The 144,179-nt window shown below is 41.3% G+C and overlaps 1 protein-coding gene and 1 non-coding gene across 5 annotated transcripts; both read right to left on the bottom strand.

Moving 5' to 3' along the window:
* Positions 1-27,972: 27,972 nt before the first annotated feature.
* Positions 27,973-142,315, bottom strand: GOLIM4 (golgi integral membrane protein 4). Of its 4 annotated transcripts, none has more exons than XM_066241180.1 (16): positions 142,126-142,315; positions 78,781-78,855; positions 77,403-77,452; positions 70,922-70,975; positions 69,587-69,737; positions 65,993-66,075; positions 65,417-65,500; positions 60,459-60,617; positions 56,412-56,759; positions 54,691-54,944; positions 53,414-53,496; positions 51,730-51,836; positions 47,899-48,066; positions 47,499-47,567; positions 30,150-30,230; positions 27,973-29,623 (listed from the first exon to the last, which is right to left on the bottom strand). In XM_066241180.1, exons 1-16 carry the CDS (start codon positions 142,310-142,312, stop codon positions 29,468-29,470), a joined length of 2,109 nt encoding a protein of 702 aa, XP_066097277.1. In that variant the 5' UTR covers positions 142,313-142,315; the 3' UTR covers positions 27,973-29,467. The 4 variants fall into 4 exon arrangements, with proteins under 4 accessions (XP_066097277.1, XP_066097278.1, XP_066097279.1 ...); XM_066241181.1 differs by having other exon boundaries at positions 53,417-53,496; XM_066241182.1 differs by lacking the exon at positions 65,417-65,500.
* Positions 68,270-68,404, bottom strand: LOC136312380 (small nucleolar RNA SNORA31). Its single transcript, XR_010726972.1, has one exon. It is a non-coding gene; the product is annotated as a small nucleolar RNA SNORA31 (small nucleolar RNA).
* Positions 142,316-144,179: the final 1,864 nt, after the last annotated feature.

Below are 144,179 nucleotides of genomic sequence, written 5' to 3'. Positions count from 1 at the left end.
ACACCCCGGCCCCACCTCCACCACCACTGCAGTCCTGAGGTCTTCAACGCCTTCTCTTTCCCAGTCTCCTTTGAGGGCGCAGATCTATAATATTCTTCAGGTTCCATTCTAAGAATGCTTTTTTTTTTAAAAAAAATTTTTTTATTACGGAGACAGAGAGTCAGAGAGAGGAATAGATAGGGACAGACAGACAGGAACAGAGAGAGATGAGAAGCATCAATCATTAGTTTTTCGTTGTGACACCTTAGTTCATTGATTGCTTTCTCATCTGTGCCTTGACCACAGGTCTTCAGCAGACTGAGTAACCCCTTGCTCGAACCAGTGACCTTGGGTTGAAGCTGATGAGCTATGCTCAAACCAGATGAGCCCGCACTCAAGCTGGCGACCTCGAGGTCTCGAACCTGGGTCCTCGGCATCCCAGTCCAACCCTCTATCCACTGCGCCACCGCCTGCTCAGGCTTCAGGTTCCATTCTAATTGCCTCCTCCTCTATGAATTCTCTCTTGTTCTCTCTTCTACTCACATTGAAAGGTAATCTCTCTTTTATCTGATTTATTTATTTTTCTTCTTTTTCCAACCCCCTCTGGGGCTGATACTCTGCTCATCTCAGGCCATGCAGCAACCAAGCTATTTTTAGATCCTGAGGTGGAGGCTGCACAGAGCTATCTTCAGTGTCTGGGGCCAACCTGCTGAAATCAATTGAGCCATAGCTGTGGGAGAAGAGAGATAGAGAAGGGGGAAGGGTGGAGAAGCAGATGGTCACTTCTCCTGTGTGTCCTGACCTGGAAACAAACCCAGGACATCCACATGCCTGGCAGATGCTCTACCACTGAGCCAACCAGCCAGAGCCTATCTGGTTTAATTATTTCCTTAATGCCAGTGGCTGTCAAAAGCACAGAGCTTACTGACATTTTAAAATTTTTGTGCTATTATTCTAATTATTTTTCTGGTCATGGAATTTCATCATCTCAAATCAATTTTACCTGCTGTACTGGAAGTTCATTTTAATTTTTACATGTGGAGCCTATAAGGCAGTTATTTCTTTTCTTTTCTTTTTTTCCAGTGAGAGGAGGGGAGGCAGAGATACAGACTCTTGCATGTGCCCTGACCAGGATACACCAGCAAGCCCATTCTGCAGACAATGCTCTGTCCATCTGGGGCATTATTACTCTGTTGCTCAGCAATTGAACTCTTCTTAGAGCCTGAGGCAGAGGTCATGGAGCCATCCTCAGCACCTGGGGCCAACTTGCTCCAATCAAGCCATGCCTGCAGGAGGGGAAGAGAGAAAAGTGAGAGAAGAAAGGGTGGAGAAGCAGATGGGAGCTTCTTCTGTGTGCCTTGACCAGGAATCAAACTTGGGATATCTGCACACCGGGCCATGCTCTACCACTGAGCCAAGGCCTAAGGTGGTTATTTCTTTAACAAGCAAAAGAAACTTTGACCTTTTCTAACAGGAAAATTTTCCCTTATTAATAATATTTTGGTTGCTTTTTTTTCTCTGCCTCTCTCCAACTCTTCTTCTCTATGCCTCTCCTCCCCCACTCTTTTCCTCCCTCTTCTTTCTTTCTTTCTGCTTCCTTTATTTCTTTTTAAATGTGCAAATTCAATTTAATTTAGCAAGTATTTACTGAAGTCCAGGACTGTATCATTGGTATTATAGAGGTTAAAAAATTCAGTAGTCTCTCCTCTCAAGAAATTTTCAATATACTCAGAATAAAATGTACAAAAACTAGTTATAGTACAACACAGTTTCAGAAATGCTTGGGAAACTGGAGATTCACCTTCATTTCACACAAATAATGCATATGCACAAAAGCTACCTTAAACATACACTAAAGAAACTTATAAAACACTTTAAAATTTATTCATTTTACTGAAAGACAACTCCAAAATACAAATTAATTATAATTTGAAAGTTCTTCCAACTTCAATAAAACAAAAATAATGTCTGCCCATTGTTATTGTTAGTTTAAAAACTAATCAGATAAATTTATACTTAAAACATAAAATGACACTCATATAATTATTTAAGCAAAAATTAGCCTAACTTTTATTTATGGTATACAATTTATTTTATTTTTGGCTCTTTATTTATTTTAGGTTGAATAGGTATTAAGCAGAATTTCAATGGACCCCAAGTGCTTAATGACAATACTTATAAGATAATGTTTGCTTTATATGGAAGAACTTCAAAAAGGGAGCACTACAGTAAAACAGTGAGAAGCTATGTAGAACTCCTGGCAATCCAGTAGACATATTTGACTCTAACAGGCCAAAAACTGCCTGCTCAGTCATATTTTTTCCGTATTTTTCCTGGCTTACATTCCCTCCATCTGTAACAGGTCCTTACAATTTCTGGAATCAAAGCTCTGGCGAAGACATTAGTGACCCCTTTTGGCTAGAGCTACACTTCTCATTAATCAATTGAACCAGCACTGCGGCCTCAGCCTCTTTCCCTAGAGGTACTGAAAGGCAATTTTATTCATTTCTCTGCTAGTCTTAAGTGAGCTGTCTCGTATTTTATGTTATAATCACCACCAGCACCAAAAAAAGTCTTCATACACCTGTTAATAGGTTAATTAACATACAAGCATAATTAATGTATGCTTTTGTATTGAAGAACTAGAAATAGCCCAGATGACATTGTGTAGGTAACTTTCTAGCAACTGGTATTGTAATACTGTTTATTGTTCTCAAACCAGAATATGTCTCCAAACTCACTGAAATATATCAAAATGTATAAACATAGTTCCAACACACTTATGCAAACATAATAATTACGCACATGGGTAAGTGGAGGGTTAAGAATCAGAGAAACAGGTGTCATTTCATCTTCTCCTCCTTACTTCATGAACAAAATCCTACTATCACATGGCTTTCCTTCTTTTTCTTAGCATAACTATAAAGTTACATTGTAAAATACTTTGCACATGGTACAGTAACAATACAAAACTTAGTGAGCAACTGCTTTACTTGAAATCATTTTGGACAGATCTGAGGTGGCACAGTGGATGAGGCGTCAACCTGGAGCATTGAGGTCACCAGCTCGATTCCCTGGGTTTGCCTGGTCAGGGCACATACAGGAAGAAACTACGAGGAGTAGATTCTTCCCAATTCTCCAACCTCTTTCTCTCTCTACCTCTCTTTCTCTCTTTCTCCTCTCTCTCCAAAAACCAATAAATAAAATCTAAAAAAAAAAAAATCAAAACCATTTTGGATAATGATTGTCACTATACTGGCATTATTCATCCATAGTGTCTGTCATATACATATTTACAATAGTCCCCTTCATCAGCTTAGAAAACCCAGAGAGCACGTAGTGAAAAGCACTTTCATTACTTCCAGCAACCAGGAGCATAAATATACCCTCCTCTTTCCTCCACGGTATCCTTACAAGATTTGCAATGCATTTTATTATTATATTTACATAAACCATGCAAAAGGAAATTTAAAGTAGAATATAGAGGTTAGATTTATTTCCATTGCTTTTAAACATTTCTTCTGAGGTGACTTTGAAGTAGTGACACTATATTTTAGTCAAGAAAACCGATATTCTATTCTTTAAAACTTAATTATAAAAATTAAAATATTCTAATGACACAATAAACAACACATTAGCTGAGATTTCATATATTCAAAAAGTTGTGTCAACAGCATAAATACTTTTTAGGACTATGACACAAGAATAATTTTATTTGGCTTATGAATGTATTTTTGTTTTTATGTGTACTATTTTGAGGGAATATTGATATAATAGTTTGCTTCAGCCAGAAATACTTTAAAAAAAAATGAAATGTGACCCTGGCCAGTTGGCTCAGCAGTAGAGCATTGGCCTGGCGTGTGGAAGTCCTGGGTTTGATTTCTGGCCAGGGCACACAGGAGAAGCACCTGTCTGCTTCTCCACCTGTCTCTCTCTCCTTTCTCTCTGTCTCTCTCTTTCCCTCCTGCAGCCAAGGCTCCATTGGAGCAAAGTTGGCCTGGGCGCTGAGGATGGCTCCATGGCCTCTGCCCTTAGGCACTAGAATGCCTCTAGTTTCAACAGAGCAACGCCCCAGATGGGTAGGGCATCGCCCCCTGGTGGGCATGCTGGGTGAATCCTGGTCGGGTGCATGCAGGAGGGGGAGTCTGTCTGTCTGTCTGCCTCCACTCCACCCACCCCCATTCTCACTTTGCAAAAATACAAAAAAAAATGAAATTTAGGGGTCTTTTTCTTTACATATGCAAAAATATTAGCTGTTGGAAATCAATTTGTTTAATAACTACAGAAAGGGGGGTGGGACATTACCCTTGATCCCACTAACTCTTAGTAATAGTTTTTGTATAATTTCTTTGGGGTTTTTTAATGCATAATTTTTGGTTTGTTGTTATATTTCTCCCATTAGAATAATATAATTTGGTATCTTTTTTTTCACCAGCTTTTAGTACAAGGAAAGGAATGTTAGAAAGATACACAAATTTCCATCCCAGCTCTGCTTCTGACTTGTTTTTTGTCACCTTGACAAATTACTTATTTCTTTCAGCCTTAGATTTCTAACTTATAAATGGAGATAATACTGATATTTGTCTATTGTGAGCTGACCTTAAGTGAATGTGTGTCTTCATGATTGCCAGGTCCTTTTTGGTAAATACAGGTGGTCTGCGATCATTGGGAGGCCCCTCTGTCTCCCTCGCCCTCAGGGGGTCCGTAGCAATGAGAACGAGGTCAGACTGATTTCTGTCAGACATACACACTCTGGTACACTCAGGACTACAGTTCTCTATCTCTGTAAGGAACCTCACAGCAGCCTTCTTAGAAGTTTCACTTCTAGGCAAAGATGTTAGCACTATTCCAAGGTGAGTTTGGAAGAAGTTGATTTCAACTTTCACGGATGACTTTGAGAGGTTGAGGACTTCAGTGGAGGAAGTTAACTGAAGATATGGTGGAAACAGGAGAGAACCAGAATTCGAAGTGGAGCCTGAAGATGTGGCCAAGTTGCTCCAATCTCATGATGAAACTGTAACGGATGAGGAGCTGCTTTATATGAATGAGCAAAGAACCTGGTTTTTTGAGATGAAGTCTATATTGTTGTATTTTAAGAAATTGTCAGTCACCTAATCAATCAATACTATGATCAGTCAGCAGCCATCAACATGAAGGCAAGACCCTCCACCAGCAAATGATTATCACCTGCTGAAGGCTCAGAAGGTGATCAGTTTTCTTTTCTTTTTAGTAATAGTACTTTTCATTAAGGTATGTATATAGTTTTTACACAAATTATTTCATACTTAATAGACTATAATAAAGTATAAACACAATTTTTATATGCACTGAGAAATCAAAACTTTTGTGTGACTTGCTTTATTGCAACATTCACTTTGTGAATATCATGAATATTCATATTTACAATATAGTGGTCTGGAACCAATCCTCAAGAACTCTCAGGTATGCCTGTAGTAGCCGGAGTACTGGCATCTTTTGTGCTGCGTCACTAAACTCCGAGCTTAGACAATCTGAAACTTTTTAATGGCCAATAAGATGCATGTCCTTTGTTCCAGGGGGAGACATTACCTTTAATATACAGACAGTAAGCATGCCTGCCCTTTGCTCTGGAGGGGAACACTATCTCTGTCTTCTAAGGCTATTTGCTAGATAAATAACCTTGCAAAGATAGTTGAAACAAAGGACATTTAGTACCTCTCTTCTCAAGATGTGGAGAAACATGAAACTCATGGAAAATTGTGTCCCAAATCTGATAATTTCATTTAAGTTTCACAATATTTGTCCAGTAAAATATACAGGATTTACAGTATCACCCACGGAAGCAAACCCCGATGAAGGGATTGTAGTGTCAATCTAAGTCATTTATTAATGATTGTTTTGTTATTTGAGATTTTTAACTTTTAAGTTATGTAATTTGATGTTTTATTGATTATGGAGAAATTGTCTTACTTGACTTTATCTAAAATCATATTATATTACTATATTCCATTGAATATAAGATCTCAAAGATTATAAGATGTATCATTACTCTATTTACCACTTAGAAAAAATTATCTAGTAACTAGATGTTGCAATGCTGAATTTATAAAGGAAAAAATTGTAAGCTCTAGCTTTTTCTCTCTCCATCCCCAATTTTGGTCTGCAATAGTTCTCAACTCTAGCTACATATAGAATCACCTAGGGAGCTTTAAAAACATATCAATACCTGGGCCTTATCCAGACTAATTCAATCAGATTTCTTGGAGCAAGATGCTGACACAGGTGTGTTGTAAAAGCTGTCCAGGTGAATCTGCTGCACGCAGAGGCATTCAGAATCACTGGTCCACACTACTCCACTATGATAAATACATGCAGCAGCCAGCATCTCTGCACTGCAGCCCCTCATCCCTACGTAGAGGTCTGATCACTTGCTGGATGAGACAAAGCTCCCTCAAAGAGTAATAATCCAATATGCCTTACCAACCATCTCATTTGATTCTCAAACAGGGGAGGAAGGCAAAGCAAATATTATTTCTGGTTGGAAAGAAACTGAATCTTAGTGACTCACTCAAGGGAAAAGAAAAGCTGTGCACATTTTTTCTTCTCTGTTTTCTGATCTAAAAAATCATTAAAACTGTTCTAAATTATTATTTTATCTCTATATTTAAAAGCACTTTTATTTTGTGTGTGTGACAGAGACAGAGAGAGACAGATGGACAGACAAGGACAGACAGACTGGAAGGGAGAGAGATGAGAAGCATTAACTCTTCATTGCGGCACCTTAGTTGCTCATTGATTGCTTTCTCATATGTGCTTTGACAGGGGGCTCCAGCTGAGCCAGTGACCCTTGTTCAAGCAGGTGACCTTGGGCTCAAGCCAGGGACCATGGGGTCATGTTTATGACCCCACACTCAAGCCAGCGCCCCTGCGCTCGAGCTGGCGACCTCGGGTTTTGAACCTGGACCCTCCGCATCCCAGCGCCACTGCCTGGTCAGGCGAAATAGTATTTTCTTTTTTTTTACAATGTTTTAAATGTACTATTTTGCATGTCTTTATTTTTATGCATAATATATAGGGAATGGATATTCTTTTTTTATTAATTTTAATGGGGTGACATTGATCAATCAGGGTACATAGGTTCAGAAAAAACATCTCCAGGTTATTTTAACATTAGATTATGTTGCATACCCATCACCCAAAGTCAAACTGTCTTCTGTCACCTTCTATCTGGTTTTTTTTGTGCCCCTCCCCACCCCCCATAAATAGCATTTTCTAATCAATGTGATAGCATTAGCAAAACACTGAGAGAAGATCTGATTACTGTGAGCCATTCATTCATTCAACAAATATTGAATTTTGACCAGTTTGCTGAGCGCCTACCCTGTTCCAGCTGTTGCTCTAAGGCAGGCAAGCTTTCACTGTGACTGTGACTCTGCCCAGCACTCTCCCCACCGCCCGCCCCTGCCTCTTACCATCCTCTTGAGCTTTTTTGCCTGCCCTGGTCCATGCTGGCTCTCTAGGCATAACAAGTAATACAACTTTAATCATACTGTTCTATTATTTGAATAACTATATATTTTATTTGAATTATGATGTCCTAATTTCTTCATGCTTCAAGTCATGACTCTCTATTCTTTCCTTCTTCTTCCTAATTTTTTTTTTTTTTTTTGTATTTTTCTGAAGTTGGAAACAGGGAGGCAGTCAGACAGACTCCCGCATGCGCCCGACCGGGATCCACCCGGCACACCCACCAGGGGGCGATGCTCTGCCCATCTGGGGCATCGCTCTGTTGTGACCAGAGCCATTTTAGTGCCTGAGGCAGAGGCCATAGAGCCATCCTCAGTGCCTGGGCCAACTTTGCTCCAATGGAGCCTCGGCTGCAGGAGGGGAAGATAGAGACAGGAAGGAGAGGGGGATGGGTGGAGAAGCAGATGTGCGCTTCTCCTGTGTGTCCTGGCCAGGAATCGAACCCAGGACTCCTGCACGCCAGGCCAACGCTCTACCACTGAAACAACCGGCCAGGGCCTCTTCTTGCTAATTTTTAATCAGTGAATTTGAGTATTCTTGAAAACAGGTCGAAACATATTACGAGTAATATCCCATTAACCATTGAAGGAATAAAACTTGAGAACTGAGGTCAGCTGTTTTTTGTCTTCCTGGAGAAAGCAAAGCCCCTATATCCCTAATATTCTAAAATCCATTTTTCCCTGAGTCTGAAGAAAGCCATTAAATTCTTATTATCATTTTATAAAGTTGGACACATTTGCTAGAACTATAAGAGGGATAGTTCCATCAATAGGGCATCTACACTTAAGTGTCTTATGTTCTTAAATGACAGGACTTACAATAAAGCATTTTCCTAAAACAACTATAAAAACTCTTAGAATCAAAAGTTACCATGATAAAAATGTAGGGAAAATAGGCACATTGTGCTGATGATCTTTAAGGACAGTACAAATTTTCTCCTGGAGTGTTGTAATATTATTAAAATGTTAATGAGATATCAGCCATGCTTAGAAACCTTTAATCCCCAGGATCTATTTCATAGAATGAAGGTCCTCATTAAAGGGTTTAATATCATCCATATGCACTTAAATTTATACAGAAATAATTTCCTCCTTGGTTTTTACTTAGTTTTTTTAAATTTGAAATTAAAGATGGGGATACAGAATCCTTTATTTCTAAGTACACATTTAAAACCAATGTTTCATAAACACTGTTTCACCCAGATCTTCTATGTTTTCCAATTTTTAAAAAATATCATATAGTACTTACTTCCTAAGGAAAAGGTTATCATCACCCAAAAGGTTCTCATATAACATGCAATAAGATGGGTGTATCCATGTTTTTGCCTGGGACAATCCTGGCTTATACCTTTGTTCTGGTATAATTACCAATAGCACCTCTTTTTTCTCTCAAAAGGATCCTCATTTGGGTAATAAACTATATGGTCATCCCAATAATTTTAGTTTACATCAGTTTAACCTACTGTTTCCCATCCTTACTTTACCAGGGAAACCATTTTTCCCTGTAACATTTATCAATTTCCCTGGGAAATGATTGTACATATTTTCTAATTAATATTTGGAAATGATCATATCTGAAATTAGTTTAATTTTATGAGAATTTTCCTTGTCCTTTTTTCATAGCTAAATAACATTCACTTGCAAGAAGCAGGCATGGCAGGGGAAAAGGAAGACACATTCAGACACACTGTGCAGCTAATTTCCTGGATGAGGACAATGGTAACTAGCTGCTTGGTTGAGCATCCTCCAGTGAATGATGGAACCAGGCCTATCACACGTTTTCCAACTAAGCTGCACCTTGATAAGTAATCAGCTGCAATTTATAGCAGCAGATTTTACGTGTCTCCACCTTAACCACATAAATTTTCTTCCTCCCATCACCTGCCAACTATTATTTTCTTTAAATATTGCTGGTCAATACAAAAAATAAAATACACTGTCCAACAGGGTAATCAGTAGTGGGGTTACACTCATGCAAGCTTTATTGTCATCCAGGCTCCATTCATTCTCCTAGTGGCTTTGGCTGGGCTGGAGAAGGAAAACACACTCAGGATAATTCAAAGGCCCCGGGGCAGTGTGTTTTTGTCTGTGGCAGTAGATGTCCCAGGAAGTGCAGTTGGTCTGAGAAGTAGTGCAACAGAGGATTCTCACTCAAGGCAGAAACCCACAGCCGCCATGCTCAAGGGGACTGTTTCATTTACTCTGGCCCGTCTCTTTTCTTTATGATGTGAAAGAGAGGAAGTCCAGACTTCTATTCTGACAGGCGTCACAGGACCTCACAGGAGGATGCGATTTAACTGATATAATACAAAACAAACCAATAGCAGAGAGGGTGCCACAGCTAAAAGCCTGCCGCCTGCAAGCTCTGATCCTGAGCCCCACTAGACGCAGTGGCCACACCCCTCATCTCCCCGCCACCCACCCTGGCATGAAGCAAACCAGAGCCAGAATGGAAACCGACCCCAGAGAAATGGGCCAGCAGGGTGAAGCAGCACCAACCTCGAGCTGGGCAGACAAAGCACCAGTGCAAGTTTACTGGAAATTCCTGCACCTCAAGGCACACCTGAGACTCACACAGGTAAATGTTTTAAGAAGAAACATACGAGGAAGAAACAAACATGGAAGGAAATGATTGTTAAATGGATTTTTAAAAACCCTCCTGTGGAGAATCACAAGAAAAGAAAAGTAAAGAAAAGAAAAGTAAGGGGCAACCACTCCCGATGCTACGACCATCCACTGTGGAAGAAATAAAGCAGCTCTATCCTGGCAACTGAAACCAGCCTACTTAAGAACACCATATAGAGAGCGGAGGCTGCAAGACGGCATTTGGCTTCTGCTGTTGGAAAAATCATGGATTCTTTTTTTTTTTGATTAATTTTAATGGGGTGACATTGATAAATCAGGGTACATAATGTTCAGAGAAAACAGCTCTAGGTTATTTTGCCATTTGCTTATGCTGCATTCCCATCACCCAAAGTCCAGTTGTCTTTTGTCACCTTCTAACTGGTTTTCTTTGAGCCCCTCTGCTCCCCCATCCCCCTTCCTCTCCTTCCCCCCACCCCGTAACCCCCACACTCTTGTCCATGTCTCTGAGTCTCATTTTTATGTCCCACCTATGTATGGAATCATGTAGTTCTTAGTGTTTTCTGATTTACTTAAAAGGTGTGGTTATCAGACAAACTCTGAGAACCACAACCACTTCAAGAAGAGAATTAAGCCAATGTGCCTTCTCCTCCCACAACTGCCACTCAACTGAAGGCAATGCTCCTGGCAGCACCAGCAACTGGAGCACAGTATATGGTTACCTGGTTACCAGGGACCAATCATATCCAGAGTTTCCTCCATGCATTCCCCCTACAGAGAAGGCAGGAGACTCAGAATGCCCTGCCCCTCCCCTGCCCTCCAGCCACTCCACCCAGCCCTGCCTGAGCCTCACTGGTGGGGGGTCAGCTCAGCAGGTGTTTCTTAATACAAGTACTCCTTGGTCAGTGGTCTCTATGGAAAGCCCTTGTGAGTCTGAGAGCTGACTATATTTTACCGTAGTTATATAGCCTAGTAGTTGACCATTTTTAGAATTAAATGTTCCTCCTCTTGGTCTTCCAAAAAATTGAAGATTTTGATTAAAACTTCACCATAGCAACACCTGGGGCCCTGGGGTTGTAGAAAAGAGCTGTGTGTCTTGAATGAGACCTGAGGACACTCAGCCCTCCACTTTATCATCGGTAAAGTGGAGACCAACCTGAACTCATCCCTCCTAGCTTGGAACTCCTAACTTGGCTTCACCAATTTGCTTTTTTTTCTTTGTTTTTTGCTTCTGTTTCTCCCTTTGATGGCAGGAGTTTACAGATTTTTCCTTTTTCCACCAAAAATAATGTTTATAGCACAATTTCCTTATACAAAATTGAGAACCACAAAATTAAGAACCACAAAATGGGGTACTATAATCCTGATTTGATGAAGATGGCGATAAAGAACAATTAACATTTGGGAAGCATTTACTATGTGTCCAATTCTGTTTCAAGTGGAGTATTCATTTAACCATCCAAAACAATCCCCATTACACAGATTTTTTACACAAAACATTAAGATGTAATGCTCCTGGCCTGGCCGTTTGGCTCAGCAGTAGAGTGTCGGTCTGGCGTATGGATGCCTCTGGTTCAATTCCCCATCAGGGCACACAGGAAAAGCACCCATCTGCTTCTCCACCCTTCCTTCTCTCTTTCCCTCCCACGGTCAAGGCTCCATTGGAGCAAAGTTGGCCCCGGCGCTGAGGATGGCTCCATGGCCTCCACCTCAGGCACTAGAATGGCTCCAATCAAAAGGAAGCAATGCCCCCAGATGGGCAGAGCATCGCCCCCTGGTGGGCATGCCGGGTAGATCCCAGTTGGGCACATGCAGGAGTCTGTCTCTCTGCCTCCCAGCTTCTCATTTCAGAAAAATACAAAAAAACAAACAAAAAAGATGTAATGCTCTCAAGGTCATATGACTTTTCTGGGGTGGGGCCAGGATTTGATCACAGATAGTGCAGAGCCTCAAAGGGATGTTATCATGATTATCAAAAAAATAAATGTAGAAGCAAAATGTGAGAGTTAATGACTTATCAAAAAATTTTAAAGGTAGAACAATTTTTTGATGTAGATTTTCAGTATATTTTCCCTTCATTCAGCATTAAGTCTCTCCTATGAGCCAGGCACTGTGTGCATGAAATGCTCCTGCCTTTGGTGAGCTCAGGCAGACGAGAAAACACAGACTTAGAGAGTCCAGTTTGTCTGAGGTCACATTGTTGGACAGTGCTTAGTCCTGGGACTCAAACCTAGATCACCCTGCCCCAGGGTTGATGCTGGGGTAAAAGAGTTTGAATTTATTCTTGGAAAAATAGACTAGTTGAATGAAGTGAAGCTGAGGAGTCACTATGAGATGGCTTATATTGAGGTTACTCTACCACAAGGAAGATTGAAAAGAAGCAACAAGTCCAACTAAGTCATTTTTTAATATTCTCCTAGGAGGGAAATGAGGGCTCAGATGAATGGCAGTGGAGTGACTTCAACCGAGAGAGTGACTTGAACCTGAGAGCATTTGAAAAGTAGAGTAGAAATGCTTGGTGACCAGATATGAAGAGAAGTGAACGGGGAGGCAGGAACGGCCGCTGGGCCCGGCTCGGGAGACCAGGTGCCGCTGGGCCCGGCTCGGGAGACCGGGTGCCACAGACACGGCCGCTGGGCCCGGCTCGGGAGACCGGGTGCCGCAGACACGGCCGCTGGGCCCGGCTCGGGAGACCGGGTGCCGCAGACACGGCCGCTGGGCCCGGCTCGGGAGACCGGGTGCCGCAGACACGGCCGCTGGGCCCGGCTCGGGAGACCGGGTGCCGCAGACACGGCCGCTGGGCCCGGCTCGGGAGACCGGGTGCCGCAGACACGGGCCGCTGGGCCCGGCTCGGGAGAATGGGTGCCTAGTGGTGACTGTTTCCTAGATAAAGAATGCAGACAAATAAGTTTGTGAAGAAATGTAATTTTTGGTTCTGTTATATGAAACACACAAATGGAGATGTATGGTGAAAAGTTGGCTGTAAACCTCAAAAAAAATACCCAATGCAACTCAAATTATTTAAATATTTTGTTTTTTAATATGTTATTTTTAAGAGCAAACACAACTACAGAATAAATTATTACATTATCTAAGCAAAAACCACATATTACTTTGAAATAGATAATTTTTGCAATTACAAAAATCAATTACCATCTCAAAAAAATTGTTTATAATTACCAAGTTGCCCAGAATTCTCTGGAAACCATTTTCTGGAAAGTATTTGGGCCCCCAGAAGACTTTACAGTATTGTCCCACATCATTCTTAAATATTTATATGCACCAGTTTTTCTTGTAACAATGCTTAACACTTATACAAATCATCCTATGTTCAGGGATGGCTCTAAACACTTCATGAATCTATTATTCACTTAGTCCTCAAAATCTTCTGGGATAGATACAAATATTACTGACTTCATTTTACAGATGAGTTCTACTAACTGTCCCATAATTACCTAATAATCTAGCAGTCCACCATGCTCTCACTTATCAAACTGCCCCTCCCTTTAAAAACATAGCATATTTTTATTTGAAACCTTTTTGTTTGTGACAGAGACAGAGAGAGAGTCAGAGAGAGGGACAGATAGGAACAGACAGATAGGAAGAGAGAGAGATGAGAAGTATCAACTCTTTGTTGCGGCACCTTAGTTGTTCATTGATTGCTTTCTCATATGTGCCTTGACCAGAGGGGCTACTGCAGACCAAGTGACCCCTTGCTCAAGGCAGCGATCTTGGGCTCAAGCCAGCTACCATGGGGTCATGTCTATGATCCTACGATCAAGCCAGCAACCCAGCACTCAAGCCAGTGACCTCAGGGTTTCAAACCTGGGTCCTCCGCATCCGTGTCCTATGCTCTATTCACTGCATCACTGCCTGGTCAGGCTACTTGAAAGCTTTTGAGGAAAACTATTATGTATTTTTTTTTTTTTGTATTTTTCTGAAGTTGGAAATGGGGAGGCAGTCAGACAGAGTCCCGCATGCGCCTGACCGGGATCCACCCGGTATGCGCACCAGGGGGCGATGCTCTGCCCATCTGGGACATCGCTCTGTTGCAACCAGAGCCACTTTAGCGCCTGAGGCAGAGGCCATGGAGCCATCCTCAGCGCCCGGGCCAACTCTGCTCCAGTGGAGCCTTGGCTGTGGGAGAGGAAGAGAGAGACAGAGAGAAAGGAGAGGGGGAGGGGTGTAGAAGCAAATGGGCACTTCTCCTGTGTGCCCTGGCCGGGAATCGAACCCGGGACTCCTGCACGCCAGGCCGACGCTCTACCACTGAGCCAACCAGCCAGGACCTTTATGTATTATTTTGGTTTTGGTTTCCTATTTCCAATATCCTCTGTACTTCTTATTTATTGCAAGCAAACAAGAATGGATATAATAAATGTTTTGATCAATAGTAATCATGTTTCAGATAAATGAATATACCAATAGTCCCCAAAGATGTGCCTTGGGCATAGTAAAAGTTCAATAAATATTTGTTGACTATTTTTAATTAAGTGTATGAAGACCATGCCAACATTTTCTAAAAATAGTATTAACTTATTCCCTAATTCTTTAGTCTGATAAAATTCAATAAAAATAAAACAACCTGCTTTCCAAATAAAATTGTTTACCTGTCAGTTCAAGCAGCATATGAATGCCAAAACTATATTCTGAGCCACTTTTTATAAACTGTTAACATTTTCTTTACAATATTAATACACTATAGTGGGCTGAATACTCTACTCTCAAATTTATGTCTGTCCAGACTGTGAATGTATTTTGAAACAAGGTTGCTGGAGATTTAATTAGTTAAGATGAAATTATATTCGGTTAATTGGGTCTTAACTCTAATAGCTGGCATCCTTATAAGAATGTAATGGACTGACACAGGAGACAGGCATACAGGGAGAACACCACGTGCTGACAGAGGTAGAGACTGCAGCGGTGCATCTATAGTCAATGATGGCCAAGAATTGCCAGCTGCCACCAGGAGAAAGGAATGGGACAGATTCTCCCTCAAAACCTCCAGAAGAAGCCAACCTTGCAGGCGCCTTGACTTTGTACTTCTAGCGTCCACAACTGGAAGAGAATAAATTTCTATTGTTTTAAGTCATCAAGTTTGTGCTAATTTGTTACAGCAGCCCTAGGACAGTAATAGAGACACTAAAGTCAAATTTTAGTGTCTGCTTATTGTTATGTAGAAATTTGCTGAGGCCTCAACTGTTTCAGTATTTTATAAATATAGTTATTTTGATTCCTAATATAAAAATACATGTTCTTAATTTCTTTAGAGTGATCACTTTTTTTTTTTTAATAAATTTTTATTAATGGTAATGGGATGACATTAATAAATCAGGGTACATATATTCAAAGAAAACATGTCTAGGTTATTTTGTCATCAAATTATGTTGCAAACCCCTCGCCCAAAGTCAGATTGTCCTCCGTCACCCTCTATCTAGTTCTCTGTGCCCCTCCCCCTCCCCCTAACTCTCTCCCTCCCTCCCTCCCATGTCCTCCCTCCCCCCCACCCTTGGTAACCACCACACTCTTGTCCATGTCTCTTAGTCTCATTTTTATGTTCCACCAATGTATGGAATCATGTAGTTCTTGTTTTTTTCTGATTTGCTTATTTCTAGAGTGATCACTTTTCAAAGCAGTATTAAATACATTATTTAAGCTTTTGAAAAGCTCATTCTCTGCCAGTTATTTGTTGCTATACAGCAATATGAAACTATTATTATATTTTCTCCACTAACATTAGCAATAATAAATCATTTCTATCTGACAGATAGTGCTTTATGAGTGTTTCTCATATTGTACAAATAATTGAAAGACCTTTTAGTGAAAGGCAAGCCAGATCAACTCCCATTATCTTTTCAAAAAGATGGCCTTTCTTTCTTCATTGTTCAAAAAGATAAGATGGAAGATGGTAGCTTTAGAAATAATTTCGAAAGCTACATATAATCCATTCATTAATGAAATGTTAAGTTAGTAAGTAATAAATCTGGCAATTATTTTAGTAGATTGACAAAAGAAAAAACTGATTAATTCAGTTTCGACTATACAACTCCATTTTGTAATTATACAAAACACGTTAAATGTTGTTTTATTTGCTCACACAATTTCCTCCATTATTTTACTCCAGAAGTATTTTCTGTTTTAAATAAGAAAGAGAAAGGAAAATTACTTGTATTGGAATTTTGCTTCTGATATAATTTGGCAACTTCATTAAATTCTGAAAATATAACTCAAACTTAAAAATAATGACAATGTTAGATGGAACTTAAAGTGACTGAGTTTTTTCTTATTTTAACAACTTCCTGGCTTTCTAATAAATATCCTTTAAAGGGCTAAGTGCATTACTATGCAACAAAAAGAAATACATGGTTTTTAATTGGTACAAAAGTAATATTTAGAGTTGAAATTATTTTTTTCTGATTTGACATTTGGGACTTAAGTGTGTCTGAATCACTGGAAAATTTTATTTCCTATTGTCATTGCCTATAGATTTAAAACTATACTGGAACTATAACCTTGGGGAAATAAAGAAAGATGTAAGAATGTGAGATAAAGGTGCTGACTAGCTCTTTTTCTAGTCATCAAAATATAAATGACAGTTAATTCATGTTTCATATGGAAGGTAAATGCATGATTATAGTTTCTAGGCAGGAAAAAAGTATTAGAGAAACAGTATAATAATTGAATAATTTCCCTTCAACTTATGGGCTGGGAGCCTGCCCAGGTGGTGGCACAGTGGATAGTGTCGGACTGGGATGCGGAGGACCCAGGTTCAAAACCCCAAGGTCACCAGCTTAAGTGTGGGCTCATCTGGTTTGAACAAGGCTCACCAGCTTGAGCCCAAGGTTGTTGGCTTGAGCAAGGGGTCACTCGATCTGCTGTAGCCCCCTGGTCAAGGCACATATAAAAAAGCAGTCAATGAACAACCAAGGTGCAACAAAGACTTGATGCTTCTCATCTCTCTCCCTTCTGGTCTTTCTATCCCTATCTGTCCCTCTCTTTGTCTCTGTCACACACACACACACACACACACACACAAAAAAAAATTGTGGGCTGAGATATATATACAAGTAAATGTTATACTACCTCTTAATTCATCAATCCTACATATGGATGAGGCTGCTAAGTTACCTTCTCATTAAAACAGGTAATATGTTTATATCAGTCTCTAAGATACACATAAAATTAATGCTATACTATGCAGTTTTTATGAAATATATTTACTAATGTCTGTGGCCATGTTAAATGGCTACTGAGAGTTCCATATGAAGTGGAAAAACTCTCTAAAATGTAGACATTACATAAAAATTAGTACTGATATCCAGCCACGAATGTTTGCTTTTCTAAGCTATTTAAAAACAAAAAGTATGATATTAGGATTCCTTTCAGAAGCCAGTTCCTAGCTTAGTGTGAACTTTGTCTTCTTTCTTGATTTTATATGAATTTTGTTTTTGAAAGGCCACGCCACCATGGGATGCTGGCCAGTGGCCAGCAGCTCCTTTACACTGAGGCTTGCCTCCCAGCGTATCGACTCGACAAGGCTGTCGGTATAAGAAGAATGTTAAGAAGAATGCATGGTGGGGTGGACAGAAAGGGGCCACAGCCACATTCCCCTATAAACAGGGAGCACACATTATTTCAAGAACTGAGAACAGATCACAGGGAAGTGCCAAAAGGATAAAGTCCACATATGCCCCTGCTGTACTTTGTGCATAGGTATTCATTAATTCAGCTGTTCTGCTGTCAAAAACCAAGAATATTTATAGATATGAAACTGAAGGAGGGGAATGCAGAGGAAAGGAGTTAGAATCCTGGTCTCCAGCTCATGAGCTTTGCTGTGCCCATGTGCCTCCCTACAGCTCTGAGGCTGTGGAAGCCAGGACACATGGAGAGGGCACACAGAAGAGGCTCCCCAAGCTGCTAAAGCCCATCCCAAACCAGGGGTGCAGAATAACGTTAATGACCCATTTAAGAAGTCAGGATTATCAATCTATGAGGATAAAAGGAACTACTCCCTGGGTTTCCAAGGAGTCATAGTCTTTGAACTTTAAATGCAAAAACTGTGTTTATTACTTTACTCACAGCTACAGGCAAATATGTGCAGGCTTTCAGTAAATCAGCCCAAGGCCCTCCTTCTTTATTTCCCATCTTCCAGGGAGCCATCATCCTCCGGCTCTTTACTCAGCGGTGTCCCAACCCCAAGTCACCTGGACTCAGTGATCCACATTTTATCTACCTGAGCTTCTGTGTGGGTGGGTAACTTACCTCATCCAGACAGACCCCTCTGTCAGATTGTTCATTCCTGATTGAGAACTCCAAGTCTTCAAGTCTGAGTGTTCAGGTAAAGATATTTCTGCCTAGCAAAAAAAGAAAGAGGGAGGGCCAGGAGAAATGAGAAGGAAGAACAGGGGAGGAGTCCATGCTGTGGTGCACTGAGGTTACAGCAACCCTGTGGCCTACTGCATCCTGGGAGTCTCAGAGAGACCAGGAACATGTTCCAGGGAGTTCAGGGGTAGAAGTTCCTGAACTGGGCTGTCCTGTGGTGGCACCAGCTGCTAGTGTGCAAAGTCAGAACTGTCAGGTGTGTACACATTAATGCAGATGCATTCCAAAGTGAGAAGCTAAGATTTCTTTTTGCAGTCCCCTCCTGCATGGCCCCAACAGATTAAACTTACCTTTTTAAGGTTCAACACTGCCTATATAACTGTGTGTTATAGCTGATTTTCTTTCCAATATAATTTCATTCTGTGTATGTGTGTGTGTGTGTGTGTGTATTTTTCTGAAGTGAGAAGTGGGGAGGCAGAGAGACAGACTCCCGCATCCACCTGACCAGGATCCACTCAGAATGCCCACTAGGGGAGTGATGCTCTGCCCATCTGGGGCATTGCTCCATTGCACCTGCAGCCATCCTAATACCTGAGATAGAGTCCATGGAGCCATCCTCAGTGCTCGGGCCAACTTTGCTCTAATAGAGCCTTGGGTGCAGGAGGGGAAGAGAGTGATAGAGAGGAAGGAGAGGGGGAAGGGTGGAGAAGCAGATGGTCACCTCTCCTGTGTGCCCTAGCCGGGAATCGAACCCTGGACTTCCACATGCTGGGCCAATGCTCTATCACTGAGCCAATCGGCCAGGGCCAATTTTATTCTTATTAGACATGTATTGTGCTCTTTAACCATATTAGCCACATTAGTCTTTTTGTCACACCACAAATAATATTTCTCAAGTCATTGAAAGAGGTCATGGAAAGGATATGACTACCAGTTGACCCACAAGCCAGACTTGAGCAATCAGAGGCTTTTCACCTACTCCCCTGTCCTTGGAAGGTATGTTCTTTCTGCAATTCTCATAGCTGGAGACTTAAAGATGAGCCTTGAGAGAGCAATGTGTTATTGAGACCATCTGGATGGTATACTTTGTTAAGGGTTCTTTATAAACTTTTAAGGTTCTGATGGGCCAGTAAAGACATCTACAGGTCTTTTTTTTTTTTTTCTTTCATTTTTTTTTTCTTTTCATTTTTCTGAAGCTGGAAACAGGGAGAGACAGTCAGACAGATTCCCGCATGCGCCCAACCGGGATCCACCTGGCACGCCCACCAGGGGCGACGCTCTGCCCACCAGGGGGCGATGCTCTGCCCATCCTGGGCGTCGCCACGTTGCGACCAGAGCCACTCTAGCACCTGGGGCAGAGGCCAAGGAGCCATCCCCAGCGCCCGGGCCATCTTTGCTCCAATGGAGCCTTGGCTGCGGGAGGGGAAGAGAGAGACAGAGAGGAAAGCGCAGCGGAGGAGTGGAGAAGCAAATGGGCGCTTCTCCTGTGTGCCCTGGCCGGGAATCGAACCCGGGTCCTCCGCACGCTAGGCCGACGCTCTACCGCTGAGCCAACCGGCCAGGGCCTCATCTACAGGTCTTATAGCCACCTAAGATAAGCCTCATTTATGTAAGTAAGTTCCCTTGCATTTTAAACCTGCCACCTCTGTCTCTTTCTTCTGTTTCTCCCTGCCCTTGGTATACAGGGGCCAGGTTCATATTTCATACAAGAAATCCCGAGGTTGTAAACCAATACCCGATATTCTTCCAGGATGAGCCTTTTTGATAGCTTTTGTAACCTAAAAGACAACTTGCTGATCTAAATATATTGAACCACCCCAACTTAACCACCAACTTGGCAGGGACACTATCCTCCACGTCTTAGAAATGTTTCTGGCCTTAGTTTGAATAGATACTAGGTAAACAGCACACGCTCATGAATTTGAACTGCTGTCCATGTTGTGACTAAGTAACAGGACTGGTTGTAACAATACCCCTGTAACCCCACATCACTGCCCAAAATAACAGAAACCAGAAGCTGCTTTGCCTTTGTGATTTTATTTCTTGGTATTCACTTGTGTTTTGTGTGATTTGTATTTCTGTACATATAGCATACTTTTTCCATGTCTCTGAAGTTTTAGAAAGTGTCCTAGTAAGTATCTGAATGAACTCTGCCTAGTTTGCTGGGACTTCAGGTGCCCTGGGATGCCTTGAAGGTGAGTGAATGGGGAGGGTTCAACCAGTGGCAAGGACAACAACATATACCCATTTGGTGGTCATCCCTTTTCATTGGGACTATTTGTACATCTTTTTTCTCAGCTGGGATAATCATCTTATTTCCCCCTTATATACTACTGTTGGCTTTCCATAAGATAAACCTGTAAATGAAACTTTCTTGGTTATCTTAAAGATGTGTATGAGGCAGATTAGTGACCAGTTTGGATCTCAATCCTCTTTGGTCAGAATAATCGCTTAATTTATTTTTCTGCCTCCAGCCACAGTGTCCCAAATCATTGCAGATTAAAGTGTTTATACTGTTTTTAAGCTCTTTGGCTTTTTCATGTATTAAAAGTTCTGATAAAACCTAGGTTCCATGCAACATCATTCAAAGGAAAAAGACAGTAGATTCAGGTCTAGTTCTGGCTTCCAAGCTAAGAAATAGTTTAGGACTTCCATGTTCAGTCTCTTTTTCAGCAACTCTTAATTTAAATGTAGAGGCAGGGAAGAGACACTTCGGTGTTGGTGTGTCAGTGATCCCAACCCCAACCTGAAGGCTGTTGCCATTGTTCTCATTTTACAAGGGAGCAGATGGAGGCTCACAAAGATCAACAAACTCGTCTAACCTCAGAGAGCAAAACACCTGTGCAGCCAGGCATCAAACTCCCATCTGTCTCCTTGCCTCCTGGCAAAATGAAGCGTAGACACCTGGTTATATTATTCCAGAGTATTTAAACGGTAGTTTTCTCAAGATTAGCGCATCATGATGTCAAGATCCTGAATCATGACCAACACTGCCTTGAAAGAGATTACAATAGGAAAGGCATGAGTTGTTTCTCGAAACTTTTATTTCATTTATATAATACACACATACTCAAGCACATTGTTTTGTTTAATAAAATGTATTTTTTTTCCTTGTAATCCTACTAAGAAATAAAACTAATTAAACTGCCACACTATTCTTCTTTTGGGATTCTTTGTTATTTTATAAAAACCACAATTTATAAGTTTGAGAAACATTGTTTTGAGGCAAAGCAATTGCATTATTAGTTTTTTCTCCAAGAGCAGAGATTAATAGAACTATTGACTTATGCAATTCCCCACAGTAATATTCTTAATTCTCCAGTATGAATCTGGTAAAACAGCTACATCTCACTACTATGGCATTTATACTTTACTATAAAATACTTTAACATAGATAATGTGGAGTGCTTGCATATGGGTTGTGTGCTTACATACGTGGATGTGTGCTTATGTGTTGTTAGGTGAGGTTTATTAACTTAGGAGGTAAACCGGCCATGCCCTAATGATGAATGCACGTCCCACAGATGGTCAATCAGCCCTGGTAACAGTCTAATCTGGTGACTCCCAGCCCTGGCTGTACATTAGAATCATCTGAAGCTTTTAAAAAGAATTGAATAGTTATGGTATTTTTTTAAATTATCATATAACAAGAATTACCTTTTTTCCTTTGTGTTCCAGAGCTATGGTCATGTGTAGATTTGTGTAACACTCTCACAATCAGAACAAAGCGGAGTCTCACCACTTGAATCTCCTTCTGTGCACTCTCCCTTCAGTGTCTCCCTCCCCACTCCCTAACTCTAGGCAGTCAGGGTTTGTTGAGAAGCTGGTAGAAAAAACCAAGGCCCAGGCTCTGCCCTCAGAGTTTCTGATCTAATTAGATTAGGGTTGAGTCTGGGTTAATCTCTCTCTCACACACACACACACACACACACACACCCCGCATGGACACAGACAACAGTGTGGCAGCTGCTGGGAAACGGAGGAGGAGGAGGAGAGTATGGAGGCGTAAATGGTGATGGACAAAGACTTCACTTGGGCGGTAAACACACAATACAGTGTACAGAGATGTGTTGTAGAATTGGGCACTTGAGGCCTGTATTATGTTAACTGGTGTCACCCTTATAAACTCAATTTTAAAAATATCCAAAAAAAAAGTTTCCTCAGGAGTGTTCTAATACGCATCCAAGGCTGCGAAGTGTGTGCTTTCTTCAGGGCCCACATTTCGAACGCTACAATCCCAAGATCTACTTTCTTCAACCTAAATCAGCACTATATGTTTTGTTAGCACAGTGGATATTAAAGACACTTTCTTTTCTCTAGAAATTCTTTTTTTTCTAGAAATGAATGGTGTTCAAACTATGTGGATGAGCTGAAAGAAGCCCCTCGTACAGGCACCGCCCCCTCCCACAAAGGGGTCTGAGCACGTGGTGCGCCCCTCCCCCACTGCAGAAGGACCTGGGCCCCTGAGGGAACAGGGCACAGGGTCTGGCCGGAAGCTCAGCTGGATTCTGCTCCTGGAATATTATGAGCTGTGTTCTGAGCAAATCCTTCATGTTTTGCGCCTGTCTGGAATGCCTAAAAGTGGAGGGGTCTGTGACTCATGGAGCCTTCAGAAAAGTTTAATATCAGGTTTCTGCTTGCCTGTAAATACTTGCTTTGCAAAATTTGGTCTGAGACTTGCTTTCATTGTAATTTACCATATAGGCTGGGAGATGTTGGGAAGGGAACATTACTCTTTCCAACTTACAACTTACAAAAACAGTAGTCCTCAATCTTAGCTGCACACGGGAACCTGGGGAAGTTGTAAAATCCTGATGCCCAAACGACACCCTAGTCAAGTGCAATGAATTCAGGTCTGTGGGCGTGGGGCCCAGGTATTGCTACCTCAGAAACTCTCCAGGTGTGTGAACTACTGTATTAGAGGCTACTATCTGCCATAAAGAATCTAATAATTTTGAACAAATAAATTGGCTTAAGTTTATTCAACTCATGAAGTTGAAGTCCATCTTCCCTGCTTCCAGCAGAGCAGCTGCACCTCATCTTCACCCCGGCCTCTCCCCTTGGAGCCATGAGCACTCCTCAGAAGATGTAGTAATATCTACTGCTGTGGAACCAATTACTCCAAAACCTAAAAGCGTAAACATTTGCTATCTAAAGTTTGTGTGAGGCCAGGAAGCTGAGTATGACTTTTCTGGGTGCTTCTGGCTCAGGGTTTCTAATGAAGTTACAATCAAATTGTAGTCTGATGGCTTGACTGGGGCCGGCAGATCCGCTCCAAACTCACGCGTGCAGCTGTTGGCAGGAGTCCCCAGTTCCTCACAGGCGGTTGGCCAGAAGCCCTGATTTCTTGCCACATGTGTGTAGGTTTAAACATAAGGGTGTTTGGATATCCTCATGACATGGTAGCTGGCCTCCAAGAGAGAGCGTGGAGGAAGCTGTATTGTCTTTTATGACCTGATCTCGAGTCCCATGCCCTCCTTCCCTTTCACTTCATTTGTTAGAAGCCAGTAACCAAGTCCAGCTCATGATCAAAGGAAGGGGAACTATACTTCACCTTTTGAAAGGAAGATTCTCAAATATTTTGTGGACAAATCTCAGAACTACCACAGGAAATAATTGGCAGGGTTAAGAAAATGTAAAAGGTGCTTTAATTGCCTTTATGGAAAAAATAATCTAATTCCACTAGGATGCATAAACTTATCAGGAATCAGATACCCAAAGAACTCAAAATACTCTTGAGTTGAGAAAATAAATTTGATTATTGTTAACCTATTAATGAACAGGCATGATTATGTGTTCCCATACCTTAAGTCTTAAAAGGAGAAAGAACATAGCAGACCAAAACAAGTCATCTCATCTTACTCAAATCCATGTTTTCCAATGAATCAGTTCTTTAAAAGACGGATACTTTATGGGAAATGCTGTGTATGTGTTAACAGAGAAACAGAAATGACATTTAATTTCAAGCTCCATTAGTATAATACAAGAAATGGTGAGGACAAGGTCAGCCAAGATGGTAAAGGACAAAAGTACTTCATTTCCAATCATTAAAATAGTGTACGAATGTAGCAACTGAGATAATGTTGAGCATTTGCCAACTTAAAATAGAAAGGTTTATGGAAGAGAACTAGAAAGCCTCGATACCTGAAAATCTCAAAATGCTCTATTTTCTATTGAAATCGTTGCTTTTATAGCAAGCATTTCGATCATATAGGACAGGTGGCTAGTCTACAGCCAAATCCGGCACGCTTTCTGTTTACGTAAATCAAGTTTTATTGGAACACAGCAATGCTCGTTCTTTTATGCAGTGTCTCTGGCTACACTCAAGTACAATGGCAGAGTGAGCAGTTTCAAAGAGCCTCTGTGGCTCTCAAGGACTAAAAGACTTACTATCTAGATCTTAAAACAAAAATGTTTGCCAATCTTTGGTGTAGAATAAAGAATGGGGATATACAAGTACTTTTAACTTTATTGTAGCAAGCCCTAAACTTTTATTATAATTATCAGAGCCTAGAGCCAGATCCAAGGCGAGACTGACGAGACTGGCTACATTTAGAATTAACACTGGAGTCAGATTCACTTAGGAAAAAACAGTGTTGCTCTGCCACTTACTCAAAATTGTGTTCTCTTCAAATAATCAATCTTTGTATTTTACAACTGAATTCTATAAGATATTCATTTAGTAAATATGTATTGAAAGTATCAGTGTTTGGGGTGCAACAAAAAACAAGAGAAAAAAATCTCTATCCTCGTAGGATATGTCAAGAGTTGGACAGTTTTATAGTTAATTCCATACACTGTGGTAAGTAGTCGGATATGACACACAGGATGCTACAGGGGCGCAGAGAAGACATGCAGACTAGACTTGGGGTGGGAGGCAGAGAGAGCTACGGCCCTTCCCCGAGGAGACGGTATCTAAGGTGAGACCTAGAACAGCGAGCCAAGCAAAGGAGAGAAGAGCAAACGGGGATCGAACAGTATTTCTGGGGAGAGTTAGTGGCAAATTTAACATGATTATCAGAGGGCATGATCATTTCAAGGAACTCAATGTTAGTCAAGTATTGATCAGAAGCCTTCAGGTGGCAAGCCAACTAGCTCAAATGAAAAGGTAGAATTTATTGGCTCATTAGTCAACTAGGGGTGGACTTGGCTGGCATCAGGGACTGACAAAAATGCATCTCTACCACTGCCTTTGCTTGTCTTTGTGGGTTAGGTTGTCTACTCTACACTTCTATAGACTGCTGTCTCTACACAATTGAGAAAAAAGATACCAGCCGTCGAATTTACAATACAGTAGCTAGGCTGTTGGAGAGAAAAGCAAGGTGCTTGCAATTTTCCATTAACTCTAGTCTGCAAAAATGTCCGTAACTGTGCAGGGTCTGAGATTTTCCCACTTTATAAACTAACAAGTCAGCCCGCCAGTTTCATGGATGCTGGTAGAAGACTCTTGACCCCTGGATCAGAGACAGCTATGTCTCATGGCACAGCACATGAGACATAGTTGTCCCTGAGCCAGCTTCATGTCCACATCAGTTCCCCCTTAGTCCCCAAGTACCATGGGCACAGTGTGGAGCGCCCCAGGTCGATGTTGCACACACAGTGAGCTTGTGTCCCACTGATGATCACTGACCCTAGGAAACTCTCAATCTTACAAAGGAACTGCTAGCAAACCTGTCCCAACTTTGCCCCTAAGGAAGACATTATCGCTATTATCCTAGTTAGGGCACAAATATGCCCTCTGACCCCAAAGGAGATACTAGCTTTACCTTCTGTTTGCTAGGTGCGTATCCTTGAAAAGGTAGTCCAGGAGGAAAGCTGTCACAAGATATGTAGAAACTCCATGGAGAATTGTTCTCCAACAAAAGATCCCAGGAGGGAGATGTTATGTGTCCATCTTGAATCAAGTACTTTGTCCAAGAAGATGGGTTAGTATTACTGGTTCTGTTGAAGTTGACTTCCCACTCAAGGACAGAGGTCAAGGTCACTTACTAAGACATTAGAAAAGAAATGTGCTTGACAAAGATGAGTCACATTTACTATATGATTCAGTTTAGAGGGTAAATTATAAGGTTGAAAGTCTGGGGCCAGACATGAAGAATTATGTAGGCCATATTAAAGAGTTTGGAATTTTTCCTATGTGCAACAGCAATTCTATTAAATCATTTTATAATGGGGTAGTGTATTAACTGCAGGATGGTCACATTAGCACAGACTGTGCTAGGATGAGAGGAGAGTGAATGGAGTGAAGTGAGCGGCCTGTTGCAACAGTTCACGTAGAAGATGACAGAGGACTGAACCAGGAGAGCCGGTGGAGAGAAACAGGCAAACTTAAGGATATTTTGGTAGCGTCTATAGGGAGAGAAGACAGAATCAAGGACAAACTTTGTTTTTGGTTTTGGAAGACTTAGTGATATGTTGCTTTTAGGTCGGAAATGCAAATTCTGCTTTGAAAATTACAAATTTTTGGCAGGACAGGCCATAGAAAGCTAGGCTGAGGAGATGGGTTAGGAGACATGGGTGCAAAGCGGGTTAAACAGAGAGAGGACCTACAGGGAAAACCTGAAGAACACATATTTAAGGGGAAGGCACAAGAAGAGAAACTCACAAAAAAGATTGAGAAAGGGTAGCCAGGATGGTAAGAAGAAAACTAAGAACAAATAATATGATGGAAGCCAAAAGATGATTCAAGATAGAAACTGCTCTCATTTTTTTTAAGTGGCTGTACCACAAGGTAATGTAAGAACTAAAAACAAAACAAAGAACTCAAAGCAGTTAAATGATGTCAAATACTCTAGGAGAACAAACTTCAGATGGGTGGCGAGGGGAGGAACTTCGACCTAAAAGGAGCACTTTGGGATAAAATGGGTCCTATTAACACACTCCTCATGCTATGACATTTAGTAAATATCAGTACTTTTCCTTTATAAAGTGAGTCACTTACATGAGGCTTAGATCATACCCTTATTCCTGGATATTTTTTTAATCACTCTTACAACTATCCAGCCACTACATTTGTACTAATGTAGTTTTGTGTCCCACAAATAAATGTGCCTTTCCCCCCCTTTCTGATTGTCACTGGTACCAAATTCTTTGACTTAGTGGTTGCACCAGAATCATAGATTAATAGGCAAGATAAATGTGACAATTTATTTCTGCTCATCTCATTAATACAGATCACCTCTGGCTGATTAGTTCTCAAAGCATTAGGTAAAATGGTCCTAAAACCTGTGCTCCCGAGAGTAGCGTGTTTCTGATTGTTGCTTTCCTAGTGGGAATTGAACAGGGTTTCTGTTGACGTTGATTTTGTGTGTGTGCACATGACACTTGTACATTTATGTACCTCTTTTTTCTTCTGCCCAGAACTAATTAAATAAAATAAAAATGCTTAGCTCTTTCTTTCGGATGGTGGCCAGGAAGGGGATCACATACAAATTCAAGTATTGAAAGAGAAGGAGAGCAGGAGGTTGGAAAAAACATTTTATAATTAATTCATACATATTGGTACCTCTTAAAATTTTTATGAAAATGAATGCTATAAAATCACAAACTATTCAACATTAAAAAATCATATACTTCAAAAGAATTGTCACTTTTCTTTTCATAGCTTTATTGAGTATTACCAAGTTTCAATGTTCCAAATAATTAAATACTGCAACTGGGACATTAAAAATACAAACTAATTTACCAAAATAACTGTATTCTGATTATTATGTACAATATTATACATTTTACATTAAAGAGTTTTTATACATAAAGGTAAAATTTGATTTATGATTACTGAAAATCCAAAATAAATTTGAACAAACATTCCTATGCACACATACACAATCACTCAACTGGGACAGTCAAAACCATATGTGAGTCGTTATTAAAATAAAATTACATTCATATAACAGTAAAAATTGAAATTTGATTTTATTAATTTGAGATTACAAAACCACACACATGAATTATATAACCTAATTCTATAGATCTAAAAATCTTTATGCTTGAGACTGAACTGTCTCTATCCCAAGGAAAATTTTTGATTTTTAACTTCTTTAAGGAAGCTTTATAATTCATCATTAAAATGTCTATCTGTGGGCATAATGCAGACCCAACCTCAGCAATCAGAAAAATCATCAGGGTCTATCACACCACCATATGTACTTCGTATAGTTTTAAAAAAAATAACCCTATTCAATTTTACAATTCGATATGCCTTCATATTCATACTTGTCATCAAAGTGATTACATATCAAGGCACAGAGTTTACAGGGGAACTACATATTATTGTAGGGAACTAGACCGTGAACAAGGCTATCACTAGGTGGCTTTGAAAACTAACAGAATGGGTGCTCATGTAGAAAACACCCAGACGCAGTAAGTTAGTTATTAAACAGTATATCAGTCGTTCAAAAATCTTACTACCGTAAGGAGCCATACCTTATCTGAATACTGAAATACCTAAGTCCAGAATACTGTCACATGAATTTTAGTACTATTGCCCTTTAAAATTTAATTCCTTTCAGAAGCATAGCTGTGAGTTTAAGTAAGGCCAAATAGTTTTCTAACTGATTCGTTAAGACTGAAAAACAATGTCACTTCTGTACATGGATACACAGACTGGTGAAAATTCTATCAGAATTACTCACAAGAACGTCAAAAGGGAACAATTAGTAAACTGGCCATTTTCCTTAATGTCTGTACAGATTTTTGCAGTGTTCCTTACTTTATCAAAGGCAAACAACAGAGCACCTGGAAACAAGAAGACAGAAAAGTAACAAGTTGAAATATATACAAAATTAATGTCCTTTCCAACATCACACATCTTTGAAAAATGAGACTGAGTCTAAGGTTTGCTTTATTGTTTTTCATCCTGTTCGGGTTTAGCTTGAATATAAAAGAAGTTCTAACCTAGGTTATCAAAATATATCCATATAAATGTATAAGCATTTCTAGTACAAAAGCTTTTTTTAAAAAAAGTTTAAATTCTTAATTTTTGTAATTAAATATCCTAGAGTTCAGTAGGCAGGTTTATTTTCGAGCAGCTTGTAAGGAATTGGTGGGCTGAACGCGGTCTGTAAAATGGGGCGTGGCTACATTTCTGCTCTGCGCTGTGATTTCTCAGCGACAGCCGCTCCGTCCTCTTCCTCCTCCTCCTCCTCCTCCTCCTCATAGTGCTCTTCTCTGCCTTTGGGGCGGTTGTCCTCTCTAACTTCTTGTTCCTCTCCATCATTGTTTTTGTCCTCCACCTTCAAGTTAAAAGAAAAAAAAAATAAGAGAAAGGGCATAGAGTTAGATAAAAAACAAACAAACCCAAAACCCTGTTTTTAAAAAAAGGGTGAAAAGTTACTCATTTTTGGAAGGGTAAAACAAGTGAGGAAAAATGTTCTAATAGACAAAAGTGTATCAAAAGTCCTTGATACAAGGTGACACTTTAATCATTTAAGCACTTGAAACAACATATTTTCCTAAGTCTACGTTGGCCTGGTATTTTATAAGACTTTATTTATTCATTTTAGAGAGAAGAGAGAGAAAGAGAAAGAGAAGAGGGAGGAGCAGGAAGCATCAACACCCATATGTGCCTTGACCAGGCAAGCCCAGGATTTTGAACCCATGACCTCAGTGTCCTAGGTCGACACTTTACACACTGCACCATCACAGGCCAGGCTAGACTGGTGGCACCTTGAGGTACAGCCTGGTATCTATCCCAACTACACATAATATCTCATACACGTGCACAAACATACACGATAGAAATATGCATCCTACACGTACATTGTCATCATTTTCACCATAGGTCTCTTCCACATTGTGCTCCAATTCCCTTTTCTTCTCTTCAGTCAAATCTTCCTGAACCTAAAACAAACCAGAGATACAAGGTGACACTATAATCATTTAAGCACTTGAAACAACATATTCTGATTTCTAAAGAGTTCATCCAAAGTAGTAACAACAAATTAAACTAAAACTAAATGTGGAAAAAGATAAAAGTCAAATATTTGACTTGTCTATTAGCTATGAAGAAATGTATAACACTGCCTGACTAGGCAGTGGCGCAGGGATAGAGCGTCGGACTGGGACACAGAGGACCCAGGTTCAAAACCCCGAGGTCGCCGGCTTGAGCACAGGCTCACCAGCTTGAGCGCAGGGTCACTGGCTTGAGCTTGGGATCATAGACATAACCCCATGGTTGCTGGCTTGAGCCCAAAGGTCACTGACTTCAGCAAGGGGGCACTTGCTCTGCTGTAGCCCTCTGGGCAAGGCACATATGAGAAAGCAATCAATGAACAACTAAGGAGCTGCAATGAAGAATTGATGCTTCTCATCTCTCTCCTTTCCTGTCTGTTCCTATCTGTCCTTCTCTGATTATCTCTGTCACAAAAAAAAGAAATGTATAACACCTACTATAAGAAATCTTACTCAGCTGTCTTCTGTACCAAAACGCATACCTGGCACAGTGCAATTGCTTAATGAATACTGTTGAATGAATGAATAAATAAATCAATACAAAAAATATCTGCTCTGTAAAGGCAGAGAAAACAGACCTCATGACCTACATATAAGATAGTAGAAAAAAATGTGTATGTATATTTCTCTAATTAGGAATAAACTTATCTGGCTAAAATATCCAGAACAGAAAACACAATCATTCAATTTCTTCATAAAATAGTTATTAAACTGCCTCAATTCCGTATATCTCTTCAATGTTCTAACATGATATTTAAACTTTAGTTTTTTGTAATGTACACCATTACTATTATGTCATTGATCCCAAATGTCTTTTCAAAATGCAAGTCAAAGAAATCATCCAAATATTTTTGCTAAATAATCTCTATTTAATGATCACATTCCACAAAATATTTTCTAACATATTTTCTAACTTAACCATTTTGAAAACCAGATATAGGCTAAAAGGTTTAAGTTATCTGAATATATTTCAAAAAATTGATGACCTTCAACTAAGCATACTGTACTGATCTAGTACCAAACCCCCCCCCCCAAAACTCAAAGAACAAAAACAAATAAAACCTGATCTCTCCAAGGACAGAGGTAAAGAGTAAGTTTCCTAGAATAACACATAAAATTACCTGTTTTGTGGGGGGGTTTTTGTGGGGTTTTTTTGGTGCTGACATGGGAGGTTTAAAAATCCCAGAAATGGGCAAGGGAAGGAAGTATGTAGGTGTTCTAATTAAGGAGCAAGAAATGAAGGGCTATCTCAAGGTGTCTGGCCCAGGTGCAACAGGAATGAACCCAAACCTAGCAGGCATGCTTTGGAGTGATCCTGGCCTGTTAGGAGCCTACAAGAATGACCCCTCAAAGATGCCCGAGCAGAACCCCATCTTCATGAACTTCTCTAGCCAGCCCAATGCCAACTGGATTCACAGCCCCTAAACTACACTGTCACAAAATGAATTCATTCTGGGGACAGAAGCATAGAACATCTTTTGTATCCACATGTCCGAGTGGGGCGAACTAGAGAAAAGACCACGTCACACAGCGGACTCTACCTGTGGTCTGTGACATTGATCTGCCCTTAGTCACAGGACCTCATAGCAATATTCCCCAGGATATTGGGATGAAAATGATGAAGCACTTATTTCAGACTATATTAAAGTCTCACTAATTGAAACATTACTAAATTGCTAAAGTGTCCCAGTTGGCTTCAGTGAATAGATATGTCTTCTATAGCCATAATACTAGAAATATACTAGTGAACACTAAATATGGCTTAGCTGGGCCTGCGAGGAAACTGCCCTGAAGTATGCAAGAAAGAGTATATAAATCAGGGTCAGCACACTTTCTATAAAGGGCCAGATAGTAATAGTCAGGCTTTCTCAGTCATCGGGTGTAGCAACGACCCCGCTCTACCACCATAGTGCATAAGCAGCCTCGGACAGTATGTGACTAAACATACATGGCTGTGTGCAGTAAGACCTCACTTACAAAACAGGCCAAGGCCAGTCGTCTGCCACCCCTAACATGGTCTACACAGTCGGACACACCTGGACTAAAACCCTGCTTCTGCAACTCTCCAGGCTGTATAAACACTGAGGTCATTTGTTTGTATTATAAAAATTTTTAAGCACACACAAATAAAAATAATTTTATGAACTTTTTAAGTCATCATCACAAAGGTTCAAAAGTCATCACAATGTTGTCACACTTGAATCACCTATTGCCTCTATTTTGTGATTATTCTCCACAATTCTAGATATCATATAATTTCACCCCTACCCATCTCAGTATACATCTCTAAAAACAATGAACTTTTCTAATAAAACCATAATGCTAATAAATATTTACATGGTAATTAACATCTGATAAATAATTGCATGGTATCATCTAGTGCAGGGGTAGTCAACCTTTTTATACCTACCGCCCACGTTTGTATCTCTGTTAGTAGTAAAATTTCCTAACTGCCCACCGGTTCCACAGTAATGGTGATTTATAAAGTAGGGAAGTAACTTTACTTTATCAAATTTATAAAGCAGAGTTACAGCAAGTTAAAGCATATAATAATAATTACATACCAAGTACTTTATGTTGGATTTTCGTTAACTTTGGCAGAATTAATCTTTATAAAACAACCTACTATAGTTAAATCTTTCTTTCTTTTTTTTTTTTTTTTTTACAGAGACAGAGAGAGAGTCAGAGAGAGGGACAGACAGGGACAGACAAGAATGGAGAGAGATGAGAAGCATCAATCATCAGTTTTTCATTGCAACACCTTAGTTGTTCATTGATTGCTTTCTCATATGTGCCTTGACCGTGGGCCTTCAGCAGATCTAGTAACCCCTTACTCGAGCCAGCAACCTTGGGTCCAAGCTGGTGAACTTTTGCTCAAACCAGTTGACTCCACGCTCAAGCTGGCAACCTCGGGGTCTCAAACCTGGTCCTCCGCATCCCAGTCCAATGCTCTATCCACTGCGCCACCGCCTGGTCAGGTAAATCTATCTTTTTATTTATACTTTGGTTGCTCCACTACCACCCACCATGAAAGTTGAAATGCCCACTAGTGGGCGGTAGGGACCAGGTTGACTACCACTGATCTAGTGTCTAGTCCATACATTTTCCTGATTGTCTCACAAATGTCTATTTATATAGTTGGTTTGTTCTTGTCATCATTTAAACAAAGGCCACACCTAACTTAGATTCTGTTTCCCTCTTTTTTCCTCAATGTTGTTGATTCATTGTCCTACACAAAACCCACATTCTGGATTTATTTGCTTCTTTAAAGCATACCTTAACTTATTCCTTTACCTTCAACATTTCTTATAAAATCAAGTTAGCTTAAAGCTTGGAAGAAAATGGCCCTGGCCGGTTGGCTCAGCGGTAGAGCGTCGGCCTAGCGTGCGGAGGACCCGGGTTCGATTCCCGGCCAGGGCACATAGGAGAAGCGCCCATTTGCTTCTCCACCCCTCCGCCGCGCCTTCCTCTCTGTCTCTCTCTTCCCCTCCCGCAGCCAAGGCTCCACTGGAGCAAAAGATGGCCCGGGCGCTGGGGATGGCTCTGTGGCCTCTGCCCCAGGCGCTAGAGTGGCTCTGGTCGCAATATGGCGACACCCAGGAGGGTCGCAACATGGCGACGCCCAGGATGGGCAGAGCATCGCCCCCTGGTGGGCAGAGCGTCGCCCCCTGGTGGGTGTGCCGGGTGGATCCCGGTCGGGCGCATGCGGGAGTCTGTCTGACTGTCTCTCCCTGTTTCCAGCTTCAGAAAGATGAAAAAAAAAAAAAAAAAAAAAAAAAGCTTGGAAGAATTCAAATTCATTTTGCAAAGCAAAGGTTTTTCAAAGGTGATGCTGTAGAATTCATATTTTTATTACATCAGGAAGCACATAATGTTTGTCCCACTTTTAGTGAAGCTAAGACTGTTCAGTGAGTCTCATGGTGACAGACTGGTCCCTTCATGGTAAAATCCCTCATTTCCATTCCTCTAGAGTTATCCATTGATGACTGCTCTCAAACCATTTGTTTTAATTAGGGGTTACAGAAATTGTGACTTTCTAATTCTATCATTGCTTCTACATTCACTCACTTCTATAAAGAACTTGCTCATATCAACTATTTAGTTATATGCATAATTGCATGCTAGGTAATAATTATGGTAGCCTTTAAAATCAGACCTCAGTGGGCTCTAATCATGGTCCTAACAATTAACAAGCTGTGTTATTCAAAATTTTAAGCTACCCTCTCTGAAGCTCAAATTCCTTACTTGTGAAATAAAGGAGTTAAGTAAAAATCAGTGATTTTTAACTGTGTGGGATAGAGAAAGTCATGGATCCTTTTAAGACTTTGGTAAGAAAGTCATTAGCAAATGGGTATATGTACACATCATTTTGTACAGAGGTTTCAAGAAATTCAGACTTCCCAAAGTCCACCTGTAACCATGTGTCCACGGACAGTGCCTCTAGGTAGTATGTATGCTGTGAAACATTAGCATCAGGCAGGGGGTAAGGAAGGGAGGCCCACACTGAGTTCTAGGGCCCACCACAGATAAGATCAAAACTTCCAATGGGAAGATCTGACCCAGTATTTCTATTTTTCACACACTTTCCAAGGTAATTCTTAGCCACAGCAAAGACTGAGAACCACTTGCCTGAGTGATATGGATACTGGCTAGAATGTCTCTTGCTAAAATGATAAACATCCTTTTTTGTGTGTATTTTCCTGAAGTGAGAAGCAGGAGGCATGTGCCCAACCGGAATCTACCTGGCATGCCCAACAGGGGGTGATGGTCTGCCCATCTGGGGCATTGTTCCATTGCAACCAGAGCCATTCTAGTGCCTGAGGCGGAGGCCATGGAGCCATCCTCAGCGCCCGGGCCAACTTTGCTCCAATGGAGCCTCAGCTGCGGGAGGGGAAGAGAGAGACAGAGAGGAAGGAGAGGGGGAGGGGTGGAGAAGCAGATGGGTGCTTCTTCTGTGTGCCCTGGAGGGAATTGAACCAGGGACATCCACACACTGGGCTGACGCTCTATCATGAGCCAACCACCCAGGGCTAATATAAACATCCTTTTTTTTTTGTATTTTTCTGAAGCTGAAAACGGGGAGAGACAGTCAGACAGGCTCCCGCATGTGCCCGACCGGGATCCACCTGGCACGCCCACCAGGGGGCGACGCTCTGCCCACCAGGGGGCGATGCTCTGCCCCTCTGGGGTGTCACTCCGTTGCGACCAGAGCCACCCTAGTGCCTGGGGCAGAGGCCAAGGACCATCCCCAGCGCCCAGGCCATCTTTGCTCCAATGGAGCCTTGCTGCGGGAGGGGAAGAGAGAGACAGAGAGGAAGGAGAGGGGGAGGGGTGGAGAAGCAGATGGGCACTTCTCCTATGTGCCCTAGCCGGGAATCGAACCCGGGACCCCTTGCACGCCAGGCCGACGCTCTACCACTGAGCCAACCGGCCAGGGCCTATAAACATCCTTTTTATGAGTTCTTTCTTTTCTTTCCTTAGGCTCTGTTGTAGAAAAATTAGGTTATTTACCATACATCAATACAATCTGAGGTGGGAAGTACCAATTTAAATTATTCTTTAATTTAGGGAACTCGCAAATAAAAATTTTATAATTTTTCAGGTTTATAGATACACATTATTCTAGTAATATATTCTTCACATTTGGGGCAAAAGTAATTCAAATTCATCTTAGAGACATTACCAAAAAGGGAAAAAGTGATATGTAGTTTCTAATTTTAAAATATGCTTAGACTAACAACCAGAAGCCAAATATTAGTACTTCTTTATAATACAGACACACCAATTATGTCTCCCACATTCAACCCTCTTTAGCATGCTGTTAAAGCAGATGCAAACATTTTGGTAAAGATTTCCAAATACTGTTGCTTATTACTCATTTTATTCATCAAACTCTGATGTTTTAAGCATTTGAGAAATGGTTCCTGAGTGACGTCACGGAAATGGCGCCGTGAGCAGCGCGTCCGACAGATCTCCCCAAAATCTCAACAAATTTATCAACTAGAAACAGAAAAATTTATCCTTGGAGCATTCCAGAGTTCCACACAAACTGAAAGTGAAAGGACTGTTATCACTTGAATCTGAGAGACCAGGGTGTGGAGGAAGCTAACTACCACATGGACGTTCATTCAAGCCGCGGAGGGAGTGCGCCTGTGGTGAGTCGGTCCACACTCGGGGAGCGGCGGCCTGGGCGCTGCGAGCAGCCGCCGGCGCGCGCCCGGTGCTGCAGTCCGGTCGAAGAGCGAGCACCGCCAGCGTCCCCAGCGGCCTGCGCACTGCGAGTGAGAGTCCCCAGCCACCGGTGCCCGGAGCACCCCATTCGCGCACATGCCCTGGGCGTCCCACACGCCCAGAGCGCCCCACTGGCCCGCACACCCAGGGTGCCCCATTATTCCGCAGGCCCGGTGCGCCCCAGCTGCCAGCGGAGGGGTGAGCGGGAGAGGCGCCAGGGCTGTCTTTCCTACTTGGGAGATTCTCTCCGTGGGTGGGGCACCTCACCCAGCCATTCAAGCTAACAATCAAGCATTGGGGGAGGGGTGCGCGGGCAGCCTGAAATACTTTCTGGAGCACAGCTGCGGATCCAATCACTGAAATTAGCTTAACCCACGAAATCTGCGCACCCACGGGGCTCTAATTGATAAGATCTCTCTCAGTTCAGCGATCCAAGACAAGAGGCGTGATATTTTTTAGTGCCTCTCACTAAAGGGGCGGGGACAACTTCTGATTGACAGAGCCTCCATATTCAGGGATATACGCTAACAAGAGAGACTTGGCAGATAATAAGATCTATACTACAGTAGTCGCAAGCAGAGACTAGTGCCTCTTCTTCCCAGCCAAAACAGGCTACTAAGTGTGGAAAGCCTGGGTTGAGTGGTCCAACTGAATGCTAGGCGCTAAACAGTCACCTTGACAACAATTGACTCCCAGCCCTGCCTGATTATGCTGGAGGCTCTGACTGCCAGAGCCTTTCCCAAAGCCTTGCGCTGAGTGGGGATAGAGTGGGGATTTCCTAGCTCTTTGAGCCTCTTACTCCCCAGGCAGAAGCAGTAGCAGCCTTATAACTGGATCACCAGGCTGCTAATTCAGGAAGGGGAGACTAGGAGAGAGACTCCAGGAAAGCAAACTCTCTCATTGTTGGACCCTGCAAACGCCAACAAGCCTTGACTACCAGCGAGACTAAAGCCAATTATGTGACATTGCCATAGAATCCCATCAACTGCAAATCCCTACCTAAGTATGACACAGGGGCAGAGCCTGGGGTACAGAGTCACCGACCAGGAAGCGGGAGAGAAAAGAAAAAGGAAGAAGTTAACCTCTCAAAATCAAGAAAAATCCACAGACTTTATAACTTGTTCCACTAATTTTTCGTTGTTGTTGTTTGTTTCTTCTATCTTATTGCCTTTATTATTATTATTTCTATTTCCTCCACCTCGGTCCTTTTATTCTCTGCCCATCTTATGCTTCCCTTTTCTTGAACTACACTACCCATGAGTGTTACATTTTATTTCGTTTCTTCATCCTCACCCTCCTTTAGGGTTACACTCCAAAACACTTAACTCTCACTCTCTCCCCATTTGTTTTTTTGTGTTGTTTTGTTTTTTTCTCTTCCTTTTTTTCTTCCTTCGTTTTTCTCTTTTTCTTATTTTTTCCTTTCTGATCGTTTCTTCTTTTCTCCTTTTACTTTTCCTCCCATTTAATCCTCAATCACGAACAAGTTATTTAATTTGGGACTCAAGTTTTTTTTTGTTTTATTTATTTATTTTATTTATTTTTTTTTTTTGCTTTTGTTTTTGGTTTTTGTTTGTTTATTTTTGTGGCATTTTGGGTACTTTTTACGTTGCTTTTTAACTCACTAACATTCCTCGCAACCCAAGGTCTCCATTGTGTTTAGTTTTCGCTCCACTTAATACAACAGATATTTACTAATTATTTTTATTTTTATTTTTTCTTCTTTATTATTTTTTTTCTCCTTTTTTCTGGTTCCCTCTTATCCCTCTTATTATATCTCTTGGTCAACCATCACTTACAAGCAAATCATCTTATGCTTGTCTAAGATTTTATCCTTTTTTTTTTTTTGCATTTAGTAGGTCCCTACTCCTTTTTTGCCCCTTGAACTCTTCACCCCAAATCAGGCCCTCCATTATAGGCAGTTTTTGTTCCATTTGGCATAATATAATTCATACGTCATCACGATATTTCCCTGAGGAGGGGAGAGGAGGGGAAGAGAAGAAAGAAAAAAGGGGGAAATAATAAAATATTACTGTTTTTTTTTTGTGGGGTGTTTTACCTTTTTTTTTTTTTTTTTTTACTTTTTACTCTTTATTAATTCTAATTAGTGCTATCAACAAGACCACCCTCAGATGCCAATAAGAAAGAGGAAATCGAATATTATGGATACAAAAGATAGAGAGGTAACACAGATAAATGTGGAAAAATCTATGGAGAAAAGATTTCACATATTGGAAGCCTTGGAGCTAAATGACAGAGAATTTAAAATAGAAACTTAAAAATACTCAGAGATATACAAGAAAACACAGAAAGGCAATTTAGGGAGCTCAGAAAACAACTCAATGAACACAAAGAATATATGTCCAAGGAAATTGAAACTATAAAAACAAATCAAACAAATGAAAAACTCAATTCACGAGCTGAAAAATGAGGTAACAAGCTTAGCTAACAGAACAGCCCAGATAGAAGATAGGATTAGTGAAATAGAAGACAAGCAACTTGAGGCACAACAGAGAGAAGAAGAAACAGACTCAAAAATAATAAAAAATGAGAAAGCCCTACAGGAATTGTTTGACTCCATCAGAAAGAATAACATAAGAATAATAGGTATATCAGAGGGAGAAGAGAAAGAAAATGGAATGGAGAATATACTCAAACAAATAATAGACCAGAACTTCCCAAGCCTGTGGAAAGAACTAAAGCCTCAAATTCAAGAAGCAAACAGAACACCGAGTTTTCTTAACCCCAACAAACCCACTCCAAGGCACATCATAATGAAGATGACACAAACCAATGACAAAGAAAAAATTCTCAAGGCAGCCAGGGAAAAGAAGAGTACAACATATAAAGGAAGGCCTATTAGATTATCATCAGATTTCTCAGCAGAAACTCTACAAGCTAGAAGAGAGTGGACCCCAATATTTAAAGCCCTGAAAGAGATGAACTTTCAGCCAAGAATACTATACCCATCAAAGCTATCCTTCAAGTACGAAGGAGATATAAAAACATTCACAAATACAGAAAAGATGAGAGAATTTATCAGCAGAAAGCCCCCACTCCAGGAAATACTAAAGGGGGTTTTCCAACAAGATTCAAAGAACAAAAGAAAACAAAACCACAAGTAACAGCTCCACCAAGAACACAATAAAACCAAACTTAAACTGTGACAACAAAAGAAAAAAAAGGGGGGAGAGGATGGAGATTAACAGTAGCAAAGGACGATGAAGTGCAGAAATACTCATAAGATAGGGTACTACAGTGAATATGGTAGGTACCCTTTTCATTACTTAATGGTAACCAACCTTGAAAAAACCACCACAAAAACACTTGACTTAAAAAAGGTAGCAACAGAGGAAAGAAGTATGGAATACAAACGAACAAAAACAAATGATAGAAAAACAAAAGAGAAGAATCAAACAAGATACAAAACTAACAGAAAGCAATTAATAAAATGGCAATAGGGAACCCACAAGTGTCAATAATTACACTAAATGTAAATGGATTAAACTTACCAATAAAAAGATACAGAGTAGCAGAATGGATTAAAAAAGAAAATCCAACTATATGCTGCCTACAAGAAACACATCTAAGCAACAAGGATAAAAACAAATTCAAAGTGAAAGGCTGGAAAACAATACTCCAAGCAAACAACACCCAAAAAAAAGCAGGTGTAGTAATACTCATATCTAATAAGGCTGACTACAAGACAGAAAAAGTACTCAGAGACAAAAATGATCATTTCATAATGATTAAGGGGAAGTTGAGTCAAGAAGACATAACAATCCTTAATATATATGCACCAAAATATATAAGACAGCTACTTATTGACCTTAAAACAAAAACTAACAAAAATACAATCATACTTGGAGACCTCAATACACTGCTGACGGCTCTAGATTGGTCATCCAAACAGAGAATCAATAAAGATATAGTGGCCTTAAATGAAATACTAGAACACCTGGATATGATAGACATCTACAGGACACTTCATCCCAAAGCGACAGAGTATACATTTTTCTCTAGTGTACATGGAACATTCTCAAGAATTGACCATATGTTGGGCCACAAAGACAATATCAGCAAATTTAGAAAAATTGAAATTGTACCAAGCATATTCTCTGATCATAAAGCCTTGAAACTAAAATTCAACTGCAAAAAAGAGGGCAAAAAACCCACAAAAATGTGGAAACTAAACAACATACCTCTAAAAAATGAATGGGTCAAAGAAGAAATAAGCGCAGAGATCAAAAGATATATACAGACAAATGAAAATAAAAATACGACATATCAGAATCTCTGGGATGCAGCAAAAGCAGTAATAAGAGGGAAGTTCCTATCACTTCAGGCCTATATGAACAAACAAGAGAGAGCCGAAGTAAACCACTTAACTTCACACCTTAAGGAACTAGAAAAAGAAGAACAAAGACAACCCAAAACCAGCCGAAGAAAGGAGATAATAAAAATCAGAGCAGAAATAAATGAAATAGAGAACAGAAAAACTATAGAAAAAATCAATAAAACAAGGAGCTGGTTCTTTGCAAAGATCAACAAAATTGACAAACCCTTGGCAAGACTCACCAAGGAAAAAAGGCACAGGACTCAAATAAATAAAATCCAAAATGAAAGAGGAGAGATCACCACAGACATCATAGATATACAAAGAATTATTGTAGAATACTATGAAAAATTATATGCCACCAAATACAACAATTTAGAAGAAATGGATAAATTCCTAGAACAATACAACCTTCCTAGACTGAGTCATGAAGTAGCAGAAAGTCTAAACAGACCAATTAGCAGGGAGGAAATAGAAAAAACTATTAAAAACCTCCCCAAAAATAAAAGTCCAGGCCCAGACGCTTATACTAGTGAATTCTATCAAACATTCAAAGAAGACTTGGTTCCTATTCTACTCAAAGTCTTCCAAAAAATTGAAGAAGCAGCAGTACTTCCAAACACATTTTAGGAGGCCAACATAACCCTCATACTGAAACCTGGCAAGGACAGCACAAAGAAAGAAAACTACAGACCAATATCTCTAATGAATACAGATGCTAAAATACTAAACAAAATACTGGCAAACCGAATACAACAACATATTAAAAAAATAATACATCATGATCAAGTGGGATTCATTCCAGAATCTCAAGGATGGTTCAACATAGGTAAAATTGGTTAACATAATACACCATATCATACGTAAAATTGGTTAACATAATACACCATATCAACAAAACAAAGAAGAAAAACCACATGATCTTATCAATAGACGCAGAAAAGGCTTTCGATAAAATACAACACAATTTTATGTTTAAGACTCTCAACAAAATGGCTATAGAAGGAAAATATCTCAACATGATAAAGGCCATATATGATAAACCATCAGCCAACATCATATTAAATGACATAAAACTGAGGACTTTCCACCTTAAATCAGGAACAAGACAGGGTTGTCCACTCTCTCCACTCTTATTTAACGTGGTGCTAGAAGTTCTGGCCAGAGCAATCAGACAAGACAAAGAAATAAAAGGCATCCATATCGGAAAAGAAGAAGTAAAGGTATCACTTTTTGCTGATGATATGATCCTATACATCGAAAACCCGAAGGACTTCACAAAAAAATTATTAGAAATAATAAACCAATACAGTAAGGTCGCAGGATACAAAATTAACATACAAAAGTCCATAGCCTTTCTATATGCCAACAATGAAATATTAGAAAACGAACTCAAAAAAATAATCCCCTTCACAATTGCAACAAAAAAAATAAAATACCTAGGAATAAACATAACAAAGAATGTAAAGCACCTATATAATGAAAACTACAAGGCATTATTAAGAGAAATAGAAAAAGACACAATGAGATGGAAAAATATTCCTTGTTCTTATAATTAAAATGGCCATATTACCCAAAGCAATATATAAATTTAATGCAATTCCTATCAAAATTCCTATGAGATTTTTTAAAGAAATGGAACAAAAACTCATCAGATTTATATGGAACTATAAAAAACCCCAAATAGCCAAAGCAATCCTAAGGAAAAAGAATGAAGCTGGGGGCATTACAATACCTGACTTTAAACTATATTATAGGGCCACGATAATCAAAACAGCATGGTATTGGCAGAAAAATAGACACTCAGACCAATGGAACAGAATAGAAAGCCCAGAAACAAAACCACATATATATGGTCAAATAATCTTTGATAAAGGGGCCAACAACACACAATGGAGAAAAGAAAGCCTCTTCAACAAATGGTGTTGGGAAAACTGGAAAGCCACATGCAAAAAAATGAAACTCGACTACAGCCTGTCCCCGTGTACTAAAATTAATTCAAAATGGATCAAAGACCTAAATATAAGACCTGAAACAATTAAGTACATAGAAGAAGACATAGGTACTAAACTCATGGACCTGGGTTTTAAAGAGCATTTTATGAATTTGACTCCACAGGCAAGAGAAGTGAAGGCAAAAATTAATGAATGGAACTACATCAGACTAAGAAGTTTTTGCTCAGCAAGAGAAACAGATAACAAAATAAACAGACAGCCAACTAAATGGGAAATGATATTTTCAAACAGCAACTCAGATAAGGGCCTAATATCCAAAATTTACAAAGAACTCATAAAACTCAACAACAAACAAACAAACAATCCAATAAAAAAATGGGAAGAGGACATGAACAGACACTTCTCCCAGGAAGAGATACAAATGGCCAACAGATATATGAAAAGATGCTCAGCTTCATTAGTTATTAGAGAAATGCAAATCAAAACTACAATGAGATACCACCTCACCCCTGTTAGATTAGCTATTATCAACAAGACGGGTAATAGCAAATGTTGGAGAGGTTGTGGAGAAAAGGGAACTCTCATCCACTGTTGGTGGGACTGTAAAGTAGTACAACCATTATGGAGGAAAGTATGGTGGTTCCTCAAAAAATTGCAAATAGAACTACCTTATGACCCGGCAATCCCTCTACTGGGTATATACCCCAAAACCTCAGAAACATTGATACGTGAAGACACATGTAGCCCCATGTTCATTGCAGCACTGTTCACAGTGGCCAAGACATGGAAACAACCAAAAAGCCTTTCAATAGAAGACTGGATAAAGAAGATGTGGCACATATACACTATGGAATACTACTCAGCCATAAGAAATGATGACATCAGATCATTTACAGCAAAATGGTGGGATCTTGATAACATTATACGGAGTGAAATAAGTAAATCAGAAAAAAACAAGAACTACATGATTCCATACATTGGTGGAACATAAAAACGAGACTAAGAGACATGGACAAGAGTGTGGTGGTTACCAGGGGTGGGGGGAGGGAGGACATAGGAGGGAGGGAGGGAGAGAGTTAGGGGGAGGGGGAGGGGCACAGAGAACTAGATAGAGGGTGACGGAGGACAATCTGACTATGGGCGAGGGGTATGCAACATAATTTAATGACAAGATAACCTAGACATGTTTTCTTTGAATATATGTACCCTGATTTATTAATGTCATCCCATTAACATTAATAAAAATTTATTAAAAAAAAAAAAAAAGAAATGGTTCCTATGTTATGTGGCAAAGTTTAATGAACAGCCCAAACAAAACGAAACAGATGTACTGGGCCTGAAGCGGGTTTTGGCAAGCTAGCCGCCCTGCCCGTGTGCACTGACCCTTGCTTTTACACGTCAAAGTGGCCATGGGGTGAGCCAGAACCAGAAGGCTAGGATCCAAACAGGTGGGTAGAATGTGACCAAGAAAAGGCCTTCAGCAATGTCAGCTGCAGTGGGGGGCTCCACTGCTTGCTGAGTGATGCTTACAGGAGAGTTCTGCCCCCTGGGCAGCTTCTTGATGTGCTTCCCAGGCCGCAGGGGCATGACAAGGTGGCTTGCTGTCTCCTGAGTGTTCAATCTCTTTTCAGGTATATTGGGGAGAGTGAGCATCTCGACTTTTCAAGCACTCATTTAATCTACATAAATTTTTGAACATTTAATTTTAAAGCACTCAGAGCATATTTCTAGGCAATGTCATAATTTGTCTTGTTTGCTCATAAGTAGATAAAAAAATCTGGTAAGTATGCAACGTGAGGATGGGATCAGCAGGTGAATGTATTTCACTGAAATGATCCCAAGCAATAAACAACGAATGCTTATCAATAATAACTGTCATTTTCTTCTGTTTTTGAAGAGTGCCCAACACTGCTGCACTAAGACAAAGGGAGGCAGGGACAGTGCGAATTTCCTAAAATCACACTGGCGTTGGGCCCTCCCCTCTCAGAGGGCAGGTCCCAGGTCTGCTGGGCGGTAGTTGGGAACAGGTACTCTGTCCGAGGCGCAGCGGACAGAAGGCAGTCTGACTATGGACCAGGGTGGGCACCGCGGAGAGCAGGGAGCCTTCCACTCGGTCGGCTGGGGCAGCTGGAAGACAAACGCTGGAAACAGGAACACGCACATGACCCCTCACTCTGGTTTTCAGCGTGCCCCTCCGCAGTGGCCCCTGCACTCTCTCGTCCTGCAGCCCTCCTTACTGTTCTCATTTTGCTGTCGCCTGCTAAGGACTTCGTCTGTGACTGTTACGGGTCCTTGAACGGTGTTTGGGCACCGCTCTCCACCCTCCTCAAGGGAAGGACTGGTAACAATGGCAAGAGGTAGGAAGATCCTGTAATCCCCATCTCAGGAACCAGCCTCAGGCGGCACAGCCTGCACAGGGTGCTCGGGAAGAGAGGAGGATGTTCAGGGAGGAAGAGAGGCAGCAGTCCTGAATGACAGGTGTGGTAACCAGGAGCCTGAGCAAGAGAGAGGGTCACAAAGTGGGACAGGGATGCCAAACACAGAAATTCTGGGCCAGAAACTGGCCAGAGAAGCAGGACCTGGGACTTGGCACAGGGAGAGGAAGAAGGCTCTGGTCAGTTCTGCCCACAGGAGGGAGGACGCGCCTGGGCTTGAAGGAGGGTCTGCCGCGGGTGAGGCTCTGACCTCGGCCTTGTCCCCATTCGCCTCCCCTTGTCTCTGCCTCCTTTCCTGTTTACCCTTGATCCCTCCTGGGTCACACGATTTCTCTCTCCACCTTAACTAATACTACATAGAAGTAAAAAAATAATCAGTAAGTACTGATTAAAGTTTTATGTTCACCCTTTGGAATTTTTTAAAAAGAAGCAAGGTGATCCTCTTCTCTTTTAATACCTCAGATTCCTGGCCCCTCCCATAATGGAATGAGGTAATATTAGTCTAGACATCCTGCTATAAGAGAAGTACAGATGAATATCTTTTTCTTGCCAAATGTCTTAATATTCAAGGCTGCTAGTTTCACTAATGCTCCCTTCTAATCAAACAGCTCAGGCTCTTGATTAGGATGAACAGCAGCATGAGAAGAGAGCATAAAAAGATCAAACGAGTTCAAGTGCACGTGACTAGTGAGAGACACATGGTGCCAACACTGTCAGGAGCGACATCCTTCTGTTTGCCTGGTCTAAGCACAGACTTCAGCATCAGCTCCAGAAGCTGACAACTGCAACAGGAACGAGAGAGCAGGCCCAGTGAGGGGGCTGAGCGCAGCAGCACAGGTGTTCTGAGCAGGGGCTCAGGCGGGGGCCGTGTGCTCACCTGCCATTTGTCCATCCTCTCGTGCACGTCCTTCCCGTTAGGGCCAACGCCACACAGGAGCAAGACGTCTAGCTGACAGGTATCTCTCAATGGGAATTTAATTTACTGGGCCATTTGGTCCAGAGAGAGATTAAACATGAAGGCCTTGGCCTCATCCATGTCATATTCCCAAGTACTGAGCTTCAGCTGTCCACACACCAAAGTGCTGTGTTGAAGCAGCTACAACCAACAGCATTCATTCATCAGTCCATTACACAAATGCAGCCTCACAATGTTTTAACCTAATAATATGCTGGAAGTTTACATGAAAAAAACCACACAAATGAAATGTTAAGAAATTCTACCCAAAGGCATTTTATTCAACTGAACACCTTACCTAGTTTTCCTTTTCTTTATTGTTACATTTAATTAAGATACCAAATTCTGGGGAGGGAAAAGGCTAAAAGTAGATAGAGCCCACAATTTTTTAAAATGTCTGTAGGATGTGAGGGGTATTCTGACAGACACGCAGGGTACCAGTGATAGGCACTTTGCAATGTCTACAGAGGAAGTTACAGTGCTGGCCCACACTCCTCACTGTGCAGAGCTTTGGTCTTCTCTCTTTTATGAGGGAGAGATACAGCAGAAAATATTCCTATAGGCCCTGGCCGGTTGGCTCAGCGGTAGAGCGTCGGCCTGGCGTGCGGGGGACCCGGGTTCGATTCCCAGCCAGGGCACATAGGAGAAGCGCCCATTTGCTTCTCCACCCCCCCTCCTTCCTCTCTGTCTCTCTCTTCCCCTCCTGCAGCCAAGGCTCCACTGGAGCAAAGATGACCCGGGCGCTGGGGATGGCTCCTTGGCCTCTGCCCCAGGCGCTAGAGTGGCTCTGGTCATGGCAGAGCGACGCCCCGGAGGGGCAGAGCATCGCCCCCTGGTGGGCAGAGCATCGCCCCTGGTGGGCGTGCTGGGTGGATCCCAGTCGGGCGCATGCGGGAGTCTGACTGCCTCACAGTTTCCAGCTTCAGAAAAATACAAAAAAAAAAAAAAAGAAAGAAAATATTCTTATAAATGTTACCTATACCTAAGTCCACTACTCCTGGATGACCAAATGTCTTCTTAATTCAAAATTTGTAGTGAGAACCAGAGGGAAGGAACAATACCCTGCTATTGTTATCTTCTAGCCAATGTCTCCACTGCCAGGGTCTATTTCTTCTTGAAACCACTCACTCTCAAAGTCTTTCTGAACATTTTCATAAAAGGCATATCAAAGCCACTGCTGCTGAGGGGTGTCTCAGGCTAATGCGATGCACGCTGCAGCGCTATCAGTCCCGCCTTCCACCTGCCTACCTCCTCCTCGCCTTCCTCCTGGTACTGCTCATCAACATTATCCTCCTGCTGGTCTGGATTTCCTGCCATCTGTTGAAACAAAAGAAGCTTAGGTTACTAAACACTTGAGATGTGTTTCGCTGTAGTTCTCTGAGGCAAAGCGCAAGCCTGCCGCCATTAAAAGTGTACTTTGAATGCATCAGTGGCCAGAAAATAAAGAATCATCATTCCCCACACCCGGCCCGGGCTGTCCATCACCCTCTCCTGCTGAGTGCAGACACATCACTTCGTGTAATGGCCAGAAAACGAACCGAAGAGGCCAATCTTCAGTCAATGTAGATTATGACTAACCTTTTGCATAAACCAGGCATTGATTAAAATATTCAGGATGAAACCACTGTTCGGAGTGGCCTCTGCTTACCACCAAATGCTCTTCCATCTCTGCATTCCCTTGCTTCTGATGACTTTGTTTTTGCTCTTCGTTTTCATCTGGCAAATTTTCTTCTCTCACTTGCTCGGCTTCCTCAAATTCATCTTCACCTTGATTATTAGGGTCATCTGCTGGGTTTACATCCTCCACAGCTGCCCTCTGCAAAATTTTAATAAAAAGCAACCACCACTTCAAAACCTGGGATCAAGTTTAATTTCATTTGAAAGGCCACACACGGGCAGGAAAATGAAATCGTCCTTCCCTGGATGGCTCAGCTCTAGCTCTGCCAAGACGCACAAGTCCACACCCACCATCAAAAGATACAAGTCCTGCCTCGTCTGCAGAGGCTGATCAATCAGGATGAAATGTGACTGGCACTCGCTTCTAGAAGGGATTTCAAATTAAGTCCTCAAAATTTTACTGTCACAGTAATGTGAACGTAACTAAACAGACACAAGAAACATAGTTGATAAAAATCAAAAGACCAAGTGGGGGAAATGAGTAAAATGGAAAATTTAGACAGGCAAATGCTAGCTTCATTCACTGGCATGCTGAATTTTACACAGGCAGGCTTTCCTTAGCAACTTTTTACATGTCAGTGGATGAAGAAGCAGTTGAAGAGAAAGGCGGCCCACACAGGAAGAACCACAGAAGACACTAAGGAGGCAGGAAGAGGGCTAGTACAAAGTAAACGACCACTTTCCAGTATGGATCACACCTCTTCGTAATGCGCAGTCAGGACACGGGGCGACGTGGCACTGGTGCGGCACGGGGAACAGAACCGAGCCAGCCCCACCTTCAGAATATATTCTGGAAAATATCTCCCCGGCCCATCCCACCTCCCAAGTAGCTCTCAGTTCCTGTGTTTAACAAACTCCCTTCATATTACCAACTTTAGAATTATCACGATTTTCCACGTAAGTTCCCAAAGTGCCTTTCACAATAACACATGACTTCATCAAGATTCGGGGTTCAGAGCCAGGGCTGGGCAGGAGTGGTGCTGCTGTCTGTGCGTCCTCACCGCTCCGTGCCATCACTATAAAGGACACTTCACTGGAGCGGCAAACACTTCCCAGAGCCAGCGGGCTCCAGGTGAGATCAAGTCTCTTTTGTGTCTCCAGACATGATTCTTCTTCAACTCACTTCAGAGCTTTGAACGTTTTCAAGAGCTCACTGTGGTTCCCGCTGACCGATTATCTACATCCCCAGCTATGTACTTCATTCAAGTGCAAATGACACTCTTCTTGGGAAAAGAGTGACAAATCATTACCTCTGCTCTAAACTCCAGTTACTCCACCATCTCTTGTCATATGGATTTCTTTTAGTGCATTAGCAAGAATTCATGTGGAAGTAGGAAACGTCACACATTCTCTTCAGAAAAAAGTGCCGAAGGCTTTACAAAAATTAATGTCTATGCACACTAGCTCTAACCCTGAGCAAATGTAAGTAAGGTTTAATAGGCACAGTTGTGAAATCCTAATAAAAAAACCAGGCTATCTTTTATACCTCCCTAAAGTTGGAAAGTGGGGAAAAGATGAAGTACAGATTGGTGGTACAGAACAGCCACAGGGATGTCAATTACAGCAAGGGGAACACAGTCAGTACCACTGGAATGACTGTGTATGGTTTCAGATAGGGACCAGATTTATCTGGGTGGTCATCTTGTAAGTTATACAAATGTCTAGTAACTGTGTTGTACACTTTTAACTAATATTATATGTCAAATGCAACTGAACAATAAAAAAAATCTGTTAAAGAAAAAAATAAATGAAATAGGTAAGACAGGGGTTAAGAATTTCTAATTTTAAAAGAGGCGTGGTTGAGAGGCCAGGGTTTCCCATTGTGCCGGCCATACAGTTCCACAAGCAGAGTTCTCAGCAGTCCCCAGATGTCACTGACAGAACACTCACTCTTTCCCTGACCCCTCCTGCTCTCAGACACACCCTCAGGCTTTTGCACACTCACTTTGCTGCTTTCTCAGGGACACTCCCTTGCTCTTTCACACTGTCTGCCTCTCTCACACCGTCTTGTCTTTATAGCTCTTGCTCAGTCCTGAAAGGACTTTAGGGCAAGGCTTCCCTGGAGCATGCTTTCAAATGCTAGTTCCGGGGCTGGCAGGCCTATGTTCCACCACCTCTCCCTTCTCCACTCATGAGTGAAGTGGGAAAGCTGTTTCCCTTAAGCAGCTGTCAGGGGGACAGTCTCTGCAATAACCAAGGAAGGGTGCAGAGCCTTTTTTTAATCCCCTGGACCAATATAATCACGGCCCATCGGACAGCATGAACTAAATTTTATAAACATGGTGGCTGCTTTACTGGCAAAGGATGACAGAAGAGCTAAAGTTGTAAAAATCATCTACGTATAAGCACAAGAACACATCCATTCAACATATGTTTGCCATACTTTAAGGCCAGGCAGGGCCCCAGGCCACTTGCTGAACTGGGAGTCCTGGTCCTTTTTTGGATAAACACAATAGAGCATCATGGTACTTGAGCAACTTTTTTCACCTCTCAAACAACATGTTCTTTTTGTTGTTGTTGTGACAGAGACAGAGAGGACAGATAGGAACAGATAGACAGGAAGGGAAAGAAATGAGAAGCATCAGTTCTTTGTTTTGGCACCTCAGTTGTTCATTGATTGCTTTCTAATATGTGCCTTGCCTGGGGGAGGGGGCAACAGCAGAGCTAGTGACCCCTTGCTCAAGCCAGCGACCTTGGGCTCAAACCAGTGACCTTAGGCTTCAAGCCAGCAACCTTTGGGCTCAAGCCAGCTATCATGGGGTCACGTCTATGATCCCACTCTCAAGCCAGAGACCCCTCACTCAAGCTGGTGATCCCACACTCAAGCTGGCGACATTGAGGTTTCGAACCTGGGTCCTCTGTGTCCCAGTTCAATGCTCTATCCACTGCACCACTTCCTGGTCAGGCTCAAACCACACATTCTTAATTCATGTATATATTAAGATGGTCACTGTTAGGAAATCACAGTCACATGACACACATGAAGCCCCAGCAGACTGCTCTCCTTGTTCACTAATCATTTCCTTTCTCTGATTCCCTCTCCAACACTTTTTTCATTTTCTATCCTTCAGAATTACTACATCTTTCAATGCCTTTCAATTTTACTTTTGTTATTTTAAATTTAATTTTCTTTTTTTTTTTTTTAAGCAAAAGACAGAGAGAGAGACAGACAGGAAGGGAGAGAAATGAGAAGCATCAACTCATAGTTGCAACACCTTAATTGTTCATTAATTGCTTTCTCATATGTGCCTTGACCAGGGGGCTCTAGCTGAGCCAGTGACCCCTGGTCACTCAAGCCAGTGACCTTGGGTTCAAGCCAGTAACCTTGGGTTCATGCCAGAGACCTTGGGTTCGAGCCAGAGACCTTGGGTTCAAGCCAGAGACCTTGGGTTCAAGCCAAAGACCTTTGGGCTCAAGCCAACAACCATGGGGTCATGTCTATGATTCCACGCTCAAGCCGGTGACCTCAGGGTTTTGAACCTGGGACCTCAGTATTCCAGGTCGATGCTCTATCCATGTGCCATCACCTAGTCAGGCTAAATTTTAAGTTATTAATTTAAAAGTGATCAGAGAAGAATCCTTTGATGTTTTTCCAGAGCAAACTTTAACCCATTCTCATCACACACATATCCTCAATGGATTATAGTTAATAACATCGCTCATATATATAATTATGCAATCCACTTTCCTATTGCGCTGATACAACAACAGGTACATCTGGAGCCAGAGGCGTGATGTGAGGCAAACCTTCAAGTTTCCCTCTGCCTTGTGAGTTATCATGATTAGAAGAGAGGACACTTACATCTGCCTCAGATTCTGGGTCAGCTCCATGGAGCCCTTGTTCATGAGGCTCACGTCTGTTCTCTGGGTCTTCTGCCTCGTCTTGGTGCTGGCTGTCTCTCTCATAGGCTAGCAAATCAAAGGAACTAACATTAGCCCAGATGAACCAGACAGGATTCTTTCCTGTTACTAAACAGAAGCTCCCAGTACGCTTTTCCAGGCGCCATTTCACCCAGTCTGTCCCCCAGCGAGGTGATCATGACATAAGGTGCACGTCTCAGCTTTCCTGAATTATGTCCTGGCCTTTCCCCAGACCAGGTGTCTAAGGAGATCACGTGGGCGAGTGGCTGTCCCGGCCTTTCCCCAGACCAGGTGTCTAAGGGGATCACGTGGGCGAGTGGCCGTCCAGGCCTTTCCCCAGACCAGGTGTCTAAGGAGATCACGTGGGCGAGTGGCCGTCCAGGCCTTTCCCCAGACCAGGTGTCTAAGGAAATCACGTGGGCGAGTGGCTGTCCTGGCCTTTCCCCAGACCAGGTGTCTAAGGAAATCATGTGGGCGAGTGGCACCACCTAACTTTCTGAAACAAATGTTTATAACAGAAACTGCACTTCCCTCCCCCCTCCCTTTTGTAAAAAACAATAATCACAACTCTCTCAATAAAAGTCCAGTCAAGTGGACTCTGCTAAAATTACCAACTAATTGTTCATAATATCAGAGAAAACAGCAAGACACCAAAAGCAGAAATTGATACTATTTCAGGAAATAAGAAAGAACAACTCCATGTGTGGAACAACAACACATACTGCCCGTCCTGTGTCCTCTGCGGTGGCGACAGTGACGGTGGTGGCGACACAGACACACCCAGTTATGCTCACAGACAGCTACTTGCTTTTTGAAAAAAATATCTTTTTTGATAAAGAAAATTTAGATAAGAGCATATAAAGAGAACAACATCTTTTTATATCAGCTATAAGAGGAAAGGTTAAGTATATGGAGAGTATTTAACCTACAGGAAATAAAGATACAGAATTCAAGTGCGCCAAGGGATTCATTAAATAAAGAAGTGAACAAACTGTCATCTAGTCTTACTGATAATAGACAAAAAAGCTTAAAGTGCTGCACAGAGGACATGAGGGAAACAATTTCTTAACTATAAGAAGTGCTATAAAATATGAGAACAGGTAGAAAGTGAGTTTGGGTAATCACTTCCTTTAGACTCTAGAAAAGCACCCACACCTAAGTGGTGGTATTGCCAGAGAGACGGTTACTTTCTATGGGAGTTCCATTATCCCAGAGCAACATGCAATAAATATTACACTAGACATATACTATAAAGGAAAGCTATTAGTAACTGAATTTTTGAAAACTTTTAAGGCAATGATCCAAAAGCCTCCCAGGTAAGGAGAATATGAAGGAAGTGTCGTATGATAACATGTCAGAAATAACTATTTATTCAATAGTATACAAAAGCTTACACTACTATTTCCTCTTCATTCTAAAATGTTACAGAGGAAACATTATCATGGACAATTTTGGCTACTAACATGCACTGTCTGGGAGGATTAAGAAAAACACAACAACAACAATGAAAGAAACACAGAACACAAGTCTCCCTAGCATATGCTCAGATGTGCATGTAACTGAGTTGATATACTACATGCTACCAAGCTTTGTTATTAACACATTCATCATCTAAGAAGTCTTACCACCTCCTTCTTCTTCTTGGATGCCCTGGTCCTCTGCTCCCTGAACGATATCATTATCCAAAGCATCATAATGCGCCTGCTGCCTGCAAGGGGCACAAACATTATCAACTCAGCAACACAAATTAAATTGCACAGTTTGATATAAGTCATTTATCTTTAAAGATAGTAATAAATAATTTTTCAACCTTTTTTCTAAGCCATTAAAATTTCTTTTAAAAAGCTTATGCAATTAGGTTTAATAAAGATTCTATATACTATCAAAAGATACCTTTAAAAAGATAAACTAGCCTGACCAAGCGGTGGCGCAGTGGATAAAGCGTTAGACTGGGATGCGGAGGATCCAGGTTCGAGACCCCGAAGCCACCAGCTTGAGCACGGGCTCATCTGGCTTGAGCAAAGCTCACCAGCTTGGACTCAAGGTCGCTGGCTCAGGCAAGGGGTTACTCGGTCTGCTGAAGGCCCACGGTCAAGGTACATATGAGAAAGCAATCAATGAACTAAGGTGCCGCAACAAAAAAAACTGATGATTGATGCTTCTCATCTTTCTCTGTTCCTGTCTGTCCCCATCTGTCCCTCTCTCTGACTCTCTCTCTGTCTCTGTAAAAACAAACAAACAAACAAAAGATAAACTATTTTTCAAATGATAAAATAAAGTTAGCATGGCCCTGGCCGGTTGGCTCAGTGGTAGAGCGTCGGCCTGGCGTGCGGGGGACCCGGGTTCGATTCCCGGCCAGGGCATATAGGAGAAGCGCCCATTTGCTTCTCCACACCTCCCTCCTTCCTCTCTGTCTCTCTCTTCCCCTCCCGCAGCCAAGGCTCCATTGGAGCAAAGATGGCCCCGGGCGCTGGGGATGGCTCCTTGGCCTCTGACCCAGGCGCTAGAGTGGCTCTGGTCGCGGTAGAGCGACGCCCCGGAGGGGCAGAGTATCGCCCCCTGGTGGCCGTGCCGGGTGGATCCCGGTAGGGTACATGCGGGAGTCTGTCCGACTGTCTCTCCCCGTTTCCACCTTCAGAAAAATACAAAAAAAATAAATAAAAAAAATAAAGTTAGCACAAAATAGGTTTTTCTAGTTTGCAAGGTTATTGAGAATCTATCATTTTTAAGCAGGAAAAAATAGTTGATTATTTAAAAAATTAAATATTTGGAATTTAATTCTGCCTCAGCCAGAGGAGCAATCTGAACCCCTCAAGTTCACGGATAATAAATGCACAATGCTGTTTGTCATCTGTTTATAAAAACCAGAGGGGCTGTCCACACCCATCGGAAGGCTACCTACTGTAGCTGCTCTGGGCGCTGTGGCCGCCTCTCCTCGCGCCCAGCCTGCCTCTGCCGGGCCATCTCTTGGGCGAGAAGCTGCTGTTGCTGCTGCTGCCTCAACAAGTGTCCCTGCAGCCTCTGCTGATGCAGGGCCTCCTGGTGCTCTCTCAGCCGCTGGGCCTCCTCCGCGCGCCTCACCGCCAGTCTCTGCTGTTCCAGTTGCTCCTCATATGGGGATCGGAATTTGGTCACCAGCTCAGCTGAAGGATGCACCTAGGGAAAATCGAGATGGAGATGGAGTTGAGCAAAAGCAGTTAGGTCCTCTGAATTCTCTCTTCATTTGTTTCTCAAGACAAACTCAGGAGGCAGGGTTGGTGCACTGATACCTGTCTGTCAGGGGAACTGTGACTAAACATGACATCCGAGGTCAGCCAGCACTGGAACTGATTTCCCAACTCCCTGTAAACCCCCATGGCATCTCAGCAACTGGCCCTCCCAATTTAAAGGCCAGTTTCAAATGTGCTCCTTTCAATGGAAGAGGACAAAGAGAAGAAATCAGTTTTGAATCTTAAACTTATGCTCAAAAGGCTCTGCTGTAAGTGGGAAATAAGTGACCTCACACCAATTGGGGCAACTTGTGAGCTTGAGGCTAAACTCCTAAGGATGCTAATAAACTCTAACAATGTCTATATCAATCTCAGGCAAAACACTGCCAAAAAAGTACAATTTCAGATTTGGGTGGAAAAGCAGAGAACTAATTTTCCTCCAAGAAACAAAGAATGGAAGAGAAGATAGCACCTTCTGATCAAAAAAATACCTGATACAGGAACCCTTCAACTCTGTCTCCCTCTGAGAGCTCCACTGCTCTCTCCTCCATCCGACTGACACCAGTACACACAATGCAGATTACTTTTGGGTAAAGCCACAAAGGACAGAAAACTGGGAGAGGCTTCCTGAGGCAAAGTCTGCAACGTTATGAGTGCAGCTGCAGAGGCTTCCACACCCTCCTCTCAAGCAGCTTGAAGTATTAGAAAGTTCCACGCCAAACTCAGTTTCAGTTATAAACAAAAGGTGACCAGTGTCTACGCAAAGACCAGGTAGCCTATTGTTGAGTATTGGTTTAGAGGCAATGGAAGACAGGTACCTAGCTGCAGTCAGTGTTGCTTTCAGTTCTTTTAAAGTACCATTTATAAATCTTACCTGTGTGAGAGGGGAGAGCTCGTGGGGGAGCCTGAGCAGAGGTTAAACATGATCACCTAGTACAGTACACTTAAGTGATAAGATCAGCTTTATAACCACCTTGAAGTGAACGGGTAAAAGCCAACATACACTTGAGAATAAATGAACAGGGAGAAGAAACTCTGATCAGAGAGAACCACAGTTTTCTTGGCCTCAGGATGACTATAGGACTGAGCAGGTACTGGGAAGGTGCCTAGTCGGGTGCTCATCTACGCTCCCCTGCTACAGGGACGTGAGCCTGCATCTCAGTGCTGTGCACTGTGGGCACATCCCACAAACAAATAAAAGCAGCTCATCTTTTTTCTCCAAAGATTTTATTAAGGTATGGATGTAGCTCTACTATTAACATTACAAAAGAAAACAAGTATGTGCATGTAACATTCAGTGAACACTCACACTTTTCTTTTTGAGATTGTCATATACAAGAAGCTTTCTCCTTTAATATTTAAATACAAAGCTACACTCCCTTATCCCAGCCAGCAAAACCTACTCGGAGCCCACCTGAGGTGGATGAGCCCCTGCCTCGGCAGGAGCATGTCCTTCCGGAAGACTGGAGTCTTCCTTCCGCCCAAGCTGTTCCTTCCACTCCCGGTCCTGCTCCTCTGGGGAGGGGTCGTGCTCCTCCTCCAGATGCTCAGCCTGCCCGACCTGCTCCATGGCCTCCTCCTCCAGGGCCTTCCTTTGTTCCTCTTCCACCTGCTGCTCCTCAGGCTCTCTGGCTTCTGCTTCTCGCAGCTCTGCTGGAGTTTGGAATTCTACTTCCTTCCGGGTGGGAGGGGAAGGTTTTGTTTCTTCTGTTCTTTCAGGCATGGCTTCTGGCTTCTGCCACACATCACTATTTCGAGACACCTAGGCCAAGCACAACCCTGGAAATGACACTCTTCTATTTTGAAAGTAGTGACATCATTGCTTTATTACCATGTTTATGAGGTTACACATCAGCAAAATCCTGGAGTCTACAAGAAAAGAGTCCTGACTAAAAGTATGGCTGCAGTGGAGTCATTTAACTCTTCCTGCTGTGCAATCTCACCTTTAGAATAGAAGTAACATAAGCAAAATTTCATCTGGGAAAGACTGCAGCAAATAACCTCAAGGGAAAGCCTGTGAGTGACCCCACCTCAGTGGGCCTTTCCCCTGAAAGCAACCTAGCTCTTCTTTCCCTTTAGGATAAAAACGAAAAACTTCAAGTGATGCAATATTTATATGCATACTTTTCTTCAATATAAATTTTGGTTCAAATAACGATTTGAAAAGGGTGAGATTAAATAGAGGACAAGTTGGGTTTATGTTTTATTAGCTAATAAAAAAAAGAGAATGCCTTGGCCCTGGCCAGTTGGCTCAGTTGTAGATTATCGGCCTGGTGTGTGGAAGTCCTGGGTTCGATTTCTGGACAGAGCACACACAGGAGAAGCGCCCATCTGCTTCTCCACTCCTCCCCCTCTCTTTTCTATCTCTCTCTTCCCTCCTGCAGCCAAGGCTCCACTGGAGCAAAGTTGGCCCGGGCGCTAGGATGGCTCCATGGCCTCTGCCTCAGGCGCTAGAATGGCTCCGGTTGCAATGGATCAACACCCCCAGATGGGCAGAGCATCGCCTCCTAGTGGGCATGATGGGTGGATCCCGGTCGGGCACATGCGGGAGTCTGTATTACTGCCTCCCAGCTTCTAACTTCAGAAAAATACAAGAAAAATAAAAGAGAGAGAGAGAATGCCTTTACTAATGGACATCCATGTTAGCTAAAAATAGTGCCCATTAAACCAGAAGCAATATAACCTTGTTTAATGTAGGAAAGTAGTATTTCTTTATAAACCAGAAGAAGGCTTTTGTATTTTGTACTGTTAATATAGCAAATCTGAACAACCACCAAAGAAACATGTCTAAAGAGTATCTTTCTTCTAAAATTAATTGATTTAGATCCATTGTCCCTTTAAGTTTCAAAAGTTTCTATATGATTTTCATTATTTGGAAAAGAGGGGCAAAACAGAGAGGATATACTATCAATAGGAACATCTTTTACCCCTTTCTGCACCTCTTTATCGGAGAAAACTTCTATGGTCAGATTGCTCTCCCGTAACTGAAATAAATGTGAAGGCCTCTTCTTATATTAGCAGCAATAGACTGAGAAACTTGACTAAATAAATAAAAACAGCAAGCAAGCTGGGGAAAAAGTTTTTCCTCGGACATCTGAGGACAACTCTTGGAGATGTATAGTTTACCAACATCCTCACGTGCCTGGCAAGTGTGTCCTGGGTTTATATGAAATATTTCTCCAAAGAACATTAAGTGCTCTCAAATGCCTGTCACTTATCTCTACAGTATCACTGTGAGAAAGGTTAGAGCAGAACATAACTACCTCCACCTCGCAGGCGGGAAAACTAAAGCTCTGAGTCATTAAAAGATTAATTCCGTAGATTGTCAGTTAAACTAGGGTAGAGAATAAAACCAACTCCCAGGCCTTGGGTCTGGTCTTGTTTTCATAAGTTAGTAGTAACCTGAGACCCAGACAAAGAACAAGGGTCCATGAGGACACAGAATCTGTCTACAAAGAAATGTTCTTCAAGGACTGAAGACTCGTATGAAGTCCACTCACATCAGTTACTTATTCCTGCAAGATGAGAATTGGGCAAGTCTTCTCAAACATTCACTGTTAACAACTTCATCAGGGGGAAAATCATCATGCTTGACATTTTTACTGAAAAATCATCATGACACCTGTGATTGCAAAATCAACTTGTAAAAATTAATGATTAGGGTTACACTACTTTTCATGTCTTATTCATAAGATACTCTTAAGCAAGACTTAGCTTTTATGAAGGATAGGGATACAAAAAAGTCAATAATGACAGTAACACTCACACCCTTCATAGTTTCATAAAGGCTTTTTAAGACCAACATTGGCATGTCCCCGTGGACTTAGTTTAGCACTGCTTCCACTTCAAATATATTATCAACTTCAATACTTGAGTGGGCTGATTGTCACATTATATACGCTTAAACATTCAGCCTCTCATTCTACTGAAATGTAGAAACACCATATACCTGACCATAGACTGAGTTTTGCAAGATTTGCAGATGAGTAAATGAAAAGAGTAAAGGCCATAAATGTTCACTACTGTCTAGATCAGAGGTCCCCAAACTGCAGCCCCCTGAGGCCATTTATCTGGCCCCCACCACACTTCCAGAAGGGGCACCTCTTTAATTGGTGGTCAGTGAGAGGAGCACATTGACCATCTCATTAGCCAAAAGCAGGCCCACAGTTCCCATTCAAATACTGGTCAGTTTGTTGATTTAAATTTTCTTGTTCTTTATTTTAAATATTGTATTCCCGTTTTGTTTTTTTACTTTAAAATAAGATATGTGCAGTGTGCATAGGGATTTGTTCATAGTTTTCTTTCGGGGGGGGTTGTATTTTTTTCTAAAGTTGGAAATGGGGAGGCAGTCAGACAGACTCCCGCATGCGCCCGACCGGGATCCACCTGGCATGCCCACCAGGAGGTGATGCTCTGCCCATCTGGAGCTTCGCTCTGTTGCAACCAGAGCCATTCTAGTGCCTGAGGCAGAGGCCACTGAGCCATCCTCAGCGCCTGGGCCAACTTTGCTCCAATGGAGCCTTGGCTGCGGGAAGGGAAGAGAGAGATAGAGAGGAAGGAGAGGGGGAGGGGTGGAGAAGCAGATGGGCATTTCTTCTGTGTGCCCTGGCCGGGAATCGAACCCAGGACTCCTGCACACCAGGCCGACGCTCTACCGCTAAGCCAACCAGCCAGGGCCTGTTCATAGTTTTTTTTATAGTCCGGCCCTCCAATGGTCTGAGGGACAGTGAACTGGCCCCCTGGTAAAAAGTTTGGGGACCCCTGGTCTAGATTCCAAAAAGCCCTCAGAACGCTGCCTTAACAACCTCTGTAAAAGACCAAGATAACCGAGCACATTCTTTTGCTTTTTGTAAAATGCTTTGCTGAGCACTCTCTCCCTTGATTGTTCCAAGGATAACTGAAAGCCTCTTTCGCTTCTGTAAAACTGCTTTGGCTGGGTGCTCACCCCCACCCCTCGCTTCTTTTTTACTGTAAAAGCAAACCCCTAAGCATGTTCGAGACCACTAGTTCTTTAGGATGTGAATCCACTTGTGGTCGCCGGCATTAAATTAAAGACTCCTTAATTTGGCTACTTAATTGTGTGGCAAAATGTTTGTTTCCTCGCTGCCCAGATATAACACTACAAAACAAAACAAAAACTTTAAAAACCTCAGGATACAAAAGCTCCTTTCAAACAAATAACAGCCACATGACTAAAAGACAAAGCTACTGTCTCTTTGCCAGAAAATACTGTAGTACTTCTCAAAGTATGCTCCCCAAACTGAATTTAAATGCAAATGCTTAGACATCAGCCCAAATTAGCAGAATCTGAAATCCAGGGCTGGGGCCCAGCAGTCCGTGTTTTCAGTCCTGCTGGGCCTGATATACACTGTACTAAAATTTGAAAACCACTGCTCTGTAGAAAGAGCAAGTCGCCTGATGCCAGCTGAACAGGGGAAGTCAGCTGAGCACAGCCTCTTACCTCCTGTCGTTCCCCGGCTGGGCTCTTCCCTGCTGTGATGTCACCTGGTGGAGAATGTATCCTCTGAGTAACACTTGGTGGCTCTGCTGGCTCTGCTTTTCGAAGGCTTGGAATCCTGTTCAGAGTCTCCTTCAGTTGTTTATATTCTGCAACTTGAGTCTACACAGAAATTGTACAAATTGGAAAGGGAAAAAGACATCACTCATGGATGGGCATTAGGGTTCACTGGAAAACGAGACAAAAATATTACATCTAAATACAAGTTAGAGAAAATAGGAAGATTGTTTCCATGCATTAGCTAGTCTTACTTGAACATGCTTAGTCTTGTTAGAGCACATGCAAATTAGAATTAAGAGTAATAGGAAACAAAAAATATCTAGGACAAATGTTAGTTTCCTGCATTGCATTAAACAAATGTTTTATAAATAACTTTCTAGTATAAATATTATTAAATGATTACTTAATCAGGATATTTTTGTTTTTGTTCTTTTTTTTTTTTTTTTTTTTTTTTTTTTTTTTCTGAAGCTGGAAACGGGGAGAGATAGTCAGACAGACTCCTGCATGCGCCCGACCGGGATCCACCCAGCACAACACTCTGCCCACCAGGGGGCGATGCTCTGCCCCTCCGGGGCGTCGCTCTGCCGCGACCAGAGCCACTCTAGCGCCTGGGGCAGAGGCCAAGGAGCCATCCCCAGCGCCCGAGCCATCTTTGCACCAATGGAGCCTTGGCTGCGGGAGGGGAAGAGAGAGACAGAGAGGAAGGAGGGGGGGGTGGAGAAGCAAATGGGCGCTTCTCCTATGTGCCCTGGCCGGGAATCAAACCTGGGTCCCCCGCACGCCAGGCCGATGCTCTACCACTGAGCCAACCGGCCAGGGCCGTTTTTGTTCTTTTTTAAGAGAGAGACAGGAATACCAAGATATTCCTGTATGTGCCCTGACCGAGAATCGATCCGGCACCTTCGCAATCAGTTCTGTAGCATTTAAAATTCTATAAAAATTTACATAACTAAAAATACAGGTATAGATATCTTTTTACTGATATGGTCCAACTAACGTTTTTCAGTGGAAAGGAATCATGAGTTTAAGATATGTAACTAAATATTTATAAAATCACTCAGGCTACCCAGTCAACTTGTGCTCGAATAGGGTCCCTTATTTCTTAAACACCCCTGGAACTGTGCTCTGCAGCTTTTGGGAAAAAATAGCATAAACATAAAGTAAGTAGGTTTTTTATTTCCTGACTCTGACTACACTTTATTCTTAAATGATAAAAGGCATAAATGTGGGTATAAAAAAGAATATACTCTTTTAAATATATCTGTGTGCATATGTGGTGGAGTGTGTGTGTGTGTGTGTGTGTGTGTGTGAGTGATATTTTTAATGCAAGGAGCTAGAAAGCAGAAAAAAAAATCACACCTTAACTAAGAAAATTAAAAGACACTGTTTAGACTTAGCTCATCAGATGCACCACACTGTTACCCTAAAACAGAAGTGCTGTGTGTGCAAATGCACACTTACAGAAACTCAAAGAGCACTGAAAATCTTGTTCTGAACAAGCCTCCCGGAGGCGGCTGCCTGACGCACCACACTGCACCGCTGAGCAGGCACTGGGGACGAGAGTCGGCTTCCTGTAGCCACGCACCCTGCACGCTTCCCTTCCCCTCTGGGAAGAGGTGCATTTTTGCCTTTTTAAAATTCACACAAAGGTAAGAAGGCTGCTTGCTAAGTCTGCCTCGTGGGAGTGCTTCTTTGTAATTTTTACAAAGGTATATCAGATGGCTAACAGTGGCCCAAAACTCCTGACATCTACATAATGATACTTTTTTTTTTTTTGTATTTCTCCGAAGCTGGAAACGGGGAGAGACAGTCAGACAGACTCCCGCATGCGCCCGACCGGGATCCACCCGGCATGCCCACCAGGGGCCACGCTCTGCCCACCAGGGGGCGACGCTCTGCCCCTCCGGGGCATCGCTCTGCTGCAATCAGAGCCACTCCAGCGCCTGGGGCAGAGGCCAAGGAGCCATCCCCAGCGCCCGGGCCATCTCTGCTCCAGTGGAGCCTTGGCTGCGGGAAGGGAAGAGAGAGACAGAGAGGAAGGAGGGGGGGAGGGTTGGAGAAGCAAATGGGCGCTTCTCCTATGTGCCCTGACCAGGAATCGAACCCGGGTCCCCCGCACGCCAGGCCGACGCTCTACCGCTGAGCCAACCGGCCAGGGCCCCACATAATGATACTTTTAATATTTTAAGATAAATATGGAGGAATATACAAACCTTAATTCTAGCTTTTCTTCTTTCTCCTCCTCCTAAATATAAAATCTTTGAAGCCATTAATGTTGTAGTACTAAAATATTAGTGTACATTAGGAATCACGGAAGGATCACGTTAAAAATGTAGGCTCCCGGGCCCCACTCCAGCAGCTGTGATTTGCTAGGTCTGGGTCAAGCCCCAGGTACTGTGCTGGAGGGGGTCTGCAAAAACACCATCTTAACAGTGAAACCTGATGCAGATGTCAGGGGGCCTAAGCTTCAAACTCACCTCTGGTCGGTCTCAGGCCAGCTACTGTATTTCCCTGTGACCTCACTCTATTTCGTTATGAAAGAGCACAATAATAAATGAAACTTAAGAGGTTGTGAATATTAAACAAAATTCTATATGTAAAGTTCTCATGATGATCCCTGACAATTATAAACATTAAAATTCTATTCTGTTCTTGCATTCTTCCCCATCAACTACCTTTAAGCATGAGATAATCTGATAAGGTCATTTGTATGAGAAATGTAGATGTGTAAACAGCATTTTTCCCTATGGTCTAGAAAAAAACATTTTTTTTTTGTATTTTTCTGAAATTGTAAACGGGGAGGCAGTCAGACAGACTCCCGCATGCACCCAACCGGGATCCACCCGGCACGCCCACCAGGGGGTGATGCTCTGCCCATCTGGTGCGTTGCTCTGTCGCAACCAGAGCCATTCTAGCGCCTGAGGCAGAGACCACAGAGCCATCCTCAGCTCCTCAGTGCCCGGGCCAACTTTGCTCCAATGGAGCCTTGGCTGTGGGAGGGGAAGAGAGAGACAGAGAGGAAGGAGAGGGGGAGGGGTGGGGAAGCAGAAGGGCGTTTCTCCTGTGTGCCCTGGCCAGGAATCGAACCTGGGACTCTCGCACGCCAGGCCGTAAAAAAAATTTTAATATAAGGACTTGAGATAATGCTTTAATTAAGTATTATGCCTAGTTCTGGAATAACTATTAAAAAAGGGGGGGAGGGGAGGGCAGGGAAAACTTGGAGCTCTCTACTCAAACAGCCAAATTATATTTAACAAAATAGAAAACTATACAGAGATTTAATTAAAAATTTTTTTTCCTATGACAAAACTCTGTCAGTAATACTTCCAGTGTGCTTACTATAAAATTTGGTTGTGGTCATTAAAAGAACTATTTTACTTATGTTTGTCTGGATTTTCAAATTGTTGCTTAGTTTAATATTTATGGCCATTATAGCACATAGAGTACTGTATTCAAATCAGTTTGTCATAGCTTTAAGTATGAATAACAGCCTCACATAAAATAAAAATACTTAGCAAAAGTTTTATAAAAAAGGGTTTTAATGAAATAATCCCTTCTGAAGTCAATGTACTTTGGACACGTAAAAATTCACCGTGTTGGGCCCTGGCCAGTTGGCTCAGTGGTAGAGCGTTGGCCTGGCGTGCAGGAGTCCCGGGTTCAATTCCTGGCCAGGGCACACAGGAGAAGTGCCCATCTGCTTCTCCACTCCTTTCCCTCTCCTTCCTCTCTGTATCTCTCTTCCCCTCCTCTAGCCAGGGCTCCATTGGAACAAAGATGGCCCGGGCGCTGAGGATGGCTCTGTGGCCTCTGCCTCAGGCGCTAGAATGGCTCTGGTTGCAACAGAGCAACGCCCCAGATGGGCAGAGCATCGCCCCATGGTGGCCATGCCGGGTGGATCCTGGTGGGGCGCATGCAGGAGTCTGTCTGACTGCCTCCCTGTTTACAACTTCAGAAAAATAGAAAGAAAAAAAAATTCACCATGTTGCTCCAGTTTTGCAGGGAGATGCCCAATCAATGACTACCATGAGAAGGGGTCCCACAAATACAGATGCTATAGACTCTGAGATTGGTAAGGGCCCATCATATTATACTTCTAATAATTTTACAAAGAGGAAAAATGATACATGGTTTCCTGATAAGTAGAGATGGTTGGTTTTCCTTTGCTCTTTCCTCTTAATTTTTCCAGAAGAGTGAAGACCTAATGACTAAGAAGCTACAGTGACTGAGCCAGCCATTTCCACCCTTTGCTTCTCTAGAAAGCTGTGACACAGTGCTAAATGGCTTTAATAAGCTCTCCAACACTACTACTTACTCATCTGTTCACTCAGTAAATATCTGCAGAGGGCCGGCTTTGTGCCAAAGATGGTTCTAAGCTTTGAACAAATGGAACTACTTAGGACTCTTGATTTTCCCTTCTCTATTAACATGAGATTTCTTCTTTTTTTCTGTAATCTGACCAACAACACAGAAGCCTAGTCCCAAAAGGAGTGTGTGTAGAATGAAATGCTGGCAGCAAAGAAGGGTGGGGAAAAGTCTGACAATAATTTACTTAGGTGTCATAAAATCCTATGAATCCTAAAGCAAGAGTCAACACAGGTCAGACAGTGGGAAGAGACCACATATATGGAGTAACTGCTATGACTTAAACCGAATGCTGCAAGAAGGGCTGACGCAGGGTAGAAAGAGTCACATGCTCTACACAGCCAGTGCAAACAGCAGTCAAAGGGTTATTGACTATCATCTTGGTTGAATTTTGAAAGCATGCATGATCTCAGCATCAAGAGAGTTCTGGCCTAAGGAACTCACTGAAGATTGGCTTTTAAGAGACTACATGCAAGAAGGAATTCAGAAATGTTAGGCAGACTTGAGAAGGAACCAACAGAGGCTGCTACCCTTCTAACCTGTGCAGCAGCGAGTGCACTCTTGTGGTCTTCCAAAGTCACTACAAGATGTTCATGCTCGGAGAGTAAATTCTTATGCTGTTGCTACACAAAAAAGAATTTTACATGTTGAGTTTTAACATTCTGAGACAAATTCTTTTTTGGCTGACAGTGGTCTGACCTCTAACCACCCAAGCCCTGCTTGCTTATTTATTTCTTTGTTTGTTGTCACACACAGCATTTGTTAAGTTTAAAACTCACCGCCACCCAAATATCATTATCATTTACAATAAAATAAAAAACAAAGGGACAAACCTCTCACTAGTAATAAACCTTTGTAAGTAAGAACTGTACTAAAATGTAATCATATAGCAAAAGAATAATTTCAGTACTAATGAAAATGTTTGGATTTTCAGACCATCTTTTTTTAGATGACAATGCAGAAGTGGTAAAAAGTATTGGGCATTCTTGAGTTTATGCAAAATCCAAATGAACAGTGTAGCTTTGTAGAGCAGGTCAATTAGGGAATGACTTTTAAAACCATTCTAAAAAGTTAAGCGGCAAGCACCAAACTGTCAAACGCACGGTTTTATTTACCTTCACATCTTGGAGCTGCGTGTGGAGATCTTGGTATGCTTTCCTCAGTTGCCTATTCTCTTCTCTCAAATTGTACACAGTTTCTATTTTAGAAAAAAAAATAAAGCATAAAGCCTTAGGCTTTTGACTCTAATATTTTCAAATCTAAAGCTTCATATAGTTTGTTTTAGATTTGTTTTGAACTTCGACAGTACTCCAAATCAACAACTGCTATACCATTTGGGCCTAGATTCTGTTGGACAATTCCACACAACCTGGTTACTGACTATCCAAATTCTCTGCTCTAGAGAAGTCTTTCCAGGGCCTCAAGGTGAGACTCTGGCAGTCATAGTGAATGAAGTCCTAAATTTCCCCAGTCTTTAAGCCCAGCAACTTGAAAGACTCTAGAACCCACTGCTCTTACCTTCTTAGTAATTTTCTCATATTCTCTGTATCTGGACAATAGATGCTATAAACTGGCAGCCACAATTTTTTTGTCCCTGCAGTGTTGCCCCTGCATACCACCATTTACATAATCAAGAATCTGGGTCTAATAAATCTGGCAACACTAGGCCAATTTTCATGTTCAACACTCAGTAAAAGTTGGGTGGTGGCAGGGTGACCATGTAATTCATTTTCCAAGAGGAGATACTTGTTAGAGTGAAAGGAGGTGCTGTTATTTTTCTGGACCAGCGGATGCAAAACTAGACTGTGCTGAGCAAACTGTCCCTAAGTGGCAGCCCCCGCCTCCCCCAGATAAAACCCTACGTCTCCAGCATGGCACTTGGCACTGGAGGACCATGCTAGCCACCACGATTCAACATCCTTTCCATCAGCTTTCACTCTTTTGGAGACCTGTCTGACTCCTGGGCATTAGATCTGTGACTGGGTTTGGGGGAGAGATCAACAGTAAGGTGAGCAATGGGGCCAGTGATTAGTTTGTCCATCTACATGTAATAACGGATTTTCTCAAAGGTCAAAACAGGACCACTGTTGATCCAAGAGTGTGTCACTGGCTGGAGGGGGCTTCAGCCTACACATACATGAACGCACACTCGAAATACCCTGACTTTGCTAGCTTTTGAAGTAATTACAGATTATAAACTTAATGGCAGTGGGTGCCATGCCTTTGCTGTATTATCTTGAGTAGGTTATTCAACTGCAGTAACCCTCAATTTCTTCATTTGTCAAATGAAGCTAAACACATCGCCTGCCTAACAGGTTCTTATGAAAATTAACTAAGGTAATTGCATGAAGAGTCTCAATGAGTTCTGGCACCGAGTAAACATTTGTTGAGTGTCAGCTCTTATAATGATGATGATGACAAGAATAATTATCTAGCTTACATGCTATCAGCTCACCTCCTAAGAATTCTAAATATTCTCTTCACATTACATTAAACTATCAAAGACTACTTGGACTATACATCTTAGTGTATCACTACTATACATCTACTGCATCTATTGCCATAGGCTTTAACTTATTATCCTTAGCTTTATCAAGGAGCATAATCAAACAAAACCACTGATGTGAAAATTATTTACCAAAATGTCATGAAAGCATTGTCACGCTCTGTTGGTTAAGGTCTCTTGGAGCAATTTTTTCCAAAAATTAATTGGTAAAACAATTAGTTTCCTCTCGCTCTCTTTCTCTGTTAGTCTTCCTTTGTCGCTGTTGCTCCTTGCCCCATAGTATCGTATAGTCTCTCTTTCTGACAGCAAGGGACTCTGGAAGTTACTGTATTTCCCTTTTTGTCCTGGGTGCCAGGAAGTACAGATCAGGTAGTAGGCTTGAATTATCTTAATATAAAGACCTCATATACATGTCCTACTATTTTCCATTCTTCTTACTTCTATATATAATTTGTTAAAATTGTACTACATATGGATTTTGTTTCCAAGAAAGGAGTAAATAGAGAACAGACATAAGAAAGCCTGCCGTTTAAGGACACTGCTCAAATTAAATGAACTATGTAGACTCTACATTGTAGAGTATGCCAAGCACAGGTCAAGCATCTACGAAATTTTATTTCTGTTAAAGAATCTACTTAGTTAGTATCAGTATAATTTACTATTTACTCAGCTTAGCTCAGGCTTGCAAATGCTAAACCAGGTACTTAATTAAAAAAAAGTCTCTTCCTTCACCACCGAAAGTTCTTCCTGACACGGGACTCCTTGGTCCTCTCTTTCTTTACACGACCTCTGACACTCGACTCCTCTGGCCCTCTCTTTCCTTACACGACTTCTGTGAGAATTCTGGTGTTGTCTTTCTTTCCTCTCTCCTCTGTTTGGTTATTATTATTGTATTCCCCCATTCAGTTTTGGCTGCCACAGTAAGACAGACAGAAAGACAGCACGAGGACCCTTTTTCTTGCATCTACAATGGAGCCCCAGCAGCAGACAGTAACTGCTCCAGGTCTGTCAACTAGATGCATCGCTGTTTTGTTATCTTAATGACCCTTCACCACCTGCCCCATCACCAACAAGCCAAATCTTCTACATATCCACACCTTGTGAGTATCACCTGCTGAAGCAAGCCCAGCTCTATCAAGCCCATTTTCACCCTTTGTAAATTGCCTCAGTGGCTACTTAACTCTTCCCATGAGCCTTTTTTTGTAACTTGTTATTCTGAAATACTTAACAGACAAAATGTTGCTTAAAGAGTCCAGAAAAATCCAAGCTACCCATCCCCCAGCTTCTCTCTGTGACAGTGTCCTATATAAATGCAGGTACTACCCCAAAACCAGGAGTCTGTCTGGCACAATACTATTAACTAGACTACACAACTTATTCAGAGTTCACCATTTTCACACTTTAAAAACTTATTTAAATAGTCTATTTAAATTTAATATTATTGAATATTTATTAATCACTAAATAGGTAAATGTGGACTGTGCTATTTCTCTTTTCCAAAACTCAGATATACTTTGAGAAGAAATAATACATTTTGTTCCATAATACTATGAAAATACTTGATGCTGACATTGATGCCAATTAATACATATTGAAGGTTTACCTCATGCCAGCAGTTGTTCTAGATGCTTTGCATAAATTATTTAATACACCAACGCTATGAGGGTGATACTGTTTACAAATATCCCAGTTTTACAGATGAGGACAATGAAACAGTGGTGATTACACAACTTTTGTCCAAGGTCATATAGCTAATAATCGATGAGGCCCAGATTCGCCAGGGCAGTTGGACTCTAGAAGCCTGAGTTATTGCAGCTACTACTAGCCATCAATCAGGAGTCTTTCTTCACCTTGAAAATGTTTAGAAATGTTTCACCATTGTAGCTCTGAATCATCACAATGACTGGGAGCACTGCTGGATGGCCATGTGGGGGCTGATGTCCGAGATGCCAGATGTCTTGCACACACACACAACTGTGTGTACAACGTGACCAGTGTGCCCCACTGAAACACTGATGAGCTCCGCTTGCTAAACAAACCGAAGAGGTAAGGTGAACAGAAGGTGTTGCAAAGGAGTAAGTGGCTAGGAAAAGACCACCTAATGCAGATAAATCGACCACCATGCGAAAAGCAAACAAGATAAGTATGTTCATTGAAACATTAATATGAGCACTGATTACTGGCTAATTAGATTTCCAAATACCTTTCAGCTTAGAAAGTTCCTGCTCTTTCTCTTGCTGCAGCTGCAGGTATTTCTGTTTATGGTCATTAAATGTCCTGCTGAAGTCCTCCCCTTGCCTGCGGTGTTCCTCCTCCAAGTCGCTGTGCTGTTTCTTCAGCTCCTCGTGCTGACTCTGCAAAAACAGGACCTTAGCAACAATGTACATTCCCCAGAGTCTATTTCTCAATAACACAGCCTTTCTCTTGCAAGAAAGCAAGAACAAAGAAGTACGTTTCTTTTTCCTCAGGGCGCTTTTAATTTGGGGAGCTCACCTTCATTTCCCTTACATTCCAAATAAGGAATTTGGGATGATGGCCAAAAATAATTTTCTTCTTAATTTTTAACATCAATGGAAACAAGAAGTTGGAAGATGGAAAAGAGAAGGATCTGGGGAAATTCCCAGGTACTCAAATGACTGTGGAAACAAGGGGAAGCTAATGGAAAAATTTACCCTCTGGATAGTCTAACTTCCTCTTTTAATCTTTTATTTTTCTAAGACATTTTTGATTTCCCTTTCAGCCTTCCTGGTAACCCAGTTTAAAGAAAGAAAGAAAATAAAAAGACTTCCCTTTCGGGTAATAAATTGATTGTTTACTCAATTATTCTTATTTATCTGACTCCTGATGATAATACTATGCTACCATGACAATCTAGATAAATTGTACAGTCTCCAAATTCCTCATGTGAAAGGATAGTCTGCTTTAATCACGCACTGCTTTCTTGATAATAAAACAGATTCTGGTTTCAATAAAAAAGTTCTTGCCCGACTGTCATAGGCGGGAAGACAACACAGACAAAGAGCTGGGGGTGGAGGGTGCAGATCACGCGTGGTCTTCCTGCTGTGTGGATGGCATGTGAGTCTCTCCCCTCCTCACTCTCTCTCCCTGTCGTCCTGACACACAGTAATGCATTTTACCCCAGAACTCAGGAAGGAGAATCTTCAATTATAAATTTGTCTCTATGGTAGGTAAAAGGACACTTTTTAAATATTAGTAGCACAAAGGAGGCACTAGTTTACCACCTCCAGTGTGTCTAAGATAAAGAAACCATCTAAGGAAAATTACTGAGAAATTAAAGAAACAAAAAGCTTTGAAGAATAAAGAGAACAACAACAAATTAGTCGACCAGAGAGTTTGATTTCTAAGAAAATGTGTAATAAGTTAAATATGTTCTTTGTAATGAGGTCATAAATGTGATACACATTTAGTCAAATATGACTTTACCATATTATAATAGAAATCAACTTTCTGTAATTGTCCTTAATCACTTTAGTTAATCCTTTCACTCATTCATGAAGAATAACATTAAATCACTCACTTTCAACATTTGATGTTGCACATTCAATGCGCTGTATCTACTATTGGAATCTTGCTGTAAATTGAAAAGAAAACAGTTAACACAAATATTTAAAAACCTGGCTCTTTTGCTAAACCCAGCTTATAACTCTTAATAGAAGAATTTCATTTGTTTTACTGTGTAAGCTAAAATGAATTCTACACCTGAACCAGAATGTCTCTGAGGCCATCTCTTCATATAATAGGAGAAATAAAGTGTTAACATGCCCATAACTTTGCAAGATTTTAGTAATGAACAAGAGGACATAAGAGTCATAAAATAGCAGCTTGACAGGGCCTTGGGCAATGACTTACTTCCACTTTCACGTTCAGAAGAACTGAGGCACAAAGGTAATAATGCACTGTGCCAGGTACTCCAAGGGAAAGGGGGCTACCAGCAAGGCCCAGGTCTCAGGAGCTTGGCTTGGCTTGGCTTGGGGCGGGGGGAGAGAAAAGTGCTTTCCTCCCCGAGCTTCAATGGGTAAGAAAGTCTCCATATATTACTTTACCTTAGTGATACTCCATTTCAGAGTGAGGATGAGAAAGGAGAAGGAGCAGACCAAGGGCAAGCAAGCACTCCTTCAGTGGCAGACCCAGGACTCAAACTGCCTTAGCCTACAACTGAGCTCCGAGTTTTAGGAGGAGATCATTGGGGCCAGCGGAGCAACTTTACCTGTGGACCTCTTCCAGTCCTGGGCAGCCATGTCAGTCAGGATATGAGCCCCCTGAACACTTCCTCTCCCCACGCTGTGCTGTGCTAGCTTACACGTCACATCCCTTGCTCACCCCGTGGTCAGTATGAGTACACACTCTCAATCATTTATTTCATATTTTTACAACTTATAAAATGAAATGTATTTTTGCTTTCTCACTTTATTTTATTGCTTCACTACTTTATTTTGATTTATAAGGGAATTATATTATGAAATGTACAACAGAATGTACACAGTTTTGGTCAGGGCTTTCAAAAGCAAGTAAAAGTTGAAAGCCGATAGCCTGCCACCTACCTAAGTAAGTCACTGGCTCTTCTCAGTTTTAAGAACCCCAAATACCAATGTTTAATTCAACTAAAGCTTACTTTTTTCTAACAGTAAGTGAAAGACTAGCATTTTTCAAGGTAATATGGACTTAAAAAATTTTAATGCCAATATCATTTATTTATTCATTCATTCATTCAGCAAATGTTTTTACATAAGATCTGGATTGGGGGGGTGAGGGAAATGTTCTCTTGGCTACGTTGAAAGTGAACAGCACTTTGTACTCAAGAGCACTATGATACTGTTAGGAGTTACACAGTAATGTTGGTGCAAAGGCAAACCAAAACAAATACTATACGCTGCAGAAAAGAGAGACTGTAAACAAGTGAACAAATAAATGAATAAAAATAATCTATTCTTTTTTTTTTTTCATTTTTCTGAAGCTGGAAACAGGGAGAGACAGTCAGACAGACTCCCGCATGCGCCCGACCGGGATCCACCCGGCACGCCCACCAGGGGGCGAGGCTCTGCCCACCAGGGGGCGATGCTCTGCCCATCCTGGGCATCGCCATGTTGCGACTAGAGCCACTCTAGCGCCTGAGGCAGAGGCCACAGAGCCATCCCCAGCGCCCGGGCCATCTTTGCTCCAATGGAGCCTTGGCTGCGGGAGGGGAAGAGAGAGACAGAGAGGAAAGTGCGGCGGAGGGGTGGAGAAGCAAATGGGCGCTTCTCCTGTGTGCCCTGGCCGGGAATCGAACCCGGGTCCTCCGCACGCTAGGCCGACGCTCTACCGCTGAGCCAACCGGCCAGGGCAAAAATATTCTTAACAAACATATAACAACTCAAAATTTATGGGACACAGCAAAAGCAGTCCTGTGTGCGAAGTTCATAGCATTACAGGCATAACTTAAGAAGCTAGAAAAAGCTCAAATAAACAATTTAACCCTGCATCTAAAAGAAAGAGAAAAAGAACTGCAAGTAAAGCCCAGAGGAAGTACAAGGAAGAGAATAATAAAGATTAGTGCGAAAATAAATGACAGAAGCTAAGAAACAACACAGAGGATCAATGAAACCAGGAGCTGGTTCTTTGAAAAGGTAAATAAGATCGATGAACATTTAACCAGACTCACCAAGAAAATAAGAGAGAGGACCCAAATAAATAAAATTAGAAATGAGAGTGGAGAAATAACAACTGACACAGCAGAAATACAAAGGACTGTAAGAAAATACTATGAAAAACTGTACGCCATAAAATTAGACAACCCTAGGCGAAATGGACAAACTCCTCAAAACATAATCTTTCAAAAATCAACATAGAAGAAACAGAAAACCTAAACAGACTGATTTCATCAAATGAGATTAAAACAGTTATCAAAAAACTCCCAACAAACAAAAGTCCTGAGCCTGATGGCTTCACAGGCGAATTTTACCAAATATTCAAAGAAGAACTAACTCCTATCCTTCTCAAGCTATTTCAAAAAATTCAAGAGGAGGAAAGACTTCTAAACTCCTTTTATGAGGTGAGCATAATTCTGATTCCAAAACCAGGCAAAGACACTACAAAGAAAAAAAACTACAAACCAATATCCCAGATGAACTTAGATGCTAAAATTCTCAACAAAATATTAGCAAACCGGATCCAGCAATATATAAAAAAAATCCTACATCATGATCAGGTGGGATTTATTCTGGGGAGGCAAGGCTGGTACAATATTCACAAATCAATCAATGTGATTCATCACATAAACAAAAGGATAAAAAAATCACATAATAATATCAATAGATGCAGAAAAAGCATTTGATAAAATCCAGTACCCATTTATGATCAAAACTCTTAGCAAAGTGGGAATACAGGGAACATACCCCAACATGACAAAGGCCATCTATTACAAACCCAAAGCCAACATCATACTCAATGGGCAAAAATAAAAGAAATCCCCTTAAGATCAGGAACAAGGCAGGGGTGCCCCCTCTCACCACTCTTATTCAACATAGATCTGGAAGTCCTAGCCATGGCAATCAGACAAGAAGAAGAAATAAAAGGCATCCAAATTGGAAAAAAAAGTAAAACTATCATTATTTGCTGATGATATGATACTGTACATAGAAAACCCTAAAGTCTCAGTCAAAAAACTACTGGACCTGATAAGTGAATTCAGCAAGGTAGCAGGATATAAAATCAATATTCAGAAATCAGTGGCATTTTTATACACCAACAATGAACTGTCTGAAAGACAAATTAAAAAATCAATCCCTTTCACTACTGCAAAGTACCTAGGAGTAAATATAACCAAGAGGTTAAAGACTTGTATTTGGAAAATTATAAAACACTGATAAAAGAAATCAAGGAAGACACAAACTAGTGGAAGCATATATCATGTTCATGGATAGAAAGAATAAACATAATTAAAATGTCTACATTACCCAAAGAAATCTTGTTGGGCAGATAAAATGTATTATGCTCACTTTGTAAAAGATAACGCTGCCCACGTGAGGCCGTCGCCCAGGTGATATTAATGTGTGTTGAGAATCTTTGTAGCCTGGGGCTTGGTTTTGGGATTAAGCCTTTCCCACTCGTCTTGATGTGGGGTGGTACAATCCAATCATGCCTCAGAGAAGTGACTTTGTATTAGAGACTTCCCTACTTTGTATATTGGATTAAGGGTTTGGATTTCTACACTATAAAATGGGGACAGAGCGGGAACTTGCGCTTGGTTCCTGGGATGATTAGCATGAGAGAGCAGAGGGAGCAGAGCAGAGAGCAGAAAGAGGCCATGTGGCCAGGAGAAGCAGAAAAGATGGCGGAGTGCTGAGTGAGATGCCAGTTTGTGTAGTGTTTGTATCTGGGATAAGGAAGGAGGTGGGGAACTGAGGAGAATAAGGCTGGTGAGCTAGAAACCTTTGATTCTAGGAAACTCAGATAAGTCAGTAGCTTTGTGAGCACTGAATGTGAGTGAGTTTTGGAGCCCAGTGTATGTTACTTGCCCGCCGGGTGCAAGCTAGAATTAAAGACTATGGCCCATCAGTTTTTGGCTCCGTTGTTTCTTTACCGACTGTCCGAATCCAATGCGAACCTGCATGGGCCGGGCTGCTGTGATGGTAGCCCTGGCTTCTGGCTTTACAAATCTATAAATTCAATGCAGTTCCTATTAAAATAGCAATACTTCAAAGATATAGAGTATTCCAAAAATTCATATGGAACCAAAAAAACAAACAAACCACAAATAGATTCAGTAATCCTGAAAAAGAATAATAAAGTGGGAGGTATCACACTTCCTGATATCAAGCTATACTACAAGATCATCGTACTCAAAAGAGCTTGGTACTGGCATAAGAACAGGCATACAGATCAATGGAACAGAACAGAGAACCTAGAAATAAACCCAAACCCATATGGACAATTGATATTTGACAAGGGAGGTAAGAGCATACTATGTTAAAGAGAGTCTCTTTAACAAATGGTGTTGGGAAAATTGAAACTGGATCACCAAGTTACACCATTCACAAAAATAAACTCAAAATGAATAAAAGACTTAAATGTAAGTTGTGAAACCATAAACATCTTGGAAGAAAAACATAGGCAGTAAGCTCTCCAACATCTCTCGCAGCAGTATATTTGCTGACTTATCTCCACGGGCAAGTGAAATAAAGGACAGGATGAACAAATGGGACTATATCAAACTAAAAAGCTTTTGTACAGCTAAAGACAATATGAACAAAATAAAAAGACAACCCACACAATTGGAGAATATATTCACCAATACATCTGATAAGGGACTAATAACCAAAATTTATAAAGAACTTGTAAAACTCAACACCAGGAAAACAAACAATCCAATCAAAAAATGGGCAAAAGAACTGAATAGACACTTCTCCAAAGAGGACATACAGACGGCCAATAGGCATATGAAAAAATGCTCAACATTACTAATCATCAGAGAAATGCAAATTAAAATCACTAGGAGATACCACCTCACACCTATCAGAATGGTGCTCATCAACAAAACAATACATAATAAGTGCTGATGAGGATGTGGAGAAAAGGGAACCCTCCTGCACTGCTGGTGAGAATGCAGACTGGTGCAGCCACTGTGGAAAACAGTATGGAGATTCCTCAAAAAATTAAAAATGGAACTACCTTTTGACCCAGCTATCCCACTTTTAGGAATATACCCTAAGAACACCACATCACTGATTCAAAAGAAGAAATACACCTCCATGTTTATGGCAGCATTGTTCATAATAGCGAAGATCTGGAAACAGCCCCAGTGTCCGTCAGTGGACGAGTGGATTAGAAAGCAGTGGTACATATACACAATGGAATACTATGCAGCCATGAGGAAGAAGGAAATCTTACCTTTTGCAACAACATGGATGGACCTGGAAACTATTATGCTAAGTGAAATAAGCCAGGCAGAGAAAGAAAAATATCATATGACCTCACTCATTTGAAGAATCCAATGAACAATGTGAACTAAGGAACAGATCAGAGGCAGAGGTGAGTTCAAAGGGACTAGAGGGAAAATGGTCACAGGAAAAGTGGAAGAGAAGATGGGATCAGAGAAGGGGAAGAGATTAATAAAATTATATATAAATAGCCTGACCAGGTGGTGGTGCAGTGGATAGAGCGTCAGACTGGGATGCAGAGGACCCAGGTTCGAGACCTCAAGGTCGCCAGCTTGAGCACAGGCTCATCTGGTTTGAGCAAAGCTCACCAGCTTGGACCCAAGGTCACAGGCTTCAGCAAGGGGTTACTCGGTCTGCTGTAGCCCCACAGTCAAGGCACATATGAGAAAGCAATCAAGCCTGGCCAGGCGGTGGCGCAGTGGGTAAAGCGTCGGACTGGGATGTGGGAGAAAGCAATCAATGAACAACTATGGTGTCGCAACGAAAAACTGATGATTGATGCTTCTCATCTTTCTCTGTTCCTGTCTGTCTGTCCCTATCTATCCCTCTCTCTGACTCTCTGTCTCTGTAAAAAAAAAAAAATTATATATACATAAGACAACATTATAGAGAACAGGACAGCAAACCCTGGAGGGAAGGGGGGAGGGGGCAAACAGGGCAGGGGGGCGAGGGAAACATGAGGGTGGGGGGAGATACATTCAGTGGGACACTCGAATCTATTTAAACTCAATAAATTAAAATCATAAAAAAATAAAATAAAATATATTATACTATAGGACAAGGAGGAAAGAAAACAGAGGAACTCTATGTGTTGGGCACTTTACATACATTAACATAAGAAAAAAACAATCTACTCTTTATTGTTGAAGATTAAGCTATTTCCAATTTATTGCTATCATAAATAATATAATAAAAATAGGTAGGTTTTAAGAATAATTTTAACTCTTCCTCTTAAAATATTTTGGTAGCAAAAAAAAAATGTACTTCAGACCTACAATTGTTAATAATCAGAGTAAAAGATTTTTCAACAATTCCCTCTCCTCTCAGTTTCATGAAAAAGAGAAATGGATAAAAACTTACCCTTCCTTTATTTAGTGTTTCTTGTGCTTCTAACTTATAAACAAGAAAATCTAGAAAATATAAAATGGAGGAAATACAGTGTTCATTAATTGCTTGTGAAATTGTTAACCATCTAAAAGAATAAAGGAAATTTTTATTCAGACTTACAAAAAAAGTTCTGGGTTTAAAACAATCTGCTTGGTGTCTTATATATATACTTAATTTTGCCTCTTAATAGTTTGGAAAAAGTTGAAAAAACTATCATACAATTTTCCTCTTTACCTTAAAGCTGTAAATCTTGCATCAATATCCACATTACAACCAATTGATTAAAAGTGCATTTAGAAGGTGCACTGTGTAATTAACCAGCCTTGAAATTAAGGAGGAAAAAAACAGAAAGCACATCTAAAGCCAGAGGTGATTTTTTGCTATCCACTAGATGGCACACTAAAATCATTCAGGACCTAAAAAGAGAATGCAAGTCACTGAAACCATCTTTAATGCTCTTATTACAACTTATCATCCACTAGACGGCCCTATAAAATCACTTTGTATTTGAAGACAAGAAAAATCCAAATCCTATTAAAGCATTTCAATGATGTTAAGTTTCTGTTCTTTACACAGGCTTAATCCAAGGGTCAGTTACACATCCGAACCAATATTGCCGTCCCCTTTTCTCCCTCCTACACACTAAATTAATCACACAGAACACCTAACTTAAATCACAAGATTTATCACAAAACATGAATAAAAATATAAATACATATAACTGTAGATCACAAGCTGTATAAACACTATGCTTTCCACCAAAATTCTGATAAAAATCATAGCACTGCCTAATGCCTGTGCAAAATGTTAGTTTTTCAAATTGGACCAATATGATGTCCAATAAAAGCCCTCATAAGATAAAACAGGCGTTTAACTTAAAAGACATCATACAATATAATCAATTTATTGTTATAAATGTGTATATATATATGCATATGCATATATATATAATATGTCATATAAATATGTCATACTTGAGACAATGCATACTGTTACTTTCTGGATATTTGTAGACAAAAGTTCCAGGTATTAATAACATATGTATAATATTCAGATGTGTATCATATTCAAATGAAAAGCTATTTATTTCTGAAAGAATATATATAGTCAATATATGAACTACTTCAAGGTGGCACACATTGAGTGAAAGATTCTAAATGCAGTCTTGAGCAGGAATTATTTTATTGCACAAGGCACAGCAAATTGCTTGACATCTCTCTCTGTCTACCTATAAATCTGACTTCGGGTTGATCTCATCAATTTCTTAGCAAAAAAAGGTAGTAAAGCAAATATGTACATGATGCTTCAAGGAAGAGTATGATAAAAACAAAACACAAGGTACATTATTTACCTTCTTTGGCTTTCTTATGTTCAAGTCTTTCCTTTTGTAATGATTTTTCTAATCTTGATCTGTGTTCATACACAACTGGAAAAAAAAGTCAAAATTTGTATTCAATGGTTTAAAAATTCTAAAGTAAAATTAACATGAATTTTTAAAACAGGAGGAAAACAAGTTAGGGTCTTTTCACAATTAAAATAAAAAGGTATATATTTAGAATTTTCACATTCTGGATTTAAAAATAGATGCAATAATCGACATAATTCTGGGATGACTCCTATAGAATCTCTGAACAGTATGTCCCTCTATAGAACCAATACTCTGGAAGAGGCTGCTACCTTTTGTGCCAGCTCCTTTTCCTTCCCCTGCTTCTTTTTTCTTTTTAAGTGAGAGAGTCAGAGAGAGAGAGACAGAGAGATGGACAGATAGGGACAGAGAGTGACAGAGAGAGGGACAGACAGGACAGACAGAAAGGGAAAGAGATGAGAAGCGTCAATTCTTCATTGAGGCACTTAAGTTATTTATTAATTTGCTTTCTCATATGTGCCTTGACCAGGGGTAAGGCCAAGCCAGTGACTCCTTGCTCAAGCCAGGGGCTTTTAGGCTCAAGCCTGCGACACCAAGCTCAACCTAGAGAACCCATGCTCAAGCAGGATGAGTCTGCGCTCAAGTCAGCGACCTCAGGGTTTCAAACCTGGGTCCTCTGCATCCCAGGCCAATGCTCTGTCCATTGCGCCACTGCCTGGTCAGGCTCCCCTGCTTCTTAAATGAGCATTTCTGTGAGGTTCCTGGGCAACCATGCCCACGCCCACGACTTCAACCACCCTCTGCATAGCACTGACCCACAAATCTGTATCTCTAACTCCTCCTGCCTCTCTCTTAGGCACTTGAAACAACATTTCCTAAAGCCTATAGGTATTTCCACTCAGATATTTTATAAGCACTGCTGAGTCAACACAATCTGAATTTAAATTAAGGCTGCTGTGTGTCGGTAAGGAAACCACAGCAGTATACCACCGGAATGAAAAAGAAAAGTCTATGTCCCCACATCAAGGAAAACACAGAAATGAAGGAGGGAGGGATACTGGAAAGGACTGCAGAAGTGCCACACAAGAACAGCCAGGTTTATCACATCTGCCACGGCCAGTAGAAACCGACGGCAGAGGGATGTCTTGCTGTGACTTCCTGCACTTTACCATCCCTGTCTCCTCAGTCTACTCCACAGAGGCCAGAACTGCCGGGAGCAGGGGAGGAAGAGCAGGTACGTTAGAGGAAAGGCAGGGAGAGTCTACAGCAGGGATCCCCAAACTGCGGCCCCCTGGGGCCATTTATCCAGCCCCCACCACACTTCCGGAAGGGGCACCTCTTTCACTGGTGGTCAGTGAGAGGAGCACAGTATGCATCCACATCTTATGCTCCTGAGTACTGTATGTGGCAGCACCGCAGAGCGCAGCATCGCTCACGTACAGTACTACTTCCAGTGACGCGGGACGCACGCGTCATGGCTCCGGAAGCGCATCATATCACTTGTTACGGCTAGCAGTGACAAATATGGAACAGGACACTGACCATCTCATTAGCCAAAAGCAGGCCCACAGTTCCCATTGAAATACTGGTCAGTTTGTTGATTTAAATTTACTTATCTTTATTTTAAATATTGTATTTGTTCCCATTTTGTTTTTTTACTTTAAAATAAGATATGTGCAGTGTGCATAGGGATTTGTTCATAGTTTTTTTTATAGTCCAGCCCTCTAATGGCCTGAGGGACAGTGAACTGGCCCCTGGTGTAAAAAGTTTGGGGACACCTGGTCTACTGGAACTCTCTTCCCCACTCCAGGCTTCACAACTGCAGCAAGCGGAGCTGCAAGAGAGGGAGACTTCCCTCTGAATGAATAAAACATGTTATTACTATTCTGTACTAGACCAGATACTAAATCAAGATACTTACTACAACAAGGCTGTGGATAAATGATATTAAAAGTTGATTTTTATTGAATAAATTTGATGTGAAACACTTTAAGTTTAAGGAAGTCAATAGTGTTACTTTGATACATTTATATATTATAATTGCCGATGTAGCAATACTTACTATACTACATAATTATCATACAAGAAAGTTTTTCTTTTTTTTTTTTTTCAGTCTGAAAGAAGTCAAGAAGTAGCCAAGTCTGCCCTAGATTTCACCCAGGGACATAAAATGCAGCCCACAGAGTGGCTTAAACAGGCAATGTGGGGAAAGGAGAAAAGAGTAAGTGAAATTCCTGAGGTGCCGTTTGAAGCCGCTTGTTCAGCACTGTGGTCACATATGATGTCATTACCTGGCAAACTAAGCCAAACCTGTCAGTGGTTTTACCAGTCCTTAGCTCTGCACAATTACCCAAGATACAGTTTAATCATTAATCACTGCCTGACCATGCATAGCATATACAATTGGCCATCCAGAGTTATCATGGTCACAGCAACTCCCCTCCCCCCACCTGCTACAAGCCCTTGCTGCTGAAGGGATTCGCTGTTCCTCTGCCCACCCTTTCCCCTTTGTCACAGCTGCCAGTTACCAGCTACTGCTGTCCAACTTCCAACAGGACATCATCTCCTTCCCATACTACACATCCTGTCTTGTCATCTTATATACACCTCCCATCGCCAGGGCTCCATCTATAACAGGGGTCAGGAACCTTTTTGGCTGAGAGAGCCATGAACGCCACATATTTTAAAATGTAATTCCATGAGAGCCATACAACCCGTGTATGTTATGCATTATTCAATAAAAATTTGGTTTTGTCCCAGAGGACAGCTGTGATTGGCTCCAGCCACCCGCAACCATGAACATGAGCGGTAGGAAATGAATGGATTGTAATACATGAGAATGTTTTATATTTTTAACGTTATTTTTTTATTATTAAAGATTTGTCTGCGAGCCAGATGCAGCCATCAAAAGGGCCACATCTGGCTCACGAGCCATAGGTTCCCAACCCAATACAACCACGGCTCCTACTTCTACTCACACCTCTGCTAGCTAACATCTCTGTCCACAACTTCTAGAATGCCTGCCTCCACCCAAACTGGTCTGGTGTCACCCCTGCTGGCATGTCTGCCCCAGTCTCATCTTTCCCCTCGTCCTCAGCCTGTTACTAGTCATTGCAGTAATCTCTGCTCCAACCCCTTTCTCCACCCCAGTTCCTACTCTATTCACCACATGACCTCCACCACCCCGTGCTATTTATAAAGAAACCCAACACAACTCCGCATTGTCTTAGCACCTACTGTGTACCTGGCACCACATTATCAATAGAAAAGCAAAATGAATAGACAAGGGCCTTGGCCCCAAGAAGCTCAAGTCTAACACTGGAAATAGGTTAGGTCATTTTTAAATAATTAGAGCTAAATGCATTTGGGATAATAAAAGTATATTTAAGCCCAAGGAAAGACAGGGATGAGCTCTGGATTGGAGAGGGGCTGGGAAGACTTCTCCTAGGAGATTCTCTCTTGGATGCTTTGAGTGTGACGAGCAGTTTGGTAGACAGGGAGGCACATTCTGAAAGGCCTCACAAGGACAAAGGCACAGAGGTGTGAAACTAGACAGAAGGTAGTTGTACTCCAAAGAGCTTAGTTGCAAGTCCATTGTTGAGAAATCACATTTGTTCAAACACATCTGTATGGCATTTAAGTCCCAAAACCAACTTCCAAAAGCCTATTAACACCAAGAGTTTCCTTGGATTGATACAAACAGTGTCAACTTGTATGAAGTTTGAGACAAAGCAGGGAAAACAAAGATTAGTGCTATTTTATAACCACACCAAAGCCAAGCCCGGAACTGCAGGCTCATGGTCATGGAGGATTTCGGTCAGGTTGGGGACACTTACAGGGAAGCAGGTGAATTACAACGCCATCATGATATGACAGAGGCAAGAACAGAGTGCCACAGGACCACCCAGACTCCCAGCTGGGAAGGAAACACCCCCTCAACTCCAATCCACTGGCCAAAGTTCCCACGGTCTAGGTAGAAGGTCACAAGAATATAAACATGCCAGCTAAAAGGGGATCCTGGTACAACCATTGAACATATTACAGACAATCTCAGCAAGCATCTGCATTATTTTCAAAGGAAAAAAAACCAGGCGAAGTCAAGACCTTGCTCTAATGGAACTGAAATGGCAGCCAGGGGTCCGAGTCCAGGGGCCTCCTGAGGGTGTCAGATCCATTTGGGATAAATAATTCCAGTCTAGAAACACCCATAATTTAAAAAAAAAAAAACACAACAAAAACCTACAGCCTAGACAAGATTTATATGAGGGGACTGCTCACCACCCATCCCTAGCCACATCAGAGTAGTAGTAAATATTTTTGTGGACGAGTAAGGTTAGAGGGGGAAGCTGCACTTACATATTACAATCCTGTGAAATTCTTCCTTATTTAATAATATACAGCAGCAATCACTGTATGTAAACTCACTGTGTGAACTCAGCAACCAGATAATGATTATATTTGGCTTGGGAAGCAGAAAACTCATCAGTGTGATTCCATCTTCAACGAGAGCGGAGCATCCAGTAAAGTAGCCCAAACTGAGAGGGAGCGTGGGATGAGGCGACAGGCACAGGTGTGGGCCTGTGGGAAATGGTGCTGCATTCTTTCTTCATCCTCTTCTCTGCAACGCAGTCAGGAAGATACTGTGCCAACAGCTGGCCCACAGCACCCATTTATCATACTGAATCACACAACTGCCTTTGACAGTTTTATACTCAATGGGAATTTATATATTCAACATATTAATAGTCAAGTGTCTCAAGAGCCAAGAAATCCTAGGATACACAGTTATAAACTTTCATAAATCACCTGAAGAGATACTCTATGAAGTTCACAAAGAAGCAAACTGTTTGTGGATTACAGTCCTTGCGACATCTGAGACACAGTCATACACAAAATGGTATCACAACAAGAGCTCAGGCAAGAGAATGTGTTTTTGCAATAGGAGTAAAAAGATAGGATAAACAGGAATAGCGGCTATATGTAGAAAGCATGAGGTAACTGTATTATTAATAGTATCTTACTCAGAACTGGCCAAGCCATTATAGAGCATCAGCTTCTATAATGTAATAGAATGTATATATATATATTACATTATATACATGTCCTGATGTAATATAACTTAGGAATGCAAAAGGGGTTTGAGAGGTAGAGCTGATCAACAAGGAAGAAGGTGAAAGAGCAGCACTTGGTGGAGGGAGCTGGAGCACTGTTTTTTATCAGGTTCAGAGAAAGGCCAAAGAAGAATCACCAAACTGGGAGCTGACAAAACCACTAATAGTAGGTAAGGACCAGTGAAGTGAAAATTCTTGGATTTGGAAATTTTAGAAAGCATAAAAAAAGAGACAGGCAATAATATAATGATTGACAACATAGGCACAGGTGTCTGAGTTCATATCCCAGATCCATCCTTAAGGCAGTGGTTCTCAAAGTGTGCACCAGGGCGCACTGGTGTACCCTATGGTATTCCAGAGAAATATGTGCCTGTTGGAGTTTAAATTTTTGAGGAACAGAGGTGTGGGGAATTGGCTGTAAACTGACAGTCTGTCCAACCCCCCACCTCACTTGCCTGATTAGGTTCAAAAGGCTGTTAAGCTGTGGTGCTGGATTGTTTACACTACCCCCCATGTACCCCAGAAAGACTGGAGGCAAGTTTCTTCTATCCTTTGTTTGGTGTAAAGTTAAGATGATATGTATGGTGGGGGTTTTAGATTGATGACTATACATAAGGACTTGTCTCTTGAAGCCTTTTGGATTTCTATAAAAGAAGAATATGTGGCAATATCTAAAAAAGCTTTGAACATTTTACTACAATTTTCAACATCCTATTTATGTGAATTAGGATTTTCTACTCTCAACACAATTTAGAGTAAAAAGAGAGGAATTCTTCAATGTATTGACGAGGAAATAAGAATTTGCCTTTCAAATATATGCCCAAACATTGAAGAAATAAATCGCTAGGACACATCAGGCTCATGTTTCTCATAAACACAAGAACGAAAAATTTACTAAGTCTTACTAAGAGTGTATCTATCTATATATATATATATATATAAAGATAACATTTTTGTCTTTTTATTTTTTTAACTCTTTTTAATGAATTCTAAAAAGCATAACAAAAAATGTAATATAAAAATGTTTTCTAATGTCAGAATAAATTTAATTTTGTCATATTTTGTTTAATTACCATAAAAGCACGCTTGGACTTTATATTTTTTCTTTAATATTTGACTTATTATAACATATTTCTCAGAAATTTGTATAAAGTGCGCCTACTATTATTTGTAGGATTTTAAATGTGCCCCGACTTCAAACAGTTTGAGAAGCACTGCCTGAGGGGCCAGGCGCTGCACTGCTCCGTACTTCGGTTTCTCTATATGATGTGTGGCAATAGTAACAGTACCTATCTCTCTGGGGAGACGTCAGGGTTAAATGAGCTAATAAATGCCAGGTGCTTAGAACACTGCCTGGCAGAGTAAATGCCAGAAAATACTAAAATATTTTTTCACTTATCTGCTATGATGGCTTAAAACTGCCGGAGAGTAAATTAGGGAAGTCTTCTCAACCCTAAAATTAAATTCTAATAATAACAAAGTTATAGATATATATTCAATAAGGCATAAGATCTTGATTTTAATTTGCTTTAAAAATTTGTTTAAAAAATAATAAAGCAAATAATAAAGAAATAATAAAGCAAATAATCATTCCAAGAACTTAGGAAAACCCATAAGCCAATTTTTTAAATAAAATTTGAAGGACAGTAAAACAACCCAGATAGAATATTTGTGTCTTTGTAGCTCTTCTAGAAAATTTCCCTATCAATTAAACATACACACACACTACCCTTAATTTCTTTAAAATGCATTCTCCAGGCTTTTGAGCTAGTGATTTATCTAGATATGTTTACTGTTTTGCTTAGGAGGAGGATTGCTAATCAATCCTTGTGACTTATCTCTATTTTTCTATTTATACTCTGAACTCAAGGGCATCAGTCAAGATAAACTAATACTGCTAGCACTTTTGCAACAAAAATGGTATGTAGTGAATATTCTCATGGCACCAAGCACGTTAAGGGAAAATAAGTATAAAAATATGATAGTTCAATCTCAGCATTCAAGACCTTGAATGCAGAATAACACTATAACAGGGATAGGAGCTGAATCACAAAAATTCATGAGAAAAAGAGGAAATCCACAAGACTCATCATCTGCTTACTGAAGGAGTTTAATATTTTCCGTGCAATCGAGAATGGAAACAGGTTTTACTCTATCTTAAAGCCTTCAAAAGTTTACAAACATGTTAGCTTTTACAGCAATTTTCCACTTTAACTTTGACTTCCATCTGAAAGTCACAAGAGAAATTAGTTGTATACATCCACTACTGGGTAAAACACATATCCACAACATTTCAGGGCAAACTGCACCAGTTCAGAATTAGAAAGCAGCATTCCAAAATTAAACAGAAATACAGCTAAGTGTTCTAACACCTTAAGCCTAGAGAGGGCAATGCTTCTTTGGCAAAAGCAACAGCCCATACAATTTTGCTTTTAGTCCTGACAGTAACAGGTTTTATTTTTATTTTAAAAAATAAAGAAAAAAAGAAAACAACAAAGGCTTGATATAAATGTCACACAACCCAACATTATTTAATTTCACAATCTTAATATTGTGAAAATATTAAGATCTTCAACTTAATATTTGTCATTTGACATATAATAAAAATTAGAATGCACAACAAATTAGTGCTTTTAATAACTGTGGTTTGTAAAGCCAGTATCCACGGCCACTATCACAGCTGCCTGGCCCATGCAGGTTCGCATTTGATTCTGACAGACAGTAAAGAAACAACGGAGCCAAGAACTGGTGGGCCATTAGCTTTAATCCTAGCTTGCACCCAGCAGGCAAGTAAAAGACACACTGGGCTCCAAAACCCACTCATTCAGTGCTCACAAAGCTACTGACTTATCCGAGTTTCCTAGAATCAAAGGTTTGTACCTCACCAGCCTTATTCACCTCTGTTCCCCATCTCCTTCCTTCTCCCTGCACAAACTCTGCACAAACTGGCTTCTCACTCAGCACTCTGCCATCTTGGCTGCTTCTCCTCTCCTCCACGTGGCCTTTCTCTGCTTTCCTTTCTAATGCTAATCCCAGGAACCGAGAGAGCAAGCTCCTGGTCTGCCCCACTTTATAGTGTAGAAATCCAAACCTTTAATCCAATACACAAACAAGGAAATCTCTGATACAAAGTCACTTATCTGAGGCATAATGGGATTCCTCATGAGAGTGCACCACCCCACATCAAAAAGGGTGGGAAAGGCTTAGTCTTAAAACTAAGCCATAGGCTATAAGAATCCTGCCTGCCCACAGCCTGTCTCCCACACACAATGCAAACTATAAGCGAGCAAACATATTTATCATATTTACAAACTTATTTGACAAATATGGTTGAAGATTTTTATATATAAATCTAAAGTAAAATTTTATATCTAAAGTAAAATTCTTTCATATTTACCTCATAAGAAGTCTGAGAAAGAGCCTGACCAAGCAGTGACGCAGTGGATAGAGCGTCCGACTGGGATGAGGAAGGACCCAGGTTCGAGACCCTGAGGTTGCTAGCTTGAGTGCGGGCTCATCTGGTTTGAGTAAAGCTCACCAGCTTGGACCCAAGGTCACTGGTCTGAGCAAGGGATTACTCGGTCTGCTGAAGGACAACAGTCAAGGGACATATGAGAAAGCAATCAATGAACAACTAAGGTGTTCCAATGCGCAATGAAAAACTAATGATTGATGCTTCTTATCTCTCTCCGTTCCTGTCTGTCTGTCCCTATCTATCTCTCTCTCTCTCTCTCTCTCTCTCTCTGTAAAAAAATAAATAAATAAAACAACCACGTGACAGAAAAAGAAAGGAAACAACTAATACCCTTTCGAGGACTGCCCTGGAGCTGTAAGTAGGCAAGTGCTTCCCGGAGGCTTTGTCTCCCATGTGTCCCAGCCTGGCTCTTCCCAAAGCCCCCGAGTTGAGCACCCATCTTCAGAACCTGGCATGTGAGCTGCGTCCTTCCCATCACCACACAGAGAGCCTCCCACCGTCACTCAGCCCCAGCTGCACGCCTTCCAGTACAATTCAACCTTTCTAGTCGCTTGACTTATAGCTGAATTTAATTATTAATTAGCTTTTATTTATGGTAAGCTCCCTTTACCAAATTACATATTCACATTCCAAGCCTGGGGGCAAAACCTTCCAAAGGCTTCCCTTCCAAGTGAAGCCTGGAGCCTCGCATGGCTCCACCCGACTCCCCCCCCCCCCCCCCCCCCCCCCCCCCCCCCCCCCCCCGCTCGGCCAGTCGCAGCCTCCTTGTCTCCCCCAGACGCCAGGCAGTTCTCACCACAGCACCTCAACTGCCCCTTCCTGGTGCCTCCACTGCTCCTTCCCCAGGGCCCCATGCAACCAACTCCCGCCTCCTTCCCTCCTTCGGGTCTCCACCTTCTCACCAGGTCCTGCCCCAGACACCCCGCCTAGAACTGCAGCCTGCTTCCCATCTTCAACGCTGCCAGTCTCCTTCCCTACTTCATTTTTCTCCTAGCACTTCACACTACAGTATTTTTTACTGATCTGTCTTACCTTTTGCCCTTCCATTCACTAGAATAGAAGCTCAGTCAGAACAAGAATTTCTGGTCTGTAATTTCAACACTGCATCCCCAGGAAACTGATAAAGCATTCAATAGGTAATAAGTGAATGAAAGAATGAATAAATGAACTATACATGCCTTGAAGGATGAGGTCGGCCATCTCCTTTTTCCTTTTCTTCTAGACCCCAAACTCTCACTCCCACTTCCGTCCCAATTTCCGCTCCTAGTATCTAGTGGTATGCAATAATCTTGCTAAATGAATGAGGGCATTTAGAAAATACATATATTTGTCTTTTCCTCATTTGCCTGCTGTCCTTTATGTCCCAGCATTTTTAAACTAAATTTCCACATTTGTTGGCTCATATCAGTATCATATATCCCAGAGACTAAACAGATAACAGAATAGAGATTAAATGTAAACTTATCTGTTGCTGTAAGGCCCCTAAGATTAACAGTAGTTAAATCATAGCCCTGAAATACAGCTCTGAGAATGCTGAGACTAAAGAACAGTTTGATTAGGTGTTTTTCTACCATGTGGCAACTGAAGTATTTATTTTACTTAACAATAAAGTTCCCATAATACTTCACACAAGTGTCATTTTTTATACATAAATTTTTATTAATTTTAATGAGGTGACATCAATAAATCAGGGTACTTATGTTCAAAGAAAACATGTCCAGGTTATCTTGTCATTTAATTATGTTGCATACCCATCACCCAAAGTCAGATTGTCCTCCATTACCTTCTATCTAGTTTTCTTTGTGCCCCTCCCCCTCCCCCTTCCCCTCCTTCCCTCCCCCCCCCCAACCACCACACTCTTGTCCATATCTCTTAGTCTCGTTTTTTATGTCCCACCAATGTATGGAATCATGCAGTTCTTGCTTTTTTCTGATTTACTTACTTCACTTTGTATAATGTTATCAAGATCCCACCATTTTGTTGTAGATAATCTGATGTCATCATTTCGTATGGCTGAGTAGTATTCCATAGTGTATATATACCACATCTTCTTAATCTGGTCTTCTATCTGTCTATCTATCTATCTATATATATATATATAGAGAGAGAGAGAATATATAGAGAGAGTATATATAGAGAGAGTATATATATACATAGAGTATATATATATATTATAAAATATATATATTTTTTTTTTCCTGTATTTTTCTGAAGCCGGAAACGGGGAGAGACAGACAGACTCCCGCATGCGCCCGACCGGGATCCACCTGGCACGACACTCTGCCCACCAGGGGGCGATGCTCTGCCCCTCCGGGGCGTCGCTCTGCCGTGACCAGAGCCACTCTAGCACCTGGGGCAGAGGCCGAGGAGCCATCCCCAGCGCCCGGGCCATCTCTGCTCCAGTGGAGCCTCGGCTGGGGGAGGGGAAAGAGAGACAGAGAGGAAGAAGAGGGGGAGGGGTGGAGAAGCAAATGGGTGCTTCTCCTGTGTGCCCTGGCCGGGAATCGAACCCGGGACTTCTGCACACCAGGCCGACGCTCTACCACTGAGCAAACCGGCCAGGGCCTATATATATATATATATTTTTTTTTTTTTTTTTACTGTGATTAAAGCCTTTAAGCAAACTCTTGAACAATACAGCAACAATCTATAAAAGAGTAGTGTCCTTAACATGTTCACCAAGTCCAAGTTGGCCACAACACCATTCTAAATCCCTGCAAATGTAACCCAACCCCATTCAGTCTGTTAGGAGCTGTCACAAGGAGCAGAAGAACAGAAAAAGTGCACATCCAGGAAAAGTCTGCATGGCACTGGAACTGTTGTCACAATTCTATACTTTGCAGCTCACGTCCAAGTGCCAATGACTGCTGCTTCTAGCTGGTAATGATTCAGGTAGACTGGAAAAGCCATCTGCAGCAGCATGTGTGGAGATAGAGCCTCTGTTCTCCTCTGCCTGGAGAGATGAGACCAGGGTGCTTTTCACTGGAGCTGTGCAACTGTGGCGTGGTAAAGAGAACCTTGGGATACACTACGCTGGGTGGCAAAGGTAAATTCACAATAGAAGTTGGCAAAAGGGGGAGAGAGAGCTCTAAATTAGGAGTAGGTCCCAGCCTGAAATATGAGTGGGGCATTGAGGTAGGAGGAATAAAGGAAACACTATATACTGAACAAAGCAGAAGAAAATAGGACTATCAACACCCACAACAGAGATCTTTGAGGGAAGAATAAAAAACCTGACTATTCAGGGAAGACATAGTTAAATGGCCCTTGTGCAAATGAGATCAGTTTACCTGCTTCTTGGAATAAATACCCTAGGCTCGTCCACAGTGTCGTAGATGGGGCTGACGGCTCTGGGCACCTTCAGCCTTCAGTGGCAAACCCCAGCATTCTGGGCAAGGTTAGGTCATAAGTGGCTGGAGCAGGGCTAGAAGAGACTGAATCCACCCTTAGAGGAGCAAGGGGAAGCCTACCTTCCAGTGTCCCTTTTCCTTACAGCAAAGGCATGTAAGCCTAACCTTCCTCTTCACTATTGAAGCAGGACTCAGATGGATTCCTATGAGACTTCTTTGGGGCGTTGGAGCCTTTAAGGGCATATCCTAAAAGCTGGTAATTCACCTGATCTCTATTGGACTTTTTTTGCCTCTTGGTAACCTTAAAAAGCCATGCTCAAAAGATCTCGCTGAGGGGTTTGAGGATCCCCATCCACCTATATAAACCTTTTCCGTATATCTGGAGCTATTTGGAAAAAGACAAAACAGTGTTATAAGCTGGATCAAATAAAAGAAGGTAGAAGTTTGCAGGAGAAGATTTGGCGTCTCCTGTTCATCAGCATTCAAAAGAAACTTAAAAATTTTAAAGTAAAAGGCATGATATGGAAGACCCGTAGGAGTTCCAGGATATGACTCCCCCCTTTTAAATTTTTTTAAAATTGACCTTAAAAATTTGCTGGGTTGGCCCTGGCTGGTTGGCTCAGCGGTAGAACGTTGGCCTGGCGTGCGGGGAACCCGGGTTTGAATCCCGGCCAGGGCACATAGGAGAAGCGCCCATTTGCTTCTCCACCGCCCCCTTCTTCCTCTCTGTCTCTCTCTTCCCCTCCCGCAGCCAAGGCTCCATTGGAGCAAAGATGGCCCGGGCACTGGGGATGGCTCCTTGGCCTCTGCCCCAGGCGCTAGAGTGGCTCTGGTCGCGGCAGAGCGACACTCCGGAGGGGCAGAGCATCGCCCCCTGGTGGGCAGAGCCTCGCCCCTGGTGGGCGTGCCGGGTGGATCCTGGTCGGGCGCATGCGGGAGTCTGACTGTCTCTCCCTGTTTCCAGCTTCAGAAAAAAAAAAATTGCTGGGTACACTTTAATAATACCTTGACTTTAACGATTGTAAGAGATACCCATAATTCGAAAGGTTTGACAAAATACAGTAAATGCTTTTGCTACATATGCAGGAGCATTGTCAGTTTAACCAGTTTAGGAAATCCAATAATAGAAAAGTGCATACAGACAATGAGCTATAACATGCTTAGCAGCCTCTACTGTTCTGACAGAGGTTACTATAAATCCAGAATAGGTATCCACTGTAACGTGGACATAGGACTGTTTGCCAAATAAAGGTATATGAGTAACATCCATTTGCCAAAGTTGTCCTGGCAGGAGTCCTTGAGGGTTAACTCCAAATGAAGGGACAGATTGTAGTATAGGACCCCTTGGACAGGATTTACCAATCTGCTGTGCTGCTTCCCGAGAAAGTTGAAACTGTTTACGCAGGGCTGCAGCGATCTGGTGATGAATAGTATGAGACTGAATTGCTCGATCTGTTATGGTTGCTCCAAATAACTTTCTTTTGGGTTGCTTCATCAACAAGGGCATTCCCTTGTGCTAAAGCTCCAGGGAGCATGGAGTGAGTTCGAGTATGTCCTATAAAACATGGAGCTCTATGTTGACATAGAAGTCTTCGAAGAAGGAGGAACTGCTGAAATAGTTCATCTGCAGTTGTTCCTAAGACAGCAGTCTTTATAGTGGAAACAACCATAAGTAAATATTTGCTGTTTGTATACAGATTAAAGGAGGAATACGGCGAATGCTGAAAAGCCATGATAATGGCATATAATTCTAGTCTTTGAGCTGATTTTAACTTGACTGTTTCAGTATAAAGTTGTCCATTGATTTGCAAAAGCGATTTGCCATTTAGTGGAAGTTTCCCAGAGCCATTGTTGTTGATCCTTTGAAAAAAGGAATAACAATAATTTTGAGGCTCAAAACCTATAAGTTGTAAGCGTCGCCTATGCCCCTTGATAATCAAGGAGGCGACAAAATCAAAATATGAAGTGTATTCCATAGGCTATTAGATGATTCAATGTGCCCAAGCTGTAGCTGCTCTTGTACCAATTGAGCAGCTGCCCTAAGTTTCTCCTGAGAAAGGGGCCATTGGTCTACCCATACAGGATTATCTGATTTCCAAGTAATTGGGTCTGCACAATGCATTATTGATGTAGCAGGAGCTACCAAGGCCCCTATGCTAAATTTTGATATCCTAATCCACAGCTTCTGGTATTGGGTGCCATTTCTATGGGAGTGAGAATTCCTCGCTGTTCTTTCCCTAGTCCCTTAGTGGGCAAAAATCCCCAAACATCTGAGTACTGACTAAACCATTAGGACTGACAAGCAACGCTCCTGTGTTTTTCAAAACATCTCTGTCCCACAAATTAACTGGCCATCCAGGGAGCACATAAGGCTTAAAAAATCCAGAATGACCTTCGTAATCTTCCCAATGTAAAAAACTAGAACTTTGTTGAGGGGATTAACTCTGCCCTATACCTTGTAATTCTGTGGCTGCTGCATGAGTGGGCCAGGAAGGAGGCCAATGTAGCTTAGCAATAATAGATACATCAGCTCCAATATCTAAAAGTCCTTTAAATTTATGCTCATGTAATGTTAGTTCCATTTCAGGGTGTTCCTGACCTATTTTTTTTTAAATTCGATTGGCAAAGTCTGAAGAGACAAATCGCCAATTTACTTGAGGCCCCTTTTGCAGGATGTGGCCTGAGAAGCAGAATTAGCATCCTTATACTATTCTTCTAACTGCCTGAATTAGCCATGAGACACATTCTTTTTTTTTTATTAATTTTAATGGGGTGACATTGGTAAATCAGGATACATATAATCAGAGAAAACAGCTCTAGGTTATTTTGATATTTGATTATGCTGCATTCCCATCACCCAAAGTCCAATTGTCTTCCGTCACCTTCTAACTGGTTTTCTTTGTGCCCTCCCCTCCCCCATCCCCCTCCCTCTCCTCCCCCCCAGCCCGTAATCCCCACACTCTTGTCCATGTCTCTGAGTCTCATTTTTATGTCCTACCTATGTATGGAATCATATAGATCTTAGTTTTGTCTGATTTACTTATTTCGCTCAGTATAATGTTATCAAGGTCCATCCATGTTGTTGTAAATGATCCGATGTCATCATTTCTTACGGCTGAGTAAGTAGTCCATAGTATATATGTACCAAAGCTTTTTAATTCAATCGTCCACTGACGGACACTGGGGCTGTTTCCAGATCTTTGCTATTGTGAACAATGCTGCCATAAACATGGGGGTGCATTTCTTCTTTTCATACAGTGCTATGGTGTTCTTGGGGTATATTCCTAACAGTGGGATAGCTGGGTCAAAAGGCAGTTCGATTTTTAATTTTTTGAGGAATCTCCATACTGTTTTCCACAGTGGCTGCACCAGTCTGCATTCCCACCAGCAGTGCAAGAGGGTTCCCTTTTCAACATCCTCACCAGCACTTAATCTGTGTTGTTTTGTTGGTGAGCACCATTCTGACTGGTGTGAGGTGATATCTCATTGTGGTTTTAATTTGCATTTCTCTAATGATTAGTGATGTTGAGCATTTTTTCATATGCCTATTGGCCATCTGTATGTCCTCTTGGGAGAAGTGTCTATTCATTTTTTTGGCCCAGTTTTGGATTGAATTGTTTGTCTTCCTGGTATTAAGTTTTACAAGTTCTTTATAAGTTTTGATTATTAACCCCTTATCAGACGCATTGTCAAATATATTCTCCCATTGTGTAGTTTGTCTTTTTATTCTGTTCTCATTGTCTTTAGCTGTGCAGAAGCTTTTTAGTTTGATATACTGCCATTTGTTTATCCTGTCTTTTATTTCACTTGCCTGTGGAGACAAATCCGCAAATATATTGCTGCGAGAGATGTCAGAGAGCTTACTGTCTATGTTTTCTTCTAAGGTGCTTATGGTTTCATGGCTTACATTTAAGTCTTTTATCCATTTTGAGTTGATTTTTGTGAATGGTGTAAGTTGGTGGTCTAGTTTCATTTTTTTGCAGGTAGCTTTCCAATTTTCCCAATACTATTTGTTGAAGAGGCTGTCTTTACTCCAATGTATGCTCTTACCACCTTTGTCAAATATCAGTTGTCCATAGAGCTGTGGGTTTATTTTTGGTTTCTCAGTTCTGTTCCATTAATCTATATGCTTGTTCTTATGCCAGTACCAGGCTGTTTTGAGTACAATGGCCTTGTAGTATAACTTGATATCCGGAAGTGTGATACCTCCCACTTAATAATTCTTCCTTTTCAGGATTGCTGAAGCTATTCGTGTTCTCCTTTGGTTCCATATAAATTTTGGAATATGTGTTCTATATATTTAAGTAAGTCATTGGTATTTTAATCGGTATTGCATTGAATTTATAAATTGCTTTGGGTAATATAGACATTTTAATGATGTTTATTCTTCCTAACCATGAGCACGATATATGCTTCCACTTGTTTGTATCTTCCCTGATTTCTTTTATCAATGTTTTGTAATTTTCTGAGTACAAATCTTTAATCTCCCTGGTTAAATTTATTCCTAAGTACTTTATTTTTTGGTTGCAATGGTAAAGGAGATTGATTCCTTAATTTCTCTTTTTGACAGTTCATTGTTAGTGTATAAAAATGCCTCTGATTTCTAAGTATTAATTTTATATCCTGCCACCTTGCTGAATTCATTTATCACGTCTAGTAGTTTTTTGACTGCGACTTTAGGGTTTCCTATATACAATATCATATCATCTGCAAATAATGATAGTTTTACTTCTTCTTTTCCAATATGGATGCCTTTTATATCTTTCTCTTGTCTGATTGCTGTGGCGAGGACTTCCAGAACTATGTTGAATAAGAGTGGTGAAAGGGAGCACCCCTGCCTTCTTCTGATCTTAAGGGGATTGCTTTTAATTTGTGCCCATTGAGTATGATGTTGGCTGTGCATTTTTCATAGATGGCCTTTATCGTGTTGAGGTATGTTCCCTGTATTCCCACTTTGCTGAGAGTTTTGATCGTGAATGGGTGCTGGATTTTATCAAATGCTTTTTCTGCATCTATTGAAATTATCATGTGGTTTTTCTTCTTCCTTTTGTTTATGTGATGAATCACATTGATTTATTTGCGAATATTGTACCAGCCTTGCCTCCCAAGAATAAATACCACTTGATCAAGGTATATGATTTATTTCATATATTGCTGGATCCGGTTTGCTAATATTTTGTTGAGGATTTTAGCATCTAAATTAATCAGAGATATTGGCCTATAATTTTCTTTCTTTGTGTTGTCTTTGCCTGGTTTTGGAATCAGAATTATGCTCGCTTCATAAAAGGAGCTTGGAAGTCTTCCTTCCTCTTGAATTTTTTGAAATAGCTTGAGAAGGATAGGAGTTAGTTCTTCTTTGAATATTTGGTAGAATTCACTTGTGAAGCCATCAGGCCCAGGACTTTTCTTTTTGGAGAGCTTTTTGATAACTTTTTCAATCTCATTTGTTGTAATTGGTCTGTTTAGGTTTTCTGATTCTTCCAGATGAATTTTCAGAAGATTATATGTTTCAAGGAATTTGTCCATTTCATCTAGGATGTCTAGTTTTTTGGCGTACAGTTCTTCATATTATTTTCTTACAATATTTTGTATTTCTGCTGTGTCAGTTGTTATTTCTCCACTCTCATTTCTAATTTTATTTGAGTCCTCTCTCTTTTTTTCTTGGTAAGTCTGGTTAAAGGTTCATCGATCTTGTTTACCATTTTAAAGAACCAGCTCCTGGTTTCATTGATCCTCTGTGTTGTTTCTTTAGCCTCTATGTCATTTATTTCTGCTCTGATGTTTATTATTTCCTTCCTCCTACTAGTTCTAGGCTTTACTTGCTGTTCTTTTTCTAGTACTTTTAGATGTAGGGTCAAGTTGTTTATTTGAGCTTTTTCTAGCTTCTTGAGGTATGCCTATAATGCTATGAACTTCCCTCTCAAGACTGATTTTGCTGTGTCCCATAAATTTTGAGTTGATGTATGCTCATTATCGTTCATTACCAGAAATTTTTTAATTTCTTCTTTGATCTCATTGTTTAGCCATTCGTTATTTAATAACGTGCCATTTAGTTTCCAAGTGTTTGAGTATTTTTCAGTTTTTCTGTTGTGGTTTGATTTCTAGTTTTATGCCATTGTGATCAGAAAAAGTGCTCGATATGATTTCAATCTTCCTAAATTTGTTGAGACTGCTTTTGTGTCCTAATATGTGGTCTATTCTAGAGAATGTACCATGAGCACTTGAAAAGAATGTATATCCTGCTGCTTTAGAATGAAAGGTTCTGAAGATATCTATTAAATCGAGTTGATCTAGTATGTCCTTTAAGTCTGCTGTTTCCTTGTTAATTTTCTTTTTTGAGGATCTATCTAGTGATGTTAGTGGGGTATTGAAATCCCCTACTATTATAGTATTGCTATTGATCTCGCCCTTTAAATCCATCAAAGTCTGCTTTATATATTTAGATGCTCCTATATTAGGTGCATAGATATTTATAATGGTTATATCTTCCTGTTGGATTGCTCCCATTATCATTATGTAGTGAACTTCATTATCTCTTACTATAGTTTTTGTTTTAAAGTCGATTTTGTGTGATATATGTATTGCTACCTCAGCTTTTTTTTTCCATTTGCGTGAAATATTTTTTTCCATCCATTTTTCTTCAGTCTAGGTGCATCTTTTTTTTTTTAAGGTGTGTCTCTTGTAGACAGCATATGTATGGGTCCTGTTTTCTTATCCACACAGCTACCCTATATATTTTTTTTTAATAAATTTTTATTAATGGTAATGGGATGACATTTATAAATCAGGGTACATATATTCAAAGAAAACATGTCTAGGTTATTTTGTCATTAAATTATGTTGCATACCCCTCGCCCAAAGTCAGATTGTCCTCCGCCACCCTCTATCTAGTTCTCTGTACCCCTCCCCCTCCCCCTAATTCTCTCCCCCCCTCCCTCCCATGTCCTCCCTCCCCCCACCCCTGGTAACCACCACACTCTTGTCCATGTCTCTTAGTCTTGTTTTTATGTTCCACCAATGTATGGAATCATGTAGTTCTTGTTTTTTTCTGATTTACTTATTTCACTCCGTATAATGTTATCAAGATCCCACCATTTTGCTGTAAATGATCTGATGTCATCATTTCTTATGGCTGAGTAGTATTCCATAGTGTATATGTGCCACATCTTCTTTATCCAGTCTTCTATTGAAGGGCTTTTTGGTTGTTTCCATGTCTTGGCCACTGTGAACAGTGCTGCAATGAACATGGGGCTACATGTGTCTTTACGTATCAATGTTTCTGAGGTTTTGGGGTATATACCCAGTAGAGGAATTGCTGGGTCATAAGGTAGTTCTATTTGCAGTTTTTTGAGGAACCACCATACTTTCCTTCATAATGGTTGTACTACTTTACAGTCCCACCAACAGTGAATGAGGGTTCCTTTTTCTCCACAGCCTCTCCAACATTTGCTATTACCCGTCTTGTTGATAATAGCTAATCTAACAGGGGTGAGGTGGTATCTCATTGTAGTTTTGATTTGCATTTCTCTAATAACTAATGAAGCTGAGCATCTTTTCATATATCTGTTGGCCATTTGTATCTCTTCCTGGGAGAAGTGTCTGTTCATGTCCTCTTCCCATTTTTTTATTGGATTGTTTGTTTGTTTGTTGTTGAGTTTTATGAGTTCTTTGTAAATTTTGGATATTAGGCCCTTATCTGAGCTGTTGTTTGAAAATATCATTTCCCATTTAGTTGGCTGTCTGTTTATTTTGATATCAGTTTCTCTTGCTGAGCAAAAACTTTTTATTCTGATGTAGTCCCATTCATTTATCTTTGCCTTCATTTCTCTTGCCATTGGAGTCAAGTTCATAAAATGTTCTTTAAAACCCAGGTCCATGAGTTTAGTACCTATGTCTTCTTCTATGTACTTAATTGTTTCAGGTCTTATATTTAGGTCTTTGATCCATTTTGAATTAATTTTAGTACACAGGGACAGGCTGTAGTCGAGGTTCATTCTTTTGCATGTGGCTTTCCAGTTTTCCCAACACCATTTATTGAAGAGGCTTTCTTTTCTCCATTGTGTGTTGTTGGCCCCTTTATCAAAGATTATTTGACCATATATATGTGGTTTTATTTCTGGGCTTTCTATTCTGTTCCATTGGTCTGAGTGTCTATTTTTCTGCCAATACCATGCTGTTTTGATTATCGTGGCCCTATAATAGAGTTTAAAGTCAGGTATTGTAATGCCCCCAGCTTCATTCTTTTTCCTTAGGATTGTTTTGGCTATTCGGGGTTTTTTATAGTTCCATATAAATCTGATGATTTTTTGTTCCATTTCCTTAAAAAATCTCATAGGAATTTTGATGGGAATTGCATTAAATTTATATATTGCTTTGGGTAATATGGCCATTTTAATTATATTTATTCTTCCTATCCAAGAACAAGGAATATTTTTCCATCTCATTGTGTCTTTTTCTATTTCTCTTAATAATGCCTTGTAGTTTTCATTATATAGGTCCTTTACATTCTTTGTTATGTTTATTCCTAGGTATTTTTTGTTGTTGTTGCAATCGTGAAGGGGATTATTTTTTTGAGTTCGTTTTCTAATATTTCATTGTTGGCATATAGAAAGGCTATGGACTTTTGTATGTTAATTTTGTATCCTGCGACCTTACTGTATTGGTTTATTGTTTCTAATAATCTTTTTGTGGAGTCCTTTGGGTTTTCGATGTATAGAATCATATCATCAGCAAAAAGTGATACTTTTACTTCTTCTTTTCTGATATGGATGCCTTTTATTTCTTTGTCTCGTCTGATTGCTCTGGCCAGAACTTCTAGCACCACGTTAAATAAGAGTGGAGAGTGGACAACCCTGTCTTGTTCCTGATTTAAGGTAGAAAGTCCTCAGTTTTATGCCGATTAATATGATGTTGGCTGATGGTTTATCATATATGGCCTTTATCATGTTGAGATATTTTCCTTCTATACCCATTTTGTTGAGAGTCTTAAACATAAAATTGTGTTGTATTTTATCGAAAGCCTTTTCTGCATCTATTGATAAGATCATGTGGGTTTTGTTTTTTGTTTTGTTGATATGGTGTATTACGTTAACCGTTTTACGTATGTTGAACCATCCTTGAGATTCTGGGATGAATCCCTCTTGATCATGATTTTTTTTAATATGTTGTTGTATTTGGTTTGCCAGTATTTTGTTTAGTATTTTAGCATCTGTATTCATTAGAGATATTGGTCTGTAGTTTTCATTCTTTGTGCTGTCCTTGCCAGGTTTCAGTATGAGGGTTATGATGGCCTCCTAAAATGTGTTTGGAAGTACTGCTGCTTCTTCAATTTTTTGGAAGACTTTGAGTAGAATAGGAACCAAGTCTTCTTTGAATGTTTGATAGAATTCACTAGTATAAGCGTCTGGGCCTGGACTTTTATTTTTGGGGAGGTTTTTAATAGTTTTTTCTATTTCCTCCATGCTGATTGGTCTGTTTAGGCTTTCTGCTTCTTCATGACTCAGTCTAGGAAGGTTGTATTGTTCTAGGAATTTATCCATTTCTTCTAGATTGTTGTATTTGGTGGCATATAATTTTTCATAGTATTCTACAATAATTCTTTGTATATCTATGATGTCTGTGGTGATCTCTCCTCTTTCATTTTGGATTTTATTTATTTGAGTCCTGTGCCTTTTTTCCTTGGTGAGTCTTGCCAAGGGTTTGTCAATTTTGTTGATCTTTTCAAAGAACCAGCTCCTTGTTTTATTGATTTTTTCTATAGTTTTTCTGTTCTCTATTTCATTTATTTCTGCTCTGATTTTTATTATCTCCTTTCTTTGGCTGGTTTTGGGTTGTCTTTGTTCTTCTTTTTCTAGTTCCTTAAGGTGTGAAGTTAAGTGGTTTACTTCGGCTCTCTCTTGTTTGTTCATATAGGACTGAAGTGATAGGAACTTCCCTCTTATTACTGCTTTTGCTGCATCCCAGAGATTCTGGTATGTCGTATTTTCATTTTCATTTGTCTGTATATATCTTTTGATCTCTGCGCTTATTTCTTCTTTGACCCATTCGTTTTTTAGAAGTATGTTGTTTAGTTTCCACATTTTTGTGGGTTTTTCCCCCTCTTTTTTGCAGTTGAATTCTAGTTTCAAGGCTTTATGATCAGAGAATATGCTTGGTACAATTTCAATTTTTCTAAATTTGCTGATATTGTCTTTGTGGCCCAACATATGGTCAATTCTTGAGAATGTTCCATGTACACCAGAGAAAAATGTATACTCTGTTGCTTTGGGATGAAGTGTCCTGTAGATGTCTATCATATCCAGGTGTTCTAATATTTCGTTTAAGGCCGCTATATCTTTATTGATTCTCTGTTTGGATGACCGATCTAGAGCCTTCAGCGGTGTATTGAGGTCTCCAAGTATGATTGTATTTTTGTTAGTTTTTGTTTTAAGGTCAATAAGTATCTGTCTTATATATTTTGGTGCTCCTTGGTTTGGTGCATATTTATTAAGGATTGTTATGTCTTCTTGATTCAACTTCCCCTTAATCATTATGAAATGACCATTTTTGTCTCTGAGTACTTTTTCTGTCTTGTAGTCAGCATTATTAGATATAAGTATTGCTACATCTGCTTTTTTTGGGGTGTTGTTTGCTTGGAGTATTGTTTACAAGCCTTTCACTTTGAATTTGTTTTTTGTTTTTTTTTCCATTTTTCTGAAGCTGGAAATGGGGAGAGACAGTCAGACAGACTCCCGCATGCGCCCGACCGGGATCCACCCGGCACGCCCACCAGGGGCGATGCTCTGCCCACCAGGGGGCGATGCTCTGCCCATCCTGGGCGTCGCCATATTGCGACCAGAGCCACTCTAGCGCCTGAGGCAGAGGCCACAGAGCCATCCCCAGCGCCCGGGCCATCTTTGCTTCAATGGAGCCTTGGCTGCGGGAGGGGAAGAGAGAGACAGAGAGGAAAGTGCGGCGGAGGGGTGGAGAAGCAAATGGGCGCTTCTCCTGTGTGCCCTGGCCGGGAATCGAACCCGGGTCCTCCGCACGCTAGGCCGACGCTCTGAATTTGTTTTTATCCTTGTTGCTTAGATGTGTTTCTTGTAGGCAGCATATAGTTGGATTTTCTTTTTTAATCCATTCTGCTACTTTGTGTCTTTTTATTGGTAAGTTTAATCCATTTACATTGTGTAATTATTGACACTTGTGGGTTCCCTACTGCCATTTTATAAATTGCTTTCTGTCAGTTTTGCATCTTGTTTGATTCTTCTCTTTTGTTTTTCTATCATTTGTTTTTGTTTGTTTGTGTTCCATACTTCTTTCCTCTGTTGCTACCTTTTTTAAGTCAAGTGTTTTTGTGGTGGTTTTTTCAAGGGTGGTTACCATTAAGTAATGAAAAGGGTACCTACCTTATTCATTGTAGTACCCTATTTTATGAGTATTTCTGCACTTCATCGTCCTTTGCTACTGTTAATCTCCATCCTCTCCCCCCTTTTTTTTCTTTTGTTGTCACAGTTTAAGTTTGGTTTTATTGTGTTCTTGGTGGAGCTGTTACTTGTGGTTTTGTTTTCTTTTGTTCTTTGAATCTTGTTGGAAAACCCCCTTTAGTATTTCCTGGAGTGAGGGCTTTCTGCTGATAAATTCTCTCATCTTTTCTGTATTTGTGAATGTTTTTATATCTCCTTCGTACTTGAAGGATAGCTTTGATGGGTATAGTATTCTTGGCTGAAAGTTCCTCTCTTTCAGGGCTTTAAATATTGGGGTCCACTCTCTTCTAGCTTGTAGAGTTTCTGCTGAGAAATCTGATGATAATCTAATAGGCCTTCCTTTATATGTTGTACTCTTCTTTTCCCTGGCTGCCTTGAGAATTTTTTCTTTGTCATTGGTTTGTGTCATCTTCATTATGATGTGCCTTGGAGTGGGTTTGTTGGGGTTAAGAAAACTCGGTGTTCTGTTTGCTTCTTGAATTTGAGGCTTTAGTTCTTTCCACAGGCTTGGGAAGTTCTGGTCTATTATTTGTTTGAGTATATTCTCCATTCCATTTTCTTTCTCTTCTCCCTCTGATATACCTATTAGTCTTATGTTATTCTTTCTGATGGAGTCAGACAATTCCTGTAGGGCTTTCTCGTTTTTTATTATTTTTGAGTCTGTTTCTTCTTCTCTCTGTTGTGCCTCAAGTTGCTTGTCTTCTATTTCACTAATCCTATCTTCTATCTGGGCTGTTCTGTTAGCTAATCTTGTTACCTCGTTTTTCAGCTCATTTATTGAGTTTTTCATTTGTTTGATTTGTTTTTATAGTTTCAATTTCCTTGGTAATATATTCTTTGTGTTCATTGAGTTGTTTTCTGATCTCCCTAAATTGCCTTTCTGTGTTTTCTTGTATATCTCTGAGTATTTTTAAGATTTCTATTTTAAATTCTCTGTCATTTAGCTCCAAGGCTTCCAATATGTTAAGTCTTTTCTCCATAGATTTTTCCACATCTATTTGTGTTACCTCTCTTTCTTTTGTATCCATAATATTCGATTTCCTCTTTCTTATTGGCATCTGAGGGTGGTCTTGTTGATAGCACACAGGCGCACTCCCTCTGCGGCTTGAATGAACGTCCCTGCGGTAGTTAGCTTCCTCCACACCCTCGTCTCTCAGATTCAAGTGATAACAGTCCTTTCGCTTTCAGTTTGTGTGGAACTCCGGAATGCTCCGAGGATAAATTTTTCTGTTTCTAGTTGATAAATTTGTTGTGATTTTGGGGAGATCTGTCGGACGCGCTGCTCACGGCCCCATTTCCGTGACGTCACTCTACCCTATATCTTTTGATCAGATCATTTAACTCATTTACATTTAAGGTTATTATTGATATGTAATTGTTTATTACCATTTTATTCTTTAAAATTGTATTCCTCTTTTGTTATATTCTTTTTCTCCTTTGATCTGTTTACAACAGGCCCCTTAGCATTTCTTGCAGCCTTGGTTTGGTTGTAGTGAATTCCTTGAGTTGTTTTTTTTTTTGCCTGGAAAGCTTTTTATTTCTCCTTCAATTTTAAACGATAGCCTTGTTGGATAAAGTAGTCTTCATTGTAGGCTCTTGTTCTGCATTACTTTGACTATTTCTTGCCATTCCCTTCTGGCCTCAAGTGTTTCTGTTGAGAAATCGGAAGTCATCCTCATGGGGGCTTCTTTGTAGGTGATAGTCTTTTTTTCTCTAGCAGCTTTTAATACTTTCTCTTTATCACTTAGCTTTGTATTTTAATTATGATATCTTTGTGTTGATTTCTTTGGGTTTCTCTTTAATGGAGTTCTCTGTGCTTCCTGAACATGTGAGATGTTTTCCTGCCTTAATTGAGGGAAGTTTTCAGCTATGATATGCTTGAACAAAGTCTCTATCCATTGTTCTTTCTCTTCTTCTTCAGGAACCCCTATGATGCGAATGTTATTTCTCTTCATGTTGTCACAGAGCTCTCTTAGAGTTTCCTTAGACTTTTTGAGTCTCTTTTCTTTTTTGTGCTCTGCTTCCGTGCCTTTATTTATCGTGTCCTCTAACTCGCTGATTCAACTCTCTGCTTCATCCATCCTGCTTTTAATTCCTTCCATTGTGTTCTTCATTTTTGATATTGTATTTGTCATTTTTGACTGGTTCTTTTCTATTATTTCAATGTCCATTTTTATATCTGCTATCTCTTTATTTAGGTGTTCGTAATGACCATCTATTGTTCTAATATCTTTGAGCATCCTAATAATCATTATTTTAAACTGTGCATCTGGTAATTTGGTTTTATCTGTTTCATTCAGGTCTTTTTCTGGGGATTTCTCTTGACTAATTTGTGTTGCATTTCTCTGCCTTCTCATCTTCTCTGTGTAAAAGAAGGTCTTGGCCACTGGAGTCCACTGGGTGTGGCCTCTGTTCCCTAGGTGTGGTCTGTCTGCAGGCCTGCCACCCCCTTTGCTGTTGCTGCCTAGGGCGTTTGGGTATGGGCATTGCCGGTTCCTTCCAACTGGGGCTGTTGCTGTGGTTTCCGGCTCTCCTTCACAGGGTGGCTGTGATCACATGCTTGGGTGTACAAGCCTTTGTGGCTTTGGCCTTCGCCCCGCCCCTATGGGTGGCATTATGCTCAGCCCTGAGGGCAGTAGTGAGCACCTTTGCTTAGCTGTGGGTCTCCGCCTGTTTCCGGGCTTTTGCCCTGCCCTTGCAGGAGGAGCCCGCTTGTGGGACGGCTGCAAGCCTTGGCTCCACAGGCCAGACGGGACTGCATGCCCAGGCTCAGTAGCGGGTCTCTGCCTGTTCTGGGCTTTTGGCTCCACCCCCGCAGGAGGAGCTGGCTCCCAAGTCAGGCCACAAGCCTCGGTTCACGGGTGGGGCAAGGCTGTGCTCTTGCGCCCTTGCTCAAGGACCGGTCTCCACCCCTTCTGGGGTTCCCGCCCTTCCCCCCACAAGCTGGATTACAGATGGCCCACAGCTGGGCTTGACCGCTTTTGCACGCCCCCTCCTCCCCAGCCAGGCAAGACTGAGCTTACACCTGGGCCTAGTGGTGGCCACCCGGCTTCCACCCTTGCCGACAGAACCGGGCTTCCTCATCCCGCCACTGCCCGCCCTCTGGCAAGCCCTCAGCCGTGTGGGTGGGGGTGCTGCAGCTCAGACCCTAAGACTCACTACTGTAGTACCCGAAGCTCCCTCCTTCTAAGCGACTCTGCTCTGAGTGCCGCGGGAGAGCTTGTTTGGCTGCTGTTCTGCTTCCCTTTGCTGGTATTGCTGTTTCCAGGGGAAATACTCACTTCAGATTTGGGGAGTGACTCGTCCCAGGGGTTAGGGTGGCTGTCTCCCAAAATGTTTCTCCCTGTGCCTCCTAGATTATACTCTCTTCCTGATACTCCGGTCTTCTCCTCTCTCCCTGTCTCCTGGAGCCCTGGGTGAGTGGTTGTGAGAGAGGTTTTCTGTGCAGTCCCTTTAAGAATAATCCTGGGTCTGAGAAATCAGTCTTTTTCTCACAAACAGTATCCTGTCTTGTTTCCAGCTAAATACTGTCCATATGCCTCTTCTAGGCTCTGGGGCTGCAGGCTGGGGCTTTGTTCCTGGGACTCAGGACCCTCCTCTCTGTTAAACTCACTTCCTGCCATGCGAGTCTCTCCCAGCTGCCTTTCGCTCCGGGGAGCTGGGCAGCCCTCTCCGTGTTTCTGCTTTTCCTTCCAGTCTCAGTGTGGCTTCTTCAGTATTCCTTGGTTGAAGAGTCCTCTTAGTTTAGTCCAAAGTTGGTTTTTCCAGATGATAGTTCTTAAAATTAGTTTGTAATCCACTTTGGTTCTGGGAGGTGGGAGTTGGTATGTCCGCCTACTCCATCACCATCTTGTCTTCTCTCCACAAGTGTCATTTTTTTAAGTTAGCTATGCGTACAGTTGATGAAGTTATTTAAATGTAAATTTTAACCATAATTTCAATTGGTGCTTAACTGCCTTTTCTATTTTGGATAAAACTATACCCAAGCTTTCTCTTATGACACCATCTAATTGAGATTTGGCTTTTCTGAACAAGTATTTTATTAGCTGACTTAAGCTATACTTCCCCATATGAATCTTCTTTTTGGCAGGCTTCCAGCGGTGAGCCACTAATAATCATTATTACAAGATGAAATCTATTCGGTCCTCATGAAAGGATTTTTCTCTTAGCTGCTCAATGCTATTATATTACAGCCCAACAGTATTCCAGGCACCTTGGGAGGCACTAAAATGAGGAATTTACTCTTATAAAAAGCTTATAATCAATAAATTTAGGTTGTGAGCAGAGGTTAAAACAGGTACAACAGTAATAAGACAATTAGAGATCACCAAAGGTTAGGCAAGCTGGGAGGGCATAATGACCTGCTGAGTAAGCAGATTTTTTAACATACTATCTTGTAAGTTGAGAGGGAAAATATTCTCCTGTCTCATAAAAATGCTGCACTCCACAAAGCAAAAATTACATGTAAAAGTATCATATATATATATTAGAAACTTAACAACTCACAGTAATAGACACAAAAGTTACTCCAAAACTAGATGCATATAAATAGACCCTATACAGTACTATTCTTCTTATCAAGCAGTCAGATATCAGCTGTACAGCGCCATAGTATTTCAGGAAATAATACATGAGTGAGAAAGAAGGTTAGGTTTCTAGTCACCCAAAATTTATGCAAGGATGTATAAGAATGTCCTTGAGTTGAGCTAAAATACACAAAAGCACATTGGTTTTATATAATGTGGCTACGAATTTATGCATATACTTTTCAAAATGTATGTGTGCTTTCCTAATTGTCGAGGCATGCCAGCAAAGAGGAAACAAGCTAAAATTCAGTACAGGAGTATCAACCCCTAAGAGGCTTCTGCACTGAGTAAACCTGAACCCAGAGAACACCGTGACCAGGGTAGAAGGAGCTGGCCACTTCAGGAGGGGTTTCTTCGTATCAGCACAATGGTCCAAAGGCAATCCCACCTTCAACTGAACTCCCAAAGTCAAGTGTTCACTTCAAAGTATGAAAATAGGCAACATAAAAGGTTTCATAAGAGATACTATGTAACCTGTAAGAGATACTATGTAAGATCTCTTAGGTATTGCATCCTGAATGTTTCATTAAACAAATAAAACAAACATTCATTAGGCACTTACTACATGCCACACATTGTTTTGATACATGGGAATACATCATGAGCACAACAATAAAAATATTACTTTTGGGACCTCATATTATGGCATACAGATATAAATAATAAGAAGCTTAATAAATAATATATTAGACATGAGTGTGTGTCATAGTGGAGTAGGGAAAAGCAGGCTCTAAGAAACTGGAGGTGTGGGAAGGATGGGTCAGAATTCATTTTTACACAGTATCATCAAGGTGGGGAGAACTGAGAAGAAATTTAAGCCAAGACATGAAAAAAGTGAAAGTTAGTGCTACAGACATCTGGGGGGATCAGTTCAGTTAGAAGGAACAGGCAATGCAACAAGCCTGGACTGCAAGCATTCCTGGGTGTTCTCAGAACAGGAGGCCAGGGTTGCTGAGGTCAAGAGTCTGGAAGGTCAGAAGGTGAATTCAGGTGGAGAAGGGGTCAGAGAGCGACGGGCCTCCTACAACCTACTGAAGACTGGCTTTCCTTGGGCAGCCACTGGAGTGCTCTGAGAAGGGACAACAGGCATGACTTGGCGTGTAGAATGATCACTCTGACGGCATTGGTACAAGATGCGAGCAGGGAACCTCGTGAGTGGCAAGCTTCTGAAGAAATCCAGCCTAAGAAATGACAGAGCAGGGGCTGTGCAAGCTGGGCTGCTTCTGCGTCTCCACTGAAGATAACAGCAGTGCATCTTATCGAGCCTGGCTGCAAGGCGTCAGAGGGATAGGTCTGTGCAGGAGATCAGCAACAAGCAATCGCTGAGGGCACAGCAACTCACTCAGCCTGCAGGAGTCAAGACAGACTCAAAGAGGTGACATCTGTGTGGAGGTTAAAGAGGACAATGAAGGAAGGACAGAGGAAAACCCAGAGAGTGAACCGAGAACAGCAGGAGCCCTGAGGCAGAAAGGAAAGTTCCCTGTCTGTAGTGATCCTGACACCTCCCTGAAGATAAGAACCTGGAGCCCATGTTCCCATCAGATTCCTGGGGCCCAGCCATGCGCTCAACCAAGATTTCTAGGAAAGAAGCTTGATGATGTGAATACTTAACAAGTGTGCCCCATTTGCGCCCTGCGAGCTTCTATAGGAGAGTTCTGGAAACACTACGTTTAGCTAGGCTTGACAGAATGATGGGTAACCAGGGCCATGAGAGAAGAAATAAGCTAGGACTGCAATTCACTGGATCAAATCTACACAGTTGTAAAAAATAATTTGATGGGTAGAGTAGAAGAGAGAGTAGAGAAGGTGAGAGTGAGTAGAGGTTGTTGAATTTAACCAGGAGGTCACTAAAATAACCTAAAATAAAGTAACATGGAAGCTAAACTTCCGTATTGCCCACATATGAGATGATATCAAGTTTTGCCAATAACATAATCTAATAAAAATTATTTTTTCCAAAGGGAATATTGAAAATTTTAGGACATAAAAAAGAATGGGAAGTGAAAAAGCAGTATCAGTTGGCACTTAAAGATATCCTAACAGAAATTAAATATATAAAAAGTGGTCAATAAAATTAGTCATCAGGGAAATTAAGTTAAAATCATAATGCAATACCAATATTCTTCCATCAATGTAGCTAAAGTAAAAACAGACAGAAAATACCAAGAGTCAACAAGCCTGTGGGTGGGGAATATTCCTCTTTGCTGACAGGTGTGTAAATTGATACAATCATTTTAGAAGAACTGTTTGATATTATCTGCTAGAGCTGAGAAAGGCACGCCTTGTGACCTGTATGTACCCAACCAAATGCCTAACACTCAGCCACCAGAAGTCACACAAGAGAATCTTAAAAGCAGCACCGTTTGTACAATCCCAAGTTGGAAACACAAACATCTATCATAGTAGAATGGATGAGCAGTGGTTGTTCGAAAAATGAAATACTCAACAATGTGAACTAGATGTAACAACATGGGTGAGTTTCACAAACATAATGACGAGGAAAGCAGCCAGACAGCAAAGCGGTAATTACTGAATGATTCTACTTAGGAAAAGTTGGAAACAAGTGCAACCAGTGTGTGGTGCTAGGAGACAGGGTGGCACACAGTGCACGGGGCAGAGGGCTCAGGCAGGAGGGTACTGAAGAGACATCAGGGGGTATTCTGGGCACTGCTGACGTTCTGATTCTTGGTCTACACTGCCGCTCTGGCAAGTTCTCTGAACTGCATGCATAGGATTCAGGTACTTTCCTGAATGTACAAGTTTTGTTTTTGTTTGTTTGTTTTTTTTGTATTTTTCTGAAGCTGGAAACGGAGAGAGACAGACAGACTCCCGGATGCGCCTGACTGGGATCCACCCGGCACGCCCACCAGGGGCGACGCTCTGCCGCGACCAGAGCCACTCTAGCGCCTGGGGCAGAGGCCAAGGAGCCATCCCCAGCGCCCGGGCCATCTTTGCTCCAATGGAGCCTTGGCTGCGGGAGGGGAAGAGAGAGACAGAGAGGAAGGGGGGGGTGGAGAAGCAAATGGGCGCTTCTCCTATGTGCCCTGGCCGAGAATTGAACCCGGGTCCCCTGCACGCCAGGCCGACGCTCTACCTCTGAGCCAACTGGCCAGGGCCTGTACAAGTTTTTAATGAGATCATTGTATCTGTTATTTTCAGGTGTAGAAGTGAAGTATAATGAAATATTTAATCTGTTACTTTCTCTCCATCCACATCTCCCCGACACAATTCGATTCAAACTTTACATGCATGTCTGACCTCTGTGAGGTCATCAGCTCGAGCCAGGTTTGCAGTCCTGACAAGTCTCTGAACACACCCACCTCACTGCAGAGCTGGCCCACGTGAAGTCACTGGAAATGTCCTAAACTGGAGATATCTGGTGAAGTTAAATAGCTTACTTTTCATTTGTCCTGTAGGTGCATGTTTATGCTTTTATAACCCTCATTCCTGACTGTGTGCAGTGTTTTTTGTTGTGTTGTCTTAGGGTTTTTTGTTTGTTTCTATTCTGGTAAAAATTATTTCTTTATAAAGACATTTGCATTTGCAATTGTGAGGACACATTCCAGGGACTAAATGCCCACAAAATTTTAAATGTTATTACATCCTTTAAAAAAAATTTTTTTGCCTGACCAGGTGGTAGTGCAATGGATACAGCATTGGACTGGGATGCAGAGGACCCAGGTTCAAAACCCTGAAGTCGCTAGCTTGAGCACGGGCTCATCCGGCTTAAATGTGGGCTCACCAGCTTGAGCGCGGGATCATAGACATGACTCCATGGTCGCTGGCTTGAGCCAGGATTCACTTGCTGTACTGCAACCCCCCACCCTGGTCAAGGCACATATGAGAAAGCAATCAATGAACTAAGGTACCACAATGAAGAACTGATGCTTCTCTTCTCTCTCTCTTCCTGTCTGTCTCTATCTGTCCCTCTCTCTGTCTCTGTAAAAAAAATAAAATAAAAAGATCTCCACAAATATCTAACCACATTAAATAAGGTCATTTTGGGCTAATATATCTTCCTAACACAGTGCTCTGCTGTTTAAAATAAAGCAGTTGGGAAAGCACCCAGTAATAGCAGAGGCTTTGTACTAGCTCCAATACAACACAACCTCCTCTTTTCCGAGGGGAATTTTCCAGCATGAAGAGAACCCTGCCTCACAATATTTAAGCATATATGGTAATCACTGACGGAGGCAGAGGAATGCACAGAAGCAAAGATATTTAAGAAAGCCAACCCACAGTGCCTGAGCAACTGATTCCCAGCGCACTACGAATGTGGACCCAAGGATGGTGCACAGATTTCTGGCTTAGGCTACTGTGTGAAAGGTGGACTCAGGACCAAGGAGGGTGGGGAGGGAGGGTCCACTCTGGCTCCTCTGTTGTGCATGTTTAAAGTTTGATAGATATATACAGATAGCATAGAGAAGGGGAAAAAGTAATCTAAAAAATACCCAAGTTGCTGGTAGCTAGAAATTTACTTCTGGGAAGGTCTATTTCACCATCATCTGCAGGTCTAAATCCTAACACAAGGACCTGTTAGAGGTAAATTCTAGCCAGCTGTCCACTACCACTTTGTGCTCTTCCTGACATTTCCTGTCCTGCCGCCACCACATTGCTTAACTTACAGTTACCACTGAGGGAACTCAAAAGGATGACAGACTGTGGGGACAGAGTCAACTCTGGATATCTAAAACCTTCTTCACCAGTTTGATGGGAATTCTTATTGATAACCTGCATCCTCTTTTCATTTTTGAACATTTTATACTCTTTGCAGTAAGAGTATAATGTATTTTCTTCTTTCCTCATATTTGCTATAGAAGATGAATCCTGTCCTGATGGTTTGTTAAGAAAGACACCTGTGGCTCTAAACAGGAATACCCTCTGCTCTGAGGCACTGGGCACTACATTTGCGGGCAGGGGTGAGGGTGGGGTGGGGTGGTGGTATGAAATGTAATTTTTAGAAAATCTAAAATTTTCTGATCTTTCTTTAGCCATTAGCTCATCTTACAGGCACAGTATTTCAAAATGCAATTATATATAGGATCTATATCTAATGAAAATATATATCTGATAATACAGTACATTATAGAATTAAAGTAACTTTCATGAGATTTTCCTTATGAAGTCGGTGATCAGGAATGAATCTATGTAAGATAAAACAAATATAGTTCATCATGGATGCATTTTTTGTTAGGCTTACATTCCTTACTGTGATAAAAAAAAACACTGAAGGCAAACCAACAAAAAAATTACTGCGATTAAAACTGTTTATTCAACACTCTGAATAAGAAAATAGGAAAAAAATCTTAAAAGTTGGCTTCTGAAAAATACTTTCACAGCATTTTTTCATGAATTCTGAAAACAGGTATGTGATTTACTACTTACATGGCAACTTCTTGTAGAATAAAAAACCTTTAAAAAGTTCTGTTATGTTTTCTGTATAAACAAGATATTCCAATGTTTATTAAAGGACAGATTTTTTTAAAAACAAAAAAGGGAGCTTCTTTTGTTTTTTATCCATTTTCATATAATTTCTCTAAAATTTATAATGAAAATAAGAATAAATAATACAAAATACCAACTTAAGCAGGTTTAAAGAAATTTGAAATAGACTAAAAAGAACTGTACACACAGTGGGGCAAAGTATGTTTACAGTTGTTGGTATGAAAAATTACACAAATTTTTTTGCAGCTTGCCCTCTTTTTTTTCCTTCTTCTTTTTTCTAGTGAGAGGCAGGGAGGCAGAGAGACAGACTTCCACATGCGCTCCACTGGGACCCACCCAGCAAGCCCCACCTAGGGTTGATGCTCTGCCCAGCTGGACCCATGCTCGCAACTGACTTTTAGTGCCTCAGGTGGAGGCTCCACGGAGCCGTCCTCAGCACCCAGCTGAAGTACTCACACCAGTCAAGCCATGGCTGCGGGAGGGGAAGAGAGTGAGATGGTGAGAGAGAAGGGGAGGGGGAGGAGCGGAGAAGCAGATGGGCGCGTCTCCCTGGGCGGGAATCGAACCCAGGCCATCCACATGCATGGCCAATGCTCTGCCACTGAGCCAACTGGCCAGGAACTGTTTTTAGATTTTATTTTATTTTTAATTTACTGTGTTGACAATAATTGATAAATAATGAAACAAGAATAAACTCTGTGTTTCACAGACTCATGACTGTAAACTTACTTTTGCCCACCCTGTACATTTAATTTTCTTCATATCTGGTCTCCATTTCGTGACAGAAAAAAAATTGCTGTTTTCAATGACTATTCGTACCAACGAAGTAAAGCAGTTAATACAATTTGAAATGTTTTTCAGTAATAGAACTTGAAGCAAAAAGAATTTTAAGAATTTAATTTTCCTTCCTTTTTCCAGAAAAACACTTGGCACAGGGCTTTCCATACAAACTCTCATTCAATGGAACGATTTAAATAGAGACCAGAAACCATGTGGGTGGAGAAGGTAATAAGTTTTCTATTTAACACTAATAACTAAATTCACCAGAATATTCATTTCCTGACTATTTCACTTAATTGGGTTTGCGACTTTGATGTTCATAGTCTCTAAGTAAAATAAATTAACAAATTCAAACAGCAGCCTTTCAAAGATCATTCCAAAACATACTTAGTGATTGAAATAAAAATGTCTGTTAAAAAACATCATGTCTTCTAATATGCTAAACTTTCCTTAATGAAGAACTTAAAAGGAGGCCCTGGCCAGTGGGCTCAGTGGTAGAGCATTGGCCCAGCTGTGGAAGTCCCAGGTTGGATTCCTGGTCAGGGCACACAGGAGAAGCACCTGTCTGCTTCTCCACCCCCTCCTCTTTCCCCTCCCCTCCCCTCTTTGTCTTCTTCTCCTACAGCCATGGCTCGATTGCTTTGAGTGCCTCGGCCCAGATGCTGAGGATGGGTCTGTAGAGCTTCTGTCTCGGGAGCTAACAATATACTGCTCATAAAAATTAGGGGATATTTTATAGCGTTAGCTCGGTTGCAAGCATGGGCTGAGGGGAGGGCAGAGCAGTAGCTCCAGACTGGGGTTGCCAGGTGGATCCCAGTACCGGGTACATGCGGGAGTCTGTCTCCCCTCCTCTGACTTGGAAAAGAAGAAGAAGAACTTAAGAGGAAATCAGAGCTTTCTGCTACCTCTATTTTTATTTTCTAAGTTAGTGTTATGTAAAACCTTTATGAAATATATCTAGTTTTCAACTATGAAGCTTTTTTACATAAAAATGAAGTTACTAACTCACCATCAGTAGGACAAATACTCTTATTTTTCTAAAATTTATAACATTACTAATTAAAATGATGGGTGTGGTTGACTAGCTTTCTCAAAATGTCTACCAAGTACAAGACACAATATAGATACTCTTATTAGACTCATAAATCCAGAGGGCAAGTATAATCCTTATGTGAACAGGTAATAAAATAGGCCAAGTCACTAACTTGCTAAAAGTCAACCAGATATTTAATGATGGAGGTCACATGTAAACCCAGGTCTACAGTCATTCCAAGTTTTAGGAAAGGGCATAGTTTCCTCATCTTCCTGATGTGGCTTCATTAAAGTCCAAAGTGGGGAGGCAGTCAGACAGACTCCTACATGTGCCCAACCGGGATCTACCCAGCATGCCCACCAGGGGGCGATGCTCTGCCTATCTGAGGCGTTGCTCTGTTGCAGCCAGAGCCATTCTAGCGCCTGAGGTGGAGGCCATGGAGCCATCTTCAGCGCCCAGGCCAACTTTGTTCCAATGGAGCCTTGGCTGCAGGAGGAGAAGAGAGAGAGAAAGAGAAAGGAGAGGGGAAGGGTGGAGAAGCAGATGGTCGCTTCTTCTGTGTGCCCTGGCCAGGAAATGAACCCGGGACTTCCGCATGCCGGGTCGATGTTCTACCACTGAGCCAACCAGCCAAGGCCTCCAAAGGAATCTTGTACTTCATCAAATATTCAAAGGTAAACTCTGAAAACCCATTAAAAACCCAAAATGAATTATTTTTTTATTCTCTTCCAATAATGTAATTAATCAATAAATGTCTGTTTTTCAACTAATAGAAACCATCTTCATTTTCATTAAGATTATTTTTAAAGCTTTTATTAAAAGAAAAAAAGGTCTGTGTACTTTCAAGACAGAGGCATATGGCTTTATAATTTCAAATGGAAAGCACATCCAGTATCACATATTTCTGATTAAGTCCATATTATAAATAATTGAAGTCAGGGAGTCCCCCCAATTTTATAACATTTAGTAAGTTCATCTTTTTAGTGAGTAGAGGTTTTCTACCATAGCTTGCTAAATCAACTTTTAATACCAGGCCTTTTTTCTAATTTTTAAGACCAGCTCTTTTTCTAATTTACTTTTTTTTAAGATTTTATTTATTCTCTTTTGAGAGAAGAAACAGAGAACGAGAGAGAGAGAAGGGGGAGGACCAGGAAGCATCAACTCCCATATGTGCCTTGACTGGGCAAGCCCAGGGTTTCAAACCAGGGACCTAAACGTTCCAGGTCGACGCTTTATCCACTGTGCCACCACAGGTCAGGCTTCTAATTTATTTTTTTTTAATTTTTTAATTTTTTTTGTATTTTTCTGAAGTTGGAAACAGGGAGGCAGGCAGACAGACTCCCACATGTGCCCAACTGGGATCCACCCGGCATGCCCACCAGGGGGCGATGCTCTGTCCATCTGGGGCGTTGCTCTGTTGCAACCAGAGCCATTCTAGCGCCTGGGGCAGAGGCTGTAGAGCCATCCTCAGCACCTGGGCCAACTTTGCTCCAATGGAGCCTCGGCTGCGGGAGGGGAAGAGAGAGACAGAGAGGAAGGAAAGGGGGAAGAGTGGAGAAGCAGATGGGCGCTTCTCCTGTGTGCCCTGGCCGGAAATTGAACCCGGGACTCCTGCACGCCAGGCCGATGCTCTACCACTGAGCCAACCGGCCAGGGCTAATTTACTTTTTTTAAATCAACATAGAGATGACAGCTCTCTCTCTCCATCCTACAGGCTAGGCGCTGGCATCACAGGCTCAAAGTGGAGCCAGAACATGGCACCTGGGGCACACTGCCACACACTGCTTACACACCCACGGCTGCAGAGGAGCAGTGGCCAGTGGCACAGGCTCGAGCATGCATCAATGAACATCATCAATGTTTCTCAATGTTTTGCTGTGCCTGGAGGAAAGGAGAGTTGTGCTAAAGAAGAATGACAACTAAATTTGAAGTTGGCAGAGTTGCATCAAATTCCTTCTATAATTTATTAACAACTGTCATTCTGGACACATAACCTTTTTCAGCCTCGTTCTTCTAATCTATAATGTAAGTATCAGGGCCTAATTCAGTATAAGGCATGTAACAGAGTCTCAGTAAATTTCAGCTGAATTTAAAACAAGAAAAAGGCAGAATCTCAGCAGTATTCTCAAGACAAAGGTGGTGACCAAATACAAGAAATGCGACATTCAGAGGGGGCCCCCTGGGGTGAAAGAAGTGGCCATGGAGCGAGGTTGCCAATGGACAGGAGGAACAAGACCACGGGGAACAAGGAACGAGGGCAGCAGAAAGAGGCCGAGACTGAAATGAGGCTCTCGGGCACACCAGACAACCCAGCAGACCAGGGAGATGCCCTCATTTTGCTTGAGGACAAGAAGAGAATGCTGATTTCACTGGTTTTGCTACTGAGTGAGTTATGAGGGTGGGTAAGCTGAGAAAATATGTTAGGGAGTGGGAAAATGTAATGACATGGATGTTGTAGAACTTACTCTAATCAAAAAATTCCTTTCCCTGAATGTTTTCTTAACTTTGAATATCTACAGTAACTGAACCCCACCACCACCACCACCAAACTCCCACAACCTAATTATTCTCAAAGGTCCCTCTGACTAGTTGCACAGTTGCAAACCCCAGGCAGGGAGTGAAATACCACGTAGCAGATAAAGCTGCTTGTGAGTATCAAATCTCTAGAATACCTAGAAATCAAATCTATGGATCGTCTTGGACTCTGGATTTTCCACAGGGCTGAGTTACTGGTATCAGTCTGCAGTGAAACTCAACGTGGATGAGTCTCAGGAAAGCACGGTGTCTGCCGGACTGGTCTTCCCAGTCCGCCTACATCACTGGAGATAAGCCAGGACCTCCCTGTCAAAGTAACATGCATACGGGTCCTGCTTGCCAAGGCTCCCGTCACTAGGCACGTGGTGATCGAGTGTGCAGCCCGCTCTACCTGGTGGGGAATGACTGGGGACGGGGGAAAGCACGAGAAAGCAGACTGCCAGGTAACATTCTAGGCCCTTAACATACTGATTACTCTCTATACCAACTCTGTAAGGAGGATAAGCTTGTTTTTATAATCAGGCTCAGAAAGATTCTACAACTTGTTTCAAGACATAAAATGAAAATATGAGTCAGACTGACTTCAAAGCCTATGATTGATCCATTGAACAGAAACAAAAGATCAATAGAAGACCTAAGTAAAATAACATCCTGTCTACTGAGTTGTTAAAACATCGATGAGTACCAGAATGATGCAAAAAATGGACCACAAAGAGCTAAACTAAAAAATCTCCCTTAAAAGTTAATTACTTAAGAAAATTTTGTACAGAATAATATTTATTCTTATTGTACATAACTCTATAAAGTTTGGTTATTGGACTTTCAAGTCCACAGCAAAATTAGATGAGACAACTTTAATAAGAGAGACAGAATGTCTATAACAAGAAGCTTATAACACCTAAGAATGCTATAAAAAATAATCACTACTCAGAGAACTAATTCCAATTCCATAGATTCATGAATGAGGACTATTTAATTTGTGGGCAAACTGCTCTACAATGATGGCCACATAAAATGAAATATATATAAATTTTATATATATTTTAGCAAGCTGATCTTTTAAACTATATAACTAAGTAATTTACCATGTCTGCTTATATAAACAAGGTTTCCTGAATTTTGCTGCTCTTCAAAACCTGATTTCTTTCCTTCTTACATTCTGAACATGCTACAAGGAACACAATATTATAGCACAAAATAACTGTACTGGCCCTAAGACATCAAGATGGTATACTCTATTGTGTAGTTTCCTCCTCCAATTCTCACCCTGCCTCTAATTGGTTTTATTTTAATTTAAATAAAGAAGAGAATTTCTTTATTTTACTTGTTCTCATATGACCCAGTGCATAGTCTGACCTTCCTTACTAAAAGGACTTCCTTGGGGGTTGGAACATGTTCTATTTGTGTTTATAATGTCCGAGCATCTAGCACAGTGCTTTCTGCATCAGGTAAACTCAGCAAATACTTAAACTAATGAAATGTACATATGTTCAGTATGTTCAATTTTAGAATTCTGGGGTGCATGTAGAAACACTTCCAAGCAAACCAATTTATTCACTTGTGTAGTAACTACCTACTGTATTTCAGGCACTGTTCTCAACTCAAGGACTAGAATAGTGAACACAAAAAAAAACAGTTTTCTAAATTTAAAGTCTTATCTTATAGAGAAAGAAAAACAAGATTGTCAACAAACAAGGAGATACAACATGGGATTTCAGATTGTGCAAATGAGATAATAGTGTACGAAAATGGGTATAAATAGTACTTGGGTGATGAACTATTACCATTTTTCTGCTTATGTAGGATAGATATTCCCTTATATCAAGGAAGACATGTAGTATGGATTGTTCAGAGGGAAAAATATGAACGGTTCAGGCTCCTTCAAAGTAACCAGTGAAATCCCCTGGTGGCCCGGCTGTAGCCAGCCTTCCCGATTGTTCCTTACAATCCCCACCTCCTGGTACTCATACCCTGCACTGTACCTGGGCTGGTCTTTGTGACTAAGAGCACCCACACAATGATCTTATCCCATGTCCAAGATCAGGTTATAAACGATTGTGGCTTCCATGTTGGGCTCTTTCTCCATTAGATCCTTCATGCTGTGAGGAGCCCAATGCCATGTCATGAGGACCCTGGGGCAGGCTGTGAAGAGACATTCCATAGTGAGAACCTGAGGCATTTGGCCAACAGAGAGGAACTGTAGCCTGCCAACCACCACATGAAGGAGCTCAGAAGTGACTTCGCCCCCAGCTGACCTTTCACTAAGGCAGCCCAGCCAGGAGCTGGTGAAAGCCTCTGAGGGACTCTGAGCCAGAGCTACCCAGCTAAGATGCTCCAAGATTCATCACCCTCAGGACACTGTGCAAAACAGTTCATGTTTATATGTTTGCTGCTTGAAAGTGCTAAGTTTGGGGATCATTTGATATGCAGCAATAATTAACTGATACAGCTGCCTTTCTAGGAGTTGAAATCTAAGCACAGGCCTAAAAAAAGAGCCAGTGATGAAAAAATCTCAGGAAGAACATTGCAGACAGAGAGTACAGCAGAACGACAGAAAGGCATGGCCTTGGGCTGCCACTGAAACAGCTGACAGGCCCATGTGGCTGGAAACTTGCTGTTGAATTAAAACAAGTGAGCTAAAATTTCCTCCAAAGAGAGATGGGAAATAACATTTCCTAATTTATACTTTACAAAGAATACTCTCTGTAAACCACTGGGCTACTATGATATAAATAAGGGTGGGAGCAAGAAGACCAGGTGGAAGCCTACAGCAGTCAATCAACAGATTACAGTAAATCAGGTGAGGATACTACAAGTAGATTGGTAAGATCAGGATATACACTTTAAAAGTAGAGTCACTACAACTCCATGAAAAACATTTACATAGCCTACAGCATGCCAGTAGGTTCTGGTTTTTGAGTAACCAGAATAATACCAGAAGTGACCTACAAAAAGTAGGTATGATCTCCTAAGTCTTTCTTAGGACCTAAGACATAATTCAAACTTCAGGCAGTAAGTTGAGGTGTGGTACTTAAAATCATAACCTCTTATAGTTAAATACTGGGGAGCCTGTTAAAAAAAAGACTTTCCCCTTTATAAAAGATTAAGCAGTCAGTAGAAATACTCTTTTTGGTGCCTGTTCTAATTGGTGTGAACCAGAATGTTAAAAAAACAAAACAAACAAAAACGTGTTTAGCCTGACCAGTGGATAGAGAATTGAACTGGGACACTGAGTCTCAGGTTTGAAACCCCGAGGTCACCAGCTTGAGCGTGGGATAATCAACATGATCCCATGGTCACTGGCTTGAGCCCAAGGTCACCGGCTTGAGAAAGAGGTCACTGGGTAAGCTAGAGCCCCCCCCCCCCCAGTCAAGACATGTATGAAAAGCAATCAATGAACAACTAAAGTCATGCAACAAGGAGTTGATGTTTCTTCTCATCTCTCTCCCTGTCTCTCTCTCTCTCTCTTGTTTGCTAAAAAAAACACAAATGTGTTTAAGCAATCAGCAATCAAAGAAAAAAATTTTTTTAATTAAGTAATAAAACAGACAAGGAAGGCCAAAGCTGAATTTTCCTTTCACATCAACATATCTCCAAAGGCACAAGTTAATGAGAAGTATTTACCGTACTTAAGTTAGAGAACACCGCCACACTGGTAACTGGCTGCACTGGTTTCACAGGGCTTTACTTGTTAGGTCTTAACAAGAATCTACATGCTCCTACTCTGAAATTTTTCTGAGTAGACATTTTCACAAACGGTACAGAAATAAACTTGGCAGAAAAAAAATTGTCTCTTGCTATTTCTTCTTTTAGTATATGCACCAGAAGCGTGTTAGGACAACTCACTTGAAACCCCCAATTCCAAGTCAAAGCCATACATGTATACCAAGGGGCTGACTTTCAGCCCCCCTTCTGTAGCAGAAAATGATGATATTCTCAAGCTAAGCCATACAGAATCATACTTTAAAAAGTGGAAATATAAAAAAATTGCTATTAGAGTTATTTTACCAAGGAAGGCCAAGAACTGACTAGTCACACACACAATCATACATTAAAAAGAATAAATGTACAACTTGAAAAGGGTCTTTTAAAGAGATGCCTTAAATCAGATAAATTGTAAAAACGTGGACTGACAAAAAGACAGCCAGGGCACCTGCCTTTATGAATATCCCACAGCTCTTCCCCGAGACCTTGGGTATAAACATATATAGTTGCCATGGCACCTTCAAGTAAATACTAATGGAATAATTTTTTTTCATAGTTTTTTTACAAAAAAAATCATGGTGAATATGCAATATTTTTTTAAAAAGAAAAGCATTATATATGTCCACAAGAAGTCTACAAAAAATTTTAAATACCTAAATCCATCCATGGGTCCATGTTCTAACTTGTTTTAATTTTTTATTTTAGCCATGTAAGTTAGTGTATACAAGTAAATCTTATGTTTTTTTCACATCTGTTTTGCTGCTAAAATCAGCTTAAATGTAGAAATATGGGCAGTTCCCAGGTTACAAACGAAATGGGTTCTGTAGGCTTGTTCATAAATTGAATCTGTATGTGAGTGGGAACAGGTACATTACCTATTAAATGCAACTTAGCCAGATGTTTGTCTTAACATAGTATTTATTTTTACTTCTCTGTGCATATAAATACCTAAACATCTTCAACCTTACAGAACTTACCTCGTTCTTAACCAGGGACTGCCTGTCTTTAATAAGTTCCACTTATCAGAGAGCAGAGTCATAAGAACGCATCAGAAAAGCCTTCAACTTTAAAGGACACTTTTTTTTTTTTGCATTCTGTCTCTTGATACCAGCACCTGTATAATAAAGTTTATATCCCAATCAAGTCTCTGGACAATAGAAGATTCAGTTTAGAATTTATGCTAAGTGCTTGTTCATTATAAACTCATACTGTTTGCCAAGGAAATACAAATATGACTAAAATCATGCTATTTAATGTTAATCTTTGTAAAGGTCTATATCAAATCACTGTAAAAAAAATTCTTCAAATAAAAGAAGCTTTCTCCTTTTGTCTCACACTGTACCAATTTTGAAGTTGACTATGATAAATGGGGTTATCCTTCCAAATTCTTCACCCTCACTATTGTAATCACACACCCACTCCCAGCCAATCATGCTGCCATGCTCACTGCTGTGGGCAGAGTATTCTCTGCATACAATCCATTAATGTTGGGTCTGACCACCTAACTTGCAGGCCAATGGGACGCAGATAAAAAAATGACAGTGAGCCAGTCCCAAACCAAGGCTTTAAGAGGCATCACATTTTAAAACTCCTCTTGTGCCTGACCAGGCGGGGGCGCAGTGGGCAGATTGTGAACTGCGATGCACAGAGGACCCAGGTTTGAGACCCCGAGGTCGCTGGCTTGAGCACAGGCTCACCCAACCTGATAGCGGGGTCGCTGGCTTGAGTGTGGGATCACAGACATGACCCCATGGTCGCTGGCTTGAGTGTGGGATCACAGACATGACCCCATGGTCGCTGGCTTGAGTGTGGGATCACAGACATGACCCCATGGTCGCTGGCTTGAGTGTGGGATCACAGACATGACCCCATGGTCGCTGGCTTGAGCCCAAGGTCTCTGGCTTGAGCAAGGGGTCACTCAGTCTGCAGTAGGCCCCCAGTCAAGGCACATATGAAAAAGCAATCAATGAACAACTAAGAAGCTGCAACGAAGAATTGATGCTTCTCATCTCTCTCCTTCCTGTCTGTCTGTCCCTATCTGTCCCTCTCTCTGTCTCTGTCAAAAACTTTAAAAACACAAAGAAAACTCCTCTTGTACTCCTGTGATCCACCCTGAGAAGAGCACCCCCAAGTAGACGAAATTCTTTCAGCACAGATCACAGAAAGGTGGCATCTGCAGTCTGCCCCAAACTGATCAAAAACCTGTTGTCGATGCCTAGGTCCAGACAAGTTGGGCCCAGTCTAGCCCAGTCCATAATGGCCAAGCCACAGCCAAACCCCAGACCCATGAACATAGCTTTATTACTGTAAACCATTGAAATCCTGAAATCATTACAAAACAATAACTAATATATTGATGCTCTGTATTTTTATAAAGTTGCTACTTTTTTTTTCTTTCTTTCTCATGTATTACAATCCATTCATTTCAAAAGTTGCTACTGTAACATTATTTGCATCAAACCTCATCTTGATTTACTTATCCTAAACCAGGGGTAGTCAACCTTTTTATACCTACTGCCCACTTTTGTATCTCTATTAGTAGTAAAATTTTCTAATCACCCACCAGTTCCACAGTAATGGTGGTTTATAAAGTAGGGAAGTAACTTTACTTTATAAAATTTATAAAGCAGAGTTACAGTAAGTTAAAGCATATAATAATAATTACTTACCAAGTACTTTATGGCAGATTTTTGCTAAGTTTGGCAGAAAAAATCTTTATAAAACAACTTACTATAGTTAAATCTATCTTTTTATTTATACTTTGGTTGCTCTGCTACCGCCCACCATGAAAGCTGGAACGCCCACTAGTGGGCGGTAGGGACCAGGTTGACTGTCCTAAACTAATAGTAATTTCTTTGGCTATCTTCTATTTCAGAAAACAGAATCAGAAATCTTTTCAATAAAGGACTTTTTAAGAAAAAGCTGTCATAAGACAATTACTCTATAACTAAAGACTAATTTCCAGAAATAAAATATAATAGAGTGAATAAACCCTATTTAAGGAAACCCAAGTTATAATTTTGTAGCCTCAGATGTTTCTACAAATTTACCTAGCAGCCCTCCAAGTGAACTAAAGGTAATGCACCTGCTTAAACTCCTGATGTAATCCAGAACTACTTGTCAGGTTTTATGAGAAGTTTCTGCATAGATTCTCTTCAAAACCTCACACGTGTGAACTAACTAGTGTTGGAAGGGGAGCTAGTGTGAATTAGTAAAATTCTTGAATTAAGAAAGAGTTCAAAGGTATAACTTTTTAATTTAAATTCGCTGGGGTGCCTGACCAAGCGGTGACACCTACTGGTCTACTGATATAGCATCAACCTGGGACACTGAGGACCCAGGTTCAAAACCCCAAGGTCGCTGGCTTCAGCGTGGGCTCATTTGGCTTGAGCGCAGGATCATAGACATGACTCCATGGTCACTGACTTGAGGCCAAAGGTCACTGGCTTGAAGCCCAATGTCACTGACTTGAGCCCAAGGTTGCTGGCTTGAGCAAGGGGTCAATGGCTCAGCTGGAGCCCCCTGGTCAAGGCACATATGAGAAAGCAATCAATGAGCAACTAAGGTGCCTCAACTATGAGTTGATACTTCTCATCTCTCTCCCTTCCTGTCTGTCCTTCTCTAAATTAATTAATTAATTATACTGGGGTGACATTAATTAATAAAAATATATAATTTTAGGAACAGAGTTCTATAATACATCATCTGTATATTGCATTGTGTGTTCACCGCTTCAAGTCCAGTCTCTTCCATCCCCATTTACCCCTCTACACCCTCGTCTACCTCCCCCACTCCTCTTCCCTCTGGTAATCCCCATAAAGCTGTCGGCACTGGTGAGATTTCCGCTTTGCTCCACCCCTCCCCTCTTTCCGAGGCCCACAACGCCCTCCTCTCTGCCAGCTGCCCGCCTGTTCTCTGCATTGCTTCAGGACTGATCCTTTCAGGTCCTGCGGAAATCACTAGATAGATAGCATCTGTTCGTTCTTTGGCTAGGAGAATACTTTCCTTTTTATGCTCCTAAATATTTAGAAATCTGTTCATTTAAAAAGTGGGATAGATTTTTGTTGACATAAATATTTTATTCATTGATATTTTTCTAGCATCAATTACCACAGGTTATAAAGGTAATATTAAGATTTTCATGGATCAGTTCCAAGAACATTTTACCCTTCCCACCATTTACATACAACAAATCAAAAGTATACTGTGAAATTTACTGTGTATCAGCAAACTGCTGAGCATGAGTCACTACAGGTAATTCTTATTTTCATTATTGTTCACTTAAGCTGGCAGCTCAGGATTTAAAAGTCACAAATTGTAACTTAGAAGAACTCTTAAGGCTAGCTTAATCACCTCACAGTTGACTCCATAATACTCCTCTGAATGCTCAGTTATATCTGGACATTTGTAGTGACATGCAGTATTCCCAAACCAGGGGGTCATGAACAGGTATCAGTAAACAAGTTTAGCAAAAGGGGATAACTAGAGCTTTTGTCATTTCTACTTTCTAAATAAACTAATTATTTTAAAAATGACCCATTTACACAAAGCTGGAAAACCAATGTACCAAATGAACATGACGGTGGAGAAAACAGACAAGCTGGCTCATACTGGGTGGTCAGTCTCTTGGACATCTTATCGTTGGCTGAACAATGATACCAATATTTGTGTTTTGAACATTAAGTTTTAGTTATTTTTATTTTTAGCCACATTTTAAAATTTATAATAATAGACTAAGGTGTTCAGGCAGGATACATAACAAGGATATTAGATTAGCATTAGGAGAGGGGCAATAATAAGGTAACAATCTTGCAAACTGTCTCAAAACAGTCCTTAAATTGCATTATCTTACTCAAATACTCAACAAGTACATTAAGAGGCTGAAGAGGCTGCTACTCATTTTAAAAAGAACATAGCAACAGGTACTGACATTACTCAAATGTCTGTCAATAGTAAAATGGATAAATTGTGACGGACTTACACAATTGTATACTAATAGAAATAAACAATCTATAACGACTGGTCACAGCTCAAATGAATATCACAAACAACATTAAGCAAAAGAAGCTTGACAGAAGAGTATATGTTGTTCAATTTATGTCAAGTATGAAAACAGGCAAAATTAATCAATGGTGATTATCTCCAGGAGGTGGGGGCAGTCAGTGACTGAAGGGGGTACAAGGAAACTTCCAGGGAGCTGGTATTGCTATGTGTTTTGGTCAGGTTATTGGTACACAAATGTCTCTGAAAATCACCAAGCTGTATGGTTATAATTTGTGCACTTTTATGTATGTAGTTACACTTCATAGTTCAAGTGCCAAATATCAGAACTCAATATAAGAGATCTAAAAGTTATTTTGTCCAGTTTTAAAGCTACAATATGTAACTAGTTTTAGATTACATATTTTATACATCAGTATCAAAATCAAATACAATGTTATTTTGACTTAAAAATTAAAGACATATATACATAAATGTTCATTTTTAAAATTACTTTTATTATAAAGCAGTTGCTAATACACAAAGTTAAATTTTCTTTTACATAAAATCACTTCAGTATGCTATACCACATAAAAATGAGAAACAAATTCTTACCAGAACTTGTGAGATTATACATTATAATGAAAAGGGTTTGAGAATTACAAGAAAAGCTGGGTACAACTCTAGTCATGCAGCAAAAACATGGTTAGAAGTGTGGTTATCTGCCAACAAGAATGACACCTGCCACCAACCAGCTGTGTGAGCTCTCAGGTTAGCACTGCCCAACAGAAATACTCTGTGAATCACACTGCTGATTTTTACATTTCTAGCAGCTGCAAATTAAAAAAAACAAAGTAGTAAGTATATGTACTCTGTAATCCACCAATAATATCTAACCGCAACACAACTGTTAACTGAAATGTAGTGTCACCAAAACTATCAAGCTGTGTTGGACAGAAAAATATTTCACAATACTTTAGTTTTAACTTATAAATTTAAATTATAAAATTTAAAATTCAATTTGAACTTTAAAATTAAAAATTCAGTTCCTCAGTCACACTAGCTGCATTTTGAGTGCTTCTGCCACACACGGACAGTGGTTACCACACTGGACAGCATGGGGTCAAGTCATCCGGTCTTTCTAAGGCTGGTTTTCTTCATTGATAAACTAGAGTTAATCAAGATAAACTATTCCCAAAGAGAATTTTTGCCAACTGAAGCCCACATGCTCCATTCAAAACATGAGCAATTCATTACACAGGAATGTAGCCCAGTGTCCAGGGATCTAATGACTTTCAAAGTCGGAAATCCAGATATCTACATAAAATACCTTTCTTTTTCCTTGTAGACAACTACTGTGAAATTTTTCAGAGCACTGTGTGAGCCAAATCAAAACAAGTCCATATGCTACTTTCTGCAACATGAGTTCTACAAACATTTTTTTCTAGATTGCTCTACCAATCTATGATTTATTTCAGAGTGATCTGACTTCTACATCTGGAAACTAAGAAGCACAGCTGGAGAATCAGTTGAGCGTAGGCTTCAAAGCTACAGGTGCTATCAGAGAGTGACAGCCTGTGGTGAAAGTAGCAGGATCCACACGTAAGCTTAAGCCCTGTCTACACTCCAGAACGCAGAGGAGTTTAAAACAGAATCATCCTAAGGTAAAGGATAACCCAAACCTCTAATTCTGGATCAAGGACAGTGTGCCCGAGAGACAGGTAAGGGTGGTGAAGCCAAGTTCACCACAGTGGCGACTTCTCAATAAATTTGGGACCCAATCTCCCTAGAGCCTGCCTGGATCCTCCAGGGCAGGTGAGATCCAGAAAGGAACGAAGTAAACATGCCAGTGGCCCTGGCAAGTCAGCCCAGTATGTGGATGTTCCAGGTTTGATTCCAGGTCAGGGCACACAGGAGAAGCGACCACCTGCTTCTCCACTCCTATCTCCGCCTTCTCTCTCTCTCTCTTTCTCTCTCTTTTCCTCCCTCAGTCATGGCTTGATTGGCTCAAGCGCACTGCCCCAGGCGCTGAGGATGGCTCCACAGAGCCTCCATGGCAGGCACTGACAATACCTCCATTGAGAGAATGGCCCAAGATGGGCAGAGAATCGGCCCCAGACCAGGGGTGCTGGGTGGATCCCAGTTGGAGTGCATGTGGGAGTCTGTCTCCCTGTCTCCCCTTCTCTCACTTGGAAATGAAGAAAAACAGAAAACAAAAAAACATGCCACTGACAGTGGAAAGCTGCAGAGGTGAAGCAGGAAGGAGGAGCCTGAGCCATGAGCACCTTCCTGGACACAGACATGGGAAAGGCAGGGGCTACCAGGGAGACTTCAAGGAGACAAATTCTCTAGTCCAGGTGAGTCACCATCTGGGATCATTAACTGTGTGACAAACTCTATAAAAGGACAGTTTCTTCCCCACAGGCAAAGTCAGAAACTGTGTTGTGAACAGTTAAAACCTCATCCAATTTCCGGGGCAAGGGGACCTTGGAAACTTAGTATTAGTCAGGGCCCTGAGTTAGAATTCAAACAATTTGAGCGTTAATCCCAAATCTGTCACTGGCTTGCTGTGTGACTTTTGTTTCCCCCAATTTAAATTGGTTGTAATATAATGTATTTTGCTTTACTCGATATCATAGGGTTGTTTTCAGAACCAAATGATATGTATTATATGTAAAGCAATTTGAAAAGTTTAAATTTCTCCTGTAATTGCAAGGCACTTTTATTATTTATTATGCAATTAGTAATGGATCCTAGGAATGCAACTACTTAATGCCGTTTAGGTCCCCAATCAGGATTCTTCTTAAATTTGAGGGGATGGAGTGGGTTAGAGCTTTAGCAAAATAGCAGTGACCTAATGATTACTGTCCCAGAACAAACTCAGCCACTTTCTAAAGGGTGCGCGGGGGTGGGACCAGAGGAGGTCAGATTCCAAGGGGGACTTAAAAGTTCCTCAGAAAGAGAAATCTTCCCTAAAGCAGTGGTTCTTCACCCCTTTCAGGTTACTGACGGTTTCAGAATCTGATAAAAGCAGTGGCTCCTGTCTGGGAAAATGGCACATACACAAAAGTGATATATATTTTCAGAAGTTTATGGACGGCCCCCATGGATCCTAAATTGAAAAAGCCACTCTTAAGAGAGGGTCCCAGATAAGAGTCACAGCGTGGTCTGAGGAATGAGTTGTTGCTGGGTAGGAGGCAGCTTTAAGAACAGCTGGAGGCCAACAGCAAAAACAAAGCAGTCTTCCTTTAAAGAAGCAGACTCCACTCAAAGTGTTGCTACCTTGGGGCCCTCAGATAAAGATTTCTTAGGGTGTACAGAGGGGATATTACATTGTACTCATCAATACCATCACTCTAGTTCTTAGCCGCTGCTTCCTGGGACAGTTTCAACAGAAAAGAGCATCCTTTAGCTCAGTCCATAGGGACCCTAATCAATCAACCCTGGAAATAAAAGGTATATGAAAAAATTCATGTGTTAGAAATAAAATTAAGCAAGATTCATGCAGACAAAATACCTCAGCAAGGCCACTTTAATAACTGCTGCAGATGGGCATGCTGCCGCTAGTGAAAGCCAGCCAGCAAGCACGCGGACAGAGGGCAAATTCTGTTTTCATCCCTAACGCAGGTCCTAGGATGCTGGGTCTTGCTCCATGGGTCTTGGTTAGTGTTGACCATACAATCTTATTTTTTCTGAATGGCTAGTTTAAAAGGTCGCACCAATGTGGAAGGGAGAGATGGGGATATTGTTAACTAGGTAAGGGGGTTGAGAAATGGTTAGAAAAAAACAGAATGACTGGATGAAGGGGGCTGGAGGATTGGTAAACAAGTTAGCTATTTCTCATTCTATTCCTCCGTCGTAGAAATCTGAATGAAGGCAGTGGGAATTAGTTGAAGAAAAGAACATGAGTTAAGTAAGCATTTCCTTCATATGTACCTTGTAACTCTCCCTAAGAACCACACTGCACATTAACAATACATTGTGGGCTGTGTAGGGGATTTTTATCATTTTGGTTTTTCAGACAAAGAACAGAACAGAGACCAAATGTCACAGGAAACTTATGATACCCGCATGAGAATCACCAAGAAGAGGCCACACTAACATGAAGTAACAGTGACTATCAGAGCAGCAACCTGGCACCCTCACAGAGAGGACTGGGCAGAAAAACAATCACTAGGTCTACAGATATTCAACAGTAACTTTATAGAGACAAGAACAGAAATTTCCTTAATTCTTGAATGGAATATGGCCTCAAACATTTTGAAAAAATATTCTCTATCCACTTCCCAATCCAATCTCTTATAGAAATATGTTTAGAAAAGTCAAAAGGAAAATAGCAATGTGTGTGTGTGTGTGTGTGTGTGTGTGTGTGTGTGTATTTTTTTCTGAAGTGAGAAGTGGGGAGGCAGAGAAACAGACTCCCGCATTCACCCGGCATACCCACCAGAGGGCGATGCTCTGCCCATCTGGGCCATTGCTTCATTGCAACCAGGGCCATTCTAGTACCTGAGGTGGAGGCCCTGAAGCCATCCTCAGTACCCTGTGGGAGGGGAAGAGAGAGACAGTGGGGGGAGGGAGGGTAGAGAAGCAGATGGGCACTTCTCCTGTGTGCTCTGACCAGGAATCGAACCTGGGACTTCCACTAGCTGGGCCAATGCTCTACCACTGAACCAACCAGCCAGGGCTTAAAATAGCAATCTTTATTTCATGTATTTATAATTACTGAAATATATTTAGAAACACGGGTCACACTATGTTTGGTATTACAAGTGTTCAGAAAACATTTAATGACTTTTCCATAATATGCTCTTATGCTGTTTTTTATTTTATTAAAATCACAAAAGAATATGCATAGATAAAAATATTCTAAACTTGACTTTCAAAGTAGCAATAAATGAACAAGTTGCAATGACCATTTATGCAATAATGTTCTTTCTTTATTTTAATATTCTTTCTTTAAATAAAAAATTTGTATCTAAGACCAGTAAAACTCTAAAAAAACTTACCTTCTGACAATCCAATACGAAGGTCTTCACTAAGCACTACAGCCTATAAAGTCAGAAGGCACACCAGAAGCATGTGAAAATACAGTCCGCACCAGCACGCTGCACATTTCTATCCACTCACCATGAAATACAGTCCCTCGGAGGAACGGGAAATTTTCACACATTGTCAATGGATTTGGAAACTCCCCAAGGACATGACACCTTCTACGTTGGGATTTCTTTTGACAGCCAACTAGTGGGATTATACTTCAGTTACCTGGAACACTCTTAATTCTAATTCTTCCAGGTCAGATGGTTTAGATACCAGCTATTTTCCCTCTGAAGGCCATGATTTCAAATGCCACTTCTTGCTAACAGACTTCCAATTAAATGGTAAATCACATTTTAATATGTAGCAAAATATTTTTTCAAAAGCATTATATTGCATAATTCAAGAAAACAATGTGGCACAGCGCCCAGTACATAGCAAGTGTTCATAAAAGCTTATGAGGTCTCACCAGGTGGTGGTGCAGTGGATAGAGTGTAGGACTGGAACGTGGAGGACCCAAGTTCGAAACCCTAAAGTTGCTGGCTTATGCGCAGGTTTATCTGGCTTGAGGGTGGGCTCACCAGTTTGAGTGCAGGGTCACTGGCTTGTGCATGGGATCATAGACGTGACCCCATAGTCACTGGCTTGAGCCCAAAGGTCACTGGCTTGAAGCTTAAGGTCGCTGGCTTGAGCAAGGGGTCACTCCTCTGCTGCAGCCGCCCAGTCAAGGCACATATGAGAAAGCAATCAATGAACAACTAAGGAGACTAAAGAGCCTCAACGAAGAATTGATGCTTCTCATCTCTCTCCCTTTCTGTCTGTCCCTATCTGTCCCTCTCTCTGTCTCAAAAAAAAAAAAAAAGTTAGCTTATAAGGACTTTGGTAATGACATAGCAACAATGAAAATAATGACATTCTCACTTGTGGTAGGCAGCTACTAAGCTGAGCCCCCTGTGATCCCCATATTGTGTCATTCATACTTACCCAAAGCCCCCTCTCTTGAGCAGTGGCTGAACCTAGTAATTCAATCTAATTAACAGAATACCGCAGAAGTGATGTTTTATCACTTTCAAGATAATTAGGTTATTAAAATACTTTCACTTTCATCTTGGGTTCCTACGTAGTCTCCCTTGGACTCTTCGCCCTGAGGGAAGGCAGCAATCATGTTTTAAGTTTCAAGTTGGCACTACAGGAAGTCTTCCAAAAAATCCAGATGGGTGAGGCTGAAAGCAGATCTCTGAGGCCTGCCAACAACCACACTGTGAATTCTGAAGCAGGGTTTTTAATCTCAATTGTTTTTTGTTTTTGTTTTTGCTTTAATTATTAAATGAAAGGAGGGAGGCAGAGAGACAGACTCCCACATGTGCCCTGACTGGGATCCACCTGGCATGCCCCCTCCCGGGTGATACTTTGTCCATCTGGGGCTGTTGCTCTGTTGCTTAGCAATCTAGCTATTTTAGCGCCTGAGGCGAGGCCACAGTACCATCCTCAGCGCCCGGGGCCACCTTGCTCAAAGGAGCCATGGCTGTGGTAGGTGAGAGAGAAAGGGAGAGAGAGGGAGGAAGAGAGGGGAGGAAGAGGGGGGGAAGGGGGAGGAGAAACAGAAGGTTGCTTCTCCTATGTGCCCTGACCGGGAATAGAACCCAGGACTTCACACGCTGGGTCAATGCTCTACCACTGAGCCAACTGGCCAGGGCCCCAATTGAATTTTGAGAAGACTCCAACCCTACTCGGCAGCTTCATCGTGCTACATTCATAGCCCATTTGGGAGAATCACCCAGCTAAGCCCAGTTTCCTTTCCCACAGAAACTGTAAGATAGCATTTGCTGTTCCCAGGCAGTTCAGACTAGGGATAATTTGCTATGCTACAAGCTAGCTAGTACAGCTTTAGAAAATGAGGCAATGCCGTAACAAAAATCTGAACGGTGGAGGGGGCTTTGGCACTGTGTAGTGGGCGCTGAGAAGATCTTGAGTGAGAGGACAGCGTGCCGTGAACACACGTCCACAGAATTCTGAACTCTGAAGAGAGATGGCTAATAAAGACATAAATGAGTGAAGGGAATTTTATTGGAAGCTGGAAATTATGTAATGGAGGAAGTTTTAATAACACACACTCACTTACATAAAGCTACATGACCTGCAGCCGCCTGTAGCATGAAAAATAAAAAATGAACTGGTGGTTTAGCCAAGATGTCCCAGCAAAATGCTAAAGATGCTAGCTGGTTTCTTCCTGTTACTATCAGTAATCTGGGAGAAGATAAACTGAGGGAAAGACTACTAAACAGGAGGCAGGATTTGCTCATTTTGAGCACCCTCAGCCTTTCCTCTAGACAGCAAGCAATGCTAAAATTTAGAAACAGCTTCCAGGTAAAGATCAACTCCAGAGAACTGTCAGAAAAACACAAGATGTAAAGACAAGGCCCAGGGAGTGGCTTCTGAAATCCTTGTTAAGACCTTGGAAGTGTGGTGTCTCAGAGTGCTGTTCAGTCGGACACAGGAAAAGTTTAAGGGTGCGACCTGCCTGTCCTCTCAACAGGCCTGCCTCCTGGGAAGAAAGCTCTTGGTCTCTGCTTTGCCTACGCAGAAGCCCAAGGCAGAGAAGGATTTATCTCCAAGAAACATGTGGGTGTGGATTTTGTCTAACAGTAAACTCCATCAAGTTTCACAGGAGTCCCACAAAGGTTTGAAAGGGTTTTATCACAGAAATGGCCAGTCCGGACTGAAAGGGACATTACAGTACATACTATACGCACAAAGGCCCTAGATCCCAAAGCTCTGGTGGCAGGAGGCAGGCTGGGAAACCTCAGCTGCAGGCACACACTGTCCTCCATGAAAAAGAAAGGATGACTCAAGACGGTGAAAACAATAGCCAAAAAGGTAGAATCAACGGCTATGGAGATTTACTCCCAGGCCCAAAAACCTAGTCAAGGCCATTAGTCCAGCTGGATTTCAGAATTGCTAGGAGCCATACCTTAGATTTCCTGCTTTGTTGAACAAGAATATGGAGGCATCTAATTTCTGACCCACTGTTGTATGTTGGTTGTGTGAGGTCAGAAAATGTAAGTTTTTAGTTTCACAAATCTACACTGAAAAGGAATGACTTTATACACTGTACTCAAGGGACTTTATCCGCACCCAGGTCAAATTTAGATGACTTCTGGATTTTGAGCCGATGCTCATCTATATAGTAAAGAAAATTTACTTTTCATCTTCTAATAAAAGTGATCAGTATAATTTAACGTGTTTTATAGCATCAAACTTTTAAAAAGGATATGAAGTCCTTTTAAAAATTTCTTTGTTTATTAATAGGTTAAGAGATTGACGCAATAGATATTACAGATTAATAATATTAAATCTTACCCATGTTAAACTTGATAAACTGTTCTACACTAACTAAACTAATCAAGTAATTATTAGTTGTCCAATTTTAATCTGCATCGAGGATATTTCTTTTAAAGCATCAAGCTATTGTTGAAAGTATACAATGTCAAAGCTCTCCTAAATATCTTGATTTGCAGATTTTTTTGTAATGGAAATTACACCAAAAGGGAATTAAATGAGATGGGAAATGGGAAATGGAATGTTTAACGCTCCTAAAATATTAATAATTATAGATGTTCTTAAATCTGCTTACTCTCAAAAGAAAGGCATTGGTGTCATTCAAATGTTCTATAATGCCTTATCCTTCAGAATGACAGTGTATCTTTTACTTTTCAATTCACTATCATATTATGACATTTTATACATGAAAAATGGTTAAAGCAATATTTTTTAAATGTCATACTGTCATACAGTGAAATTTATTTTCATGCTTCTATCCCTATAGGCTATGAGCTTATTTAGTGAGGCTTTTTAGTGAAAGGCAATGACCAGCATATCCACTGGCTAAGCACCACAGGCCAACAATAACAGAGAACACAAATATGCCATTCGGAAATACATAGCATTGTTAGAAACAGCAGCGTCCATTTCTCTCTGAGAAGAGGGTGCTGTTGGGCTCCAGGAGCAGAGCGCAATGCAAGAATGTTAGGTGGTACCGGAAGTCAGACACACAGGGTCTGCACTTCACCTGAGAGAGAGGGTTCATCAGCTTCAGGACTGTTAACTGTAAAAGTCAGCCGTCATATCAGACTGGGGCTGCTGATGCATTCCTAAACTTCAGACATGCAGGTACTCCAAACATGACGTCTCTCTTTGGGAACACAAAACCTATAGAGGTACTATGGGTTGCCAAATATTCACTTTTCCTGCAATAAATTTCCAAAAAAAGTAAACTTTATGCTAGTACATTGTATATGAAAAATATGGATTACCCTGCATTTGCATTAGTGGGTGGTTAGAGTAAAATTTAAATGCAATAAAACAGAAAAGCTATTGTTAATTCTAGCTATCAGGCTGTTGGCTACCTGAAGTCTGCTCTCTTTGAGAAAGACAAATAAGCAGCTATATACAGAAGGAGGTTCTAGCATCAAATTGGAAGTTTCTACTTCACTTGTCAAGAACACACTGAAAGGGGATTCAAAAGGGCATTTTTTTATTACGTGATCTGCATACCACCTAAAATTAACTCAGTATCAACCAAATCATCTTTCATAACAGAAGTAAATGTTCTACACTCTGGAAATCAAATAATCACACCTGTTAATTCTGATTCTAAATTTTATCTTAAATCCTCACATGACCTAATTTCTCAAAATCAGTAATAATGTCATGAGACACTAAAACAATTTTGAAGGGAACAGAGTAATGTGAAAAGAACATGAGTGAGGAAATCACATTAGGGTTCTAAGCTCAGTTTCATTCGATTCCACCTTGACACTGGCAAGTTCATTAGCCCCTCTGAGCCTCAGACTGCTCATTCACATTACACAGCTTGTGTCACTGTTAAACGAGAACACGCATGCACTGTGCCTGGCGCAGTACCTGAACACTGTAGACACTCAACGCTGTATATTTAAAATAATTTAAGTCCTTCAAATAAATTTTCAAAATCCTATCACAATAGATTTGCTTCAAATAATAGTAGCTTGAAAATATAGCTTGTCATTTTTCTTTTATAATAGAGTTGTAATACACATAAAACTTCACTTCCAAATAAAGCAACAAAATCCACAAACCACTGACTGGCAAAAGAAGCAAAAACATTTTGTCGTCACTGATAAAATAACACTTAGTAGTCAAAATGAAAAACAGCAACTCTTAGTTAGGAACATGAAATGTTTTCAGGTATTTTCTTACCCCCCCCCCCAAGGGTCAAAACAATAGAAAAGACAAAAGAGTATCTTAAATCAAAGAAAAGTTTCAACCAAATTGGGTACATGGCTCTGAAATGACCCACATAGGACACAACTACTAACACTGTTATCTATTAAATCCAGGATTTCCAACCAGTGTGCCACAAGAACTATTAATCGATGCAGTATCTGACTAGTCAGGGGCACGGACCTTTTCCCCTCGACTGGCAAATAAAAAAATGACAACAGCCAACACAATAGCTGTTGTATTGAATGAATCAAAATTATACCTTTTTTAAAATCAGATAGGCAAAAAAAATATTTTTTTTGGTGTGCTGCAGAATTTTCATAGTTTGTTTATGTGTGTCATGAGATGAAAAAGGTTAAAACTGCACGATGTAGCAAATGCGGCCAAATAAACAGCCTGATATTAATCCAGCAACAGTAGCCCTGGTCACCTAATGCCTCTAGTAGTAATTCACACCAGGATTCACCGTTTTCACTTTTAAGTGCATTGTTTCTAGTCCATAGTATGTAAAAGTCATTGTTATCCCCAATTAAATAGGAAACAACTCAAGTTCAGAAAGGTTACTTGCCTGGTCCAGGTAACTACTGGTAAACACCAGAATTGCATTCAAGCTGTTATCTGATGCCAAACCCACTCTCTTTTGATTAGTCTCTTGTTTCTTTCTTTCCAGGACATAAAGTTGTAAGCAAGAATCTTTCTCAAAGCTTGGAAAACTCATAAACAGATATTACACCCCTTTTTCTCTCTCTCCCTTATTCTTGTTTCTCTCAAATCCTTTGCATTTTGGTCCATGTCAGCTTCAATTATCAGTTCCCCGACTCTGGTTCACTCACTCCTAAAGTCACTGAACCTGATCTTGTGCCCCAGCCCTGTAAGAACCTGTATTTGTAACAGCAGGAGAGAATACAAACAAATCAAGATAAGGTCCTCAATCTCCCTGGTACTTAAACTAAAGGCTCACAGATAATAGACAACTTTCTTACATGGTTAACCAATATTGGTGTGTACCCATTTCAGGGATTTGACTAAGGCAGACACAATGTGTGGAATCAAATTTTTTTTTCTTTTTTGGGGGGACAGAGACAGAGTCAAAGAGAGGGACAGATAGGGACAGCATCAACTCTTCATTGCAGCACCTTAGTTGTTCATTGATTGCTTTCTCATATGTGCCTTGACAGGGGGGCTACAGCAGAGTTGCTCAAGCCAGCGACCTTGGGCTCAAGCTGGTGAGCTTTTGCTCAAACGAGATGAGCCCACACTCAAGCTGGTGACCTCAGGGTCTTGAACCCAGGTCCTCAGCATCCTAGTCCAACACTATCCACTGCGCCACCGCCTGGTGAGGCTGGAATCAAATATTTTTGCCAATTGTAATATTCAACAGAATACTTAAATGAGGAAAATTATCAAAAGTGTCTGGAAGTTTTTATCTTCTGTTCAGGGAACGGATTTTAAGGCAGGTTTTACATACAAATAAAGACTACTGAATCTAGAAAGTATTTCTCTTCCATTTTTTAAACACAACAAAATGAAACAAAAACAGCTTGATAAATATCTCATTTTAACTGCAAGATGTACTTTACTTACTAGATAATATCTAATTGATGTTTGTCAGTCCTAACTTTGCACTTGAAAATGAGTATACCTACAACACATTGCCCACGCCTGTAGGTCTAGCTTCTTGAGTTCTGTGAGTCACTCTGTGTGGTATGTGACGGTCCCCAGTAGTCTTAACATGCAAGCTACAGCCTTCTAAGCATTCTATACTGGTTAACACTATTAATCCTCACGACAAACTACTATAAGCACTATTATCTTGATTACTACATATGGTTAAAACAGGATAGGTATATGCCTGACCTGTGGTGGCGCAGTGGGTAAAGCATCAGCCTAGAACGCTGAGGTTACCAGTTTGAAACCCTGGCCTTGCCTGGTTAAGACACATATGGAATTGCTTCTTGCTCCTCCCCTCCCCTGTCTCTCCCTCTCTCTCTTTCTCTCTCTCTCTCCCCTCTCTAAAATAAAAAATAACATCTTAAAAAATAATAAATAAAATAAATAAGATGGGATAGGTTAAAAACAAAGTAACCCGTTACCATAAAATGAGCTACTGCTCTGGCTAACAAGCCATCCTGCCTGTCAGGGGCACAATGCAAAGAACAACTAACCTAAATCACAACATGACCCTTAGAAACAGCAAACTTTTTTATTTTAAATCACTGTAATACACTTATCTAGAATAGAAGCATAGAATACATTATATAAACCTTTTTTGATGATTTCTGGTCATCACTGGGAAGACCGAGAACTCTGCAATAATGTCATACAGTGCTTTAGGAATGAGGGACACTTTGCCCCTACTTTTAAAATTTTAAGTGATATTTCTCTCCCAGATCTTATTGCACAATGTTATTGCCTATCTCTAGCAGCTACACCCTCCCCTAATCTGAAATGATACAGAGGAGAGTTAATCAGTAACTATACCCTAAGTTTAAACTGTCAGGGAAGGTCCCTTCTTCTCCAGTCAAGTACTCAGATTTATGACAATTCACAGATTTTCCATGATATTCATTTAAATACATTAAAAGAAGGTGGTACCCCTGTCCAGGTTGCTCAATGGACAGAGCATTGTCCTGACATGCCCAGATCACGAGTTCGATTGCTGGGCAGGGCACATATGAGAAGCAACCAGTGACTACACAGCCAAGTGAAACACCAAGTTGATCCTTTCCCTCTCTCTCTCTCTCTCTCTCTCTCTCTCTCTCTCTTCCTCCCTCTCTTTCTCCCTCTCCACCCTACTTTATTTCTCTTCCTTGTTCTTTCTCTCAAATCAATAGAAACATTTTTTAAAAAATTTTTTAAAGGAGATGGCTAATTATAAAAACAAATTCTGTTGTTTTCGAAATTTTGCCCATGATCAACATGAGAAGAGAGATAAAATATCTTACTTCTAAAAGGGACCATGACAATAGTAACAACAAATCTTTAAAGAGTGGTACCTACTATGTGCCAGATATGCTAGTAGATTTACAGGGATTATTTTACCCTCACAATACCCCTATGAAATAGGTCATTCTAATCTCCAGTGTATATTGTAAATAATAAAAATGAGGCCCAAGTTCAGATAAAATCTGCAGGGCTAGAATTTGAATCATATGCTTAAGGGGAAAAAAAACAAACTTTAACTCTCTTTGAAGCCAAGCAGGTAAAGTAACTGTGTGAAGTGGCTCAGTTTTAAGATTATAGAACTGTGGTTCTCAACTTTGCTGCACTATGTGTAATAGCCTTTGGAGACTGCCACGTAAGTTTCACCTCCATAGAATGTTATTCAATTGGTCTGGGAACTGCGCAGGTAACTCTAATGGCCAAAGCTAAGAACCACTGCATGTAGACACAGAGAATGGTGCATGACCCACATGAAAGGAGTTTAAAAAAATGTAAAAGGTTATGGACTTTGTCCTTTGACTGTGCTAGTCAAAGGTTGTTAGTACTGCCTCTGTCACCAATCCGTAACCTCTGCCCCACTCCTCAGTAAATTAAGACACAGTATGGATGGCAGACAGAGCAGAATATAGATAGGCTGGCAGACACAGGTTTGTTTTTAGTGGAGTGGGGTTGACTAGTCTTGGTAGTTTCCCCATGTACCCCAACCAACTCCTATTTATGGAGCTGTTCTACTACAAAATGTACTTGGTGTTAGAAGTAACCTACTATCAAAATAAGCTCTGCAGTACAACCCATTCTTAAACTGAAGACGACCTAAATATGTTCACTTAACAAATTTATACCTTCAGATTATAGGATCAAACTACTTAAACATTTCAAGAGTCATTTTCTAAGGAATGCCATTTAAAATTAACTGTGATCTTAAGCCACGCCAGGTCAAGATATCTCACAAAACTAAACAAGTCTTAAGAATAGAAAGTCTAATACCCTAAAAACAAATGCAGGTGGTACATAGCACTACTGAATAAAATGTCATTTGTCACTGGAAAAGGGAAACAAACCTGCATACCATCAGAAAATCTTCATTAAATGGCCTGCAGATGTGAACTACAAAATAAATGCTACAGAAGTCAACAAGGAATCCACTCCTTGGGAAAGAAGAAACTGTAGCCTCCTTGGGAAACAACTCTTCATGCTTAATCAGATAATTGTTGCAACACCACAACTGAAGAGGAAATGGCAAAAGAGTAAATTAAGAAATTGACTTTAGGGCAACTCACACAAACTGGCCCTTCACTACAAAGCAAATGTGTACTTCAACGGTCTTTTGTTAGCCCTCATGACCAATCTTCCCCAATACCATCAAAAGGTGGCAAATAAAAGAAGAAAAGAAATTTGAGGTTGGCCTGATCAGGTGGTGGCACAGTGGATAAAGCACTGGCCTGGGACGCTAAGGACCCAGCTTTGAAATGCCCAGGTCGCTGGTTTGAGCAGGCGCAGGCTCACCAGCTTGAGCATGGGGTCGCCAGCTTGAGCACAGGATCATAGACATGACCCCAAGGTTGCTGGCTTTAGCTTAGAGGTCATTGGCTTAAGCTAGGCGTCACTGACTCAGTTTGGAGCCTCTCAGTCAAAGCACATATGAGAAAGCAATTAATGGACAACTAAACTGCCACAACTATGAGATGATGCTTTTCATCTGTCTCCCTTTCTGTCTGTCTTGCCTTTGTTGCTAAAAATAAAACATTTAAAAAAAATTGAGATTGATTTTCAAAATGGAATACTGCAAATAACGGCCATGACTCAGAAATCATGTTCTTGGTCAATGAGTTTCAGAATTGACAATTCTGGCAAATTCCCTACTTGGGTAAAATGTTTTGTTGCTACTTTGGTTTTTCACAAAGCAGAGACAAGGAAGTGAAGCGTGAGAAAGCAGACAAAAAGTACATGGGATTAATTTTCTCACCACGGTTTACAATAATTTTATTTGTTGACTGAATAAATTTTATTTGTTGACTGAATAAATATGTATCAATCCCCGCTTAAGTGTCAGGCACTGTGCAGTGCTGAGGATGTACTAGTATAGTGACCATGAGGGCTCCTGCTCTCACTGGTCTCCTCAAGGAAGCGACCTAATAGAATCCACCATACAAGCCCCTCCCAACTCTGCCATTGTGCTATTAGACAATAAATTTTTCCCTTGGTCTACCTGCATGGAACTTCACAGGGAAGCTGCTGATATCTAAATAAATAAGTAAATAAACATACATCTGTACTTTCAGTACCAACAATGATATTCATGAGTTCACAAATTTAAAGAACAAAAAATTTTTAAGTTAAGACTGTATCAAAACAGGTTTTCCTTCTAAGCTAAGCCCAGCTCACATATATTCACTGCCTGTGGCTGTGCGCCTTCAGTAAGCTAAAAATACTTTCCTTTCTGCTAAGTTGGGAAGAGCAAATAAGACCAAGCAATCAGCTACACATCATTCTCTCTCATCTTAATTTGTTTTACGAGAAGACACTTAAAATAGCTGAAGCAACAAAAAGGCATCTGTTTTATATTTGTATACATATACCCTGACGGATACATCGAGTCAGCTCGTATCCTCCTAGTTATATGAAATAAGCTGTATTTGCATTATCAGCAAAGACTGAACATTTCAGTACTCACAGATTTTTCTTAATTTTTGGTTGGAGAGAGGACTGCATAAGTGTCAAAAACTAACCAAGTAAAAGTTTTCCTATATGTATAGGATGACTACGCTCTTAAAAAGACGGTGCTTGCTTTGCAGTCATGCATCCTTAACTTTTCTGAAATTTACATTAAATGAGATTCTAAAATAACACAGGAGCTTTAAGTGTTCCTGCAGGTCTTGCGCAAGTTGTGTTCGCCTTGTCTGGCAAAGTGAAAAACTCTCTCTTCTAGGACCTCTCATGGCTTAATTGTAAACACACACACACACACACACACACACCTACCTCTGTAATAAATTAAATGTTACTTAGGAAGACAAAGAGACTTTTTTTTCAAAAACATACTTGCAGGATGATAAACAGCAGTACCATGGACTTTACCAACACATCATACACCTCTAAGGACACTCTACTGAATTAACAGAAACCAGCAGGTCTAGTTTCCGTTCAAGTAGGCCATTAGTTTGGGCTGCTGGGTCATGGCTTAATTTCCCTTGAAAAAACAGCAGTTTGAGAAATCTCTGCCAAACTCCCCATTTCTTAGGCTACTAAGTCAAATGGAAAGCAAATACCTAGAAACCAGGAAACTATGCCTCTCCAGGAAGGGCTGGAGAAGCAAAGCGAGAGCCACTGGTTTAACTCCCTAACTGCAGCCGGGCCTCTGACAAGTGCTGGAGTAAAGAACTCAGTGTCCGCCCGCCTATCCGACGCCCAGCGGAACCAAGGGCCACCCACCGCAAAGCTAACAGCCCTTGGAGAGGGAAGATGGGGATGTCATTTTCCATGACACACCGGGGGCCCGGCCACTCTGCAGGGCTCGCCTCTGATGTTCTGAAGGTCAGAGGTGACGCCGCATTGCCAGTTTTCCAGACGGGGCGGAGGCGCAGGGCAGAGTTGGCCGTTGGCCTCGTGCGTCCCGTTAACCGTACCTTGTAACTGGGCAGACAGGGACTCCTGGTGCTGCTGGTACTTGAGCGCCACCGCCTCGGCTTTCCGCAGCTGCGTCTGCAGCTCGTAGTAGAGCATCGCGCCGTAGAGGAAGCCGAAGACCACGGTCAGCAGCAGCAGCGTCTGGAAGACCCGCTTCTGCTTCCGAGAGCACATCCCGTTCCCCATAGTCCCCGCCGGACCGCGCGCCGCGGCCGTCCCCGCCGTCCCCTCCTCCCCTCCACGCGCGCGAGCGAGCGCTCAGCAGCGGCCGCCGCAGGAGGTGGCCGGACACAGCATGCGGAGGGGACGCAAGACACAAAAGCGGGGCTAGGAGGGAAGTGGCTACCGCTCAGCCCCCGCGCGCCGCGGGGCGCGCAGCCATCGACGCCGCCGGAGCGGCCGCGGCCAAACTTGTGCGCAGCGGACTCTCAGCGAGTGCTGGGGCCCGGGAGGGGGCCCTCCGCATTCTTCCGGGCAGAGGTCCTGGCGCTGGTCCCTCGACGCCGCCTGCCTTTTTCGTCTTCCCCACTTTTTGGCCCAGCTGCCCCCGGCGGCGCTCGAAGTCCCGCCCTGGCCGCTCTCCGCCCCCTCGCGGTGGTTCCCACTGCGCGACTGTTGCCACCAAAGTGCGGGGCGCCACCCAACAAAGGGGCCCGGGCTCCGGGCTCCGGGCTGCGCTGCCTCCGGGACGAGTCGGGGCTGGGTGCTCGCCTGGGCTTGGGGGAAGACGGGCCGGTATCACTGACGGGGCTGCAGAGCCTCGACCGCCCTTGCCTCCCAGCCACCTTACGTGTCACCCGCGGCCCCGCTATTCTGGCCAACGGGATTCCCGGAGGAAGTCCCACTCGGGCTTCCCGCTCATTGGGCCCGTCCGAACTGCACTTCCCTCCCTTCGGGGAGGCAATGCCGGGCTCCATTGGACGTCCGCTTTGTCCGTCCGACCCCGGGGCCGCGCCCTCCCTCCCACTGCGGGGCCAGAGAGGGGCTCGTGGGCTGCGCGGCCGCCTGGCGCCGGGGTAAGCCCACGTGGAGTGTGGGTCGGTGGGAAGAGGCGGTGGAGCCTGGAGCAGACTGTTTGGGGTGCGCGAAGGACGTGCCCTGGCCTGCGACCGGGCGAGGTACGGTGCGCTCGTGTGAGTTTGCTTGTGAATGAGTGATCGAACCCTGAAAAAGCACAAGCGGAGAGGAGTACATTGTATATACCGTGAATGGGAGAGTGGACGGGAGCAGCTATACTGAGTAATGTTACCCGGTGCAGTGGGCAGGTGCGATAGACACAAGGGATTGTTACATTGTCAGCACAGTCTTCGTAGTGGAGCAGGAGATGCTGTGCCAACTGAGTCTTTCCCCATCCAGCGTGCAGCGTGCACCCACAGATGGCAGGACACAAGTCAACAGACTCAAGCACTCCAGTTCGCTAGACTTACCGCTTGATTGTCCACGTGGGTTGCGGAAATCAGTTTGCCTTGGGCAGAGGGGAAAGAAATGATCTCATATTTCCCCTCCTGGCTGCACATAGAATAATTTAAAAACAAATCTTACAGGCTGAAATGAGTATGCATTCATTTTGTCATATGGTGAAAAATAAAAAGACCGGTTACATTGTTAAATTGCATTTTAAAGGCCAACAAAGGTTCCCCATATAAAACCAAGTAAAACAAATGTAATAAACCCAAACCTCTTCAAAGAAAATCCATAATGGTCTTTTTGTGTACTTGAAGGGGGAAATTGAGGTTATGCATAAATTATTTTGTTTTTCCTCTTGACCTGAATTCTAAGAAAGTAAATTACTTCTCAAATGCCTCAATAGTGTCATGTAATTTATTAAATACTGCAATATTTTAATGACACTCTAACTGGATTTTAGTCATCACTATCAGTAATGACCAGTGAGTGCTCAAAATGAGGGTAGAGCTGTTTAGCCAAATACAACATAAAGACAGTCCCTGGTGCAGAATTTTTTAGGTTGGCTCTGAAGTTAGAGGATGCTAAAAACCATAAAATAAACTGAATTTACAACCTGGCTAGCCTGTGACATAAATTTATACCACTA

Source organism: Saccopteryx bilineata, chromosome 8, assembly GCF_036850765.1.
Source record: "Saccopteryx bilineata isolate mSacBil1 chromosome 8, mSacBil1_pri_phased_curated, whole genome shotgun sequence".
Lineage (NCBI taxonomy): Eukaryota > Metazoa > Chordata > Mammalia > Chiroptera > Emballonuridae > Saccopteryx > Saccopteryx bilineata.
This window is presented reverse-complemented; position numbering and strand designations above follow the sequence as displayed.

Coding starts and splice junctions, on each gene's coding strand:
- GOLIM4 (XM_066241180.1), bottom strand. CDS start 142,312: ATGGGGAACGGGATGTGCTCTCGGAAGCAGAAGCGGGTCTTCCAGACG. Junction 78,856..142,125: donor CCTGTCTGCCCAGTTACAAG/GTACGGTTAACG, acceptor TTTTTTTTCCAG/TTGTGTATGAACACAGATCA. Junction 29,624..30,149: donor ATGGTGAAAATGATGACAAT/GTACGTGTAGGA, acceptor TTTAACTTGAAG/GTGGAGGACAAAAACAATGA.